At 42.8% G+C, this 144179-nt stretch overlaps 4 protein-coding genes across 8 annotated transcripts in view; 1 reads left to right on the forward strand and 3 right to left on the reverse strand.

Annotated features, from left to right (window-relative positions):
- Positions 1 to 16430: 16430 nt before the first annotated feature.
- Positions 16431 to 27318, reverse strand: FAM76B (family with sequence similarity 76 member B). Of its 3 annotated transcripts, none has more exons than XM_058825046.1 (10): positions 27144 to 27318; positions 26967 to 27031; positions 26430 to 26484; positions 24744 to 24899; positions 23691 to 23887; positions 21717 to 21764; positions 21437 to 21517; positions 20634 to 20766; positions 17888 to 17989; positions 16431 to 17265 (listed from the first exon to the last, which is right to left on the reverse strand). In XM_058825046.1, exons 1-10 carry the CDS (start codon positions 27246 to 27248, stop codon positions 17176 to 17178), a joined length of 1032 nt encoding a protein of 343 aa, XP_058681029.1. In that variant the 5' UTR covers positions 27249 to 27318; the 3' UTR covers positions 16431 to 17175. The 3 variants fall into 3 exon arrangements, with proteins under 3 accessions (XP_058681029.1, XP_058681028.1, XP_058681030.1); XM_058825045.1 differs by having other exon boundaries at positions 20634 to 20769; XM_058825047.1 differs by lacking the exon at positions 21437 to 21517 and having other exon boundaries at positions 20634 to 20769.
- A 583-nt stretch (positions 27319 to 27901) lies between these two features.
- CEP57 (centrosomal protein 57) lies at positions 27902 to 52029 on the forward strand. 3 transcript variants are annotated; one of them, XM_058823005.1, is made up of 11 exons: positions 27902 to 28020; positions 33248 to 33404; positions 36360 to 36539; positions 36857 to 36978; positions 37929 to 38045; positions 42523 to 42600; positions 43740 to 43844; positions 43995 to 44072; positions 44422 to 44663; positions 47956 to 48100; positions 49478 to 52026. In XM_058823005.1, exons 1-11 carry the CDS (start codon positions 27979 to 27981, stop codon positions 49712 to 49714), a joined length of 1503 nt encoding a protein of 500 aa, XP_058678988.1. In that variant the 5' UTR covers positions 27902 to 27978; the 3' UTR covers positions 49715 to 52026. The 3 variants fall into 3 exon arrangements, with proteins under 3 accessions (XP_058678988.1, XP_058678995.1, XP_058679003.1); XM_058823020.1 differs by lacking the exon at positions 27902 to 28020 and adding an exon at positions 34611 to 34735 and having other exon boundaries at positions 33254 to 33404; positions 49478 to 52028; XM_058823012.1 differs by lacking the exon at positions 42523 to 42600 and having other exon boundaries at positions 49478 to 52029.
- MTMR2 (myotubularin related protein 2) lies at positions 51503 to 114147 on the reverse strand. The gene is made up of 15 exons (XM_058822994.1): positions 113995 to 114147; positions 92475 to 92580; positions 76855 to 76930; positions 73507 to 73601; positions 73219 to 73329; positions 71129 to 71230; positions 70337 to 70420; positions 63378 to 63527; positions 62398 to 62586; positions 60174 to 60359; positions 59115 to 59321; positions 57489 to 57581; positions 56017 to 56130; positions 54434 to 54610; positions 51503 to 53437 (listed from the first exon to the last, which is right to left on the reverse strand). Exons 1-15 carry the CDS (start codon positions 114075 to 114077, stop codon positions 53276 to 53278), a joined length of 1935 nt encoding a protein of 644 aa, XP_058678977.1. The 5' UTR covers positions 114078 to 114147; the 3' UTR covers positions 51503 to 53275.
- A 14882-nt stretch (positions 114148 to 129029) lies between these two features.
- Positions 129030 to 144179, reverse strand: part of MAML2 (mastermind like transcriptional coactivator 2) — a 211474-nt gene continuing 196324 nt past the window's right edge. The window contains exons 3-5 of the mRNA XM_058825371.1: positions 141580 to 141783; positions 139424 to 139535; positions 129030 to 133750 (exon numbers count right to left, since the gene is read on the reverse strand). Coding sequence (XP_058681354.1) covers positions 132768 to 133750; positions 139424 to 139535; positions 141580 to 141783 — 1299 coding nt within the window. The 3' untranslated portion in view covers positions 129030 to 132767. The remainder of the gene's footprint in view (positions 133751 to 139423; positions 139536 to 141579; positions 141784 to 144179) is intronic.

Here is a 144179-nt window from a genome sequence, read left to right on the forward strand (position 1 = left end):
CTCCACACCATTTGTGAACATATATGAAGAGGCATTTTGCTCCATTTCCATATGCAGGGATACTTTTAAATTCTGTGCTTCTATCTATTGTTCAAAACTGATCCTTTAGCCTATGAGCCTGGCCTGTGATGCTACTATCACAAGAGTGTTTGAAGTGTTTTTTCCAAATAAAAGACAGGCACAGACTTTTAAAAACACTTAAAGGACTGTTGTTCCATGAAACCTGTAGTCTCAAGATAACAGAGAGATAAGGCACTCACTGGAAGATTCTTCTGCACTTTCTGATAGGAGTGTCAGGAAGAAAGAAATTAGCTCTAAAATGGCTTTAATGACAATGTAATTTTCCAAGAAAACAAACATCATTTTCCACACAAAGTTCAGGGGGTGCAGGATTGTAGTGGAAATCAACTTTTTTTTAATATGCAAACAAAGTACTCAGTAAATATCAGCATCTAATCACGCTATTTTGCAGTAAGAAAGTTCTCTCTATAATGGTTCCCATGGCAGGCATGCATTATGAGAAAGAAATAATTTTGAAACAAATTATCACCTCTAAAAACATAATAGCGAGACTGAGGACTGCTTTTGTTCAAATGTATTTTCTGTTTTGGGATGTATGACTTATTAATCATCACTGTACAGGGAAGTGACTCCTTCCACTCCAAAAAAGAAGATTAAAGTTCAAACAAGGTGGACTCAGATTCTTATCCTAAATACATGAATTTATGAGGACAGTTTCTCCTCTGCCTTCAGCATAATCTTTCTGTATTTAAGCAATTTAGCCAAGTATAAATGAGATCAGCATACTTTTCAGACACCTGCAAGGAAAACACTCAAATAGCAGAACATAATTTCCATACAATTCCAGTAAGTGCATTATGCTGGTAATTTAATGACTAATTGCAAAATCTATTATCTTGGAGATGAAAAGATTTTTGGAAGATTCAAGATCAGATTTCAAGTTTAAGTAAAGCAGGAAACAAAAAAGAACAATGAACTAAATTCTGGTAAACACATGCATGACTCAAAGTCCTGCAATAGAAACAGCTGTAACTTCCACACACATTAACATGATTACAAACAATTACATGATATGTGGGAAAGTTGAGTTCTGTATCAAATGCAATTAAAAATTTTCAGAGAACAATTGAAAATTAAAAGGACAAAGAAGCAAGTAGCTTTGCCAAAACTGAGCAGCAAGTGCCTAGAGGACCACAGCAGTAACAATTACCAGGCACCAGCATCTTCCAGAGCCATCCATCAGAACTGCCAGGTGTGCAAAGTGTCTCAGGCACTGGACTGTCTAAGGCAACTTTCTCAGCAGTGCACAGATAAAGGAGTAGGGGCACAACAACCCAGGAAAACATGGAGAGCAAACTCTTATCTTAGAGGTGGAAGAGCTTATAAATATTGTTATGGGGACCTGGCTGTGTGAGAAACCCGTGGTTGCACAGTGGGACAAGACAGTGACTCTTGCTGGGTAAAATCTGCCTCTGAAGAAAAGGCCTGCTTATTTTGAAGACTCAAGTTGGACAGAAATAATGGAAAAGTCTTCTAATGGCTTCTCTCAATGGACTAATTTAGCCTCCTGTACCTATCCTAATGACTAGAAACAGAAATTGAATATTTGGGGCAAGAAAAAGCATGCTGAGCTAATTTAGAGCCATTTTTCAAATAAGCTTCTGAGCCAGTGGTTGGTATTGGACTTGATGATCCTTGTGGGCCCCTTCCAACTCAGGGTATTCTAGGATTCTAGGTTTCATCGACATTTTGGTAAGTTTGAAGTATTTTCCCTTTTGTCTCCGTCTCTGAAAGGAAAATAATCTTCAGTTTTCTAGACTGTACACAAAACAGCTTCAAGTGCCCAGAAGGCATAGAAACATGCAAATCCTTGGCCTCTCTGGGAAAAAGAGTGTCCTGAGAGCAGTCGCTGAAATGCTGGAAACCATGAGCCATTAGTGGTATTGGCATAGATACACGTAATGTAAACTGGCAGCACAGACTCAAAATATTAATACCCAAGCAAAATTAACTCTGCACACTTGTAAGTACAAAGAAATGCCAAATAACTGCTTTGCAAAGAACGGTAAAATATGATTAAATAGAGAAGAGCAGATGATAAACACTTTGAAAGGAAGAAAAGTTGTGTTGGTGCCTCCATTTTCTTCTGATCTTGCTGGCCTACTTCTAGAGATGTACACATCTTATGCGCACAGCTTATGTGCACAGCTTATCCCTTGTAAGATATCAGTGTGTTAACTTAAATGATGCCAGTGCTTTGGAATCAGGCAATCAAGGATGATAGCAGATCTGTTGTGCAATGCTCACAGGCAAGGGAAGGATAGACACCAGCTAATTCAAGAAGACCGCAGAAGACTAGCACAAAGAAAGTGCATTTGGAATTTCATTTGGAATTAAGTTAGCATGCCCTTACCCAGTGGGACATGAAGCAGATTTCAGAACTGCTCTTACTACACCACCACCATTTTGTATAAGATCAACATTTACACATACGCAGATAATAAGAACAGGAAAGGTTTTCTATACACACAAATCTTACCTCTGTCAGAGACTCCAGGGCATGATGTTAGTCATCCCTGCAGTAAACTCTAATCATTCAAGGTTATAATTAGACAAGCAAGCAAAGGTGGGCCAAATATGCCTTTTAAGAAAATCAAACCCAGTCTCTTGGCCATTCAGGTCAAGCAAAGCCAGAGTGGGAGGCACTGGGAAGGGCAGAAGTGAGTCCTGACATTCACACATGCTGGAAAGCACAAGATTCCTTCTGCTGTTTCTCTTCATTCTACCCCAGCTCCTTTGTAACCACCGATCCTTCTCACAGCTATAATCCTGCCTCCATAGGACCCTTCAGCCTCCACCTATTATCCTGCTCCTAGAGGCTGTTTGGAAACATCTCCTCCACAACCCACCCTGGGAGAGGAGGGGATAAGCATCCTCCTCGTACTCTCCACAATGAACAGAAGAAAACCAAAAGAAAAAGGAGAAAATGAAAAACGGTGAGCATCTTTAGTTCAAACAATCAAGGAAGACAAAACGAGCATGGGGAAAAGTAATCTGAATTCCATCTGTAAATGGGAAACTAAAAGCAGAGGAGAAGTCCTGAGAAGGCTGGTGGAGGAACCAGAATGGCAATCTATCTCTCCTAAAAGTGATGCAGTGTCAAGCTCAAATATTATTTGCAATATATAAGATTTAAGACAAAGAAAATAAGCATGTGTCTAATAACCAGCATTCAGCAAGTAGTTCAGCCATGTTTTTAAAGCCTCTCTAATTTCTTTCTTTTCCTGCATCTAATGTCAGATATTTACTGAGATCTATTTACTTTCCTTCTCAGTCCATGCAGCTATCAAGTATAAGGACCTGTAATTTACTAAAACATCTGGAGTTACTGGGGCTTTTTTCCAATACTGTCTGTTCCCTTTGTCTTATCCTTGTGCTTTTCTAGTCTCGCTATGTGAAAGCAAAAACAAAATTAATATCCACAGCCAAACTGAGGTGCAATTCATGAATACAAACCTAGAGAGGGATAAGCAGAAACTCCCTCTGCTGTCATGCATGGCATTCATTTCTCTGTTAATTAATGCCTCTTTTCCCTCAGGGTTGCTTTGTCCATTGATAATTTCTCAAAACGGCTCATTATTTTATCCAGCTGATTATATTGTTGCTTTACAAAAGGCATTTATTATTTTTCATCCTAAGAATTGCTTTTACAGCCCCAGTGTAGAGACAAGATGTTTTGCTCTTGTTCTTCCTGAAGGACTTGTATTTTAATCAATTCACAACATAATTGCAGTGTTTTATATAAACACCAACCTAAAATTTAGATCTTAACTAGAACATTCCCCATTCATCCAGTTAAGTGCTTCAGTGTTTCCCAATAGTTTTGTGTTTGACCATCTAATGTTGCTTAAGGTATTTTCATAAGGCAGAGCTATTTTCCTGGATAGAGAACTGAAGCAAAGTTATAGAGTTCATCAAAAGAGCAAACAGATCCAGATTTGCACCACTGATGGGGGTTGAGCTTGTGCCCCACACAGCCCAGGATGCTCCCAGGTTTCCTGTGCCAGCACCAGCTCCAACCCAGTGCAGCCAGCCAGGCTCACCAGTCACTGAATTACAGCTGCTTTTCCCCAGGGGTCAGGGCCACATACTTCTGCCTGTTAAACCCTTTTGTTGCATAAAGCATGGATGGGGCTTGGAGCAGTCTGATCTACTCAAAGGCGTCCCTCCCTGCCCATGACAGGGATCTGGAACTAGATGATCTTTCTGCTTCTAAAATTCTGTCTTGTGAAGTGGCTGTTATTTGACAGGGATTCATTTTTTTTCCTATAGAATTTAGTTCAGCCTGCAAGATGTGGCATGCCATTAATATTCTTCCTCTAGAAGGATGCTTGGTGCTCCCCTGGAGAAGTCTGCCAATTCATTCTGGATATTGGCAACAAGCTGGTTCTTTCTCAGAAAGCCAGGATGCAGATCAAACAGGAACAGCAAGCAGCAATAGATGTCCTCTTTGTCATGAACAGGTACTATAAATTCTTAAACAGGTTACTAAGCCTCTTTGTGATCCTTGACAATTGAACCAATTGTGGACTTGGCTATTTATTCTAATACCAGAAGGAGGAAAGAGGAGCAAGATTACACAGCAGTGATCTCATAATGTTCTCTCAGGATATCCCAGGACTGCAGTTGTGATTGTGTAGCTGGCACTACAGCCCTCTGCAATCTCAGCCCTATAGGAACGGGACTGGAAGAGCTTATCAACAACATAGAATGAAATGTCAGGAATAGTTCAGCTGTTATAAAATGGCATAGGTTGGAAAAAATATAGAAATTATAAAAAAGTAATTCAGGGTGAAAGGAAGTTCTTTTAAAAAGCTTCATGCTATCAAACTGTGAGAGAGAAAAGATCCTTAAATCCTTAAGATGGTCTGCAGCCTGACATTTTTCACTCCTCTTGGATTTCCAGATAGTTGTGATTAAGGAAAAAAAATACCTTGGCTATCAGTATCTGGTTCCTCTTCTGGGATCCTGTCTTGGCAGGAAGTAAGACAACCTTCCAAGACATGTTCTCCCTCCCCAAATACAACTAATTTTTGTTAGAAGACTAACATCATCCCGATTTCATGGCCGCTTCAGGATAAGATTGCCCACTTCTGTGTGTTGATTGGAATCCCAGGAAGCCATCTGTTCAGGAGACATAGGTTTCCCAAAGTACACCAACCTGCCATTTAGCTCCATCCCAGATTCAGAGACAAGATTACAACAGACAACCAATTTGGGTTCCAGCTGGTGATACGGGGCAAGGGTTAATTACACCTTTGAGTACTCCTCGATTTTGATAAGTATTAACTTACCAAGCATGAAGGGTCATTTAAGACATATTAAAAACACTGGGGAATAAAAGAGTTATTAAATTGTGTTGGTTTAGAGTATTCCTGTGATGTTATTTCAGCTCTAACAGTAATAAATTTGTTATTTGTTTTTCATACTAATATGTTTCCATTTACTTAGCAAAAGTGATGACAACAAAAGTTCTGTCAAAATGTCACTGGATCACACGAGAAAGTAAATACTTACAACAATGGTTTGTTTAAATTATCTCCCCTGGCCTCCTTGGGGTTAATTTAGGATCACTGGGTTCTAGTATTGTCAAAAAGAGCCTTTGTAGAATACCATATGGCTAAAAACATAATGAGTTTTACCAAAGTTCAGCAGAAGGTGTGTGTTTGTATGCAGTGACTAAGCATATGCAAGTAGGAGGCAATTACAGATGGCTGGAAATATGCTACTACTGCAGAACACATATGATGTTTTGTATCGCAGAGCAGAAAGCAGAAATGCTCCAAAGCACCAAGCTTGGCTACTAGCTAATACCCTGATTCTGAATTTGTGTTATTTAGGGCCACAGCATCACACTCAGCAGCTGCAGACCAGCAACAAAAAGTTGCTCACTTCTGCTTCTTAGACTGAAAACAAGTTAATGCAATCATGGAAAGTATGGAGAGGTAAGGAGAATAGACCAAGTGGGCAACAGTGTGATGCATCCACTAAAAGCCCCATTAAAAACAAAGGTATGAATTAACTGTGACACAGCCATGCTTAGAGCACTTAGGAAATTATATCTCTTTACTACATGTGCCAGTGGTTAGTCTGCATTCTCTCCTCCATTTTGGGGTTGCCTTATGGATTTTTTACCATACTACAGTGCTGAGATTGTAAAATGTTAATTTGAGGAGTGTTCATTCTCTTAGGTAAACTACACATGTGTACTGCCACTTTACCTAAGCAGTTGCTGGTGCATTGAGATATCAGCCCTCACAGTATTTGCCAATTTTCACCCTAACAGAAGGTGGAGGTGTCCTGGGGAAGATTATCAAGGGATTGCTTTGGAAGTGCTGAGTGGGAACTGTCATAAATGTGAGGTTTGTTGCAGAGGTCAGGGCAATAAACAAGTTGCAGTCCCTTCCCACCCACACAAAGGAATGGAGACTTGGCATTGGATGACAGGTTTGTATTTGGAAAAGAGGTATTTACAAAATAAACCCAAAACAACAACTTCAAAACCAAACCACAAACCACTCCCTAGTCCACCCATTTATGTTTCAAACCAAAGAACAATCCTACTGATGTCTACCAAGTGATCCAAGGTGGGCTGAATGCAAAGAGACGCCCTGCTTTTAAGAGAAAATAAGTCCTAAAAAGGATATCCTAAAAAGGATAGAAGGTATGAATAGGACCCACGCTACCGATCCCATCAGCTTTGCACTAGGCAAGAGAAAAGACAAATAACAAGGCATTTTATAGAGATATGAAAATATATTTATATTCTAAATAAAAAATATTATACGATACATTATGTATTATACAATACATTGTATTGTATAATATTATGATGTATCCTACATAATTATGTTTTATATAAATTATATATATAATTTATATAAATTAGAGCTACTCACTTCTTGCTTTATTTTCCTCTCTAAGGTCTATTTAGCAACATTCTTGTAGGGTCAGCAGGGCATAGAATTCTGCCTATAAGACTCAAAATTGCATCAATCAGTGCAATTGCATCTTGAAAGTCTGGGAAAATGAAAAGAAGCAAGCATTTCCCACTTGGATGTAGGAGACAATATACATTAGCATACTCTGGCCAGAATTTGCATGTGCAACAAAACCCTAAGAACTAAGTCAAACAGAGGCCTTTTTAGGAAAAGTTACTCAAAGAGCATTCACACTTCCTCTGTTAGGGAGTAAGACCCATATACAATGATGTGAAATAGGCTCATCCAGAGGACAAAAATGAAAACACTTTTTTTTACTGTAAATTGCTCTCTGGTGACTTGATGGGAAGCACAGACTGACTGTCCCCCTGGTGGGCAGTGTGAATGGCCCCAAGTGCCAGAGATGTTCATTCTGGTGGAACTGGTCATTGAAAACATCTCAGCTTGATCTTAAGCAAGCTAACAAAGCTGCACTCTGAGCAAGTTGAGGTCTACTCCTCAGGGGCCCACGATCTTCATTGCCTCATAGATTTCCCCTCTCAAGGCTTCCATCTTCTGAGTGGCCATCAGTGATGGTTTTAGTGGGGCTGGCAGCACACCTTCTAACAGCCCTTCAAAGGGACTGAGAGAGGGAACCCCCGGCAGGATGAGCACCCAGCAATTCTGGGTCTAAGCAAACAGAGCCCTTGCTGCAGCAGGGAGTGCTGAAGCCTCCCGGGCTGTGCAGTGCTGCCAGTCACAAAGACCTGTGCTCCACTGAGAGGTAACGTGTGGTGGCTCGATGGGAACAACCTCTGCCAGCCTCCTGGAGAATGGCTGCAGATGGACATGGGCTGGACCTCAGCCATCCCAGGGCGTGGGATGAACTGGAGAACAGAGAACTGGAGAACAGAGTCACTCCAGGGTGGGCCGGAACAGCGCTTTCACTGCTGCCAGCACCCAAAAACTGGGCATCTTTACTGCTGGCAAAAAACAGCACTAGAAAAACAGCTGGAAATGTATTTTACTTCAAGGAGCTGATGGCCCTTCCCCCCCACCTCAGATGTACAGTGACTAATTTATTGACTCCTGGAAGAACAAGTCTTACTGCGAAGAGGAAAAGTCAATGGTGCTAATTAGCAACAAAGTGGTGTAATTGAATAAAAGTACTAGGAGAATCTTTGAATACACTGATCCTTGAGGGCAGAGTCACAGTCTTTAAATCCTAAGCCAATGAATGTATTAATGAAGAAAAAGCATCACAGAAATTGAGAAAAACAGATTGATTTATGGACTTTTTGGCCAGAAAATGCAACTACAGTTACAACTCTAGTGAGATTTAAGAAACTGAAGTTAGGCTAGAGGAAACTTCCAATGGGTTTAAAGAGAAAACTTATCTCTCAGGAAATGATTTTCTGTCAACTACCAAAAAAAATCTTTCATGTTCTACTGAAGAAGCAGAGATATTTTTAGACTACATAAATTACTGTTTTTATAAGCTCGATTCTATTTTAGTAAATAATATATCAATATCTGTGTTCCTAACTATAGTTGAAGAATGAAAAGCTTGTTTTTGTTCTGTTTTCTAAAGCATACTCATTTTTTGTCTTTATAAGATCAAGCATGTTTATCAGCCTGATAGCAATCTTGACAGTAGAATCAAGCTCATGAGTGCATTCTGAATCACTATAAAATTCATATTTACTGCTTTTTAAAATTATCTCAATAGCTTATGTATTTTTTTCCGACACTATCACCTAGTTTACTCAACTTAAAATGTTATCTATGACAGAATTATGAACGGATTAAGATGGTATCTGATTTTTGCTATGGTTTCTGTATGCCTCAGGAGCAATATTGAGTGAGTTGTTGCAAGGATACTTTTCAGGAAAATGCAAGTGTCCTCATGATAGCAAGTCAAAAAGAAAGCTACATTCCTTTTCAAGTGAAGGGCTATTCTCCTGACACAAGGAAATATGTGAAGAGCTACTCTGTACTGTGAGTTTGCTTTTTCAAATGAATTAATAACTCAAAATATATAATAATATAAATGTGTGCAAAGATAAAATAAAAACCCCAAGAGTTCCAAAATGCTGCTTTTCTGACTCTTGATTTAGGATTTTGATACACATCCAAACCCAGATTTAATAAAGCAGAAGTTGTTTGAGAAGAACAGCACTTGGGATTTGGCTGACAAGAGGTGATTCAGACTGAAAGTGATCTACAACTGTACTTCAGCCATGGGCACCTGACAGAAGGTAAGAGGTATCTCTGGATAAAGGGAAAGCAGCACTGCACATACTCCTGAGGTCCTACATGCTCCACATCAAACTTACTTAGAATGCTGTCTCTTAACAAAAAGTAAAGCAAAGCAAAAGGGCTTTAGATATCTGGGCAGCAAGATAAGTACTCTTGGGAACTTTACTATTTTCCAACAGACTTGTTTCTGACTTTGCATAGTATAAGAATTATATCATGTTGGCAACAGATTAACAGGAAAGAAATAGATGGGAAGTTACTTCTCCTTGCTCTGTTTACTTGAAATTTGCTACCAAAAATAACATTTAGAAATGCTTCTTCATGCAAAGCTATTTCTTTTCCAAGCTCAGCAAACTATCTTGATGATTATGTAACAATCATACATATAATTTGGTATGTTTCCCTAGTGCAGCACTCTGCCTAGCAGGTGAATGGCTATTACAAAAAATTGTTAGGGTTTTTTTCTGGTCTATTCAAATGAACTGAACCCTGTGAGGGAAAAACTGAACACATCAAAATGTTGCTTACCTAATTTTTTTCATTATAAAATACTGTATTCTAATACATGAAGGAAACCTGTTTAAGTTTTAGAATTACAGGACAGTTGAGGTTGGGAGTATCTTCTGGAGGTCATCTGGTTCAACCCTGTTGCTCAAGCAAGGCCACCTGGAGCCAGTTGCCCAGGATTGTGACTGGGTAGCTTTTGAGAATCCCCATGGATGGAGACTTTACCACCAGCTAGGGAACTTGTTCCACTGCACAGTCATCCTCATATAGAAAAAGCATTCCAAAGTACTATATTTCAGCATTTAGGATATTCTCATTTTAGCCTCAGTGTTGAACAGGAACAGCTACCCACTGTCGGCGCTGGCTGCTGCACAGAAAGCAGAACCATACACTGTGGGGTTTAAGCAGCATCTAGTGGCTAATCTTAGGTAGGCAGCCATCCTATTTAGCTCTATTTTCCCTTAATATATTTAACATCAGGAAGGGGAGAGATGCATTCCATCAGTTTTGATAAACATGATCCAACAGTGTGCTTGCTTTAAAAAAATCTTCACATATCACTACCTTTAGAGCCAACTAAAAGAAAAAAAAAAAACCCAGTCTACCAATCCCAGCTTAAAAACTGGAGCATATTTATGACTGGAAAAAGACTGAAGTATCTTTAATGAAAGAATGAAGAAATAATTTTCAAATGCATGTTGCAAGGCAATTTGTTTTCTATGCAAAATAGCACCATGCCATTCCAGTAAGAAGAGGTATCAAGTGCTCGCTCCACTTTTTGCAGATGTTATAAGATAGTTGGAGGCCCTGTGCACATGATCTTGTGTACAGTGATCATGAAACCTACCTCAGGGATGGGGAAGGCCATGGAGCAGATCACTGTGTGTGCATCGAATGGCATATGCAGGAAAACCAGGGGACAAGGCCCAACAAGCATGGATTTAGGAAAGGCAGGTCCTGCTTGACCAACCTGGTCTCCTTATATGCTGACCCACTTAGCAGATAAAGGAAAGGCTGTGGATATTGTCTGTCTGGACTTTAGTAAAGCCTTTGACACCATTTCCCATGGCATTCTCCTGGACAAGCTGGTTGCTCATGGCTTGGACAGGTGCTGCTCAGTGGATAAAAAACCAGCTGGATGGCCAAGTTCAGAGAGTGGTGACAAACAGTTACATCAGCTGGCAGCCGGTCACAAGTGGGGCTCCCCAGGGATCAGTACTGGGCCACTCCTGTTGAATGTCTTTATCAGTGATTTGGGGAAAGGGATTGAGGGCCCTCAGCCAGCTTGCAGACAACACCAAGTGTGATTGCTGATCTGCTGGAGGGCAAGAATAGTTTGCAGAGGGAGCTGAACAGACTGGATTGATGGGTTGAGGCTAATTATAAAAGGTTCAACAGGGCCAGGTGCCAGGGCCTGCACGTGGGTCACAGCTGGAAAGGCCTGGAAGTGCTGGACAACAGCAGCTGAACATGAGCCAGCAGTGCCCAGGTGGCCAAGAAGGCCGATGCCATCCTGGCCTGGCTCAGCCAGGTGTGGCCAGCAGGAGCAGGGCAGTGACCGTCCCCCCGTACCCAGCACTGCTGAGGCCACAGCTCCAATCCTGTGCTCAGTTCTGGGCCCCTCACTGCAAGATGGACATTGAGGGGCTGGAGCTTGTCCAGAGAAGGGCAGCGGAGCTGGGGAAGGGTCTGGAGCACAAGTCTGGTGAGAAGTGGCTGAGGGAGCTGGGGGTGTTCAGCCTGGAGAAAAGGAGGACAAGCAGGGAAATACTGCTCTCTAGAACTGCCTTAAAGGAGGTTTTAGTGAGGTGAGAGTCAGTCTCTTCTCCCAGATAACAAGTGATAGGACAAAAGAAAATAGCTTTCAATTGCACCGGGGTGGTTTATATTGGTTATTAAGGAACATTTCCTCATGGAAATGGTTGTCAAGAATTGAAACAGGGTACCTAGGCAAATGGTGGAATCACCATCCCTGAAAGTGTTCAGAGAATGTGTACATTTTGTACCTAGGGACTTGGATTGGTGGCGGACTTGACCGGGTTAATGGTTGGATCTCCACAATCTTTTGCAACTCAATCTCCATGATTGTATGACAAAGGCTTTTTGCCTATAGTAACTTCATTGAATGATGCACTTTGTCAGGTAAGTGACCAGCAAGCAAATCCTTGTAGATCTCGAAAGAATGATTGAAATTACTGTTCCTGGTTGTGTTTTGTAACATGCAGTGCAACTAAACACTGCAATAGGTTGTATGAGCACCACTAGACTGCTTCAGGGGAGTCAGCTTGAATTAATTGTTTGCCTTTCAGCAACGGTTTATGTTATTCCAGATAATACAGCTTTACAGCTCTTCCCCTTTTTGGAAGGTTGTAAAAAGTTTCCCAAGGAACCTCTATAAATAAAACTAAAGACATGAGTTGATGCATCTGATAAAGGACAAATTGTGAATGCCTTACACATTTTACTGAAATACAGCAAAACACATTTATCTGCTGATTCAAATAAGGGAAAACATGAGTTTTCAGCACTCAGTTCAAAACACGTTGCTCTAAGGTACTGAAAAAGTGGGAGAGGCGTTACAACAGGAGGTAAAAATCAATTTGGGAAAAATCAATTTGCAAACTCTAATACCCACAGAAGCCATAGGAGGAATACATCACATTCCTCTGACCCAACCCGTAGTAAGATTGCCTGGGGGTCTAAACTCTCACCTATTTGTTAGTCCAATCTATTTTTGTTTGTCCACACACCTGCAGTCAAAAGAAGACCCTATAAAAGAAGTCTTCTGCTTACACCTCCAGTACTGACCTTTTGTTTGCAAAGGTGATGCGGGTTTAACTTTAGCCTTCAGTATTCTGCAGAAGCTGGAAGGCCTGTTTTACAGCTGACATTTAAAAATGAATGTACTTACCAAGTACTCCAAAGTCGGAAACCCTTAGCAGACAGAAGGAAAATGAACACTTCACAAACAAATATCTACTGTCCCCTGGCTTGCCTAGCACATCAGCATCCATGGCACATGACTGACTACTTCAGTCAAAATGCAAAATTACCTTTACCCACCAGGAGATATACTGAAGAGAAATTGGCAGGAGCAACAGGGTCAGTTAGAACAGTGGCAGTGTACTACAATGAACATTTCCAAAGGCAAACAGACAACTCCAGACTTGTTTTCTGTTTAGGTTAAAGCAAGGGAAAATGTCAATGATTCATGTGCTTCTGAGTGACATACCTTCAAGGACAATTTCTGTCTAATGTGTGAGAATAGAGAGATAGTCACTTGGAGTTGTATAGTGAAACTTGCACCATTACCCAGCGGGGGTTATGGTATGCAGTGGTCTGTTGTAGTTTTACCTGTTTTTTTTTACTTACACAGTTATGACTAACTGCTTAAAAGGTGGATGTTACACCTTTGTATCTCAATTTAATCAAGCAGTTTGTTCTATTCATTTCTAAAACCTGGGCTCTAGTATTGCTAAAAACAAACCCCAACAAACTCAAAAATCTCCCGTAAGCAACGCTGCATTTTACAGATATAGAAAATATGTATCTCTTAAAAAACCCAGCTGTGTGATTCACTACATTCAATAACCAAGTAACATGGTTTCTCAGAGGTCTCTCTTCCTCATAAGCCCTGACATCTCTATTACCCTCCTCCTTTCTCCAGGAGCAGCACAAACATCTCCATTCACCTCAACATCCCCCTGTCCAATACCCCCTACTTCTTCTGTGAGATTCAACAGAGGTAATTTCTGTACCTCAGCAGTATCAGTACTTCTTCCACTAGGAAAGCTAAAGCAAATGCACATAATATATCAGAAAATGTGTATTCTATTGTAGTACCAATATTTTAGTAATCATTTGAATGAATAAAATGACATGAAAAGCTGTTACTCCATTTCAAAAGCTATAGTTTATAATCATAAACATCAGTGTTTTCATAAAAATCAGTGTGGATCTGAACTTTTGAAGGTACTGAAGACCATAAAGAACTGCCTGAATACCCATACACAGGTTGTATCAGTTTAAATCTTCTTTAAGGAAATTTGCTTCAAATGATGCAAATATCTCTTCAGGAGACAATTGGTTTCATGGCTGGTTACACACATTTTCCATGGGTCACATGAAAGCCACACCTAAAATAAGTATACCATACCTAATTTTGACTTGCTCTCAGCTTTAAAAATAAATGGCTTCAAAGTTGCTGCTGCCAGTTTGCATTAAAATGAGTCTGAGAGCAATCCTGCATTAGATCATTAATATACCTAACACAAAGTATCAACAGTTTTGAGATGCTCTGGAACTCAAAGATTCTCTCAGTAATTGCCTTGACCAGATAGAGAATCTTACTCTCTTGTTGGACCTGGTTTTTTTGGTTGTTTTGGTTTTTTGGGTTTTTGGGGGGGGGGGTGGGTGGATTTTTTCTTTGTTTTTGTTTTGAACTTTAACTCTTGAATGAGAAGTATTCTTCTGGATAGGGGAAGGACGAAGATTGATTGCTGAGAAAAATATAAAATGAGATTTACAATCTGCAGCACCAGTGCTCTAAACACTAGGAGCCACTGCGACTGACAGCCAGCAGGATGCTGCTGTGGGCACCTAACTCCTGCAGACACAAGAAAGGAAACAAAGAAATTATCAATGTCACTTCATATGTTTTTCTTCTCGATAGGAAAATGTTTCTATATATTATAATTCTGTTGTAGAAAACAAAAATATTTTCATGAGACAAAGTAATCTGTAGCTGTAGTTTGTTACAATCTGTAGACAGCCCAAGGTGCCTAATCTTAACAGAAACTGAAATATTAAATTCTGCCCATTTTTTGACTACAGACTTTTAGTGAGTAATGTAGCATGAAAGATTAACACAAAATATGGGTTTTTGAATAATTTTTAAAAGACAGATGAATGTTTTGACAAGATTTTATTGTGAAACATTGGATTTAGAAAAGGTACAAAATGTCAACGGTCAGATGTGTGCCAGTACAGGATTTCAATTATCTACACATGTGGACAGCTGAACAGCTTCACTGCAGAATGTGGATTTGGACAAACTATCTAAAAGGGGGCTGCAATATTCACAGGCTTAAAATACATAAATAACTTGAGCCAAAATGGCCATTACTGGTCAATGCTAATCAACATCTGGAAACAGGCTAAAAAGCACAATACAGTACAACAATCTCCTCGCAGATCCACGTTTAAAGAACATCAGTTTATTATGTCAACCATCTACTGCTCCAGAACATGATTCTCAGGACTGGGATTCAGTTGGCTAATTAAGGACTTTAAAAAATTAATGTTAAAAATGAGATTATGTAAGAAAACCCACAGGTATTTAATTAGAACTAAACACTCTGAAATACCTAAAAATTCTTCTGACTGGGATTTATGAAGTCAATTACCTCTAATACAGAACTTCTGCTTGTTTCTTTAAAATGTCCTGACTGCAGCTTGAACTGATATCATTAAGTAATCTTAATTCAAACACTTAATTTTGCTATGCATTTCTGTATTTTAAAACTCATTTCAGTGAGTATGGGTCACCATCAAAATGGAAAAATTGACCCAAATATTAAATCTGAATTAATAAAAGTCATAAATTTGTATACTAAAAAAATTAATAACAACCCCAAAGATAGCAGCATTCTCTACCCTAGTTTAATATGTTTTAAGAGGAGTTTTCATAAACTTACAAAGTTGATTTTAGGGTATAAAAATACACATATACTATATGAAACAAGATAGATTAAATTTTTCATATTTTTCAGTAGTCTGTTGCTGCTGGAGCTCATTTGAACTATTGAGAAAGTGTTCACAGATCAGTAGCTGGGTGAAGCCAAGGGTCTATAGATTTTTGTTCTTCAATTAAAAATGTGTAGTAGCTGTTTCTACACAATTAAGCTTGCTGAAATATCAACAGCTACCCTGTTACCAGTCAGTATCCAGAGGTGACTTAAACCTTTACCCATGTAAGTCTACTTCCTTTTATGCTGATTCATAACTTACCTTCCTGAACAGATACCTTGGGGTATACTAAATTATTGTTTAATAGAAATTTCTGAATATGACTCATGTCCATTAGGAGCAGAGCTAACCTTAAACTGATGTAATTTAGAATGAAAATCCACCCAAAACATTAAAACCCACCCTACGACACCACATCCGTTCCCTTAATTAATTTCAAGACTTCCCTTAATTAATTTCAGTTTTGGCTACTCTTTTCTCAGTGTGCATCTTCAGTGGGGGATGTGAATCTTGTAATTCATTAAGAAGAATCACCATAAGTTACAACCAAGTACATTAAACCAGACAATGGGAAATAAACACAATTAAAACTTTGACTGTGTATCACTAGCTAAGGATGTAACATTGGAGTACAATGTCTGCTATGGAACTAAAATTAGTGCTGTGCCAAATGGGAAAAATGTATAAACAAACCACAAAACTCCAGTGTGGCAAAAAAAAAAAAAAAGGATTTTTTGTTCAGGAAGTGTTTGGCATAAGCAGCACTAATAAAATTCTACACCTCGGAGACACAAGCTACAAAGGTTATCTAAAGCCAATACTCACTGTCCATCAATCAGCTAGCCAGCTCTTAATGCTGCCTCGAGCACTGCACTAGCCACTTTGATCTTTGTTTCAGATTCCTCTGTACACACATTTATATTTACATAAAACATTTATTAAACATGATTTTTAAAACATAAAAACCTTATGTACAAAATACCAACATTCCTATAAATAAACAGTTGGAGAAAGGCACTTGCAAGAAAAGTCTACAGTAAATCTTACAAAGACCACACTGCCTCTGTTACTGTACAATAGATAATCTTTCAGTCAGTCCCTATCACAAGAAGGTAAAACACTAATTACTTGTTATAACAAAGAATATAACCGTTACAGTCGTATTTACACATACATATATGCCTCTTTTTAGTTCCACTTGAGAGCACCATGATTTCCATTCCAAATTTATATTTTCATACAAAGTAAAAGAACGGTTGCCAGAAACCAGTGTTCAGTGTCACTGCAGATTCATGAACTTTTGGCTGACATCATTGTAGTTTAAAAGACTCAGTTGCTACTTTGTAAAAAGTACACCTAGTTTGTTATTGCATGTTGTCCTTTCAGAGAGAGCACTGCTATGTTCTCTATGCAATTGTTTAATACTATTGCTGGCAAAAGGTTTCCAATATCAAAAAAATAAAAACATTCTTCAAGCCAGTTGAAGTATTTCATCTGAACAGTAACTAAAAAATGCTGCATATTAATTATAAAAACATGTAGGAAACATGCCAACTAATCTGGTGTGCAAAAATATTTTTTCCACTACACAGGATTTTAAGGGCTTCACAGAATTACTCAAATGTACATTGAGTAGCAAACCCCACAAAGAACCAGTTCCTCAAGGAGATGTAAGGATACTCCCACTTTTATCAAACTTTTTACCCTTGGACAATGCTGCGACCTGTTTGAGCAGTTCTCTGTTTTTGGCCTGCAACACAGATTAAAAAAAGTATGTTACTGAAATAGTAGTGTCATGTGCTTTGCATTTATGAACAAATTCTGAAAATGTACAGGCTAGGAACATTCAGAGAAGGTAATGATCACTTTTCAAAGAAGTGTATATGTTTCTTGATATGTATATTCTGTCTTCAACAGAGAAAGTAATCACACTCCCTATACTGCAACATTTAGTATATCCACTATTGCGCTGATGGTCTGCTCAGTCTGTGATTTGTAAGGCAACTAATTCAGGCTTTCCTCCTGATAAATTATACTTTAACAAGAGACACCTAGCTGCCAATGTGTTAATGCTGAGTGCTTAAATCAGATCCATAGCCCAATGATAACTGATAAATTGTCACAGAACAGACACAAAAAATAAACTTTGAGAAAGCACATGAGGTAAGGCTTTACCTTTTTAAGTTCAAAGAGTGAGTTTAACTCATATGGAAACTGTTGACTCCAGAACTGCTGCACAATGCATCCAAAGTTAAGCATAGCAATGACCATTCATGAATTTGGTACTACTGTATTGGAGTGAACACACTGAACAGCCTAAATATATGATTCCATCTGAAGTATTTCCCAAGCATTGATAAACAATTACGCACCTGCAACTGTTCCACAGTTTCCTTGTGAGCTTTCTCCATACTGTTCATCTTTGTCCTCAAGTTAGACTCTTGGTACTGGAAATCTGCCTTCAATTCTGTCAACTGAAAAACACAGATCCTATGAAAATTCCCTGAACTGCAACAGGACACATCTTCTAGTCAATATGTGAAATCTTTAGCAAAGGCTCAGGAATCCCAGGAAATGCTGTACTTATTTACTATTGTAGTATTGACAGTTCAGCACTTGAGAAGCAGTTTGAAAAATCTGTATACCTATTTTATAAGCAGAAAGCAAGTGTAGTCATAGAACCATACTATTGGCTCAGAATTTTGTATAAAATAGGCTAAAGCTCAACAAAAAAAATTTCAAATACAAGACTGGTGATTTACAGTTTACTGTTCTTTTAGCTGTGAGATGCTTACCACAATCTTCAGTAACATTTCTCAGTTATAACGTGTGGTAACACCCAAAAAATCTTTACTACAAAGACAATAAAAAGGGTGTTTTTGTTTTGTTTTATGCTACATTTTGTCCTAAGCAGAAGGAAAAATATATACAATGCATACATTCCAGATTTATTAGGAAATGAAGCCTTTTTGCTAGCAAAGATGCCTGCCATAACAAACCAGAGCATATCCTCCTAAAGTGACTACCAAGACTGCAATTGCCAGCCTTAGTATGTGTTAAATCACATGCACTGAAACAGATATTGCTCAAAAGAACAGTCAATAAAAGGCCAAGTGCAGGTATGTTGCTATGATGGTACATAACTCCCTGAACACACACTGCTGCTCAAGGTACGGCTGGTGTAGCCTACAGGGCATTCAGTGCAAACCCACATATCTCACGATAAATATAAAAAACTAGTGTAGTGCTGCACCACAGTGAAATATGCAACTAGGTGAGCAAACTACCTGTGAACATTCAGCAAACTGTGGCTCTGTCCTAATAATGAAGTCTCAGGGCCCCACAGTAATGCTGTGGTTTCTCATTACCGTTTTGTGCAGAAAGACAAACAAGGCTACTACTGCACACAATAAGCATTGATAATGACGTGGCTGATACCTTGACTCATAACAGAAAGTGATGAATAAGTATTATCTGTAAAGATGGTGCACTGAGCTGTTTTTGTTGCCACACAATTCAGAGGTTTTACTTTTGGAGCATTCAAAACTGTTCAAATGCTGTCCCTTCACAAATCTTGAGACACACCCATAACAGCAATCTCCCACAGGTATGGCTCAGGCTTTTCACCCAGTACATGTCTCCTATCTCACAGCGAAAAAAAACTGCAGTATGTTCATTTGTTGTAATTTTTCAGCAATGCAAACACTGCATAATGTGTTCAGCTTTTGTCCCCCCTGCAGCAGCTGAAAAAGTAAGTGACACTCTGAAAGTGAGGACTTCGTGCCTGAAGGAGACTAAGTTCAAAAACCCTGAAGTCAAATAGTTTTAGCAGTGGGGATATTAAACTCAATAGATGCTCTCCCTATGGAAACTGCACAAAACATGTCACTGCAGTGGTTATGCAGAAGTAGGTGACATTTCTTTACCTACCACTTTTGTTAGCTTTGCCCAGTAGATTGAAAATAAAAACTGATAACTGAACTTCCTACTAACCCGTGGTCTTCTCCTAGCTATTTAAGAGAGAGATAAGGACCTAATGTCTGTCCTTTGAAGAAAATACCTAAAGAGAATCCATGACAGACTGTTCATCTCTTTCACATTAAACACTTAAAGGCTTGGAATAGCAAGTACTTCCAACACTAGATATATTTTAACAGTAACATAAATGAAAATAGGATCAACATCCTTTAGAAAACACAACTATGTGTAGAAATGAAGATACTGAACTATGGTTTAAAAGTGTAAGCATTTCCCTTTCAGTATGAACAAGTCTTTCTTAACCATCAATGTCTGGTAGGCCACCATGCATTCATAATCCAAATTTTACTTGAAAATATAATAAATTTCTTTGGAATACAATTCCATAACCTACTCAATCCTAAACAGACATTCTAAAGCCACTGCTACAGTGTCCTAAAAGCATCTAGTTATTCAGATGGCAGAGAAATAAAGCAAATGCAAATCAAAGTGTGCATTTGTTGTTATTGCTCTTTTCTTGCCAGTCATTAGTTTGTTGGAAGGGTGAATCTTCTGTAAGAGTTCTGCTGAAGCCACTTGGGCCTGACGATTTCACTTAACTTTTGTTAACTGACAGGCACTTAATCCAAGCTTTTCTTCTAGTCTCTGACTACCCACAAAAACTTGACAACTCATAGTACACATACTTGCCAATCCTATAAAAACAAACCACTTAATTTTCATTAATGGAAATTTGGACATCAACTTATTATGGCTAGCATTGCTTCAGTTTAAAACTAAATAAAAACTATGCTAAACTCAGAATGGTTACTACTCTTTGCCATGACTCAGTTAAGAGCATGTAAAACATGCTCAAACTGTCTGGCACTTTATCCATGACCTGTGGCACGCAGCCTGAGTAACAGGCTAACTTCTTCATGGCTGAAGTGAGGTAAGATGAATTTTCTTTGACTTAGGAGACAAAATATATTCATGATACAAGAGTGCACAAGTTTTCCTTTAGATGTTAAGATCTGATTAGCTGCTGTATAAAACAGTTGTATCTGACTGTTGTTTTATCTTATTGTTCTGACATTTTTAGGAGACGACAAATCAGAAAACAAAATTATAAAGTTCTGATTAAGCAGGTGTAATTTTTACCTTTTTATCTTTCTCTAAAATAGTCTGATCTCTTTGCTGCAGAAGACGTTTAAGTGACATTACTTCTTCTTTCAGCTGACTTATGAGGACAAAGTTGTCAGTTCCTCCACTGTCTGCAGACTGATTTATAGAGCTACTAAAAGTGAAAACCAATAGTTACTTACAGCATCAAAAGAAAAAAGAAAAACACTTTTAAAAAACTTTGATAAATTTGATAATTAATAATTCCATAAACATCCTTAAGGACTAATGCAAAAAAAGTATGTACCTGACAGAAATGGATGCAACTGGCAAATTACCTTACTAATGGCACACATTACATACACCTGCAGAAATATAATTCAGTATTAGCTTTGAGGGGGACAAATATCTTTTGACTGAAGCAGCCACTTTTAACTTTTAATTATTCTGACCATTTGGCCAGAGACAGAATAAAGATTCAGTCTCCCACATTAAAGTTCAACAGCATTATCTAGGTACTGGGTCAGCTTAAAGCAGCAGGTTCTACCCTGCATCTAACTGATAGAACAATTTCCCAATGTGAGGGAACACCATTGGGTTGATAACTGTTACCTTGTACATAAGCTTTGTTTAATTTTGCCCCCAGCAAAAGCAGGAAAAGTTATTTCTGCTAATACAGTAACTTAATTGACTGACAGCACTCAGATGCCACCCAATAATCCATCTGGCAGGACACAAGTTTCACATCCCTCATTCTTCAGACAAACAAAGAAAGGCAACTGGCCAAAAATCGGTGCTCTCTTTGGTTAAAATGGCTCAGCTTTACAAAAATGTAACTTTACCTATCTCCATTTGATGGCTTGGATTCCAGTTTGGGTTTTTTCTTTGGAGTTTCATTCTGAATAGCTGCAGAGGATTTATGGCTGAAATCAAACAAAATGTAAACCTAAAGCCTCATACTATGCAACTCTCTAGTATCACCATTTGGTACATGTAAAAAAACTAACTCATGCTCCTAAGTGGAATGCTAGAGACTAGCCAGAAATACAAGAAAAAAGAAATTCTTTAAATGAAAACTGCAAGACAAATTAAAAGAAAATTAATAAATAATATCATATTTACCTCTGTTTCCATAGTCCCTGATCTTGTTCTGGACTCAGATTGCTGATTCTGAAATATGTGAAATGTACTTGGTAACTGATCAAACACGCCATTATTTGTAAGTTTATGTGAATGGTATCTCTACTTGCGAAAAATCCCTCCCCACTTCTTTTTTCCCAATATGGTGAGCATTTATGAATTTTCAGTTGGATACTAGAGTTCCTGACCATTCTTTAGTATGTCAGGAAGCTATAAAATTACTTCTTGGCTAAATATCTACACTATTACAAGTCACAAGGGGTAGACTTGAAGACTGATGGCCAAACGTTTTTGCTGATACCTCCCAGTTTTTGTGAAGTTTGTCCTGCTAATCTTGCACTCAGCCAGCTGGTCTAAAGCAGCTCTCCTGGGATTCCCATACTGCCATTATGAACACTGCCTGAAATGGTGCTCATTTGGTGCCATAAGAGTAAAGTTAAATTTGGATCCCTGAAAATAACTCCTCAGTTGTAACCAATTGCTTTCAATCATTTCAAAAGGAACTAATAATGAACACTGATATAGCAATGGTAGAATGAAGAAGATTGCACTGAGTGAAATAGCTCCAAGAATCTGTATTTCTACCTCATTGTCTCTATTGTCTGATCTTAACAAAAACTGAAATGGACAGGGAAAAGGAGTCATATTAATTGGACCAGAAGCAATGGATCCATGGCAGTCTACAGAAAAAAAAGGTGGGAAACCAGGAGCATTGTCATTTGTATTGATATGAGTACTGCTCTAGGTCTTGAGTATATCAGAAGCTCTTCCCAGTAGTAAAGAGCTTATTTTTTTAATTTAATCCCTACTGTACCTGTGCCAAATGCATCAAATTAGATTTAACTTGCTGTAATTCAATTTTCATCAGAGATTTGAAAGAACAGGAACGGTACAATAACTCAGTGCATAGATGAGAAAAAATTTTTTCTTCCAATTCCTAAAATGTCAAATATTTTCACTTTTTTAAAGTGAAAGTATGGGTCTTTCTCTTTTACTCATTACCAATATAATTTCATCTTATTTTGCCTCTAAGTCACACTTAGGCAAGTTTCAGACAAGATGAAAAATTATAAGCACTAGAAAGGTGAAGTTTAGAAGGAAAGTGTCTGTGTGTCTGGGATCAAGGTCATTACCATTGCAGACACAGTATTTACTATCAAACACAAAAAGTAAGTAGTTCTGAAGTTATGCTGCCACAAATCTATCACTGAAAATAAGAATCATGACTACTATTATAGCAGCACAAAATCCCAAATGAATTCTGGAGTTTATGACTAAATAAATTTGATATGTACATTAAGGTTGGTTTATGCCATGGTAAGAGATGATGTGTTGAGAAAAGCTGCAGAAAATGGGATAAAACTCTGTGAAATATTATTAAGGTGACAGTAACTGAACCGACAGTCTTATGTCCCTATGTCTGTATCATAACTCCCAAACTGCCTTCTCCAGCAAGACCTGGTTATAAAAGCTGGCAAAGAGGTACAAACTGGTCCTAGACTGAAGGCAATCCCACACTGTCATTTCTGCTTCTCCTCTTCATTTTGACTATTTGTACACAAATAAGTCAGGGTGAAGCAAGTCAGGACGAGGATTCTCACTGCTAATACACAACTTTGGCAAATGCAGGTACCACTCAGCAGTTGCTGCATAGAAACCAAATACAAGTTTGACCTCAAGAAACTCATTTCTGTAGCTATTCCATGAGCCTTTTTCCTAGACCTGTTACCGATTCTAACATCAACTAGGTTGACAATCACCAAGAATTCCTTTTTTTTAATGAACCACCTTCACTCAAACTTTAAGAATCCAAGGATTTTGAAAGACCACGAAGAACAATGTTCTGCTACTGCTTTTGACACCATGTTTTAAATAGCTTTTCTTACTATGTCAGTACAAACAGAACACAGAGGATGAAGAGCTACCAACACCCATTTCAATTTTTGAAATACTTACTTATGATGACTGCTGCTGTGACGATGATGATGGTGGTGATGGTGGTGGTGTTTTGAATGATGCTGGTCTTTCTCAGTAAGAGATGAGGATGAGGAGTTAGAATGTGAAGATCCCAGGCTCTTTCTCTGTTCTTTTGTCTTCTGTAGCACTCTCTTGTAGGACAGCGTGCAGAGCCAACACAACAACTTTCCATCAACCTTTTGAGAAATAATTCAGGTTTTATTTCCAAGTATATTGCACTAGAGAGATGTACTCAATATTTGCAAGGAGATTTTATTTCTCTTATCCATTATCTTTGGAAAAATGGACATCTTTGGTATGAAACATCACTATTGTATCTCCAATATATGCAAGTTTCTTTTAGTAAAGTGAATCTTATTCCTCTTGTCATTTAAAGTTATGCTACAAAGAGTCCTAGCAATTTTTGGACCTGCTGTACATTGCAGAAATAACAATAACTTTAAAAAAGGACGAGTCTTTTTTACAACGTGCTACTTGTAACAAGTAAATTCTTCTGTAAAAACAGCATTATTCTTGTGTTCAGTCAAGAGGCTTTTGAGGTCATTTTCTCAGCACCTCCTGGAATGAGAAAGTGGCACTCACCAAAGCTATTTAACAAAACAGAACACAAAGGGCTGCTCAGAGCAGTCTACCTCTCTGGTGCTCTACTTAAAGGCAAGGCAGGCAAATAAGAAGAGGTAAAGTGACAGATTCAAGTTATGAACATACACGAGATCCAATGGATAGGAAAATAAAAGTAAAATAAATATCAAAACACAAGAAACTGTTGAGCTGCTTAACTGCTGTTCCCCAGCTACAACTGTCTGCTAACACTAATGCCTATTTTTACAAAGAGTGATTTAATTAAAAGTAAGCTCAATAGCTAAAATAACATTTGCAAGTTACAAAAAATAATTCAAATATTATAAAGCACAGATAAACAACTTTAATCCAGTATTAGAGAACTTCAGATACATTCCTGTTAATCTTTCTCTTCTGAAAGAGGAACACTATTGTCAGACAAAGCCATGAGAGATGTGGAACAAAGCCTACCTTCCTTCTTCCCTCCTCTTTTCGATCAAAAGCACATTGCTGTTTGCACTGCTCACAGGTCTGGGGCGGGCCATACTTCTTCTCTGAGTTGGTGCAACGCTGGCATTTTGTGCCAATAAATGCTGCAATAATGTTACAATACTGACAAGGCTTGGGCTGAAAAAAAAAAAGTTGAACTGAAGTCAATACATTTGTATTTGCAGTAATGAACACAGGTATTTCAATTTGCACAATGATGCTTCAAAACCAGTAGGGCTTTAAATACCCTACCTTAAAGAACCTTTTTCCTACCATTTTTATCTTCAGTGCCAAACCTTTCCTCTAAAATGATGCTTCTTCAAGGGTTAAAACCAGCCTGGACTTTCCATGAAAACCCAAACACAATAAAAGAAACACACACATCTATCTGGTTACTAATCTCTACACTTACTGCTTTTTATTTTTTAAAATATGTTGACAATTTCTCTCAGCTTTACTACACTACTTAAGAAATTACTTACAGAACTTTGAAAGAAGAGTAACCAAGTGATTTTTTTTTTTTTAGATTGGAAGTTTCTCATGGCATCCCTCTCCTTTGCACAGCTCAGGGATTCAATAACCCTACAGTTCCAAGATTAGTATCCTAATCCCTGCAATTCTGCAAGAAACTTAAAACAAACCAAAAAAGCCCCACCACCAAACAAAAGCCAAGTTCAGGTCTATTTGGTCTGAACTATCAGGTCAGGTTATCAACTTTTATATCATACACTCAACTAGACTTATAGAGTGCTGAAAAAGAAAACTGATGTCAGTTTTCATAGGTTAAAAGTGGCTGATTATCTTCAGTGCAGTTCTGGTTTTTGATGAACCACTGATAAAATCACTGATGGCTCTGTCCTGCAATTCATTTTGCTGCATTTTAAGCTTTTCGAAAGCATTTCTTTGTTCAGTTTACATACACATTCACAAAGTGCCTGACTACATACCAACAGCTATTATGTTTCTCAAATAAGTTGAATTTCAACTAATATGGCTTATGTCAAGTATCCGAAAGTTATGGCTTCTTTGTTTCACAACAAGATTATCTTGATACCTCCCAAAACCCCTATCTGCAGGGCAGCTCAGATACAATGTGTGCATTCACACAATAGAAAAATCCATTTTTCCAACAGAACTGAAGCTAAAATTCAATACGAGAAAATGCAAAGAAACATGGATGCAGATAATACTCAAAATCTTTTCTACTTATTAGGCCAACATGATTAACATCCGTTTTTTAAGACTTACATAATATGAAGTATGCAGTATTACTAGATTTTCATATTTACCACTCATTAAGAATGAGAGCTAATGGTCTTCCTGCCATGAAGCATGTGCTTATGAGAATATGCAGGGAATAACTTACCATGCACAGCCTGAAATAACATTGCTTTGTTACAAATAGCTATATTGAAATTATTCTTAACTGTTAAGCTATATATAACCCAAAGGGATTTCAATTTGGGAAAAGAAATGGTAACCCACAGAGGAAATCAAGAGATCTCAGGCTTTTCCATCACTTTTCTGGATGGCAATCTATAGTGTGGGCTGGTTTTGTGTTTGTTTTTCTCAAAAGAAAATAAGAGGATTAGTTGCAAGAGAACTTTGTTTTTGGTTTGAAGCACAAACAAGCTCAACTTCAGCATAAAGAACCAAGTAACTACTCACCGTTCCAAACTGCTTCACGTTTTGGGCACATTTCTTGCATATTGTGTTGGTTTTGCTAAAGAGATAAAATGGCACAACATTGAATTAGGTGATGAACACGCACTTTGATATTCTTCCCCATGCAATTACTTGCAAACAGAATCAGAGAAGAGTTGGGTTGGAAGGGAACTCCGGTCCAATCTCCCTGCCAAGGCAGAGCCACCTAAAGCAGGTGACACAGGAACGTGTGCAGGCAAATGCTGAGTGTCTCCAGAGAGGGAGACCCCATCACCTCCCTGGGCAGCCTGTTCCAGTGCTCTGTACCCTCAGTGTAAGTAAATTCTTCCTCATGTGGAGGTGAAACTTCTCCTGGTTTAGATTATGGCCACGGCTCCCCGTCCCGTCACTGGGCACCAGCGAAAAAAGCCTGGCGCCATCCCCTTGGCACCGGCCTCGGAGATATTTATAAGCATTGCTGAGATCCCCCTCAGCCCGCTCTCCCGGAGCGGCCAGGCCCAGCTCCCGCAGCCGCAGGGCCCCGAGCAGCGCTCTCCGTACCTCTCCTGCTGGAACTCGGAGCGGCAGTAGGTGCACTTCACGATGGGGTGGGCGATGCGGCACTCCTGCGGGGGAAGCGCCGCGTTACTGCCCGGCCGGGCCCCGGCCCGCGCTCCGCCCCCGCCCGCCGCCCCGCCAACAGCCCCGGCCGGGGCCGCCCCGCCGCCGCCGCCGCACCTTGCACAGCTGCTGGCCCTGCGAGAGCTCCTCGAACGGGTACCGCTGGTTGCACTTGGTGCACGCATAAAGCGCCGGGGCGGCCGCCGCGCCCGCCGCCGCCATCCGGCGGGGCGGACACGGGCGGGCCGAGGGAGGGGAATGGGGAGGTGCCGCCGGGGCGAGGGACGGAGCGGCCGCCGGGGCCGCCGAGGAGGAGCCGGGGCCGGGGCCGCCGCCGTCCCGGTGCCGGTGCCGCTGCCGCCGGTACCGCCCTGGGCCCCGCGCGCCGCCCGCCCGCGCCCCCCTTGTGTCGGCGGCAGCGGCGTCACCCCGCGCGCGCCCCCCGCCCTTCCCTCCCTCCGCCCCGGGCCCGGGCTCGCGCTGCGCCCGCGCAGCCAATCGCCGCCCCGCGCCAAACCTGCCTTCGAACGCCGCCGCCCAATCGCCGCCCCCGCCGGCCCCGCCGCCGCCAATCCCGCCGCGGGCGCCCTGCCCTGCGCCGGGCGGCGGCGGCGGCCCTGCGCTGCGATTGGCCGAGGCGCGGGGGCTCCCTCTGACAAAGGCCGGCCTCTTCCGCCCTCCTCCCTCCGCGCGTGCCCACGCGCCGCCCCCCGCCTGCGCCGCTGGCTTCAGGGGCCCGCCCGCCTCCTGTACCTCTCGATTGGCTGAGCGGCGCCCTCGCTCTTCTTTTATTGGACAACTGCCATGTCAATCAATTCTGAGAGGAAGACGGGGCGGGCCTTACACCCGGTCCTCCCTTCTCATTGGCAGGCTGGGATAGCAGTCAAGCGAGCCAGCGAGCCGCCGCGCGAGTGCCGAGCCTTAAAGTGACATGGGCTGAGCGGGCTCCCTTATGGCCGACATGGCGGCAGCTGGGAGCGGCTATCCGCTCACGGTGAGGCTCGCAGGGCGTCCCCGCGGTGAGGAGCTGCACGGGCGGGCACCTTGTGAGATGCGAGGGGTAGCGGCCGGGCAGTGCGGGGCCGGCGGCTTGCGTGCCGGGAGCTGTGCAGGCTGTAGAAGCTGGGTTGTCTGTTAGATGATGTGCATATATACGCGTGTGTGTGTATCTACACGTGTAGATATCTCATATCTACACGTGTAGATACACACACACACGCGTATACATGCACATCATAGATATAGGTGTTTATATATGTGTGCGTACGTATCTGTGTGTGTATATGTATTTATTTATATGTGTGTTTACGTATGTATGTATGTGTATATTCATGTGTGTATACGCATGTGTATGTGTGTGTGTGTGTGTATCTATATATGTGCGTGTAACCCTATGATGCATTCACACGTCTTTTCTGAAGCGACGGAAAAAAAAAAGCTCTGCTATTGTGTATCTTGCTGTCCCCGTACCGGTGTCTGGAGATGCTGTTTGTAAGGGAATGGGAATGAAATGCTGGCTTTGGTTTGTTCCCAGGCATGCCCTGGCTTTGGACACAGCTGCAGGCGGGTCTAGTCCGTGCCGTGCCGGGCCAGCCCGGAGCTCCCGGGGCAGAGCCGGCGGTGCCCGCGCCTTGGGTGTTTCTCTTTGCTGCCTGGAAGCGCTGCCTTGAGCCGAGCTTTAGCTGTAGTCGATGCCTGTGCCCTTGGGCGAGTGCGGAGCGCCTGGCGGGCCGGGACAGGTCAGCACCCACATTCCCGCCGGGAAACGGGATTCCCGGCCCGCGTTGCTCCCGGGAGGGCGCTGGGTGTGGAGGAGCCCCGGACACGTGGCTCGGCTGGCGGCAGGCGACGCGGGGAGAGAGCCTGGGCTGGGCTCATGGAGTGCTCCCTGTGCCCTCCAGGTTGGCACCTCAAACAGATCCCAGTTGGGGTTCGTGTTTGAAGTTTTGGCGTGATGTTTGCAGCTTTCTGGAATAAGTGGTGTTTTTAGTTGCTTTTTGTTGTTTTGGCTTTTTTTTGCATGAGAAACGGTGTCTTACACGTGCTTTGGAGGAGCAGAGATGGGGAAAGGGCTGCACTGGGATGGGCTGCAGGGAGTACGAGGTCACTCTTGGGGGATTCATGGTTTGGGGTCTCACTGGCTGGGTGGTGAGCACCCATCGTGGGGCTCTCTCTTTTGTGTCTCCTGCCCTGCAGTGTGCTCCCATACTTACACCTGGGCCAGCAAGGGGAATTTGAGAACCCTTATTTCTACTTTTGTTTCTAGCATGCCTGGAAAACTATGTCAGAAGACTCGTTTTAGTCTTCAGTAGGTAAATGTAGGCTACTTAATCAATTTAGTTAGCAAAAAAAAACAAACAAAACTTTCTGGGATAAAAGTTGCCCATTGTAGACTTTCTCTATGTGTTCAAAAAAAGAAACAAAACCTCTAACCTTATACTTTTCTAAACTTTCAAAGTAGTTGCTTTTAATATGTCTGGCACTCTATGGCAGACATTTTTTCCTCCCCATTTGATGTAATTGCTTAACTAAGTTAACTTTTTTTTATGGGATGATATTGAAATGTAAAATGCTCCTGAATCAGCCTATATCAGGGAGGCACAGCCAGCACTTAATTTGGCCTGTGGGTGATAGGGGCTGTCCTTCCTTCTCCACTTTCCTAGTACTGCAGTAAGGAGGGAGGGTGTGCTGCCAATTGAGACTGTCCCTCCAAAATGACTATGAAAGTTTGAATAACTGGGTACTCACATGTTCTATAATCACTACATTCAGTATCTCATTATTTTGGGATATTTTTTCTCGTTCCCTATGTAATTTTCCTGGCTTTTTTTTTTTAACCATGTGCAAAGACTACTGTGTGTCACATAAAGCATTGCCAGGTATTAATCTTTTTTTCCTCTTTGGTTTTTGGTTGTGAGCACCCAGATGAGAACTTGCAGTAGCACCCATTCTAATTTAATCCCTTTTTAAAAAAACTTTCTGTACGAGTTTGTGTTTTTTTTCCCCTTCCCACTGTGTTAAGCCTTTGAGAGCTTCGGGAGGTCCCTGTGCTGGTGATGTGTTATCTCTGGTTTGTGTTTTCCATATTCCCTTCTTTCTGCGTGAGTAGGCAGCTGATATGCAGTGGTGGAAGCAGTGAGTTTTGGAAGGCAGTGTTCTCTGACCTGTGCAGATAAAACACACTCAGCTTGCTGTTATGTAACAGGGTGCACTTGGCCCCTTGTGGGACTGTTAAGCTTCTTCATTTGCTACTCTGAGTCTTTATTGGGGATTAAAGAAGACTGAGGAGTGCCCTGAAAGAGAGGAGATGTAGTTAGCAGACATGACCTAGCTGAGATTCAGAACAAATATATACAAATCCTGATTATTTTTTTTTTCCACAATTTTCCTGGGCATCAGAGCATGATACTCCCTGTGAGAACTTCCAAGAGCAGGAACAAATTTCAGTGATTTTTAATGACTTGAGAGATAGGGGAAAGAATAGAGAATCACTGTGATGTTTGAGCTTTGTGAAGGGAAATTCCTTGATGCTGTTTCGTAAACTTGCCCAAAGTATTCAGTCAAATTCTTTTAAGTCACAGTTTATGAAACTAAATATAAGCCCCTCTTTTGCTTAAAAATAGATAAGAAAAATATATGTGGTAGCAAATTATTATTTAGACTGAAAAAAGAATTATTGCCTATGTAATAGATCATATTCCAGCACAAATTTTCTCAGTAGCTATTTGAAACAGATGTCTGTACTGACTACTACACTAATCAAATTATTATTACAAGTTACTATTACTGACTGTTCAAATTAGTGCTTATTGCCTGCATCCAGGTGGAATTTAGAAGACATGTAATAGACAAAAGCCTCAATTTGCTTTGCTTTGTGTGACTTTGGTGCTCCAGGGCTTTGAGTACACCAGGTTTTTCTTTCAGCTAGTCTGCTGTTGGCTAGAAAAATGTTACTAATGGCAGCAAAAACAAACAGGAGAATTTCCTTTACTTTGGTGGTTTTATGCAGTTACATTTAATTCTCAGACAAGAGTTTACCTGTAAAGACATAAAAGATGATAGTGACATCTAGAAGGATTGTGATGCTGTCAGCCCCACTTCGGCTTCAGGCTGATTCCCTTTTTGTTTTGTCTGTTTGATGGGGCACCTTTGGTTTGAATCAGTAGCAGACAGGATATTGATATTTGAATCGATAGTTGCTGTTTGGGTTGCTGAGGCTTTTGTTGCTGCTGTTCCTGTACTGCCTGCTGCACAAGTGCTGTGTTTTGCTTGGTTCATTTTTATTCCATCATTTGGTCTTGGTATCCTGTGCTCATCAATGCCATATCCTGTAATGCTGATGGCATTTTTGATGTTAGCACCTAACAGGCCTTTGATCAGATGGATTCATGTGCTCTGCTTAGACTTGTGAGGCTGCTCAGTGTGAAACATTGTGTTTATGCAAAAAACACCAGTAAAAATAGTTTTATTAAAATATTCTTAATTAGAGGTTAGTGTTTCAATTCGCTTTCTGTGGTAGAAAATGCATGTGCAAATGCAGTTATTTTGTGAAAAGCCATTATGTTGTGTGGGAAAATGTATAAACACAAACTGCAAAGCAGTCATACAACTGTGCTTACAAACACCAATTGATACACTCAGAGTAGTTAGGATCCTAATTTTCTTGCTCACAATGAATCACTGTGTTTATAAGAGGAAATCAGCTGTGTATGGGCTTTAAATAGCTTTAAATTTTGCTTAATTTTTCCCAATATTTGGCTCCTTGTAATGCATTTGTGTAATTTGCTAGAGATACCTAATACTTTCTGTATTTTAATTTCGGTCATGATATTCTCCTAGTGATTGGTATGCAAAAGCATAAAAACACCCTGCCAAGATCTGCAATTGCTCCTTTTACTTATGAACAGGGAAGCTGTGGGAGCTTTATATCTGCCTGCAGCCCACCTCTCTTAGGTGCTTTCCAATTCTATCACTGAAATGTTTAGTGATGGGTGCAGTTGAGAGAAGTTAAAAATAAGGATTTTGTTTAATTTGTACATACAGATTATAAGGCTTAGGCCAGGTAGACAGTTTTTGAGTTAAAACCCTAAACACATAATTCTGCCATGTCTCCTCTATTTAGAAGGGCATCTTGCCAGCTAGGTTTTCCTTTCAGGTCATTGCAACATCCAGAGCACAGCAGGTGTTTGCAAAATTGGTGCAGACTGCTTGGAAATCTGTGACCTCTATAACCACGTTTTTCAGAACAGTCTGAAGCTGATTTAAGAGTCCATCACTGCTAAGAGGCAGGAGTTCTTTCCTGGCTGTGATCTCCTGGTTTTCCACTGCTGATACCACTAATCAGCTGTAGCATAAAGTCATCTGGATGTGTCTTGTGAAGTTCCACCTGCTAATGGAGAGATAAGGAGAATGAGTAGAAACCAGTGGAGTTGGAAGGGTTGGGACTCTGAGCTCACCCTCCCAGCTGCAGAGTGTCCTGTGCCCCATGTGCAGTCAATGAGCCCTTGTTTTACATCAGGGGTGCAGGACCACAGTCCTGGGTGTGCCTTATCAGGTTTGGCCACCTTAGTGCAGTATCTTGTGCAGTAAATGGAACCAGTAATTAAGAAGGTGATTGTTTTCCAACTAATTGTGGGTTGCCTTCTTCTGATATGTAGGAGACAGTACAAGTAAATGGGGAAAAAAAAGGGTAAATCAGAAACTAGTATGGGAAAGACATTCTTCTGTTTGATACTGTTTTTAGTGGAGGGGAGTTGCATGTAAAATAACACATCCTTAGTCTATAAAGAAGGAAGTACAGCTTTTGAGATATGAGTCTCCTGTAGGAGTCCTTCTACACATCATCTGGTAGAATCTTACTTGTCACCCTGATTTTTTAAGATTTTCTAAGCCTTCTGATGTTTACATTCTTGTAATGAACTTTCTCACACGCTTTCTGTATATAACTTATTGTTTTGCATTCTTTTATAGAGGAGGAGAAATTTGATGGACTGTTGGTTTGTCCGGTGTCGTTGGAGAGGTGGCACTTTCACCCTCCACTGTCACTTTTGGAAATCTATAAATGTTGAAGTCAGAAAAATAAAGGTCCCTTTTTACCTTGGAAAGAGCAGCAAGTTTGCATCGTGTTGTTTCGTGTCCTATAGTGACGCTTACTTTTCTTTATTTTTGTTGTCGTGACAAAGAAACAAATGTGCTGAATAACAGCTTTATTTTGCTTTCAGGATGATCTGCGTAACACTCAGAGCTCTACATCAGCCACAGATGGACTCTCCTCAGCTTCATTTATAGAATATCCAAAGCACAAGCCATTTATTAATTCAGATCTGCAGCGTTCCTCACAGAAACCAGTAGTTCCATATCCTGAAAGCCACAGCAGAGGTAATAGTTCAGCAAAGTTGTTTTCCTACATGTTTCCAAATCGTGGTAGAATACTGTATGTCTTCCACACCTATGAAGGTGGCAGTCTTTTTATGCTTTTATCAATTCCCAGTGATGTCCAGGTCACCTGTTTTGTAGGTCCTTGGCACTTCTCTTTCCAAAGAGCACCTGATGATAAAGGTCACCTTACAAATGGAGAAATGCTCTCCTCTTTGGTAGTAGAGATTTGTAAAATTGTCTGTCAGTACAAACTCATGAACTACTCAGGTCTTTTGTCCCTTCTTCAGTCTTTCTCTCCTTCAACTTTTCCTCTCCTGTGTTCCTAGCTGAGTTAGAAATAAGGAGATTTTAGTCCCCAGAATGGCTTGGAGAAAAGGAAGAGGTTTAGGAACCTGTTGAAGTTGGAAGGCTTGTCATGGATGAAGGAGGTCTTGTATTTATCTTTTCAGTGAAGACTTAAAGGATACAGAGAAGGCTTCAGCACAGTGCTGAACTGGTGCTCACAACACCAAAAATGGAGGCAATTTTACTCCCATTTATTCTTCTTGTTTCTAGGCCATTCCTTCTCTCTCCTTTCCATGCTGGACATGAACAATACAACTATTCTTGGTTAGTTTTCTGTTTTAGTGAATTAGCTTGTCATGTAGTGAGACTTACTGCAGAGCTGCCTTGGGGTACATGCAGGGTGCACCATGAGGAGTTGGGAGACAGAGCAGGACCGATCCTTTGAAGAGCTGTTTGGCTCAGGGTCATTGCAGAAATGCTCCCTGTAAGACTAGAGTGTATGGAGGATAAAACTATGAACTGCTTGATATTTTTTCCTTATGGAGACAAGTGAGAAATGCTTAGGATGAATCTTAATATTACCCAAAACTAAGTAAAAAATCAGGATGATAGCCTCAATGTCTGCTCCAAAACACAATTCATGTCTGAGTTACTAGAGACTTGTGTGTTAATGACCTTAAAAATGAAATCTCAGTTCTTGCAGCACTATTTAAAATGCAGAGTGTACTCTCAAGGCCATCGGTTTTGAGAGTGCTGTTGACACAAAACTAAAACAATCTTTACAGATGAAAAATTGGATGTGCAGGAAAGAGCTTCCTTATGAATTACTGATGCAGGTGTATTTTTGTAGAGTGTGCTGCATGTTGCATTAGCAATAAAGTTTTGATTTCAAGTTTTCACTTGGCAATTTTTTTCCAACAGTGACTCTGCCTACTCTGAAATAAGGATGGGTGGTGGAAGACAATCTGATAAATTATATCCTGTTTTAAAAACTAGCAAATTTTTTATTTCCAAAAAATGCTTAAATGAAGTGCAAGTGGATGTGGGTATGTACTGAAAATTTAATCCAACAAATGGATGATCCAGTATGTTTCTCTTTTTGCATAGCTTTTAAAAATGCAGAAATGTTCTGTGGTGTATATTTTAGTAAATTTAAGGATGTGGGAATTAATTTCAAGTGGCAAAATTGATTGGTTGTTCTTGAGGGTCCTCATTGCTCTTCCCATTCCCCATATTAAATAAATCTTATTGAAAAATCCTGAAATTGAGTATAGTAAATTCTGTTTATTTTGGGTTTAATGTCTGTGTTGTATATGTGTGTCAGCATGCACAGTTCACTTTAATACTCCAATGTGATTGAATAATAATTGCTCTGTTGGATTTCACCTTCATCTATTCACTGCTTGAATTGCTTCATTGCTGTGTTTTGCTAGTCATTATTGTGTATATACTGAGATTTCAATGTAGCTTTTAACAATAATAGTAACAAACCTGTTCATTGTTTCATCTATGCCCATTTCAAGTGAATCCAAGGAACAGTAAATACAGAAGAGGGTGCAGTTGGTGATTCTGATATTGCAAATAGGGCCAAATTATCAATAACTTCCCCTTAACTGTGACTGCTCCTGCTACTTCTTATGTACTTAACAGGCTTGCATTGATGTGATACTCTCGTGTGCTGTTAACTCACTTCAAGATTTGATAATATTTTTAATTTTTTTTGTGTTATCTGATGGATAAACCAATATGCAGTCCCAACTCTTTAAGTGCTCAAGCATGCTATATTACAGGTACATTCTTTCTCTGGAGTGGATTTAAGCACAAAAGAGTAGGCTAATGTGACCTTGCAGATTAGTCTGCTATTTGAGCTGTGTGTACAGATGTTATGTTTAACTTCAGCAGCACTGTACAGGGGAAAGGGCTTGTGGTTATGGTTCCCTTCATGGAATTAAACAGCCAGCTAAGAGACAGGTAATACATCAGATTACCAGCAGATGGTCTAATTGCAAGGTGATGCGTGTTCTGTTATAGCTGCTTTTCTTTTTGTGGTGAAGAGTATAGAAAGGCTTTGTTTACTGACTGCTAAAGCTGGGAGTGCAGCAGAAAGGCAAAATGGTTCAGCACTAAAGAGATGTATGTTTGTAGATGGAGGAGGGGAACACAAACCAGAAGAATTAAAAGAGAAGTCTGCTTATTCATAAGCACTTTTATAGCTCTTCTCATTGTTAACCTTTATAGTGCTGTGTGGCCATTCATGGGAACACTGTTTGTGTATTTGTTGTGGTAGGAATAATATTAATATGGAGAGTTGCTGCTGTTTTCACTATCTAATTGAGACTTTTCACTTCCTTTTGATAAAGGGTCAGAGGATACTCTGTTTGTTCTCAGTTGACACATTTATATGCCTTGTTCTGGGAAATAGTTGTATCTTTCCTAAATGTGTCAGGTGAAGGGTGTGCACTAATGGCATCTATTTGTTTGAGACTAGCTTTAGAATCAGTTATGGTTTAAAGGGAAATAGGTCCTAATTCCTGGAAGGACTCTTGGATGCTGCTAAGGAACACTCTGACGTTCTTACATAACATGCTTTTATAATAACTTTTCAAGTTTAATGTTGTATTGAAGTGATGATTTAATGGTATCTAACAAAAGGTACTTGTTCAATTGCAGCAATATTTTCTGCTCTGAAGAATCTCCAGGAAAAAATTCATCAACTGGAGTTGGAGCGGTTTGAGGCAGAGGAGAATGTAAAACACCTCAGCAGGGAAACAGCAAACTTTAAAAAAATGCTGAGTGAACAAATGCAGCACAAAGAACGGGACAAGACTGAAGTGTCAAAGAAAAATCAAGGTTGTTTGCAAAGCATGTATAGATACTATAGAACATTGATGTGGATTAAGCTTTATTCCTATAAACGCATAGACTAATTTTAATTTACTTTGTTCAGTATATTTTAATGGAGTGACTTGGGGAGTTACAAAAAAAGAATTCTAAGGCATTCTTAATTTTAGGGGTTTTTATACAAAAGTTCATTCAGCATAATATGTAAGTTTCTTAGATGGTCCTTTTCTTGTTTGTTTTGAAACTGTCCTGAAAACAACAACAAAAAAAAAATCCCAGAAACAAGCAATGCATGATTTCTACTTTCTGCCTTCTGTTATCTTCAGAACTGACTTCTCAGCTGGCAGCTGCTGAGTCTCGATGCAGACTTCTAGAGAAACAGCTGGACTACATGCGACATATGATCCAGCATGCAGAAAATGAGAAGTCGCATCTCTTGGAGAAACAGGTGTGTTCCCAAAACTATCTCGGTTAAATCATAAAAGTCAATTAATTATGTCACGATTTTTCATAGTTACTGTAATTTTTATACCTTTAAGTGTGGGTGTCTACTTCAGCTGGCCTTCATATTCTTAGGTATGGGTAGCTTCCCTACTTAAATTTCCCAGTCTTCTCATGACCCTGGTATTTTCTTTGTGCACCTGTTTGTAAGGCAGTAGCAGGCTCTGGCATTAATATGAATTGTTTGCTTCTGCATGATTGGCTCACTGCAGTGGCTCATCCTTATCCTCCAGTTACATACCTGTGTGCCACTGGGAAACAACCTCCCTTTTGTGTTTACAGTCTTCAGGCCGTTGGGGATTGTCTTTACTAGCACTGCTCTTGTTAAACTGGGCCTGAAGTACTGATTCTGTAGTAGAATAGAATGTAATGTAAAATAGAATGTAATAATAGAATGCAGAAATAGCAGTAAAATTTCTATTTCCCATCATCACCCAATTATTCCCAATCATCAGTGATGATGATTTTGCCTATATCTAAAATGAACTTGAATTTTGTTTTATAGGCATATGGGTCAACTAGAGCTGTCTGCTCACTGGTCTCTGTGGCTATTCTATTTCAGTCTGTTAAATAGAAGGCAAAAAAAACCAAGAGAGTTATTTCTAATTTCTGCATAATTTTTTTTTTAATATTTTTAGCTGGGAGGAAGGAGAGACTGCAGAATCCTCTCTCAGATGTGGTTAAATGTCTGGCTTCCCAACACTGGTGGACCAGTGGTGCAGTTTTTTCCCTGATTGTCCCACCATCTAAAATTGCATGGAGGAATTAGTAGTTCCTTTGGACTGTTTATGGATCTCCTTAGTGCTCCAGACACAAAGATGTTACACAGATGCTTGCTATAGATGGTCTTGTTTTCTTGTGCTTATAATTGTTTTTCTTTTCACTTCTCCATTGGAGGGCTCCTTGGCGAGAGATCGGCTTCTTGACCAATCGCATGTTCAGTCAAAATTGGAAAAGCTGGATATGCTGGAAAAAGAGTACAACAGACTAACTGCAATGCAGTCCACAGCAGAGGTCTGGCATTTGTCGTGGATACTGTATCATATTTATCTTGTTTATTGTAATCTGTACTTCATAGCTTATGGCAATAGCAGAGCTGAGCAATACTTAGTGCTTTAGAGTAAGACAGCAACTAAACTTTGTTTTAAACTGATGGGTTGTGGAAACTTGAAGTTATTGCTGCAAGTGTACATGTCCAGGTAGGCTTTGGGGCACTACGTTGCAAGAGTTGGATTTTAATTATGCCTTAACAGTCTTTTGGTGTTCCTCTTTTGTACTTAGTTGATGCCTAGGCATTGTAAGATTGCAGCCATTCCTAAGATCTTGACTTGCTTTCCATGCTACTGAATGCTAGTAGTTATTTTCTGTTATTATTGAGATTCACCCTGACTTGTATGAATTTGATGGGATTTTTTCCTCTTAGCCCTCCTTCTTAAGAAACACAATTATTACTAGTTATTTTGTGTGCAGACTGCTGTGCTCTCATGTTGCAAGGCCTCTAGCACTGGGTGACTCCCTGTGGGTTTGAGTCAGTCTGTCTTCTCAGGGCTCTGTTTGAATCAGTAGCTTCTACAAACTATGTGACTGTGTTTGGTCATATTCTGTTGTGGTGGGCTCACCCTTGAAGTTTTATAATTTTTCTAATTTTATGGTGAGAAATTAAAACTCAGTCTCACCATGGGCTGCAGGGGAATCTCTGCTCTGGCACCTGGAGTACCTTCTCCCCCTCCCTTGTTAACCTTAGGGTCTGCAAGGCTTCTGCTTTCAAACATTCTCACTCCTTGCTTCTGGCAGCAGTTCCCCACAGGTTTTTTCCCCCTCCCTGTCTGTAGGGAGGTGCTACTGTCATTGATGTTGGGCTCAGCATTGGCCAGTGGTGGGTCTGTCTTGGAGCCAGCTGGCATTGGCTCTGTTGGCATTGGGAGGTTTCTGGCAGCTCCTCAGAGAAGCCATCCCTGTAGCCCCATAGCTACCACACAAACCCCATACATCTCTGTGCACTGTCTGTGGTGCTGGCCTCTGATGCTCATCCACATACTTCTCTCTGCTGCTCTAAGAGAGACCACAAGTCTCCCAAGCCTGGAAACTACTGAGGGCTTAACCAGGGAGAGGCTTCCTTCTGCAGATTTCTCCCCTGTTCCCCCAAAAAGGGCCAGATACCCCATGATCAGATTGTAATATTGAGGATGGCAGTTCTGGATTCTGTCAAAATCACGGGCTTCCCACTTTGTACACCAGCCCCTACCTCAGGTGGTGAAATAGATGGTGTTTCTCCAGAAGTACATAAGATGATGTTTGGTAGTAAATCTTTAGCTGCTTGGCTTGCTGCAGGAAATTTAGATGCTGCAACTCTTCTTGGAAGTCCCTGAGCCAAAGCAGCTGCAACAGGCTTTTTAAGGTCTTGACACCCTGTTGCGGTGAGCTGCAGTTTTAGAGTACAGGTGGTTGCATTGTTTACTTAGGCCAAACACTTGTAAAGAAAAATAGGAGTCTCCTGGGTCTTGTACTCTGAAAGTAGGAGTGATTTCCTCCAGGACTGGAGTTGAAATAACATGTTCAGCAGCTGGCATGCCCTCTGAAAGGCTTTTACCAAGTTTTTGACTGGTAGTAGCTGAAGTTTGGTGAAGTTTGGGTTGCTTGTCTTTTTGTGCTTGGGTAGCGAAAATAATTTCAACCTTATGATTCTTTTTGTGTTCTTTTCTGGATCAAACCAGAGGTCTTTGATTCTTTATCTTTAGAAATTAGTAGCTGCCACAATTAAATATATGTTTTAGAGGATTTGAGTGTTAAATTCACACAATTTTGAAGCAATTCCAGGACCTAAAATAAATGTGGATTAAGCTGTGATGTGAATTCATTTTCCTTGTCATCATTATGTAGTTATGAGCCCTTTTCTGGTTGTCAGGTCTGCCTGCCTCTGTGGTTATAAGCTGTGTTTGTATGTGAGCATCTATGCGATAGGTATTAGCTGAATATCTTCAAAGAGTGCCTGCACTCTCTACTCAGAAGTGTTGCATCTGTTCCCTCTTTGATCTTTCCTCTAGTTGTGGCAAGATTGTAGGAACATTTTCAAGTTGAATTTGAAGCAAGAAATAAGAGACACTGTTTCATACATGGTGTGCTGAAATGGATGGAAAGTGGTGAGGTGATGGCTCATGAGTGAGCAGAGATGTAGCCTGCCTCTGTTCAGACAGTGCCAGAGCACAGGTTGTGTGGGGGTCTTACTGAGAGCATTTAATCTCCCCAGAGAACTACTGGCCCTATAAGTATTGTCTTCAAGTAATTTGCTACTGTCAGTAGTGGCCGTGAAAAAGAAATGCTGAGATTGCTTCTTATGTGGAGTACTTACCCTGGAAATGCTTTTGAGGCATCTTTAGTTCAACTGTAGTCCTGCAGTGCACTCTCTGGACAGTTGACTGAGAAGATCTGAACGTGTCTGTGTCTGGAGGTAGAGTAGGAAATGTGGCTGTTCCCTAAAAGTGCAGTATGGGCTGTGGTCTTGTTTATGGCCAGAATTTGAATGTGTGTGTGGAGTTTATAGTAATTGATCTTAATGCTGACAGTGAGATTAAAACCACACTCCCCCAATTCTGTGGATTGGGCAAAACACTGGAACAGATTGTCTGCAGAGGTGGCAGATGCCCTGTTCCTGGAAACATTCCAGATGAGTTTGGAGAAGGCTCTCAACCACCTGGTTTAGTGGAGAGGTCCCTTTCATCCTAAAACACCCTGTGATTCTGGGATTCTCTGGGTAGCTGGTTGCATGAAATTCATTTTCTGTTAGAAAACAGGTCAAAAATAGACATTGGAATATTTTATTTCTATTTTGTCAGTAAAGTTTTTTCCAGTGGCTCCTGGTGCTTGAGTGGATGTTCAGGCAGCCCAGCGCTGACCTGCAGCCTGCTTGCTGCCCCTCGCAGTGCTGTCTTACATGATGGGCAGCACTGCTGGGCAGGGGCTGTTTGCTTGGCTCTGTGGCCTCTCTCTTAGTGACAGTCCAGTAATCTGCACAATACTTTCTGCTATAAACAAGAAAAAAATATTTAGGGAATCTAAATATTTAATATTTAGATATCTAAGTTGGATATATAATTTCTAACAGGATTTGTCACAGATGATACAGTAAGATACATTCTTGCTGTGTAGTTTGAGCTGCACGCTGCAGCTGAACAGGTAGCTGAGGGAACATTCATTTCAGAATAAAAGCCTTGGCCCAGCTTCATGTCAGTCTTTAGTTTAAACAGAATATTTTCCTTAGTATTTTCATACTAAAAATTCTGTCAGACTTAAAAGGTTCATAAAAGGGCTTTGAGACTGACCACATAGATACACATTGGCACAAAGAGTTGTGCCAATAACTGTGAAGGGCAGAAGATGATTTTAAGTTACCTGGAATACCTTTGTTTTGAATGAAAAAAATTCATCAGAATGATTCTTTCATTAAAAAGAAAAAGATGGTTCCTGTATATAGTGCCTTTGTCCTCAATGTTTATCCAGGCTTTTGCCTTTGAACACCTTTGTATAACAGCTCATTACGTTATTCTTGCAGTTAATGCTTAAGTAAAGCAGAACTGAAATATTTAGTACCTCTGTGTAGTGGGTTTATAAACAAACAAGTGTGGAAACACAGCTGTCACTCTGTATAACATGCTTTTCTGCCTCAAGTTTGATTAGTGGCTCTGTGAATTATCAGTCTTTGGGGGAAGAGAAGGGAAATTGTTTTGGAGACTGGAGCTCTGGGTTGTTTTTTCACTGCTGTATAAAGCCAGAAAGTTATTTGATAACTTTCACATTGGGAATTTCAGTGTATGTTGTTTAAACAATGTTTTCATCTTGTTGGAGGTTTACAAAGAGATGTGTGCTTTCCCTGTTAACCTTTTCCTTTGAAAAAGAGTTTCAAAAGTGGTCTTTAAGTTTTTGTGATTAAAAGATGAAATTACTTCAGTTTTATTTAAAGGTATCTCAGGGGCATCATACAACCTTTCCTCCTTTATTAGGAAGGTGGCTAGATGTTCAAAAATTCTTTTCTTGTAAGAGTGTAAGTTACAGATTTTAGCAAAAATACCATTAGTGGTCTAAATAAAGCAAGTCTTCTGTTGCCTTATAATGACATGTCTTTGCTAGCTCTTTTGTTGTGCAGAATCTTGGAGGATCATGTACACAAAGCAACCTACTGTCTAGGGTGTTTTTACAATTGAAGAGAAAGGGCCTTGTGTATTGCTCTGTGTGTTTGGCTGTGACCTGAGTTCAGATACCCATTGTGAAAGTAAGAATAGCAAGATCAATTTAAATGATAAGCATAAGCTTTTGACTGCTGTATTTATGCCTGTACAGGCAAAGCATCAGCAGTCATTCTAATGCTCAAGTCTCCATTTATCCTTAAGTTGTAAGATGAACTCACGGTTTTGTGCAAGCTCAATATTGTAGGCTTCAGGAAGGAAAAATAATGGTTTCATTAGTAACACTATTATTTTGATTTAACTTTGACTAGAAAAAAATGAAAGAGCTGGAACAGAAGCTTTATGAGGAAGAACATGCAAGGAAGCTTGTTCAGGAAAAAGCTGCTGAGGTAACCAACAGGAAATTTCTTTTGTACTGGTATGCACTGTAATTAGCTCTTTTCCTTTTTATCAACTTTCTAGCTAAGCTTACTGAAAGTGCCCCCCATATGCCTCACAGACTTGTGAATCCTGGTTTTAGTCTTTTTTTTTCCTTCTTTTTTTTGTTTTTCCTTCTGCCTGAGGCACTAAATGTTCTGAAGTTTTCCGAGCTTTTTGGAAACCTATCACCACATGTGCACTGCAACTTTGACTTCTTTACTAAAAGTAGGAGAGGAGGAGTAGAAATTCAGACTAATCCATAATTGAGTATGCATGGCAACCTTTTAAAATATTAAAGTCAACAAATGGGCCCCCTTGTTCATAATTGTAATTAAAATGCTGTACAGGAAAGCAAAAAAGAGTCAACATACTCTTGATTATGAGCCCTTAAGGATGCTGAGTGGTCTTCTAACTTGAAAGTATTGTATTTATTAAGCATTCATTGTGTGCTGGAGAATTATGGAGGTAATGTGTCAGGCTCTAACATTAACCTTGGCCATAAGTCTGGTGTGATGGGGAAAGGGGTACCTCAAATTAATAATGGAAAATTGTGTTGTGAATGCTTCTTCAGGGCACGATTTCTAAAGCCATGCAGTATCTGCCTCTTGAACAGCAAAGTGTGTTAGGATTCTCAGTGTGGACAGGAAGTTCTAACCTTAACTCTTTCAACAGCTGGTTTGGTGGTTAGTTTGTTTATTTTGGTGTTTTTTGTTTGTTTGTTTGTAGGTTTTTTTACTGTCATATTTAATAGAACAGAAGGAGTAGTTGCCTAGTTACTATGTCATGGGATCAATTGATCACGGTTGGGTGGCTTGAGCTCCCCAATTCCTTGCCAAGTGTAAAGCACAGCTGATGTTTTGGCACTTGTCTGCATGGGACTAATGGACTAAGGCTAATTCTCTAATTTACTAGGATTACTGATGAGTAGTGCTAACAGAGGAATATTTAATGTTTAAGTTGGCCTTTGACTGCAAAAATACCCTAAAAATTTGCAGCCCTTGGTTCTGGAAAGCCTATGTTTTAAAAATTCTTGCGGTGCTCTGCTTGCACTGTCTCTGATTATTTATTAATATATTTTCAGTAACTCCCCTTATTCCCTCAATTGTAGCTTCAGACAGGCCTGGAAACCAACAGACTACTGATTCAAGCAGCATCACCACTGCTTTCTCCAAAAGTAAGACAACCCAGGAAAAAAGTGAAGCAGCCAGAGAAGGTAAGATATGGGGAAGAGAAGGGCAATTACTGAGGAGTTAAATAAGGTTGTGTGCATGTGATCAGGGAGCTGATTGCCTCTTTTACTACAAAGTAAAGGGAAAGGCTGTATTATAATTTTTGCTAAATACTTTCTCTTCTTTCTTTCCAGAAATGCTTTGTGAGACATTCTACTGTGCAGCCCCATTACAGGTTGTGTCTGGATGATGTACCCTTTGTGGCTGGGAAGGTGAGCTGATTAATTCCAAAGCTTAGAGCCCAGTAGGTGCAGCTCCTTAAGGGACTTTGGGTTGATGCACTTCTGACACCCAGTGGTCAGATCACTTAATTTTCTTTGACCCTTTTCATACAGATTGTCTTTGAAATACTTGCTGGATATTGACAAATAGCTGAGCTGGTATTACCAAAAATAGGCCTGCACTATGCTGCTTGACAAGATGTTCTTGTTACTGCATATTAATTCAAACAAAAATTACATTCTTGTCAGCAAAACAAAAGTGGCACTGCTTTTGAATGCTCTCCAGTATTATCAAGTTGTTGATAATCCTATCTAAAAGAAATCTTTCTTTTCCTTTCAGTCTACCAGTCCCAGTCATTCGGTTTGTGCCAATGTGCAGCACGTGCTGCACCTGATGAAACATCACAGCAAAGCTTTGTGTAACAGACATGTGGTGAACGATCCTCCAGCCAAACCCACCAGCTCTGGTCATCCTGCCTGCAAAAGCAGAAGGCCATCCCTGACAATGGACTCGTCCTCGTCTCAGGAAGAGCTCTCAGAAGTGTTGATGACTTTACAAGATGAATTTGGACAGATGAGTTTGTGAGTGTGGCATATTTTCTTCTGCAGATTATGAATGCCAGTGTTTCATATTTTTGCCTTGTTGCTTTGAACTTGGAAGGTTTTTCCTGAGAAAGTTCTTAGTTTAGGAAATCTCTAGAATGTAATCTTTGTTTTGCTGGCTGCAGAGGCTGTCAATTGTCCTTGCAGTTAGAGTCTCTGCTACACAGTTTGAACACCAGCCCTGTGCTTATGTGCAGCAGTATTGATGTCAGAAGATGTGAGAAGAGGTGCCTGTGTTGGGATGGGCAGGATTCACCCCTTACACTGTACCAGTTGCATCCTGCCCAAGCCCCACACTTTCCAGTGTGTCCCAGATAACCACCATCACCTTTCCAGCCTTTTGATGTAGGTACACACAGATACCATTCTGTAGTCATGGACTATCCCTTTACTAGTCCACTGAGTTAATGTAGTCCATGACTTTGGACTCAGCTGTCATAGCAGTCTTTCAGGGCAGGAAAAGGTTGTGGGTGGGTAGCTAATGGCTGAAGTGACTTGGGGGTGCTGGTGGCTGAGAGGCTGGACACGGCCCAGCCGTGGGCACTCCCAGCCCAGGCAGCCAATCCTGTCCTGGGCTGCATCCAAAGCCCCGTGGGCAGCAGGGCCAGGGAGGGGATTCTGCCCCTCTGCTCTGCTCAGACCCCATCTGCAGGGCTGCATCCAGCTCTGGGGAACCCCCTACCCAAGAAGGATGTGGGCCTGCTTGAGTGAGTCCAGAGGAGGCCAGCAAAGACAATCAGAAGGCACCATTCCTTTGAAGACAGGCTGAGAGCTGGGATTGTTCAGCCTGGAGAAGAGAAGGCTCCAGAGAGACCTCACTGGGGGCCTTTCAGGGTTCAGAGGATGCTACAAGAGAGCTGGAGAGAGGGATTTTTACTAGGGTGTACAGTGTTTGCCTGAGGGGTAATGGCTTTAAACTGAAAGAGGGCAGACCTAGATTAGATATTAGGAAGAAATTCTTTACTGTGAGGATGGTGAGGCACTGGAACAGGTTGTCCAGGGAAGGTGTAGATTCTCATTCTTGGAAACATAAAGGTCAGGTTGGATGGGGCTCTGGGTAACCTGTTCTAGTTGAAAATGGCCCTGCTTATGCTAGGGAGTTTGGAACTCAATGATTTTTAAGGTCCCTTCCAACCCAAATCATTATGTCACCTCTTGTTCTTTGACCTTCAGCAGCACCACATCAGAAGGGTTCTCTTGAGAGACAAGGCAGGGTACACAGATGCTTCATTTCCTTTGTCTCCAAGACAGCTATGTGGAGAGCCCACCCTTTTGAGTCCTTAAAATGGCCAAGACAATCTCTGCCAAGGGTGCACAGAGCCTCTGGGCCAGTTACAGTGGGGTGCTTCTGCCAGTCATTTTGTCAGGCTGGTTTCAGCCTCCAAGACCATCAGCTGTTGGGATGCCCCTGTCACTCCAGAAATACAAGTGGGTTCTGCCCCTGTACAGCTTGATGGCATTAGGGTGCACTGCACCAGGGTCTGCTAAAGCCTTGTGCTCCTGTGGGGCTGATGTGCCCAGGCCATCTGAGCCACACAGCCCAGTAACCTGGTTGTCCCTCTCCTGCACCTGGCTGGAGACAAGGCTCCTCTAGTACTGGTCATAGCATTCTCCATTTCCTGTAAAAAAGAATTAGAATTCCTTTCCATAGGATCAGGAATAACATCAGCCCTGCCACTCTGTCTGGGGAGCTGCCCACTGAAGACTTAAGCAGCAACTTCCCTGGAAGAATTCCTGTTTGTGCTTGTTTTTTGCCTGCAATTCACATACCTGTGCCTCTAGGGTTGAGGCACAGGTTTTCCATCCCACTTGATGTTCTCTCTATGGTCCCAGAGGAGAAGCTCGGGATTCCCTGTGGTGTGTACCTTCACTATCCTGTCTTTAGTGCACAAGGAAGCTTTCTCTGCTGTGGTTTGACCAGCAACTCAGTCCCATGAGCTGCTCACTCACTGCCCCCAGACACAAATCCTGCCGTGATTTGCACCCCCTTCAGCACCATGCTGATCCTAGCACTGGGACCACGCTGGTTTGAGCTGGGGCGGGATACTGCGGGTTCTCCAAGGCTGCTGTAATTAGCCCGGAGCAGCCGGGAAGGTGTGGGACCGGGCCGGGAAGGAGCGAGGTGTAGTTACACGGATTCCCCAGGAGATGGCTCCCGTTCCCGGGCAATGTCATGGCCAGGGATTCCGTGGCACCATGAACCAGCATTGCTACCTGCCACCACTAAACCAATACAACGGTGCCTAGAAAAGATTTGTCTTCACACACTCTGGTCAGACCTGCCATTCACCCCTCATGGGCCATGTTGGGTGCCAGAAAATACTGTCTTGGTTTAACCCTGGCTGGTGGCTAAGCACCATGCAGCTGCTTTCCTGCCCTCTGCTCTGGTGGGATGGGGAGGGAAATTAGGAAAAACCCATGGACTGAAACAAGGACAGGTTAGTAACTGAAATAGAGTAAAATGTAATGAAAAAGGGAGAGAGATAAAATCGAAGGTAAAAAATCACGTCATGCACGGTACAGTTGTTCACCACCTGCTGATGGATGCTCATCCCCAGCAGCAATTGTCCCCTCGTGGCTAACTCCCCCTGGTTTATAATACTGGGCATGATGTTCTGTGGTATGGAATAACCCTTTGGCCAGTTTGAATCAGCTCTCCCAGGTATCTCCCTGTCTCAGCTTCTTGTGCCCCTGCTCCCTAGCATAGCAGGAGACACTGAAAAGCCCTTGGCTTAGGGTAAGTACTGCTGAGCAACAATGAAAACATCAGTGTTATCAACATTATTTTTGTACTGAATCCAAAATGCAGCAATGTAACAGCTACTAAAAATGAAAACTCTATCCTAGCCAAAAGCAGGATCTGGACAAATAGTCCTTTAGAGGATAGCTTTGCTGGGTGTTTTGCTTGTCCTGGTTAACAGAACGTGAATTGTTACTATACTACCCAGCTGCAGTAGGCACAAATACACAAAATATTAACTGAGTGAGTGCTGAGATCAAGCTCTCAAATGGTTGTGTGGTCATTTTGAATATGCATCTTATAGTTGGAAGCTACTTAAGTTATCAGTGTTGCAGCAGCCTGTCACTACAATGTGCTACTGTAATAATGCTGCAAACCAGCAAAACTGTTCTTACTGGTTTGGTATGGTGTGCTGAACATGTCTGGCTGCTGGTGCTATGGTTTCCTAGAAGTGTTGTTTCTGAACCGGGTACACGATATAGAAGCCAGTGGAAACTGATGCAAGCTTGTTCTGTCTGAATTGTGTGCTAGTGATCACCAGCAGCTGTCAAAGCTCATCCTGGAGGCCCCAAGTGCTGCAGTGAGGGAAGAGCTGGAGAAGGAGCTGGATGCACTAGTGGAAAGGATGGAAGCAAAGGCAGACCAAATCAGCAAAGTTCGGAAGCATCGTTTGCAGGTGAGTTTCTTTTGCCTGTGATCATACTTATGTAGAGTTGCTGACTTAAGTAGGGTTTTTTTATGTTATATCCTAATCTAGCAGCAATTGCATAAAGCAGAAATAACTAGAGTTAATTCAACCTTTGATGTCCCAAAGTTAGTCTGCATACCTCCATCCATCCCAGTATTTTTGCAGAAACATCCTTTCTGTCACCCTTGTGCACACTCTTCACTGTCCTGGACAGGGCTTTTGCATCTGTTCCCACATTGCATTTTACACTGCTCTTGTCTCTTGAACATTGCTGAACAGTTTTCCTTTACTTGGACTAAATTACCTATTTATATTTGGATTTGCATCTTTTAAGACTCAAAATACCTGTTTTGCCTATTTTATAACTTTCAGAATGTTTTGGATTGTGTAGCCTTTTCATTCAAAGCTATAAAACATACTGATTCCCTGTTTTCTTTTGTCTTCATTAATTTTAGTGAATTTCTTCCAAAGAGCTTAACACCATGTATTTAATCTGGTTCAGTTCATACAAACCACGATTCACCCTCATCTGATGCAACTTATACACAAAACACATGCTGAGACCTGACATCCAGAATGGACCTGTGAAATGCTTGCTGTTAAAAGCATTACTCACTTTTGATATCCTATGATCTTCAGATGAACTGCTGCAGAGAAGCAGATGTGCTGTAGTTCACAGCAGTAATGATGCTGCATGCGCTGTTGGCAAAAGTTTTAGGAGCTGGGGTTTAGGAAAATTGTTGCATGCTGTCAGCTGGAAGAAGAGAGCATGACCACCTGCAGAGAGGGAGCTACAGAAGGCACCTGTGTTGTCGTTTGGGTGTATGAATGTGCCTGAACCTCAGACTGTCCAGTTCCCCTTTCAGTCTTTGCTGGGGAGTACTGAGACTGACTCACATGCTGTGATGTTACAGAGCTGTGTGTGGGCACCACCTTTTCACCCCAGCAGAGCTCTGGTATTCTTTCAAACCCACATCTCTGACAGTGACTAGCTATTACAATTACTAGTATGTATGTAAAAAGCTCTTGCTTTCTTTTCTGATCACTGGATGGTAACAGTGATAAATCAACTTTCTTCATCTGCATCTTTTTATGTTACATTCCTGATGGCAATGTTCCCCCATAATGAACATGTCAATTTTTAGAGAGGAGGTATATCACTGTAAGCTAAACACAGCTCTAAAGATGCAAATATAACAGTGCTTTGTGAGGAAAGTAAAGTATTTATTGTTCAGTGGGACTTGGAAACAACCGTTTGCTTACCTGGGTGAGATATGTGGTGGGATATTTCAGCTGATTGGAAGAATTGCTGAACATAAAACTGAAGATCACTTCTTAATGTTTTTCTTTGGGTTTCTCTTTCAGCTAGAGAGACTTAAGAGAGAATGCAAGCCCAGAAAGACTTCTGCTAAACAAATAAAAGACAGCAGGTTCCCAGTCAGTGAGGTTAAAGTAACAACTACAGTAACCACGAAAGGAAAGAATGCAGGTCCCATCAAAGTGAAGCCTGGAGAAAAGAGTCGGAAAAATCTTCAGTTGCTGAGAGACATGCAGACCATACAGACTTCTCTACAGAAAGATGATGTCAGCTGGGACTACTGACTCTTCTGCCGGAGATGTTCCTGAAGCATCCTGGCCAAACTTACATTCTGCCTTTCCTGCTGTGTGGAAGAGACTACTGTATGCTAAGCACACTTTTGAAATATAGGCTTACAGGCTCTTGGCTCTCCATCCCTGCATTTGATTGTATATATTGTGGTCTAGTTTAAATCACATTCTATTTTCAAGGTACATGGCCAGTGAATCTTAACAGTAGGGTTCCCCCAGTTCCCTGTGTTATGGTTCCAGCAGTCCTTCTGTTTTGTTCTAGCACACCAAGCACTGCACATGTACATGGTTTGGGGTGTGTGTGATGTGCCAATGCCATTTGCTGCTGTTGATCTGGGAGGCCTCTTGGGATGCATCTTGTGTGAAACCAGTGCTGCAGTCCTGGGTGTAGAGGGCTTTTGTCAGTTCTGTTCTGTGTGCAGCTGCAATGGCTCCATCTCTGGGAGTGTCTGAGGGAGAACAGGTACACCCCTTCAAATGTGTTCTGTGTGGCTCTCTTCAAAAGGCATCCCTGGTTCTTGATCTGCTGCATTGCATTAGCATCAGTGGGGATGGATGTTTGAGTGCTTAGAAAAGGAGCAAAGTAGGTTATGAATTACATTGCTTAATGATCAAGTGAAAATTTTTCTACAGAAATCCTGCCTTAGGAAAATGCTGTAGGGTAGAGGGCAATACCCTGCCTCTAGCTGACAGCTTTGGGTGGTAGAGGAGTGAGAGAAACCACACAGGTGTTTTAAACTGCAAGTGCCTCAATCGTGCCATTTGGTCCTGGCATCTTGCTTTTAACTTAAGTATGTGCTTTGATGAGCTATCGACTTTGGTAGTAGTGCAATGAAGTTTGTGCTCTGACTTGCACAGCTGATTAAATGTTATTTATTATGTTAATAATGTAAAGAGTTTCCTGTCAATGGAATGTATAGAAGACCCAGATCACCTGTATATACAGTTGAAAAATAATAAAGCCAGCTTGCCTGTTGAATGACTTGTGGGAAAGCTGCACTTCCTCTGTATTAGCTGGGTGTTTGCTGCAGCACTGTGCCACAGCCAGTGGGCTTTTTATGGCAAGGAGACTTCTCCCTGGACAGGGTGATGAATTGTGAGCTGCAGGGAAGGGCAGAATCAGAGCAGTCCAGCCTTGCCTGTAGCTGAGCAGGCAGGGAACTCTGCAGGGCCAGCACAGGCAGAAGGGAGTTGAATTTGTTGCCTGTAGGGGATCCAGCCAGCTTGTCTCCTTGCACATAAGGGGTTAGCTGCTGTTAGATGCTGCTAACCAGGTATAGTGACAGTAACCACTTAAAGAGCAGCTCATGCTGGGAGTCCTGAAAAATCAGTAGCTGAAACTTACACTTGGTCATTTTACTTGGGAAGGACCTCTGGAGAGAGCCCTGTCCTTGAAAGTATTCAAGGCCAGGTTTGATGGGGCTTTGAGCACTGGTCTAGTGGAATGTGTCTCTGCCAATCGGGGGGGTTGGAACTGGATGATCTTTGAAGGTCCTTTCCAACTCAAACCGTTCTGTGATTCTGTTTTTATAATGCTGACAGCTAAGTGCTGGTCTGTACAGGATAAATGAAACTTGTCCAAAGATGAATCTTGGTTTTCTGTCATTCTAGGCCTCAGAGTTTGAATATTAACAACTTGAAAGAACCTCTGCAGGTGAATGAGAGAGATTTGGATTTCACACACTGAACTTGCAGTGCTATTTATTTCATGTCTGCATGTCTTGCAAGTCCTTTGAAAAACCACATAGTTGAAAACAAGAGCACAGGAACTTCATCCATTTTTCTGTTTTTATTAGCATTAAGGAAACCAAACAGCCTTCATCAAGAAACAAAATATACACACATAGTCAATTTGCTACTACAGAATAATGCTTTAAGCCATCTTATATAGTGATTGTAGGTAAGAGCAGACCTGCCCTCACAGCAAATGAGGAAGTGTTTTGTGTGGATTCTTTGCAGTTTTGAACCATAATGTGGCAGGCCACCCCTTAACAGCCGTGGTGATGCTGTGCAGCCTGTTACTCACCCTGTCACAAGGTGGCCCTGGATTTCTCTGTAAGCACGGAGTGGTGATTGCAGCAGTAGAGCAGGCAGAACTGGAGACTGCAGGAGGAAGTGACTGCTAACTGCCTTGGAAGGAATGTGGCTTTGAAAGGCCATTTCTTAGATGGGAATAGGTCTGCTCTTATGCTCCCTCCAAAAATCCCTCTCTAGTGGAATAGCAGCTGAGTGAAGCAGCTGACAGGTCTACTAAGCAGGTGACCAGTCTGGGATCCAATCCTAAAAGAGGAACACAGGAACCCACACCAAGCAGTACCCCTGCTCCTCAGCAGAGAGGGGGAGAAGCAGCCTTGCACATACTGAACTGCCTTTGCTCCAAGAGCCCTCCTCTGCAACCCTGTGCTTACCTGTTTGGAAGAGCAAAGGGGCAGTCATGGTTTCACCAAGTATGTGTTGTATCCCCTACAGTAAATTTTTGTAGCTTGAGTTTAGTTGAGTGACACCAATTCTTGAAGCAGACTATGAGGAAAAAGGTAGGGTTTAGAAAATGGCTAAGCTGCTCAGTCTGCCAGAAAAACCTAAAGCAGCAGTTGCAATGCAGGCAGAAAGGCGTCTTTGGTTGATGCACAGTTGCTTCCATTAGTTAGCAGAAAGCTGAAATACCATAAGTACACCACAATAACCCTGCACAGAAGCATTAAAATTGCTGATTATGCTTACCCAAGCAAATGTAATGGCTGATCCCAGCAGTTCACATGTGCCCCTTGGTATTCCATTACCTTTCCCCCTGATGACTGTGAGGCACTGGAGGCCAGAGGAGCTGTGGAAAGCCAGGGGAGCCCACTCTGCTCCCCCTCTGAAATAAAGGTGCTTAAGTTGCATCCTGGCACACCCACTGTAAACCATAAGTGAGATTCTAAAGTTGCAGAGGTGGAAGTAAACGTTGTCCCACAAAATCATGTCCTATATTGTTATTCCTCTACCGCAGTGTTTTATTGGGAGAAGCTGCCCTTTCTTTAAATAAGGCATCATTTGCATGGCTTCCTATGACCTAGGTTGAGGTGAAGGGAATGACTTGTTTCAGACACTGCTGTTGCTTCTTTCCAGGCGTGCTGGCAAACGCCCTCATTGACTCTGCTGTGCAGGAGGGTGTGTGATGGCACAGCTGCATCTGAGGCTCCAATACAAAGTCATGTTTGGCCTTTCAAACTTCTGAGCAGATGTTTTTCCTCCACAGTACTTCATGCTTGTGCACAGACTCTTTCAAGCCAAGTGATTTCCAGCACATCAGTGAACAAAGAGCAAGCTTCAGGCTTCTTGCAGGTGGCAAGTGCAATATAAGCTAGCCACTGAGAAGGGTAATTGCATAGGGGGTCTTGTCTGTGTTGGTTTTTGCTTTAAGCTTTCTCTAGTGCTACAGTACTAATAAATTACCCTGGAGAGAAATAAATAAATAAGTTGGCATCTCCCAGGCACCATGTTGGAAATCCAGGAGGTTTCAGAAAAGCTGTCCCCCATGGTCCTGGGAAGGTAGTCAGCAGGATAAAGTCCCTATTATACAACTGTCTGTACGGGAGCGACGCACTGCGCGGGAGAGCCGGCGCGCTCCGAGGATGAGGTGGAACGGTTGGTGATCTCTCTCTGCAGCTCCTCCACTTTCTTCTGCAGCTCAGCCCGCTTGGCCAGAAGCTCCTTGTAGCGATTGTGAACCGGTTCCTGCAAGGAAATGTGCAGCTGAGCACTGGGAGGTCAGCATGGAAAAGGGAGCCTGAAGCACAAAGCTGCTGTTGACCTTACAGACAGCGATAGGGGAAGGAGGCAGATGAGTGTCATCAGTCTCCAGCCCGCAGGTACCCGAGTGTGTGCTCTGGCTCTTGGCTGCTCATTTGGATCCAACATGCACAGTGCAATGGTGGCTAAACAAAACAGTCTGTACGTATTTTGAAAGATGACAGTTGCCAGACTCTGATCTCTGACATTTCTGGGGGGCACTGGCCATGGCATCTCAGCCTGGACATAATTTCAGGGGCTTGGGAGGAAAAAACCCAGCCAAATTCTTCTAAATATTTTCACGTATTTCTGACTGTTGAACAGTCAGTACTGCAAAGTGTTTGCTGGGTTCCTGTCTTTAACGCTGCAGATCTGCAAAACTGCTACCTGCAGACAGGCACTGAAGCAATTGGGATTTTTTGTCCCTTTCTACTAAAAAGTGATGTCAGCATTCAGGGTCATGCTCAGGCTGCTAGTTTGAGGTGCCTGCCCTGGGCAAGCCAGCTTCCCTGCTGGTCACCTTCCCTGCTGGCTGGGGTCAGACCCCTGGTGCCTCAGGCAGCCAGAGCAAGCAGCAGGTTCCCATCACCAGTAATTTAAATACAGCCCCAAAATTCCTTTATAGAACCCCACATTCAGAGAAGTCTTAGGGGTTTCAAGATCTTTTGTAAAGAGAACTCAGATAATTTTTCCCACATTCTAAGTAAGAAATCTCCCAGATTTCTGAGAATCTTCAGCTCCTGCAGATTTCACAAGGTGGTGATGTCCAGCTGGGCACCTGCATTATGCAGCTCAAGGTGGTGCTTGCTCTTGCTGGCATTTGAATTTAGGTGTTTGTTTTCAGATTTAAGCATAAGTTTGTACACTACCTGAAGCTCTTGACCTCCAAAGAAACAGTACTGGTACTAGCAGAGAGGGAAGCAGGAGCGGGAAGAGGCGTACCTGAGGCTTCATCCTGGGGTTCCAGCGGATGTAGTAGCCGACCCACAGCTCGAGGTGGCGCATGCTGGCCACGGGATACAGGACGTGGTTGGAGTAGCTCACGTACAAGGGGTTAGTAAAGTCTTCCAGTTGGCTGTTGATGTAAGACCAAAGTGATACAGTCTTTTTTGGAAGGCTCTGTAAGGGAAGGGGGTGGAGGAGGCTTTATTTGCTGTACGAATCCCAGCTATCTACAAACTGTAGCAGCATAGACATATGCCTGTCATTAATATGGAGCTGGCTGTTTTTTGTACCTTTAAAAAAACAACCCCAAAACTGTTCTTTTGATGTGGTTATTGTACTCAGAGCACATGGATGCAGGCAGGGACACATGCCCTGGCACGGAACAACCCCTCTGACCCACCCAGCTATCAACACAGATCAGGAATCGCCGCTGCTACAGCGAGGGGACACTGCCATGTGAACTCCTGGTGCTTTAGTTAAACTTCACTTCTCTGAAGTGCTCCTGGATGACTTGCTGGAGTATTTAATTGCAAAGGAAAAAAAGAAAACATTTGACTTAGGCCCTGATCTAGTGGAATAATTATGCCTGTGAATACTCCCACTGAAACCAGTGCTGATGTACTTTCTAGATTAAGTACTTCACTAGGCTGAGGCCTTTAAAAAAAAAAACAAAACTCATGTGCAAACAGCATACAGATTTTGTTTCCTTGAAATGACAATTATTGAATCACTGTGGACTCCAGAGAAACAGGGACACTGATTTCACTATAGTAAAATGCTATCACTGTTATTTTCCATCTAGTTTTTATGATTATTTTTAACTGATTTTCTATCATGTGTAATCACATCAGGTCCTCACAGCACTGCCATCATGTACCTCTGTGCTGTTAGGCTGCAGCCTTTGGTGACAGAGTGCTTCATCTTTAGGTAGGTGAGACAGAATGAGTGCCACTGTTTTCCTTCTAATTCCAGACTGGGTCTGGATGAACATTTCTCTACACTCCTCCCTGGGCAAACAAACCTTGGCCAGACTACAGGGCAGAGCTTGTGGCAGGACAGAGAGGCATGTCCTTAATAATAGTAGGAGAGTTGTCCTCTCCTGGCAAGATGCAAGCACAGCAAGAACACACATACAGACCAGTTACTTGCTATAACCTCTGTGTGCAGAATGACAGCACACACTAGCTAGTTAAAAGCACCCTAAAGGGATCACCTCAAGACAAGGCATGACAAAAAAGCACCAGTTCCCACAGAGAAGGTTACAGTAAACTGAAGTTCAAAGCAAAGCTGCATTTCCATTACCTGGGAGTACCAGGAGCTATTCAACCACTAGTGACTAACTGGAAGTAGACAGCGTGTCCAGAAAGGAGATGGTGCTGCTCTGAAACATGAAGCCTCCAACAGACAGCAGTTTATGCAAAGAGGAAAATCCCCCAAGTCCCAGCTATTGAGAAGGGGGCTTGGCATTTCCAGCCTCACATCTACAACTATCTCTGAGTAAGGAACCAGCTTCTGTAGCAATATCTGGCCAGCTAAAGCAATCAGGAACAGGCTTTTATCTCAAGGAGAAGCTGTCTTACCTCCTTCACTCTCTGCTGCTCACTGCTGCACAGGAAGGTCCCAAACAAACAACTGTACAGGTGATCCAGGATGGTGATCAGGAAGTACTCGTTGAACTCAAATGCTGTAGGAAACTTTAGACAGAAATAGAAAATTACTTTAGGATTTAAAACAGGAAAACAAACTTTCTCTTGTGCTGTGGTCTTGGTAAGGAGTTGGCTTCTTGATTTGTAGAACAGGATCTGTCTCTGTTCCCTGCCTGGCTGGATATTCAGGGTCATATTTGCTCCTTCCAGGAGCAAGAGTTTCCCTCTTGGAAAGCTGCTTTGCATGTTCAGAGAGGAATTTTGAGCAAAAGCCAGAGGTCTGAGGGGTTAGAGCACTGTGTTTATGTACACTCAGTGCTGCTTAAAATTGAAGCTTGCTCTGCTATGCCTGTCCCTCATGACAAGCCATGCAGCCAGACTGTGAACAAAAGGCACACGTGAAATAAATACATTCAAAAAGTGGAAATGTCCCAGGGCCAAATGGAAATAACCTGAGTGCCTAACACAGCACTTCCCAGAGGAACAGCAGGGAGGCACCTGGTGACAGAGGTCAGCAGGAGCAGAAGGTCTATGGGCACAGGCCATGTTTGTGGCTGAGTTCTGAGCAGAATCAATCTGACCTGAGACAGGGACAACTGAAGCTCCTCAGAGGGCCAATAAGAATAAACTGCAAAGACATGCAGGGGTGATGGAGAGGAGAGCAGGAGGCCTTCCTCCCTCACAACCACCCTCCTCTTCCCAGGCTGCCCCAGTTGTGACATCCTGACCTCATCAGCTGCAGGTCAGGATGCCCAGCTGTAGAAGCAATCCAAGGACACCACAATGAAAGTGACTTTTGATGATTGTAAAGCCTCCTCTTCTCTCTGCATTGATGTGGTACAGTGCCATATGCAGTGGCATCCTTTTCTTCCATATATAGTGCCATCCTTCTCTTCCACTCCTCCTGGTCTAACGCAGGGTGAGCCTAGCTTTTTTTCAATGAATTGCCTGATCATAGCTGACTTTTGTGTCACAGAAGATCAAAAAAAATCTTCCAGGTTCCATGTGCCTGGGGAAAAATCTCACAGACACAGGGGATCTCTCCTGGACTGTACCTTTGCCATGCCAGGTCTGAAGTGAGGCACTCAGCTCTGCACCTCACATTATCAATTGGGAGCAGTACATTTGCCTTCAGAAGAAGTTAAAATGGAACACGTTACAGAATCAGCTTAAGCAAGGGCAACAGGGATCTGTTACACCCACTGTGCTAGGGTGGGTTGCAAGTGCTTTCTCTGTGCTAAACAGACTCCCAAAAAGCCTGCTGCCACAATCGAAGCAAGAGTACAAGCCCAGGAAGGAGAGCCTGCACAGGTCAGTTTGGAAACCATTCCAGTGTCCAGACACCAGGCAATGTCTTGGTGCACTGTGCATGGCTCTGGGGACACGGGTGCCACCCAGCGGTGTACCTGTCTCGTCATTTGCCAGACGCAGTCGATGAACTGCAGGAAGACGGGAGAGCGATCTGCGTCCGCGTGGTTCTTGTCCCCATGGCCAACCCTCTGAAACAGCAGGACAAAGAACACGAGTTACACAGGGCTTCGTGGGGCCTGCTCTCAGGCACCTAAACCTTTACCAACAGCTTTAAAAAACTTCAAATGAGTCCTGATACTGCTTTGTCCATATCAGTGGGTAAAGGAGTAAAGGACAGCTACTCTCTTTGTCTTTGAAGTGAAAATTCTTTATGGGGATATTTTCATGCTAAGTTAAAACAAGAGTTGTTTGAGTAGAGGCTCCAGATGCTATGCTGGCACTGATTTCAGTTAATAGCTAAAGTTCAGAAGGAAGAAAAATGAGAATGCTTTTTGCTTCAGTTGCAGCTGTTGTCCTGGCTACTTCAGTAGTGGAGGGTGCTGGATGCAAACACTACCTACAGGCACGGCATGCAGCGATACCCATCACACAACACCTCGCGGCTTCCAAGAGCTGTACAAACACCAGCACAGCCCATCTCCTGCCACCTCCAGAGAGGCAGCAATGACAGCACTCCCAGAGGCAGCCTCCAGCCCTGACCGTGCTGCGTGGCCAACACATGTGAGGCACGACTCCTCAGAACTAGCACAGTGCCCGTTAATGATTATATATTACCTGGGAGCCCAAGTACTGCACAAAGATAGAACAAGAACCTGTAAGTAACAGAGATCCCTAAAACTGTTCTCCCCTCACCAAAGGAAATTGCTGTTGGTATCTTCCTTGCCTAGACAGTGAAGAAGCTAAAACACTCATTGGTCAAATACCAGATAACAAGTTTTGCTGCAGCAGAACCTCAGTCACATTAGTGCCTCAGTTTCCCCACCTTCCTCAGAGCATTTGACAGTGCGGCCCACCACTGCAAGTGCTGCACACAGACCTTGTTCTAGCCCTTGCAAAATTAACAACCACTAGAGAACAGCTACGGGCAAAACACAATGGGAACAAGACTGAAAGGATACTACTGAAAGGCTCTCTCAATTCCCATCAGTGCAAACCATAACAAACTGCTGTGTCACAAGCCCACAAAGCTGCCTCTCTGCCAACTGCTAGGGCACAACCACAAACTACTCTTGGTCCAGGCTCAAGCTGCTGCTCTTTCACCTAAATAATTAGAAGCCTCTCCAAAAATAAAATGTGCTTGAAGAAAATGTGAGGTCAAGGCTAAAAACAAATTCCCAAACCTCTTCAATACAAAAGTATTTCTTAGATGATGGTGCCCAAGTACCTTGAGAAAATGGACTGAACTGGAAATAAAGATAAAAAATGCCCAGTGGTCTCTGCCAGCAGAAATGCCAGCACTGAACCCAAAGCACACTGCTAGTTTAAGCCTAAGCATGGGAACATGACATTATCAATCAGACACCTGAGACATTTAAATACCACCTGTTCCCTGTATCTAACCAATACATCCCAAGGAGGTTAAGAGCTGAATGGAATTATAGGTGGAAAACTTCAGTGAGTTTAGCCAGGAAACTTCTCACAGGAATTGTTAAACTCCTCTGAAATCCTTCAAGAGAGACAAGAACTTTCTGTTCCATGCCCTCCACGGGCTGGGGACTCACCAGCTGGAATCTGTGGCCGAAGCTGAGCCACTCCTTCTCCACGAGCACCTCGAAGCCGCGGATGGTGCGGTAGTAGCCGTCCAGCATGAGCAGGGCCAGCGAGGTGAGCTGCGCCGTGCGGTCCCAGCCGTCGCTGCAGTGCACCACCACCGACGTCTTCCCCGACTCCACTTTGTCAGCAATCCGAAGGGCTCCAGCAAGAATGAGCTAGGACAAGGGAAGGAACAAATTACAAAATCTCTTTGGAGCAGAAACTAGAAATGAAAAATGGCTAGTGACAGCACAGGACAAACCAAGGGCTCTGCTTGCCTCAAGGAGAATGGTAAATCAGTTCCAACAACTTTATAACTAGGACGGCAAAACTGGTGAACACATTTTCTGTTCCAGCAAGATGATGACATATCTAAACTGTAGTGTAGGCACAACTGTAGAAGAACCGTTGCATGAAACTCAGTCCTTGGACAAGTCAATATTTAAATGCAGGAGCGTGTTGTGTCTGATAGGAAAGGCCATCACCTTGCAGCTGCCCCACAGCAGATCTACCCCTGCCTGCATCAGCAGAGCAACAAAGTAAGCTGGACATTTTTAGAAAAGAACATTATTTGAAAACCAGCATCTGGAGAAGCCAAAGCATTTTGCCTCCTTATTCTGACTCTGCTTGGATTCCTGAAAGGCGGAGAGGCCCCAAACTCCCAGCATTTGTTTGTCTGGCCCACACAATAATGCCAGGATGTCAAGGAGCTGAGCCAAGAACTTGGAAACTCTGTGACTCCTGAGTTCTAAGCAGAGCTGTCACAGTTACATGTCACCCAGGAACATCCTTCACTTCCAAAACACCATCTTTCAGGATTTCAGCCCCCTCCCTTGTCCCTCTTTTCATCTCCTTAAGATTCCTCACTCCAAGAACTGCAGTTTTAAATGCTTATAAATAGAAAACAAATTATAAGTCTTTACATTTACAAGGAACTGAAAATCCTGGAGCTGACTCTGGATATCTTTCCCAGACTGGTAAGGACTTGTGGTTGCTCAGCCACGTGTAGGGGATGCAGACACGCATACCTTGATATGCTCCAGCCAGTGAGTTGACTCTAAATTAGACAGCCAATGAGTCTCCTCGATATTGGGATACACAATTTCTTTCAGTTTTCTCAGCGACTCTCTCATAACATGAATGTTGTGAATGTCCAGGAACACTAATTCTGCATTCTGATATGCATCCTCACTCTCATAGCCCCCTCCTTTAGCCTGAAGAACAAAATTCACATACAAATCATTAGGAAAACCATATTTTGTACTTTATCCCAGTCATTTGTCCTGAGCAAATAGCAGCTGACAAAATACTACAGTGGCTGGGCTATCTAAAGCAGGAAAAAACCATTGGCTTTATCTTACAGCTGGGAGCAAACATGTACAGGCACACACTTTGTGTCTCTCTTCTGCAATACCTAATGAATGCTGTAATTTTTACCAAAGAATATCACATTACAAGCCTTCTTTTCCTCTGTAATTATAATTTATCCTCATTCAAGCTGTTAACTCATTACATTCGCTAATCTATCATTTAAAAATTTACCATACTATTACAGAGGAGGATAACCCACACACTAATTGCCTTCCCTAAGTAGTGGGAAAGGCAGATTAAAAAAAAAAATAATCTTTACTGCAACAAAGTAGCTCCACCATTAAAACAAACCTAAAGTGATGGCATGGAACACCATTTTAGAAGGATAGAATGATGGACCCTGGGAACTACTGAAATGTCAGCCTCACTTCTGTGCCTGGCAGGATCATGGAACAGATCCTTCTAGAAGATATGCTAGGGCATGTGGAGGACAGGGAGCTGATTCAGGATAGCCAGCACAGCTTCACCAAGGGCAAATCGTGCCTGAGCAGCCCAGTGGCCTTTATGATGGAGAGACTACAGCAGCGGACAAGGGAAGGGCTACAGGTGTCATCTACCCAGACTTCTGTAAAGCCTCAGTTCCCCACAACATCCTTCTTTCTACACTGGAGATGATGGACAGACAGTTTGATGGATGAGAAATTGGATAATCACATCCAGAGGGTAGTGGCCAATTGCTCAACGCCCAGGCAGTGAAAAGTGGCATCCCTGAGGAGTCTGTACTGGGACTAGAGCTCTTTAATATCTTCATCAGTGACACAAACAAAAGGATCAAGTGCACTCTCATCAGGTGTGCAGATGACACCCAGCGGAGTGGTACAGGAGCTGACACTCCTGAAGAATGGGGTGCCATCCAGAGGGACCTGGACAAGCTCAGGAAGTGGGTCCATGGGAACCCCATGAAGTTTAACAAGATCAAGCAAGTGCAAGGTGCTGCACCTGGGGCAACCTCTTGCATCAGCTCAGGCTGGGGATGAACAGGTCAGAGCAGCCCTGCCCAGAAGGACTTGGGGGTGCTGGTGGCTGAGAGGCTGGACACGGCCCAGCCGTGGGCACTCCCAGCCCAGGCAGCCAATCCTGTCCTGGGCTGCATCCAAAGCCCCGTCGGCAGCAGGGCCAGGGAGGGGATTCTGCCCCTCTGCTCTGCTCAGACCCCATCTGCAGGGCTGTGTCCAGCTCTGGGGAACCAGCACAGGAAAGACAAGGTCCTGTTGGATCAAATCCACAAAGATGATCAGAGGTCTGGAGCACGTCTCCTGTGAAGAAAGGCTGAGAAGGGAAGGCCCTGGAGACACCTTATAGCAGCCTTCCAGTACTTAAAAGAAGCTTATAAGAAAGATGGGGATAGATGTTTTAGTTGGGCCTGTTGTGATAGGACAAGGGGTAATGGTTTGAAAGTAATAGAGGATAGATTCAGACTAGATATAAAGAAGAATTTTTTCACAGTAAGGGTGGTAAAACACTGGAGCAGGTTTTCCAGAACAGTGGTAGATGCCTCATTCCTGGAAACATTCAAGGTCAGATTGGACAGGGCTCTGAGCCCTGTTAGAGGAAACAGTCTTTCAACCATGTGAATTGAAAAATGGTGATACACAAGGTCTAGGGTGCTAGAGTCTGACCTCAGTACTACTTCAATTTTTTTTCCTTTCCAATGTCATTTCCCATTGTAAATTAATGTAATGGATCATCAGCAGTCACACTTGATATCTTACAGATACCGGTGAAGGTATAAAAGTCTGTCTAGAGAATCAGATCACTGCATTCAGACTTCTTCTACACTGGTAAACCCTTGTGATCCTTAAGAATAATATGAAATGGTGGTGGGAAATGTGCTCTAAATTACTACATTCCCGATTTTAGACAGAGGAAAAAGTACCCAACCTTATTGGCTACAGCATTCACACTAGGCCTTGCATCAAATATGAAGATTTTATGGGACTGGGCATTAGAATCCATGATGGCTTGAAGGTACTTTTCATCCTCCTTGCTCCGCTTGCCACTCACTCCCACCATGGGCTGGCTGCAGCGTGTGATCGTTGCTTGGCTTTCTGGGTGAATCCATGACAAGACCTTCAGAAACAAATGGGAAATAAATAAGGGAAAAATGGGATTCATTAAACCAATGGAGTGAATTACCTGTAATGGCTTGCTCTGGGATTCTCTGTCAGGGGGGTTCAGAAGGCTGGATTTTATTACATCACAACTGAATGAAAGAAAGAACCCTTCTGTCTTTATTCATTCTGGTGGCATTCCCAAAGTTTGAACAAACAAAAGGTGATCAAATTATTTGAGTCTGACTTTTAAATATGATGCAGACTGTTTTTTCTGGCTGTTGTGTGAGTCAGTATGTGGGCTATGTCTTTATGTTACACCATGTAAAAGTTAAGCACTTTAGGAACAGACTGAATTTCCTATAGACTTGAGGAGTAAACCAGTACCTTTTCAGTTACCTCTGAAATAATCATCATAACAATGTGCTTTGTCTTAATTTCATTAAATAAATGCTCTCATCAAGACTATCACTACATATTTCTCTGTCCTGAAAGTCAGAGTAGGCCAGACAATTGTAAACAGCCAAACAGGGCTGCCTTGTGTTTCCCAGGAACTGAACTGAGATTTGGTCTGAGCTGCGCTAAATTATCTTATCTTCTAGGTTTGGTTTAGTCTACATCTCTTTCTCAACAGTAGTTTCAGCAGATACTGTTGTTTTCTATGCTCTCAAACACGTTGTTGTCACTTTTATTATCTTCCGACCATTTATTTGCTCCCTGGAATCGACTCAGCCTGATCTTGGTATTACTTATTGCCCAAAGCTATGTGTAACAAAACCACATCAAAGTGGCTTCTTCTGTCCCACTCACTGGTATGCGTCCTCTGGACCTGAAGGATGCCACTCTCTTTAACTCCTCGTCGGGAATGTTCACAGGCACGGCTAGAATGGCAGGGTACGTATCGCACAGCTCGTAGCGCTCGTTAATCTTGGTCAGCCTCCAGCTCTCATTGGGAATTCCCTAAAGAGGAAAATGCAGCTTAGCAAACGAGTTGCTCTGAGACCTCAGCACAGACAAATCCCCAGACCTGAAATTCAAGGCAACTTTTGTTAATGAAGGTCATTCAGAACTGGCACCTGGGAATGCATTATCTTGGTAACTTGCATTTCATGTCTCTTCCCACAGAGGTGGATGTTTTGCTCAAGTCACTGAAGAGCAGGGAAAGTGGGCTTCAGGCAGGGTCACCTATGGCAAAGGAATTGTGGAGGCTACAAATGTAGCAACACAGATGGTCACCCTGAGCCCAACTTTAAGATACCTTCCGGTCTCATCACGGGCTTACAGGAGGGGCAGGAGCAGGACAGAATGGGTGACCAACTCAGTCCCCTAATGGCACTTAGTTCAAATGTGTTGAGTGAAAACTGGGGATACAAAATGGAGTTACCCGACAGGATGGAGAGAAGGGGGAGAAGGGAGAACAGGCAGTAAAACACCCCAAAAATGAGCCTGATATGGGCTTAGCTCAGTGTATGTGGCACAACCATGGAAACCTCAAAAAACACCAAAAGCTTAACAATTGTGTGTCTCTGTCTGCATGACTGTATGTGATGTGCAACTCCCATGTTTCCATCACACTAAGCTCTCTGGTTGAACTGAGGACTTGGGCTGGGAGAGCAAGGAATCTCCACACACACATCACAGAGCTCAGCATGCTGTTATGGGGAAGCCACTCAACAGCTTCCCAGACAACAATCTCCAAGTAACACCTGAGGCACAATGGGGATGACCCTGACAACCTGCAGATGTGGTGTGGCTGAAGCTGGGAGAGAACAGACCAACAGGGAGTGGCCGGTGCAGCTGCCTGCAAGGAGAGATTTAAACAGACCCCTACTGCAGCAGGGGTGAGCAGTGACACAAAGCATCTCTGTGGGGAAGACACATCTGCTGCAGCAAACATGGCCAGGCTCTGAAGCACTAAGTGTGTTTTAGGGGAACACCAACTCCTTACACAATACATGCCTCTGTTCTAATAAACACTACTCCATTTTAAAGCAGGGTGGTGGGACACTGATCACCACTGTCACAGCTCCCACAGGAAATCAACAGCACATCTAACATGGGTCAGACGAGCTGTGATAATTACAACTGACCCTCACAGACTGCGGCCGGTCTCCCATCCCAGTGGTGAGTCACGCTGCCAAAAGAGGTCATGGTTAGAAATCAGAGGGGAGGCCAGACCTTCTGTCTAGTATCAGTCACACACTCTGCTTTGTGAACCACTGCTGTCCTTTGGCCCTCCCTAGGAAGGCAATGTTACTACAAGGATCACCCCAAAAGCCTGAAGGAAAGCTATTTTTGGCCCAGTCTGAAGCCAGAGAATTGGCAGAACCAGACATCAAGCAGTGTGTATGCACAGTTCAAGCTTACTAATGGGTAAAACATGCTCAGAGGTCTACCTGCCGTACACAGCAAGGATGGAGTCTGCTGGGCCCACCAGCTCTCCTGCCAGTCAGGGAATAGCTAGACTCTTGCCAGTCACCAATCTGTTTACTACCTGGAAGTGGACTAATGGCTAATTAGTTCTCAGTCCTGTCCTAAGAAGCACATGATCCATAAGGAATTCCTGAAAATTTCACCTCCCCCAAATCTGAATGAAAATTATGCTGTCAGCACAGTCTTGGCAAGAAAAATGGGAGCTAACAAGCAGCTACACAAAAGAAAGGCTCCTTTTCATTTTACCCAGCAGCTCTACCAATGCTTATGGAGAAGACCAAGGATTGGGCACTGGAAAGCACCCCCTTCACAGTGCTGGGTAGTGTGGCTTCAGAACACACTGCTTGGGCCAGAACTGAGCTCGAAAGCTCCCCAAAGCTCTAGGTCTTTCAGCTGCCGCACTGACAAATTTGAAGGAAATCTTTTCTCTGCAATAGCCCACACCTGAAAAGTCCATGACGAGCCCCCAAAGAAAGAAAAGATGCTGTGTGTCAGCATTCAAATTTCTTGTGCCTCGTGGGGAATGTCTGCTTTTCCCTGGCCCAGGAGCCCTGAATCACAGCACCACCCAGTACGCTTTGGATTCGGATCGTGACTTTCTCTAAGGACTGGAAGCAAACAGAAATAAGCCAAGTGGGCTAGAAGAGAAGCTGAATTTGCATCTTCCTTGGATGTTTGCCATAATGCAGTGTAGCTTCTGCATTTATTCGTGCTCCTTCAGATTTGCCTTTTCTCCAGCTGGAATCAATAGAAAAAGCTAAACGTGATATAAAGCACACTGGTATTTCCTCATCTGAGATGCATTTCACTGCTTCCCGGTAAATTGTAAGCGCCCAAAAGCCCACTATGAAACAAAACTGTTACAGATGTAACTCAATTGGCCTGTGCAGGGTAAGGAGTGGCTCAGGATGCTACCTGCCTGTGCACCTGCAGGAGAACTCAGGCAAGCCTACCTAGAAGCAGGCTGTGATCATCCTGAAGCTGCCAGGGCACATGGCACGTCCACATTAATGACCAGATACTTCTGCATGGGTCTGTCTTCTTCAGGTAAATTAATGCTGCTAGCAGCCCCTGATTCTAAGGGAATTCATATGTCTGGTGGCTGCCAGAGGGCAAACTAAGGAAGGCAGCAATGCCGCACATATAGTCATAAATTAAATACACCCATGACCATTCTCACTGAGCCCAGGTGAACCAGCACACCTCACATCTGTACTAATAAACTCATTTATCCTCCAAACAGGATATTTTGTCCAAAATGCCACTAGTGATCCTTAACTTGCACCACAGGACCTTTGTGCATGGCTGAAGACGCTCAAACACCCTTACTCAAAAGATGGATGGTAACAGCCTGGTCTGTAGCTATGTCTGAAACTTGCCCCTGTGCTTGGGAACACTCCTTACAACTCTACCATCTAACCATAGAGACACAGCCTTTGTGCCCTCCCCACACACAAACTACACTTGGTTTTCTCTAGGTAAGACCTTCATGCCTTACTATAATGACTTGGGTTTGGTTATCACTTGATTTACACTTGATGTTGCAGAAGATTTGTTTGCAGGGAAAAACTGTTGAAGCCACACCAGCACAGCACCGACACCACCACCTTGCAAAGCACATGGTTAAGGTTAAGCACAAGAGGATCCTTCACTGACAGGAAAATAATTTCCTTGCTGTAGTTACATGCAGTCACACCTCTCTATGGAGACAGAGTCCATCTCTCTGTGGATCTCAGAGATCCACTCTGAGCTTACACAGGTAAGTGCACCTTGATCTGCAGCAGGCAGCACAGGATGCAGCTGCAGAGCCAAGCTGGTCCCGCTGCCATTTACTGAGCCCAGGCTGTGCCCACTCAGCCCCAGACAGCTGTGATCTGTTCTGCAGCAGAGACATACACAGCATAAGCAGGACCTCAGTTAAACCATGGGACATTTAACGTTCAATTCTCACTTTGCTTCCCAAGTTACACCCAACAATCCTCTGGAGGATGATGTTACCAAGCTCTACCTTTCTCACTCTGCTTGTATACTAATGCTGGGCACTTCTTTAATCCTGAAAACAGGTCAGTTCTTCTGAGTTATTAGTTTCTACATGTTTTCTCCAAAAGCAGCAACCACAGCCCTAATCTGTGGCTCCCCAGTAGATATGACCAGAGCAAGGGATATTAGACAAGAATGACTTTTGTAGGGAAACATCACACAACTTCACAACCTCTTGTAATATTTTCCAAATGCTCCCCACCTTATTAAGGAAAATAAAGCTTTAAGTTACTCCAAAGGCATCTGAAGGACTTTTGGTTTCAAGTGAGTCTTATTCACTTTGCAATTCTGTTTTATATTCTGCCAGCCCACGTGTAATAAAAATCAGGGAGCAATTTCAGTTTTAAATTTCATTTGCCACATGTGATTCCATTTACCAACTAAATCTCAAACCTCTCTGAGTTCCTTTTGTTCTCTACAGGTTGTTTATTACTCCCCATAGTTTTACACAATCACAGATTTTTAATAAGTTACATATTTCCATCCTTCCCAAGAATGCTAACGGGGAAGTTAGGGGTCTACTGACTGTCTTTCCTGATTGCAACAATTGCTATCATCTCAACATATTTCTATTAATTTTAATAAAAATTGTAATAAATAAACAATAGTACCCTCAAACTGGACATGTCTACCAGTGTGGACATAGAAATTACCATGGATCCTGGTCTAAAAGTCTTTTCTGGATGCCTGGTAGTTGGAGTTTACTTTTGCTCCACTCCCCTTCCCACGTGTCCCTGCTCCCACAGGGAAACGACTGACCTGGCTTAAGACACAGCAAGTTAATGCCTGGCCATCCTGCTGGGCTGCTGATGCCCTAGGCCAGCCCTTCTCTAACAGTTTCTAAACCAATTCCAGAAGGTCCTGCTGACAGTGCATATGTCCTGCTTTTCTATTTCTGATCACAATTCATAGAGTCAGAGACAGGTAATCCCATTATCTGATTTGATGATGCCAGTTTTGTTTCACTGTTAACGAATCCCTGCTGCCATTTCAAGACATAATCCTGATTTACTGTAGTATTTGTTATTGCTTTAGCAGAACCTGGTTGGATTAAGAAAAAAGGCTATGACACTCACACAGATAAATTGAACATCCATAGTTACAAACACTGGAATTAAATAAACAGACTGAAATACCTAAAAGTTTTGGAGTGGACATAAAGCATCGTGCTGCAGAACCTAAATCAATCCAACAAAAGGGATGAAATTCTCCTCCTGGCCAGATCACAACATAAACATCTACTGCAGTATGGCTTGCTTCTTCTTCAGCAGCTGGTGTTGGTCACTTTTGGAGATAAGGAACTGGAGCAGATGGATTGTGTGATCTGGAATGGTAGTGATTGTGGCCCATCATGGGTAAAACTCAGAAAGGCTGTGGCTGCAAAAAAATCTTGCTTTGGATTTGCTTTTGCAGTTAACACTGTAAGGAAATGACCACAGGCTTCGGCACATGGACGCTGGTTTCTTGACATAGAAGCACTCAGGCAAGTTTGTCCTTCCCATTAACAAAAAATTAAACAACAAAGAAGCAGGCCACAGCACAAGTACACACTGCAGCAACACCTCAGCTGTGTCACATCTTACACCCATTTTCTTTCCAGAAAGGCCATGAAGAGCTGCAAATCACAGGCATGCAAACATATGTATTCTTTCACCACTTCACCAAATTCCTGACAAATTTAAGGTGCACCAAATCACTGTATGGTGATTTGGTGCACCTTAAAAAAAAATAATTTGGACAGAAAAGAAACTAATATGGACAGAAAAGCTTCTATCATAAAAACTGGCATGCCAGGAATTAGAAAGTGGAACAATCTACATGGAAATTATCTAATTTCCTCTTCCCAGGTGTTGTAAAAATGTCTTCTGTACTTTACCTATTTTGACTGATGCTTGGCTGAGTGAATGCTGCGCTTTCCAGGGGAGATTATTTTGATAGCACAGGTATTCTTTTAGTTGTCACTCCAAAATTTTCAGCCCTACAAAGAAGTGTCTTGCTCAAATAGCTTGGGCTGCAAATCCTTCTCTACAAGCAGATCTTCCCACAAAATAACTACCAAGAAGGAGGTAAAGTCTAAACAAAGCAATAATTGCTGCATTATCTGATCTTATGCTCAAGTTGACCTTAGTCAAAAAGTGATTACAAACGATTGGAGTTTGTCTTGACCACGATTTTAGATTGTGGCATCTCATTGCAAAATACACTCCTTTGCACTGAAGACAGCATTCAGTAGGATACAGTAAGATACATCTCGCTTCCCATTAGCAGTCTAGAAGCCAGCAATCTATCTTAGGCAGCTATTTTAGGAGAGAACAAATCACCCCCAACAGTGAAGCACTCTCTCCCATCTGTTAATGACAGGCCTCGATAACCAATTTAGAAGGCATGCCCAGCTTTTAGAAGGCTAGAACTAGAAAAATAAATCCTTAGATTTTGGATTCCAGGAATCAGATGAATAACTAGGCTGGGACAGAGATCTGGTTTTGTTTGATTTGATTTTTAAGAAATGGTTTAACATTTCTTAATTTTACAATAGAAAATTGGTTTTATCCTGAGGGATCTGGAGGAGACAGAAGCTTATTGTGTCCAGGGCAAACATGCCACCAAATCATGCTCCTTTTTCTACTTGAGAATTTTATGACAGGTGTGATTTCATTATAAAAAATCAAAATTCACCCATCTTTTACTCCAAAGAGGACTACTCAAGTTTTCACCACAGTATTCCTAATCCACAGCCTGTCACTACATAATCATTAATACCTTTGATCCGTCTACTCTGGACACACTAAACTGTAAATAACAGTACTCTCTAGGCTGATCCCTATGCTGAGAAGGGATGCCTTGCCCATGCCTAAGATAATGAAGGCATTCCACACCTAATTTCTTTCCTCCCAAGTTGCAGTTTCAAACAGGAAAACCTGGAAAGAATTAAAACCAATACAAGCAAGCACTGAGATGTGAAACTCAACAATGGGATGCGTGTACCTGGAACACGCACCCTCCATTCTCCACTGCCACCAGTACCTGATCACCAAGCCAGAGCATTAGTTTTTTCTAGCTGAACCTAAAGTCAGCTCTCTGCCACCTGAGCTGATGTCCAGCAGTGGATGCCCCTATCTCTAAAGCTGTACTGCTCTCAACAAGCACTGCAGTGTGAAAAACAACATCCCAACCAAGCCTGCACAGCATTTTTCAGCAGAATCAGTCTCTGCTCCATGTAACCTGTCATTTTATCACTGCACAGACCCTTGTTTCTGAAGAGTAGGGGATGAGGAAGGATGTGGCACAATACCCACCTGTCTTCTGTACTCCCAAGTTGGGTCATACACTTTCCATCCATTTTCTGGGAAAACCTCTTTGTACTCAAAGGCAAAAAGTGGCTGAAAGAAAGAAAATTTACCTTTAAGAGCCCACTCAGAGCCCATTTATACAATGTTTGATATCTCAAATAGTAATTCATGACTGACCCTTCTTTTTCCCCACCATCACTTTTCTTTCAGGGTTTTATAAAAAAAGATTAACACTCTCACTGTAGCAGGTAATTAGTACAACAATATACCTTCCAATATGTCCCTGATCTTGCTTGGTTATTAGCTAGTACTTCACAGACAAAAGAAGTTTGTTATTAAGGAGAGAAGATAAAACTACTTAGGCAAGAATGCTCTTACAGATTAACAACCAGAGCCTTTCAACCAGCATTTGAAACAATTGCAGTGTCATAACATTAGAGAACACGAGGGCTGCATTCCAGATTTGGGGCACTGCAGTCACCATTAGCGGTGAACCCCTGATGGATGTTACTGTGATTTGAGTACTTTCCCTCTATTTGAGTACTTTCTCTCTGTTACAAGGCTTTATTAGTAGGTCATCCCCCATGCATGAAAGAAGGCACTGTAATAGATTTTTCCTGTTTCCTATATGATCTAAACTCCTACAGAATTAAGTTGAAAACAGATTTGAAAACCAGCACTTCTCACCCCTCAAGAAAATGCACCCCACGTGAATGCTGTATTAAGTAGATGGGACAGAACAAAACAGTTTACTGCTACTCTGTGTCTTTTGGCAAAAGCTGAAGAGAAAACACTCACCAGATTATTTGAAACTGGAAAAGCATATTTCATTAGGTTCTCAAATATAGATCGTCTAGTTCTCCCTTCAGGCTTATGAGCAAACCGCAAGTTTCGAATATCCTAGGGGAAAAAAGAGAGAAATCACGTTGCAAATTTCTGAAGCACTTCAAAATCCAAAGAAAATCCAAAAGCCAGAATTCAAAATGGGGTCACATGACAATGCTCCTTCTAGCACTGATTTAATACTTTGAACAATGTTGCGCTGCAATGTTGGGTTTGGTTGAGGGGGTTGCCTGCAGCCTCCAACCACAGCAGAGCAGCTGAGGGAGGGCACAGCTATGTCTGACCACAGCATCTTGCCTTCACATGAAGCTCTCCACCTGCTGAAAGTCTTTGGGAGAGCCCTGCTCAGGAAAAAGCTATGTTTGACCAGCAGGACTTTGTGAGACAGACATCCTTGGCTCTCACTGAGCTCTCATGCCAAGCAATGCCATAAGACCACTGGAGGGGATGGCCTAACAAAGTACCTCCACAGAGCTACTGCACAGAGAGGCCCCAAGAACAGCCAGCTGGGTGCAAAGCATCCAGTGCCATCTCCCTTTAAAGCTTCCACCTCTCAGAGCACTCAAGGGGATGTCTTGAAACCAAGAACTCCACTTTGCACAGCAGCACAGTTTAGACAAAAAGGGGTCATTCAGGACCTCCTTTCCATAAGTCATCTACAAAACCAAATTTGCAAAGTAAATAAAACATCTTTAAGTTTTTCCAGTCAAGCCTGCAACTAAAATGCTTGCAGCAAAGAGTCTAAAACTCATCAACAGGAAATGAACTATCAAGTTCAAGTACATGAAGATGGCAGAGCAAGTCAGAGAACGAGATAAACAGCTGAAGACTTTGCTTCCTCACAGGGATGACATGGCTGGTCTCCTGAACTTTTCAGGATGGCTAAGATGTACCTGTACCACTCTGTTATTACACTAGGCTGCTGTGCATATCCTGGTGAAGCAGGCTGAAATATATAAATAGGCTATAAAGGGCCAAAACACCCATCCTATAGTTTGTGCCTAAGTTTCCCATAAAGGGAAATGATACAGTTCACTTCAAACCTGACCAAGTGTGCTTACAGACAAAATGGCTGAGGACCAGGAATCCAGATCAAAACAGGGAACAAATTAGCTTGCCAGCACAAGCACCCCACCCTGTGTTAGCCAGGGCAGATTATGACTCTCACAGGACGAGGGAGCAGCTGGATTATTTGGTACAGATTGCAGTAACTGGTCTTGACTCAGCACACCCACAGCTTGACAGTCTGCTTAGCTTCCTGCTGCCTCAAAATCACAGCAGTGACCAGAGCACTTTGGGATTCCTATTCATTCCTCCATCTGCTCTTATCCAGCATCCTTTTAGCATTGAGGGGCTCTAACAAGCTGTAAACAGCCCAAGACTTACAAGGTTCTGAATCCAGCCCTTCCTATGTGCTCACTGAGGGAAGCAGAAGGGCCATGCCATCCAGAGATATGGATTTAGGAGGAGATATGGTGGTTTTATCTACTTTGTGGATCTACAGTAAGCAGACATGAGGAGGCAAATTGTTAATTTTTGTATTTGCAGTTATTCCAAGGGTTCCTGAGGGGCACATGTGAAATCTGTACTGCCTTGAAAGAAATGAAAGAACAGCCCTGATGAGGACTGATGGCTATTCACCAGTCCCTCATGGCAAAGCACTGCAGCAGGACATGAGCTAATGATTTAGGGGGGGAAAGTGCCCCTTTCTTGCTCTTGAAATGTAAATAAGTGAAAGGCCTACTGAAATCCACAGTAACGGGAGTCTACCTAGAATAAGTCTGGTGGACAACCAGAAATGAGAAATGAGGATACAGTTCCATGATCAAGGAAAGCTATTGCCCAGTACAAAGCCTGAAAAAAGGTTTGGATCTCTTCTCAAATGAGTGGAGCTGGAGAATACTGAAAACTACTTTTAAAATAATGGTTTTTGACACCTGTGAAGTCATACTGACTGAAACATTTTGCAGAACTTCCTACAGTGCCACAGAGACAACCTTTAAAAATATATGTTCCCCTATTGTAAAACACAGATAAAAGTTTACCTTGCACACAATCTCCAGCCCATAGGAATTTTCACCACGACTGGAAGCACCTCCAATTTTCTCCACTCTGTTGATTACACCTAAAGATGCATCTAGGACAAAAGGAGGGTCCTGTAGACAGTTGAAATTTGTGAGTTTAAAAAGGGGAGGGGGAAAAATTCCCAGCTCCTGCTCCCTTATGTCTATATTGCCAAACAAAGAGCCACATTTCACACAGAAATACTCTCAAACAACACCCAGATCTAAAGATTGAAAAGGTAGCAAAAGCAGATTATTTCAAAAGCTTACCCGTTCCATGCTTTTAAAATACAGTCTATAATTGGTAACAGTAAGGGTTCCTCTGATTGCTCCAGTGAAGGGGCAGATGTAAGTAACATCCTTAGCTTAAGAAAAAAAAAAGAAAAGAAAAGAAAAGAAAATATAAATTTCAGAGTTAATTTATGGGAGAAAAATTATGCCAGCAACAATATTTGTGGGCTGTACCTTGCAGATGATAAAATTAAAACAAGCTTAATCTATGGTTCTAGCCTAGAGCCAACTTGCAAGTTTCAGTTCTGTGGAGAAGGTAAGAGTTTGGGTAGAGACAGTACCATCACCCAGAATCCTACATTTGACAAAACTGCCACCCCTGTGAACAGGCCAGTGTTCAGTGCAAACTGTTTGCTCTTACTCCAGTAGCTGAGAATGTCATGCATGAAAAGAGGAGACCACTCGTGCCTGGATGCACACATTTGAAGCTGGAAACAATGTGCATAGAAGCTAAGGATTGTGCCCAAGATGGTTTGTGCCACCAGGGGCAGGAGAAGGCAGTTCTCATACATCATACATGTGGTTTTTCAGATGCTTGGGTCCTTCTGTACACCTTTGCATGTGGAGTTAGCCCTGGGATGAAGGCCCACATGCTAAAAGCCAGCAGAGCTACAGTGATTTGTAGGAGCCATGAATCTGTGCAGCAGCCAGCTGCTGGTGATCTTAGGTCTGAAGTCAGTGATCAAGTTACTCTGCACAATTCAATTATTTTTGAGCCTGAGTGACGGTGACTCAAAACAGTCCCCTTCTTAAATGGCCTCAAACATTTCTCACTTGCTGCAGCAAAGGGAAGGAGGTGCTGCTGGCTTTCCACAGCAAACACCTCTAACTGCCCTTCTGTTTTATATCACCTAAAAATGCCAAGATTTAGGTTGTTGCCTCCCCACCTCTGCTGCCTATCACTTCTTCTGCCACTGAAGCAGTTGTGTTGTGGCAATGGTTTGCACTATCACCAAGAAGTAATAACACCCCTCAAAAACAAGAGGAGACCCACTGAGCTGCCAGATCCATGAAAAAACTCCCTGGATCATCTGAATAACCTCAAGCCTCCAAGCCCTTGGGGACTCATTTTGCAAGCGCTGTGTCAGGAGGACGGCTCGCCTCCCACCCAGGAGACAGCCACCATGAGCATGAGGTGTGAGGCTACTGGGGGGTCAGAACGGGAACCTAAATTTCTTCTGCCTTTATCCCATGAGATTTAGCCCAGAGGGGGAGAGAGAGGAAGTCTGCCTTATTCCAGGGCACTGGCAACTCATATAACTAAGTCATCCTCAAGTCAGCTCTGCTTCTGCATTGTCTTCCTTGACTCTCAAGATCTGGATGCGGAGAAAGATCCTTAAAACATCAGAAGTGACTAATTTGCAGCAAAATATGTAGCATACAATATCTGGTTAAAAAGAAATAAAATATACATAACCATACTAAATATGCTAGTAATTCCATTATTTATTTATTTATATAAATTTACATGTATTTGTTTGAAGGACAATTAAACACAAAATGCTTATAGCCATTTCTAATTAAACCAAGTGTTTCATTAGTGTCCGATTATTAATCACTTCTTTTCAAAGGCTAGTTTGACAGAGGTTTGAAAGCAGACTCAGGAAGCATAACAAGGGTGAGGGCAGCCTGCCTAGTTTTTCCACTGGAGTTCCCATTATTCAAAATGAAATTTTGAAATGTTTAAAAAAAAAACAGCAAAATCCACTAATAAGAAAAGCATGCATTTACATCTGAAAAGGAATAGGATTTCTGGGTAAAGAGGAAAGGTGCTAGAAAAATGTTTTCCGGGTAAGGAACCCCAGGCACGATCTCAAACACTGGCCTTGCCAGCATGTAAGCCACACCACCTTTCACATTTGCATTTTATTAGCCTGGTTTCCTAAGGAAACAATTTTACTTAATTACACTGCGCATGTACAAATGTACCTACACACATGGCTTGTCTGACCTTCACCCTGCCACTGCTGCATGATTTAAGCAGTCTCTACTTGATAAACAGGGATCTCCAAGGCATTAAAGTGCTTCACTGTTTGTGAGAACGAATGCCAGGTATAATAGAGAGGTTGTAGTGGTGCTATCACCACGGGAAAGCCTAATGAGCTCAGCCTTTGGTATGTATAAGAGAACACATATGGGAGAAAGAAACTGGAAACCACATTTACTAATTCCCCTGCTTGTGGAATTCCTGTCTTTTACAGGCCAATCTTACCCTAGATTATTGGGTTGGCTGAAAATATTTTTTCTTCCCTTCCCTGTAAAATACAAGGAGAATTACATTTGCCTTTCTTCACACTTTTAACAGGAAACAATTATTTCTGATGAATAACAAAGATTTCCTTTTTGCTGCCTTTAGCTTCTTGCTGGAACAGGCAGCTGCTGTCTGGGCTACTCCAAAAGCCACCCAGTCTTACAGATTTATGTGGCCCATCACACCATTTGCCAACAGATAAAGCACTGGTAACTCTGACCTATTAAACCATTCTCTAGGAACCCTTCAAAATACTGCCTCACTGTTAGAGCTAATAGCATCTGTGGAGAGAGTTAGATATCAGTCTGCAGTGTATGGTGAGAGTACGAGTTCAAAGTCCTTTGGACTCTGAGGAAAGCGGTTGAGAAAAAAGATTAATTATGGAGGCAGGTTGTTTGGAGGTTTTCTTCCTTGTTTTTATATTGGTGTTGATGGGTGCATTTTTTTTTGTGAAGTATTTTCAGTTTTCATTTTTTGATTTTTTATGTTTAGGACTGAAGTTGCACTCTTCCTTACCACTTTAAGAGGAAGGCAACATGTTTAAAAAGCAAATGCAAAATCTTTCACAGAAAATTAATCAAGAGGCTTACTCAAGCCTTCAGAACGGAGTGCATCAGCAAATCTGAGGCACATCAGAACGTCTGGATGAAAAAAGAAAAAACCCATCCCCCATCACAGTAAAGTCCCTGCAGAAGCAGTGTATCCTTTCCTAGAGCCCATGACAGAGATTTGACACATAATTGTGCTGTGTCAGCCTAGGAAGTTACCCTGTGGCAAGGACAAACTGAAACAGTTGATCCATGTCCTCTCAGGAGGCAGCAAATGCAGAGCTGTACAACTCACACCCCATCACTCACGGCAAGAGCGTTGAATTGCTTTGTACTTGCTACTGCTAAAAGAAGACACAGTTACCTTGGCCCATGTGCTGTGCAATTGCTCAATTAATGAAACAATCTCATCATGGTTCCCAAAACATCTGCAATGTGCTGTTGTTGGTCAGTTAACACCAGGATATTTTACTCCATGGATATTCTACTGTTTGTCAGCAAACAATAAGGAATTTCCTCTTCACGTACCCATGTCTTTGATGGTTTCCCCTGGCAGCAAAGGTGGCTCTTCCATTTCAGCCAATTTATTTGCCTCTCTCAGCACCTAGGCAAAAGATACAAGTACAAACAGAAATTCATTATGTTTTCATAAACCAAGAAGTTTACACTTACAGGTCAACAGTATCAAGGACAACAAATATTCAAAGATCTTGAAGTACTGCCTAGGGTCTCTTCAGAGGACAACACCAGGCTCTGTACTTTGGCAGCACACTTCCAAGGTGTCCTTTCATGCTCCAAACTCCTCTTGCCCAGGCCACTTTCACAAGTCAAATTCCTGCACAGTTATGGACAGAGCCAAATTAATCAGTTCCCTTCCCAGCTGAAGTGATCACTGATTACTACAATGACATCAATATACAGCAGAGCAATTTCTAGTTTACACTGAGGAAAACTGAAAAGGACACTTTGGTCGGTCACTCCACTGTGCTCAGTGAGGGTCCCACAGCTGCAAAAGTCCTGACTTGACTCAGTTACAAAGGTACTATTTTGACAGGTATGTATAGGAGGTACAGTTTTGATTTCTTTATTTTTGGCTGCCAAATGACCCCTTCTTCACTTTCCTTTGGGTTCATGTTATACCACAGAGCATGACTTCTCAGACCTATGACTGCATTTACACAAAGGTTTTCACAAGAACAGCTGCTATCATGGGCAGATGGACATTTGAGGAAAGCATGGCTGTAACTAGGAAAGCATAACCTGGGGTCTAAATCTATAAGAACTAGGAGAGAAATGCAAATATAAGTGATCAAGGTTAAGGCTAAGTCTGTGTGGCCAAATGTAGATGGATTTAATCTTGTTGTCCCTGTCTCGAACTGGACAAATGACCACAACCTCAGCAGTAGAATTTGCTCAACCTCTTAAAACAGACAGGGAGCAGGTAAGTTAGTCCAGACTCTGCTTCATGCTACAGCAACCACAAAACTTTGAGTTCAGGGTTGGTGTGTGTCCCACCTGCTGAAGAAAGGCAGAGGGAGCTCGCTGCTGCTCACCGCTGAATGTGCAGGCTCACCCAAAAAAAATTTTTTTTATTATAATGCAAGGAAAAAATTGCTTCAAACTGGTATCAGGAAATCCCTGCAAAGAAAATTCAAAGACATAGCCTAAAGTAGCATTCTAGAACCTGACATGTCTGTGGTCAACTTTCATGTAGGATCAAGCCAGAGGGAGAGCCTCAGGGAAGAAAAATTCCCTAAACTATGCAAAAAAATTGGAAACAAACCCAAAGAAAGCCCTTGCCACAATAAGAGCACATTCCAGCATTTTCACACAACAGATTGATGCATAGATGAAAAGATTAACAAGATCAAAGCCTTCTTGAGAACAAGATGTACATTTTAAAAAATGCATTCAAAAGACTCTTTAAAAAAATTAATAATAAAAACAAGTACAGTCCTGGCTTCCTAACAGAAACCTCGCAACTGCACCCACTTAGATCAGGTCTTACCAGGGAGGCTGTCAGAGCAGTTGGGCTGGGGTCCACAGGATGAGTAAGGAGAGGTCACCACTGACAGAACTCACACTGGCAGCAACTTGCAAGGAAGCTTCTCTTCCCCCACATCAGCAACATCAGTAAAAATAAGGTTTTGCTGGTATAATGAGCAGAAATCAATGTTGAGGACTTATTTTCAGCACAGCTGTGTTGGCCAAAGATCACACACCCCATCAAAGCCCTGACTGAGGGCCTCCCTGACAAAAGCCTGTGATGTAGACCCACTCTCAACTCCTGTGCGTCCAATTTTGCGCTTGAGTAACAGCCCTGAAATTAGCAGGGTAACATCTGGATTATGATAAATGAGATGGAAGCTTCTGGCTAATTAGCCCATAAGTGGTGGTCATCTTTTTGGCCTTTTATCTTGGAAGGACATGAGTGAAAATACACTCTGCATTCAGAACATGATCACAGCTTCTTTGAGAAGGTCCCTACCCCACACGGGCAGCAGCTGCTGCCAGGATCACTTGGGTCAACAGCTGGACTCACTGCTCTCCTGCAGATGTCAGCGGGAGCACGTCCAGCAGTAAACATTTGGGAAACTGGGTTCTATCTCAAGCCAAAACAAATATGAAGTAAGACACATAGAAAGCACTCGGTATGACAAACATCTGCTGAGGTGGCAGAGGTGGGTGCTGCTCAGGTGGGTTTTAAACCCTGTCCTGCAAGTGGGAGAGAGAAGGAGGGAATAGGCTAGCTGTATGAAAGACAAGGACCTCCATGTCACCATCATTCTCTGAAGACAAGGTTGAAAGCATTTTCAATTTAAAAAGTGTCTCTTCTAGGTCTAATAAAATCCATCTGCTCACTCACACTTCTCTGAAATGTCCCCAGGATCAGAGGAACGGGTTAGCAATCCAAACCTGTGCTCACTTTAACCCAGGGCAGCAGATGGCTGGCTTCCTGGAAGCACAGCACCTCAAGGTCGGCCTCCTTGCCTCCCCTCTTACTATTTTGGGGGGTTTTTGCTACAGTCTTGAGGACTAAACTCATTTTCACCACCCCTCAAGTGACTTCAGCACAGTACCTGTCTCAGGTAACAAAGCACTGACTCCATGGTGATTTCAAAGGTACAAGCATATAACCCCTGGAAAACTGCCATCCTTTCCACGAGGCTGAGACAGACATGGTCAGCAAGCCCAGGACAAACACTTCTCTCTGTTGTGCCAGTCGTTGCACTGTCTACTCAGCAATAGATTTTGAATGAGCCTCTAGTTGGGCACTTGAAACCCAACCTGGCAGAAACCAAGAAATGAATGGTAGGCATTTTCCTGAAACACACTTCCATCAATGGCTCCTTAAAATTGATTCAGAGAAATACAATCTGTGTGGGGCTGAAAATGCAAGCAGCAGACAGGAGAAGACATATGCAGCACCAGCCAAGGACAGGGACCACCAGCAGGTAAGAAAAGTGGGTGGATAAGAGAAGAGGAGTTTTGGAAACAGATCAAGGAGAAAGAATGGTATGGGACAAAGCACATGAAGCTCTGAGATGACGTCAGTGTCATAAATGGGCCCTTTGCGCCTTATATGACTAAGGAGGTGACATGAAAAGCCCTTCCATCTTACTGCCAATTCTCCTCTCCCCCTCAAAATCCAAAAACGGTTCATTAAACTGTGAGAAAAATCTTTTTTTGTACATTAGCCTATTTTCAAGACTCTAAAAATAACACTCATGGGCCCAAATTTAGCCCTCTGCAAACCTTACAAAATTAAATTAAGAGCACCAATAAGGCAAGGAAGCAGGGAATGGAGCCAGGGACACAACTGTGGCAGCCTGGCTGCAGGGGGGACAGCAGCTGCTGCTACATAAATGCTACTCAGGCAGGTACCACATATGCCTGCAGCTGAAATGTGCCACCTCCGTGTGCCTCAGCCTTTGAAATTGTTCAGTGGGACTAAAACCAAAGAATTCTTCGGTATCTGCAATGCAGAACACGCCAGAGCTGGGCAAATCATTATTACTTAGGAATACAACCACAATGACAGAGTTTCACATGGCTCCTTCTGTCACAGTCATCACTAAGATGGTTTCTGTAAGAAACATATACAATGACCAAAAACCAATGGAATACTCTGCCTTGCCTCTAAGCTGAACCAGGTCTTCATTATCTTCTCCCCACAAAAATGTTATGCCTGGTAACTGAATCTCTGGAGGAATGAAGTCCTGTTACACACCAGAACAGCCTTTATTTCTGTCTTCTTTTACCAAGTAACATCATGTACCCATCCCACCTGTCAGCAGCTCTCTCTCTAGATGAAACAGCTAAGAGACTGAGAATGGGAGTACCTTAGAACCTAAACACACGTCCTGGCTCAGCTCAGAGGGTGTGAGGATTTTGTGCCACCACCTACCTTTGTCCTCTGCTCAAGCAGCAACTTGGCAGAACAAACCCACACTGCTACATTCAACAACCACTTCTCTACTCCAGGATCCCACCTTGTGTAAGCTCCAGCAGTCATGCCTAGCTGAAGGTGCAGAGCTCTCTCATGCCCTCCCAACTACTGCCCCCAACGCAGGGGAACTGCAGTTCTGTTGAGGTAACCTCAAGATCTAAGCAACGAAATCATGATCTCCTTTGCTTGCCTGTATGGGGTCAGGGAAAGATATTTAGGACCTGCTAAAAAGGTAAGACTGCTGTGCTTCAGGGTACTGCAGTTCTGGCAAGTGTCTCCAACCACATGTTCACACTGCCTCCTAACACAGCAGCCAGCATGCTGCTACAAAAATCCCTCTCCTGGACGATGTTCCTGCACAATTTGTGCACACAGCTCATCCTGAGCAGCTGCTGCCAACAGGGGTGGTACAGAGTGGAATGGCAAGCACACTCTATGCACAGGTCTTAGAGCTCTGTGCACCACTGAACACTGTTCTACAAAGATCTGAGAGGGTACATGACACCCTAAATTCTGAGTTTGCTTTCTGACCATGAAGGAAACAGCCGATGTGCTTTCCTGCTGTACTGCCTGGGGAGGCGCTTGCCTACCAGCGATGCTGCACAGCCGGGCTGACAATCCCCGTCCTGGGCTGCCGGAGGCCAAGCCAGGGCTGCCTCCTCCTGTCACTGCTTCAGTGTCCAGCTCACTCAAGATGCCCAGGGTCCACTTTATGACTTTTATAATGGAAGTTTTCCCATAACCTGGATCATTTTGCCAGGACTAGCTTAGAGTGTGACTGCAGGAGTGAAGGCAAGCAAAACCCAGGCAGGAGAGAGGGAGCAGCTAGAACCAACCAGGGAGAGAGTAATTTTATCCCTGGACACTGCACAAGCCTCCTGATAATGAAGATGCATGAGGAGAGCACCTGAGGTCTCTTCTAGCCATCTACCAGTTATTCTTTTGTAACTTTCTCCTGAATGTTTGAGTCCTGAAACCCACAAAGGTCAGATTGTTTGGCTTTACACAACTTAAGGGGAGAGAGGCTTATGTTACCAAATTGTTGTGTAACAGTTTTCATAAGTCTGCAAAGATTATTCTATCCTGAATCACAATAAAAATGAGCAAAAGGAATCTTTTTTGGCTTAGACAATATTAAAATGTACCCTTTTTTGTAATTTTTTTCCTTTCCTCTGAGTTAATCTCTCCTTGGTAACCTCCTACACACTCCAAGTCACTTTGCACATTTTGAACAGAGTTGTGCATAAAGCCACAGCACTGGTTTGACATGTTCAATCCGACAGCATGAACACCTTGCTCCTGCATTACTCCTTTCCCCAAAACCTCTCCCCATGTCTGCTCCATCTACTGAGAAGACAAACTCTCCAAGCTGGGAACTGCCTTTGTTCCAGCTACACAGTCCTGTTTTGTTTCCTACAGCAGGAAGGCGGTCACTTAACTGGTCCCTTGACATAAACACATACAACCTGCCTGCACAGACAAATATTATACACACACCAAGTCCCCTTGTTTCTGCAGCCCCTGAACTCAGATTTGGCATTTCTCTGTCTACCTTGTGAGCACGCACTGGTCAGCAGCAACAGCTGAAAGACATGCTGAAGGGACATGAATGCACATGTTGTACGTGTACAAAAACACACAGAGAGAATGAGTAGTGTTTAAAAAAATCTATCTTTTCAAATATGGAATTGAAACTCAAAAGCCAAGTAAGAGGTTTAATCTCCTATAGGAAAATATCTCTCTGATACTTTACACTTAAAGGACTACCTGGGAATATTCTGGTTGTACTTAACATATCTAAACTTTCCTTTGCTCCCTTTTTTTTTTAATGTCTTTGTCTCAAGAAATGGAAAATTATTAAATGCCCTCCTTAATCACCATTTTTGCAACTTTACAGGCAGTGTAGTCAGTAAGCTGCAGAAATATGATTTCACCTGAAACTGGAGATCTGTGCTGATCCCCCTAGGCACTGTGTAGCAGTCAGTGGAAAGAAGGATACCTAGGAGATGCACCTTTAGGATAAGTACCCTTCCTCCCACTGAAGGCTAAGAACTGGGTAAAGGAATGTCAGCGCAGATCTGGAAGGGCAAATCCCAATTCTGGTCCTTCCTTGTGGTCAGCACAGCAAAACCCAATCTCCTGGACATTCCCAAACAACTGAGCAATTCTATCCTATGTTTTCAGAGAAGTACAAATGTGCTGTGTGCTGAGAGGCAGCAGGGAATGAACCCGAATCAGATACAAATACTGCATGGACTTGATTTAAAACAGCATGACTCCAAAGCCTGTAAGACAGGTTGTCTTAGCTGAGGTATAAAAGACAGCTTTTGTGTCAGAGCTGGCTCTTGTCTGCTGTCACAAAGACCCACATAAGGGAAGTCAGCCTTCCTGCAAAGACTTAGCCATAGGATTACTTTTACATATTTGATTAACTTAGTTACTTTATTTGTAAATTAATAGCAAAACATATACACTTACATAACTAATACTTCTCTGCTTTAAATGCCTTTTGGGGGGGTTTCAAACCACGTTCACCTATTCCTTCCCCTGAATTGCCCTACCACTCCATCATTTTCCTGTTTCATGGCTGTTCCCACCAGTCAATCAATGAAGGACAGTGACACTACAGCAGGTGCATCAAGATTTATCATTATTCCAGTGATGGTGTAAAAATGTCTGAAACAAAACAGAGAAGCTCTTTGCATTCATGCCAGAAAAAAATCCCCACAGTGGTCTAATTCTGTCCAGCTGACATTGACAGAGGATGCAGAACTGACACAGATCTGTGCAGAAACAAGATGAGTATGCTTCTGTAGGACAGTTTTTCACAGGTGGACAGGTTTCTTCTCTAAATGAAACATTTCTTACAACAGGAAAAAAGGGCACATTTTTTCCAGCATTTCACTGCTAAGGTGCTTCTGTCCTCTCAGTGCTCAACCATCAGGACCATGGAACAGAAGCCATGCTTACTTGACTGCAAACACTGCACTACACTGAGGAGAATTTCAGCTGCCATTTATGGCTATTTCAAGTGTACTTGGAGAAGATTTGTGTGCTAAGAATCCTACTGGAAATGCAATAAAACATAAATCAAGCAAGTAAATGGACTTTGTTGATTATTTTTGAATCATCAAGAATACCACAGGAGAAAGACTATGGGAAAGAACAGAAATATCTCTGCCTGACTGAGGCACAGGGACTTTTCTGAGGATTATGACCAGATGGCTTGAAAAACTATGTTAGAGACATTCAGAGCTGCAAGATATTAACTGCAGGGAAATGCTTTATGTCTTATTCCTTTGGGATATTAAAAGTTCATAGGGTAAAAGACAAAACACCATGGACACATGGACCATTTCAGGAGAGTACACAAGGAATCAAATATACCGTCGAAAGACCACACCAAGCCCATTCAGCTCCTAAGAGAGCACTTGGCCAAAGGCAGCCTCCTAGCTCATTAAAAAAAACAAAACGCAAGAAGTTCTTAAGTTATCAAAAATGTTCTGACAACAGATCATGTATTACACTACTCTAAAGACAGTAATAACATACAAAGTACACTGCAACTGCTTTTAACTACTCCTTCCCGACACAACTAAAAAAAAACAAATCACAAACTGTGATCTCTGCCTACCATATATGTTTTGAGAAAGCATAAAAGTCCTTGAAAAATCACTTGCTTACTTACCACTGTCTTGAAAATCTTTAAAAAGAAGCTGAAGGTTATTGTATTTAAAAAAAAGAAATACAGTCCCTAAAGTACTATAAAGAGACTCTTCTGCAGGAGGAAGCAGCCACCATGCAGTGCTTCCCTGGGGTTTTCTGCTTTGTTTTTTCTATGATGTTCTTCTCCACTCAGACACGAATGTCCAGTGACAAAGAACAGCCTCTCTGGGTTCCCTGGGCTGGTGAATCTCCTGGGCCCTCACTGCACAACTGCAAGGCAAAACTTAGAAGCTCAAAGGAACACATTGTTGAGGGCCACTCGTTCAACCACGGCTGGCTTGTCTCTTCAAGTTTGTATGGCTTGGTGCCTCAAGACAATTCTCTCATTAGGCTCTGACAGAAAGTCGTCATTGACTCAACTCAGCAACGCTCCCTGGCACAGAAGGTTGCAGATATTATCTATTCAGACAAGTCCAACATTTTTTAATACAAAACCTTCTTCACTGCCAAGGGTTCCACATACGTCTCAAACCACAATGCCTCTGTTCTGCATGGGCTGCTCAAAAACTTTGGACAGCACATTAGCTTGACTCTATCCTTTATTTTTACTGAATTTTGTTTAACAAACAACTTACATGCAAAAAGAAGATTAAAAGTTTCAAGGAAACCATTAAACTAGTTCAGTGAATTTCATATCAATAGTCTTAAGTGACAGAAAAACACTCTGACCAAAACCAGGGTTATAAATTCTACCAAGTAAAATAAGTCACAGAATACTGCCTCCATTACTAAGATTTTCACTTTTGAGTTTGATACATATAATTATATATTTATAATGAGCAAACAATCATACAGAAGAGAACAAAGATGTTTCATTCCGTGCAAAAACATCTACAGAAAATCAAATCTTGGCAGGCACTGCATGCAATCACAAATCCATGTACTCCCTTTAAATACCATGCCTGTTCATTCCTGCCTGATCTGTCCTTCAGTTTACAAAACTATAACTAACAGGGGGCAGGGGGGGAAGCCACCTCTTACCTGGTTTTACTCAACAAAAAGAGCATTCTTGCACATTGTAGCTAGGACAAATATGGCAGTCAATTAGGAAGAGATGAAAATATTTTTGAGAACATATGAAGGCCATTTGCTCATTCTCCTTAGCTTTCCATTCCTAATAGATGGCAATCATAAATGCTTCCAGAGATTTCTGTGCGTTACTCCACATTCAAGCCTTTAGGTACCTCTATATAGGAAAAATTAGCAATGTTTGCTGTCTTTGCTGTTTTCTAACTAGATGAGCAGTTAAGGGAGTATTATTTCCATGTAAAGGAGACAGAAGACTGACTGCATCTGGCTTTTTTCCCTAATTTGCATGAAATCAATATTTTGCAACCCAGAGGTTGGCTACTCTGTGGGTTTGTTTCCTTGAAAGGGGGAGGTGCAAAAAGGACTTACTGGGGAGAGGTGCAAGGAGGGAATCAAGATCTTCCATCTCTTGGGATATTTCAAAATGAAAATTACTATAATTCTTATGAAATATGCAGCACTTACTATAAACTGGAGTTCTTGAAAAATGTGACAGGGGCTAAATTCCAGTCACTGACAGGGCTGTCCTGATATGACCATGCTTATGGACAAGAGCATCATTCATTCTCTAGAGCCAGTCCTTTGTGCCTTTGTTCATCAACAGCTTAATGCTCCAAAGAAAAGAAGCCCATTTTCCCCAGGCACACAAATGCAATTCGTATGGTCAAAATCAGAATTTCGAGATAGTTAAAATATGTTTCCCTGTAACACTTTCTTACTTCTCTTCCGCTGCTCTTAAAGTCCCTCTGTTTGACACCTTTGATAACAGAAAGCACTGCCTGTTCTTGGATTTGGCCCTTGGACTTTATCCCTGTGTACAAAGGGACCTACGGAAATACAACTGGCAGGTCAGGTGAAGGCCACTTCTGCCTGCATAGCTTCCACTCCTGTACAGACACATGAAAACGTGAAGTGCACCTCCATGTGAGAACAGAACCAAGCAATGATGCAGAGAAATACACAGTCAAGTCTTCATACAGTGACAGTAAAAAGAACAGTTTATTCAGTTTCACTGCTGCATCACTAGCTCACATCTAGCCAAGTGTTTTGTGACCACAGGTCAATTATGTTCACCATCTGTGGCTTGTGCAATACAGTCTGTAACTTAATAGCAGTCACAGTCCAGTGCACCGGGAAGGAAAGCTCCCAGCATGGAAGACATCTTTGCATTTGCTATGAACAACTGCTGCTTGCAGGCAGCCTCATGCAAAGAGTCAAGGGCTAGTCTGAAACAGGAATATTTATCTCCATATATTATCACGGAGCTGACTGGCAGGGCCGAAGGTCTTCAAACAGCATGGAGGAGCTTAGGCAGAGATTTTGTCATGATTTAGTGCTTCCAAGCTAGCATCACTCACTGACTGAAAAGTCCCTTAAAATCAAAACTGAAAAACATTGCTTAAATGAGTGCTCAGAGTTTAAAACGTTATGTCACTCTCTAAACCCAGCTCTTGTTGAACATGTGTTACACATAACCAAAGCCTGACACACTTCCTGCATTGGCAGGGAGATAGTAATGGAAAAGCTCACTGAGGCTAGTTTTAGTGATTTACAGCAAAGCATGGAGGGGGGGAATCACATCTTTCTTCAATATGTTTTTCTACTAACAATATACGTGTCCTGCAAAAAGCTAGTCTAAGCTACTTGGCACTAAAGCTAGAGTAAAGCAAAGGTGGCAAAGTCAGTGACTGGCATTTCAATCAATCCTGCCTAATATCATCTGAGGGACAGGATTTACCTCTATTTTACAAGTCTGTATCTGGAGATACTACTCTGCACTCTCTCCACAGTCAGAAGAGAAATACATTAGGTCCTCAAAGCAGATAAAACTGCACATTTACTTGAGTCCAGTTAAAGCTCGGATCCACAGAAATCACTTGCTGCCCCTCAAAGTACGCTCCCAACATCTGCACCAAGGACTTCTCTAGCTCAACTCCACTACATTCTCACCTAACATGGACATATCCTTAAAGCTGAGATAGATCAAATCATAAATGATCTACTGAATGCAAAGGAATTGTGGTTGGCTAGCTTCAATGCAGACTTGCCCAAACAGATTTAATCCAGGAAACCTAAGGAAACAGCAACAGTATCCATTTACTGTCTTGGAAGTAAATACTCCTTCATACACCTTTTGTCATGCACCAGTTATGTATCTTACAAAATAAACCACATGGGCTTGTCTACAGTCTTTAACCATACACATAATCGAGAACAAATTAAAGTTACAAGCCACTCTGTTTCTTCCCATTTCTAACCTTCAAGTCCTGGGAATGCTACAACAATATTCTTGCATCTCATGCATTAACCTACTTACTGTAAATCCACCAATTTCTTGTATATTAAAGAAAATCATTATGTAGGGAACAAACAGTCATGAATGGTCATATGCTTGTTTTGTCTGGAGTCAGAGGAGTATCAGGAGCTGTGGATCTCGTTGCCCTTAAAGGGCAGAACAGTTTAGTGGTCACAACAGCAATGCTAACAACAAAAATTTAAACCACTTTTTCTGAAGGCTGCACAACTAGGCAGGTGACACAGATCTGCTGCAGTTTCCTTCTTTCTAGGTGCAAGAAGCAATATAAACAAAACAACATATGAGTTTGGCTTAAGCTTTTGCTGCATGCAATCCAAAAGCAAACACAATAGGCCTTAACAAATGATCAGGCAAAGGTACTGCTCTTAAGGGAAGTGGTAGCAGGCTCTAGGGCTTTATCCACTGCTTCTCAACTGCAAATGAACAGGATCCAACCTTTTATAAGAGCCATTTCAAAGCTTTGAACATGGTAAGCTTCAGGCATTATCCTATAAAGCAACAGCTACCTAAAAATGAAAATCCCTACTGATAAAAGATAGAGCATCAGCAAGAAGACTTAAGTACTATAAAATGCACAGACATGTCTCCTCATTTGCACAGGAGAAAATACTGCCTACAGGACTTAGGAGCAAGAAACTCACTGTATTTTATTAACCACCAACTTCCCAGATCTGTAACTGCTATTTATACACTCCAATCCCTCTGGTAAAGTTGGCTTTAAGGTGTTTTTAACATCTCAACCCAAATTACAAAGTATCTATGGATTTCCAAATCCATTTTCACTTCCAACTACTTCAATTCTGTTCTTGCCTGACCTATAACTTATGTTAAAACATATGGCAGGGTATTTGCTAAAAAATCCCTCCAAGATATATATACCCTAAATCAATTCTAAACTGTTTTGGATTTAAGATCAGGAAGGGGGTGGAAGGAGAACCTAAGAGTGCTTTGTTGCGTTTCTGTTGGGGTTTTGGTTTGCTGTTTCTTTTTCTTTTTTTTTTTTTTTTTCTTTTTTTTTTTTTTTTTCCATATGAAACTAACTGAAGCAGCCAAAAGTTATTTAGAGTTAGTTTATGAAGTGAAAATTCTGTAAACTTTCTACTGGAAAGGCAATTTAATCTCAGTTCCAGATACCGACATGCTCAATATACATTAAAAAAAAAAAAAAAAAAACAACAACAAACCTTCATAAAGGTCATTATTAAATACTTTGGAGAAAGATTTAGGAAAAATAACTGCACATGCATTCAGTAGGCATCCCTAGTGGCTGTCTCATTTACCTCATTACACACATGTGCGTGCACACACAGAGTGTTAACTGCACTCCAAAAGAAAACTGCAGGCACAGACTGCAAGAAATTAGGTGGGTCCTCCCCCTGGTTCCCTCCTCCCAATGGACGCCCACTATTCTTCTAAAAATTCCCCACAGAAAAAGAGAGTGCTAATTGTAGCTATCACAAAGTGTTTTTCCATCGTCACAGAAATTTAATTCCTAAATTTGAGCCAATGCACACGCAGAGGCAGAGACCAAATAGAGGTAGGAGTGGTGATGAATCCACATAGCAATTCTGTGCAGGGAAAATTTAAACACACAACAAGAGAATAATCCCATAACTGGCATATCCACATTAAAATCTTGAAAAGTTTATTTTCAGCCTCTTAAAGCTAACTGATGCAACACCTTCCTGTGAGAACATTGCATAGCCCAGGCACTTGCCACCCATACCACAGAGTTACCACAAAATGCATCAGTTCCCTCTTTAGGGCTTGTTCTCTTACATTCTTTCAGGAACAAAATGGGACCTCTTTTGGTTCCACAGTAGTGAGATGCTTAGCTCAAATCTCAGTACCTGAGTACTCAAATCCAAGTGACACTTGGGAATTCATGCTGTCTTGTGCCAATGAAAGCTGCACAAGATACTCAGACATGTAAGGAAAGAGCTAGAGCAGAGAACATGCTCGTGCCACTGCATCAGTTAATGGTACTGCCTCATCTGCAATATCCAAGGCAAGGGCATGTCTCAGAAAGTTCAAAGAAAACAGCAAAAATAATGAGGACCTTAAAAAGATCTCTCATAGAACTGACTTTCAAAACTTGTGGAACAATCACAGAGATGTCAATTCAAAGAAACCCAGACAAAGAATGACAAGGGAAAGAATCTCCATTGTCCTCAACTTAAGACCTGAAAGAAACCAGCATTAGCTGGCCATCACTCATAACAACTGTTCCCTTTGGGAGCTGGCACCAGGCTGCAAGAGCAAGCCCAGGGAGCAAACAGTAACACACCAGCACTGACAGTGATGATTAGAGGGCAGATGGTGGGTCTGCAGTTGCACTGGCAATACCAGAATGACAGGCTGTACACAGGTACAGAACAGATCATCTGACCCCCAAGAACTGCTCTCCAGCATAAGACACTCCCAGGAATGAGGAGTGAAATGATGAATGCATGAGTTCCTCGAGGAGAATTAAGTCAATCTGTAGCAGTGGAAACTGTCTCTTTCTCCCTATACTCTAATACAAGTAAGAGCATGGGAATGCATTTTCTCCCCTCTGCCTACCACTGACAGGCAGCCACTGGAGTGTAAAGGAATGGCCCAGGTTTACAGCTACACAGGTGCACTGCAGCCACTCACAGCACCTCTGCAAGAGTAAGCTTTAGGTGAAGCACAGAAGACATGTGCCAAATTATCCATACACAGTGTTGATGCAGGTGAAGAGCAAGAAGCCAGCAGAAGCAGATGCTCACACTCAGCCTGCAGTGACACTACGGTAAATAAGCAGTCCTCTGCTTTACCATCTCTCCTGAAAAATTACTCTAAAATGAAAGGGGAGCTGCATTTGTTCCAACCAAGGCAGAACTTTAGATGGCTTAGAAATTAAAAAAGCAGGCAGGCTGTGAAGACATCTCTCCTGCATATTATAGGAACTGTGGCACAGCATGAAATTATGGGCTCCTAATGGCCTCCAGGAACACACAGGCATCTTCTGCTCAAAAAAAATCTCTCGTGCAGCTAAGTGAACATTCCTCTGTGGACACTGTTTTTCATTGCTAGTGAGTACAGACACACTGTTGAATGGGAAACCAGAAAAGCTGAGGAGAGCTGGAATCCCTGCCCAGACAGCTTACAGTTCACACAGATAAGGTGACAAAAGGGAGGAAAGAGTCACAAGACACAATCGGGATGGCAAAGAAAACATGTTGAACCATCTTAACTACCAGAAGGGAAGACAACTTCAGTTGTAAAAAGGAAATATTGGCTTGGCCTCTACTTCTAAAGGTAGTCTTCAAGTGTCACAAAAACTGTGAGAAGATGACTTGGACATCAAAACTGAAAAAATAATTCCACATATGCAAACTTCAGTAAAAAAAAAAGAAAGTAAGTTAAGTAAGAAGTAAGTTTATTTTTTTTTATAATATCATATATATAACATAAGATTATACAGTTACAGCTGTAGCAGAATTTGCAGTTTTATTCATATCAACAAGCCACTTAGCCTCAGCCTAAAAATGATATTTCCTGTATGTTAGAGTGACTTAATACCCTAACTTCACAGAGGGACAACTTCAGACATATTACAAATTTCCACACCCAGGCGTGTTCAGAAGATAACTATTTGTATCCATAGGCAAAAGGTGCAAACTATCATAGAATGCACATAAACTACTGATTAATTTCCAAATCTTAGCTTAAAATTGGCTAATAAGCTGCCTTTAGAAAGAAACATTCATATACTTGTCATGAACAGGTGGACTCTCAGTTATTAATTATGGATGACTGAGAAAGCACTCACGGGATGAAAAATCACCATGCTTGTCAAAGGAATTAGCTTTGTACTCAGAGATTTTTATGCAATTTCACTGTGTTTACATTTTACAAAGATTCTCAACCACAGCTGAGAAATGCAGAAGTTGTACCACTAGGTACAAGGTACCACTACCAACAGTTTTATACTCAGGGACTTTTTTTTTAGAGCTAAGATATATCAAAAATCCCCTTGGCTTCATAAGAGAAACATACAAAGAGCTTTCAAAACTCCTGTGACACCGAATTAGAACTCTGAATTTATAATTAACTAATCTAATAGCAGACTTCAAAGAGCCCTGTTTGGACGTTTTTTATGTCAGAGCAATTCATTGTGACAGAAGAATATTTTTATCAGCTCAGAGATTACAATCTTGCTCTGAAAGAAGGTACTTCCAAGGACTCAGTGTTTACAAACAGGCAGAAGCTCTCAAGACTGAACACCTCATGTATATATACATACACATAACATACATACATACATACATAAGGAGGAAAAAGTATATACAACTGACAGGTTGAGGATTTCACTTAATTAAAGCACCTAAAAGAAAATGGAGCAACTTTGAAAATTCACCTCCAAGTGAGGATTGCAGAGTCCGCTTTTTCAAGATAAAACAACTTTATAAAGAAGCATATCATATGGTAGAGATTAAACTTCAATTTCACCTGTTTGACTTCAGGTCCTTTCAGTAACATGGCTAAATACATTTTGGCATTACTGAAAACTGACATTATTTTACCATAGCAAACTTACAGAAGCAAGATGTTCTCTGAAGGAGGTCACATTTTTGTATTTTTTTTTTAAACAAAACATACCCTTAAATCTGGAGAGAAGTTGTCTGCTGAGGTGGAGATGGAGTCAGACGACAAAGCAGAAGCAGATTTGGTGTGAGTGGAATGGTCCGACTGCGACGTGGAAGCGCTACAAAGAGAAACACCAGAGGGTATCAAAACTGTGCTCGAGAAAGTTCAAAAGCTGACAAGTCCAGCCACTCTCTTACAGTCATATCAGGCATTTCCCACTGTTCCTACCCTTTCCACTCTCAGTTATTCAGCCCTCAGCAGTGCTTTAAGAGAACCTGTTCTACTTGCCATTACCAGGGATTACCAAAGCGTACACAACTCTTTACTAAAACTCAGCTCTGAATGAGCCAACATTAACCACAACCACCACCTTGAGCAGAGGAACCCACTCAGTGCCCAAAGCTGGGTGAGCAGATGCAGTGGAGCTGCAGGTTGAGATGTGTGTGATGAGAGCCTGAGCCAAGAGGCCAGAACTGCCAAGCCTTTGCACAGCCAAGGGCCTGGGGACCTGTGGCCCGGCCAGGTGACCGGACACCCAGAGACACGGCAGGAGCCAGTGACCCCAGACCTTCCTGCATTTACACTGCCAGGGTATAAGAGCCCAGGGCTTCCTTTGTTTGGGGTCCCTCCTCAGAGGCACCAGCTTGAGCTGCTATTTTGTTATTTAGTTACTGCACCAAGATTAAGTTGTTTTAAGGATGGAGTCATCTTAGACCCTGCTGTGGGAAATCCGGGGTGGAGATGGTAGCACATCTCGGTCTGTCTGTGAGTGCGGGGTGCGTAGCTGCAAAGGGCCTTTGCTCCCCGCTCAGGTGCCGAGAGAGCGACTGTCAGACTGGCTCCTGGATGGTCGGATGGGGAAGTTTCCTTAGCACCGGATCAAATCCTAAATTACAGAGCTAAGGGCCTCCATTTCAGCCCTTCAGATGGGAGATATTAGTGCGCTGCAAGGGGATGAAAACAGACAAACTCCTGAACACGCGCCAGCAGAGCCCTGACCGCAGCTGTACAGCGGGGGAAGAAATTCAGAATTAAAACTCTTTTCATTGCACACAGCTTTTCTTCTTCAAAGATGCATGCAAAGCTGAGGAGAATAAAAAGACTCTTCCAGCATATGTCTCTGGTGATATAAAATGCAATTCTCTAAATAACAAAGCAAAACAAAAATTTTCATTTTCTATACAGTTTTCCTAATATAGCTGTAAACAATTAAATAAGCTTATATTTTACAGCATTTTTATGCTGCAACCTCTCCTAGAACCCTAATTGCTTAAAATGAGTATTTGATACCAAGGCTTTTAAAACCCCAGATGGCTGCAAATAAAGATCCTATGAGGTACAATGTTACTTCCTGAAGTCACTGTACAGAGATAAATACTACCTGTGCCAATTAATTCTTACCAACCCCACAAAGGTATTAGCTGGGTGTAAAGATACTCTTAAGGATCAGCTATCAGACTTGGAAGCCTAGCCTTGGCTGAAGCAGAATATCACCAGGAGTATTACTGTTACTACTTATGTTAATTAGACACGTGACAACCTAGAAATAGCTGTATCTGAGCTTCCAAAGGGCCTGGAGATTTGATTATTGTCTGAAAATTGTTTTGCTCCTGATAAACAGCCACCATAAGGCCAAAATGTTCCATTTTTATTTCTATTCTTTGGAGTTTGGCAAAGTATTGCACAGGGAGTGTTAAAAAGGACCACAGAAAAATTGGGCTCTTGCTGGGAGTTAGTCCTGTCTGTTCAAGAATTAAAGAGCACTGGCACCTCTTTCATTCTGAGAAGTAGAAACTTCAAAATGGAACCTTTAGGAACAGTAAAAAGTTATTTAAAACAAATTACACTGGTGTGCCAATTGATCAGCACAATTCCACTGAATGCACTTGTTGTACAAGGTTCAACAGCCAATCACTCAGCTTTCCAATGTGCTCAGCTGCTGTGGTGCTGCCAGGTAAACTCACACAATTCCAGATGGCCAGAGTGACTTGTGCGTACAACTCATGCCCCAGCCACCCTACAGCCTCTGTTCAGGCAGAAAATCATCTTACACCAAAACAGCAAGAACCAAATCTGTAAAACCTCCCATTCTTGTGAAGGAAAAGGCCTCATATAAGCACTGTATCTGGGTATAGTTCCACATTACAACAAATCTGATATAAAGTTTCTGCTGCTGCTGCTGGGCTGCTCACATTCCTCTCTCCTCCGGACCCAGAGTGCACATTGCTGCCATCTCCATTGTGCTGGACAGGCATCATGGGATGCACGGCTCAATCTGCCGATCTGACAGGGCAGTAAACTATTAATAAACATGAAGAGAGTCTGCTGTTGGGTAACAAGGCTGATTGGATTCATTACATGGCTATATAAATCATCAGATGCAGCACACAGAGAGGGAAGGAATCTGTATCTGGAGATGATGAGGAAGGCTGAGAACACTTTGCGCACAGCAGCCTGCAGGCATGCTAAATTAGGCTTAGCACTAAACCACATTTTTACATTACTCTCCTTAAATGAGCTCAGACCCCTTATGTGCTCCCTTGAAACTTCTTTCGGCCTGGTTTCTGCACGGTCAGTCTTCACCTTTGTCTTTGCACCCATTTAATTATCTTGATTTTTAAAAGCATGTTAAAAAAAAAAAAAAGAAGCACTTAATTTAATTGTCCCACAGAGCAGCACCCATTTACTGTACAGCAACCTACAAGGAGATGGTACTTAGAGCGTACTTTAAGGTACTCAAAAGTCATCAATGAAGACCAAGCAGACACTGTAGATGCTGTTATTGTTGGGTGACAAGCCTGACTCCTGTCCCTGGGTCCCCACCGTGCCTTCTCCCACACCAGCTCCAGCTGGGGAGGCAGAGACTGAGGGTAAGCCTCCAGAAGCCTTCTAGCTGCCTCCCCTCTCAGGGCCCACTCTTTTGTGTATTTAAATGCATTTTAAAGGTCAGCAGCTCTGCTGAGTTTACGAATCCTTTAGCACAGGTGTAAGTACCCAAGCCAGGGCACACCTGCAGCTGACCTGGCCCTGTACCCCATGGAGGACATCTTGCTCAACCAAGCAACCACAGCAAAATCACAGTAACCTACCGGCAGAACCATTTCCTTAAAAAATTTAATGTCTTTTAGAGAAAGAAAAGGGAGCTGGAAAGACCAGACAGGTTTAGTGGAGCATGCTAGTCTCTGCCCCAAAGTGAGGACAAGCTAGACCCAAACAGTTCCCAAGAGCTGTCTGTCTAACTTGCTCTGAACAGCTCCCAGGGAGGGAGAGTGCTAACAAAAGGATCAACATTTCACCAGTTTTCCTGCTGACACAACTTGTCTGCCTAGATGCATTCCCAGTGACTGCTTAATACACAAGCAGTGATTTTCTAATCATTATAAACCAAAGATTTTTATGAAATTGCTAATTAATTTCACTTTCAAACTAAGGGCCAAACAGCATTATGCAAGGGAAAAAGAAAAAGAAAAGGAAAAAGGGGGAGAATGATAATACACAGCATGTCTGAGCTGTGACTGTGTTTTCTGTTTATTGATCATGCTTGGCTTCAAGTGGCTGTTAAAGAACAAAAGCATTTGCATTTTAGAAGTAGATTTTCAAAAGCTCCCCACACCAATGTCCCTGTGCTCCTGCAGAAACCACCAGAGAAGCCTCCCTCCAGTGACAGCAGTGGGAGCCTTGGGGAAGCAATGCCTGCAGACACAGCAAACAATACCCCTGGATTATGCAGCTCAGCACAGTATGCATAGGTTGCGTATGTTTGGCTCGCTACCTCTCTTCTCCTCATCTGCCATTTCCAGGGAGCTGAGATGGAAGGAAGGAGCAGACAGCAGAAAGGCCACTGGTTTGTGGCTCCCTCCTCTTATCGGTGTCAGGCAGCTGCACAGCTCCAGCTCCACTGCTTAGCAAACTAATTAATCTGATGTCCCTGCATGCACATGAGAGGATTATTAGTTTCAGTGGTTTAGTCAATCTTAGCTCCCCTTTGCTGCCAATACAACAGCAAAGATCCTCAAACCACAGAGTTTCATATGCCTTTGGATAAGGGAGAACAGGAGAGTATCCTGGGACCAGCACACAAACTCAGAGGGAGGACACCACCAGCCCCTCTGCATCAAATCAAGCAAATCATTACTTGTGCCTCTGCCGTGGCTTCTGCACATTATCCCAGCTTTTGCCAATGTGAAGTTAAAGCTGTCTCGTGCATTACTTTTGGCAGCCTGACGGGTATGTCTGGCATCAGCTTAATGTGCTGAAGACCCCATTGAGGACATTCTGTTCTCACAGGCACAAACCCCCAACAGCTGCATCTCACCAGTAAGGCAACACAGAGTAGACTGAGGGATGGCCAGGGCATGATGGACACATTTAAGTGCTGGGTTGGGGGCACCTGACAAACATCTGAGAACACAGGTAAGTTTGGACAGATCTGAGCCAGGGTTAGAAATCACTAGGGCTGTGCCAGTCACTGCTATCTGCAATACTACTTAAACACGCGAAATTATGGTATTGGCTCTGAACTTCATTAAGGTTCTGGAAAACAGCATATACTCAGATTCAAAAAATACTTTGAGTCTGCCTATAGAAAAATAAATGAGCTCCTGTGAGGAACCAGGGATGACCAAGGACCTCCTGGAGCTTTTCTCTTCCCCGTGCTTCAGGCCCAGACAGCTTTTCCTTGTCCATGTTGATGGATGTCTGTGTTAAGTATGAAAAGAGACCCCTTCAACAGGTCAAAAGCACCTTCAGGGAAAGGACCTTACTCCTGTGACTGCCATTCCTATTTGCTCCTCTCCTCATTCCTCCCCCATGCAAAAGCAGAAAACAGGTCTAGGGTGCAACTAACACTGATCTATCTTTCATCTTGGCAATTATTTTTATTATTTAGATGTTTTTCTTTATAGCCAGATTTGGAATGATAAATGGTCCAAGTGTGAGCTGTCGGCACAATGGTCTTATATAACGTCTGCATGCAGTAGTAACCCTTTGGCTATAAGGAATACATACACGCAACTAGTCAGAGTAAAAACTGGAAACTGAGCACAGTGAGTCAACTCCTGATAAAGTGTTCATTGTTATTATTAGGACTATCTCACAATATGCCAGGTGGTTTTCAAACATAATTCAGACTCGGACAGATGCCCTCCGGTGGTTCCTGTTCAGGCAATTGAAAGGTATTACTACACCCATAGCAGAATTGAAGGCATGCCAGCATGCTGAGCTTAAAGTGTCAACAAAGATGGAAAGGAGCTGCAAACAGAAGTGTCTGTGATGCACAAACCTGACCTGTTAAACTATGAACATGCAGGGGAAATATTTTGGGGGAACCCCGTGATAAAGTCTTAAGCCACTTCAAAAAATATAATTAAATGGCATTTGCCATTAATAATACAAGGTAATCTCCCTGCAATGTAAAAAAAGTGATGTATCAGAAAGCCCAGGAAGAGAAACAAAATTCATAGTTGCCATTTGCTCTGGCAACTGTTACACTAGGAGTTTGAATATGAAGTTCTTTCTTTCCTAGCATAGAGAAGCAATAGTTTTCCCTGGAAATAGAAAGCACAAGTACAAGCTTCTGAAGATCGTGCTTTGACCTTGTGAGGATCTGAGCACGACAGTGAGCACAAGCCAGGTAGTAGATAAGCAAAAAGATGCAAAGAAACTGCCAGAATCAAACCATGAAGCCCTGAAGCTTTAACTTGATGCAGACCAATGCACCATTTCTGAAGGACTGAGCTCCTCTATCTATATCTTTACCCCTGTTGTTGGGAACTTAATACAACATTCTTCATACTACAAAGCCAGGATATTTTACTTAGCTGTCTTCACACTCCAGAGGAAAGAAAAACTCCTACTCTGTGATCTCTGAGAAAAGCTTTCTGTGAACATCAGCCTAAGGATGACCACTCTATACAACCTCTTCTCTTATATCCTGTGACTCACGAAGAAAAGTCAAAACAACCAATTTCACACGTCACTTAAAACCAAACAACAACTTCTTGCAAAATCTTAGACAGAAGTCACAAAATGAATATGAGGTGTGATCTGCCTAAACCATCTCAGCCTGTAATTACTGAGAATGGCCATTTCTGAGCAAGCTCTTAGAAGTGTGCCTCACTCTGTTCAGCAAAATCATGAAGTATACATATAGTCGTTCTACTATACTTCTAAACAGCAAGGACATAAATTCTATACAACTTCCCAAAGACAAGTAAATCCTGTGCAGAAAGGGACTGGATATGATGAGGGTGGTGAGACACTGGCACAGGTTGCCCAGAGAAAATGTGGATGTCCGATTCCTGGAAGTGTGCAAGGCCAGGTTGGATGGGGCTTTGAGCAATCTGGTCTAGGGGAAGATGTCTCTGTCCGTGGCAGGGGGTAAAAAGAGACTTTTGTCTTGCTTCAAAGTAAGACACTGTATTAAAAAAAAAAAAAAAAAAAAAAAAAAGCAAACCCCAAAACTAGAGAACATCAAAAGGAAGAAGGTAAGATTAAGTTCTGGTCCCTAAAGTTCCAAGTTCCCTTCCTAAATCCAGGAGCGGGAATATGCATATGAATTTAACACCCAGAACACTCAAAAAAATTCATGGAACAGAAGGCAAACACATCTCTGGATAGATAATATGCCCACTTTGAGTTGCAGTACATGCACAGGGCTTGAGGACACCTATTTTTTGTACCAATGTCATAAAAACTAACCTGGCTCACTCCTATAAATAACACAACCAAAATCAGTAGTCAGTGATGAAAAAGCCATTCTTCCAGCACCTCCTTTATGAATATTCTATCTCTGTCAGTACAACAAGCAGCTGCTTCATTGCTCACAAAGATGTGCCAATTACTCAGACACTAATTGGCATGAGGGCTCACACCATTTCTTCTGTATCAAACAGAATATTTTGTTTCAATAGTCACTGAACTGACACAGAAAACAGGTGACAAAATGCACCACTGAGCAATACAGTTTCAGACACAGAGGTCATAAATGAGAAAAACACTGTAGAGGCAAATTTCCATTTCCTCTCTTCCTGCTTTTTTAAAAGTTTCTCATTATGTACATTCCTAAAAATTAATCAAGGTGAAAACTGCAAATTAATGATGACGAGCGGCAAATACAATTTAATTTGAAGCTTCAGATGCCAAGAGGGCTGGGTCAAATTGATCTGAATTTACAGCAGGGCCATGAATAGAAGCACTTGTAGCACTTGGGCAATTCTTTTACATGTGTAATGCTCCAGAGGTATTGAGCACTCCTCACTCACTTCCCAAACTCAGACTGACAACACTCCCTCCCCAACACTTCCAACACTCCTGTTCCTTCAAGAGAAGAAAAAGCTAACACTGAAAAACCTCCTGGGTCACATCAGAGCAGAGGGAGACAAACCAGTGCTTGTTCCCCATGAATATGACTCTGTCCCACGCAGCACTGGCTGGAACACCCAGCTGTTGCCCACATCAGACTCTCCCATTTGCAGCAGCTCTCTGTGGATCTGTGCTAAGGCTAAGTGGTCCCCATAGTCCTTATCTGTGTATACACACATACTGCTAAGGGTCCTCAGAAGTCCCTCATACACCCCTCTCCAGGTAAGCACTTGAAAGCTCTGTTGGCATCTTACCAGAACCAGGGCCTTGCAGCAGGAGCTGGGCACTCTCTGCTGGCTTCCACTCTGCTGCTGTAAACTAAGTTTTAGCATTTTAACACCACCCCTCCCACAACAGGAATCCCACAGTGACTGGCACCACGTGTGCCCATTATAAAAGGCAATGCCTTTCCCAGAGATTTCACTGACTGACAAAGGAGTGGTATCTCCAGCGAGAAGTGACTGGATCTTAATTCATCACAGTGAAATAAAAAGTCAAAACAGACTAATTCTACCTAGACAACAAATGACACAGGAAACTACCTATAGCATATGTAAGATGCTTACCCCTCTGACCACCCAGTACCATCTTTTTGGCACATGCAGGACAGACAGCTATTAGTTTCAGGTGAGTTGACTGGAACTCACAATTTTTCTAAACATTTAAAGATCCCAGTTCAACCTCTGCTTGACCTGTGACAACCTCAGAGGGGAAGAACTAAAAGCCATAAACAAATATGCTTTTGAAGGAAAGAAAAGCACAGACCACCAGGCTGCCCCTGACATATATATTTATATTATATAATACTGCACTCTCACTATTTAAAAGGGCCACCAATGTCAAAGCTGACCATCATCTAAAAGAGAAGCCATTTTAGCAAACAAATCATGGTGCATGTATGTGACAGACCTAAAATAGTCCCCCATGTCACTTGCCTGAATGAAGAAGTCACTTCTGTTGTCAAGCAAAGCCGGGTCTCAGTCTGACTTCAATGTTCCAAGGGAGGAAAATGACATTTTTTAAAAGTTGATCCTTCCAAGTAGCATCCTGAGCTGAATACACAGTGCATCTTTTCCCAGGAGCCATAAAGAAAATGCCCTATATTTTGACTGTGAACAAGCTTTTCTAGGAATGCAAATTTTCCTCTCAATAGTTACACAATGGACTACAGTGTCACAAGCACCATTCGTGCTCCATTAGTCATTCTTTTATTTTTTTTTAAACTGAAATTCACAAAAGGCCCACAGTGTGTGTAGAGCACTTGCTAAACAATAGGCTGATTGTTTAAAATATTTGCAAGATTCCAAGAATAAAGACCAACGCCCAAAGACAAACCAATATGCACCATGTAATTAATAACAGCAAGGAGCCCACAGTATCATGCTCTCATGAGTCAAAAGTCCAGAAGGTAAAAACCAGGAAGGACAAGAGCTATGAGACCCCTGGATCAATATTCTCTGATCAGCACAAGAAAGATAACTACAAAATTATCTGTATTCATGAGAGGAACAAAAGGGAAGTTCAGTTTCTAACAAGCTCCCAGCTGGTATGGGATGATCCTCAGCTACAAGAGAAAAGAAGAAAAAAAATATTCAAGAAATTGTTAGACTTCTGCAGGGAACTGACATTTTGACTCTGCTCTACCAATTTAATTCCAGCCCATATCCAGGGAGTGCAAAGTTAGTTGTTACCTTCTGAAAGCAGGCTGATAATCCCGTATTTTGGTCTGATTCCAGTTCCTAATGGAAATGTTTGGATTGCAAAATCCAGCCCAGCACAAGCCCTTTTGCTTGCAGCATTAGGAGTCTGGGCAGGGAGTGGCAGGCAAGGCAGGCATCCCATGTTCCCCAGGTGACACACAATGCAAAGGCAGCCCTGTCCATCTGCCTCTGCCCCGGGCCTTCTTAGGGAGGAAGGTCTGACAGATCTCCTAGAGATGCTGCACACATCTGGGTCTCTGCTCCAAAGCTTATGGGTTTCCAACCACCAGCACAGGCCCTCAGCATTGAAGATAAATCAAGCTATAAGATGAAGAGAGGTTCAAAACACAACCCTGTTTACTGCCAACATAAACAAGGTCGTCTACGAGAACAGCACTCTCACCTGCTCTTCTCTGTGGCTTCCTGCACACTGGGTTATTGCTATGCTTCTTTTTGGCATCTCTGGTATTGTTCAGAAGAAGCCAGAGCCTTTGTTTTCAAATATCACATGCTACAGAGGGCAGGACTAAACTAGAAATGAAGATCTTGCCTGCCCTGAGAAAACTATTTCTAGGTCAAAAAAATATGGCTGAGGTGGAGACATTCCAGCACCTCAGGCTTCAGATGGCTGAAGCAGTGCTGCACAGGGACAGACAGACTGCCATCAGGGAGATGGCTGATTGACGTCTGGCAAGAGATCTCCTGGGCTGTGATGAAGCAGCACATGTCCTGACCTGCAGCTTTCTCCCTCAGACAGCCCAGGCAGCTGCCTCAGCCAAGGGAATCTCCACGCTGCATGACTGCTGTGGCAGAACGGGAACTCACCCAACTTCAGGTGTCCCCGGGTGGTACAAGAACACCCACTGTCTGCTAGCCCTGCCTGTGGAAAACACTGATTCCAGAGCTCAGGACATCCTGTGGCACAGAACTAAGACACCTGGGTGGTGCTGCTATCTCCTATATCAGAGCAAATTGGATTTCCCACTGCATCCCACAGAAGAAAGAGAGCTGGCAACATCTGTCTCCACAAGTACTTTGAATAAAGACAAAAGCCATGATGGAAATCCTACATACAATTCAAAATCACCCTTGCAGTTAATCAATATTTATATCTACCTTATAAGCATTGACATCCTTGCTTTAAAAACTTATCAAGCCAGAGAAAGACACACAAGTAAAAAACTATCAGGATTTTGATGCAAATACAGACATTCCCATGCCAAGTTGCAAAAATTAGCAAGGAGAAACAAAAGAAAATGGAAACAGGAACAACAAATCTTTCGTTAATTTTTATTTTTTAGGAAAAGTCTATTAACTTTTTAAAAGAAAGAAAGAGAAACAAGAATTATATTAATGAGTACTTACCTTAAGACAGAAACAAGAACTCAATAAAAAGACAGATGTAACTTCTCTTTTACAATTTGTATTCTGGCAGCACCTCAATTTCTAGCTATGTACTAAGAACCAGTTGCGTTTAGATTAACCAAATATATGTGTACTTCTCACAGTTCATGTGCTGTCTCAGTTTTTTCTTTAGCTTCCTTCGTATGTTCCTATTTAAGAAACACCTTAGTTAGAATATAACACATATTGTTAAACTTTCTGATTTTCTTTAAAACACATACCACACAACCCCTCACTCCAATAAACCTAACACCCACAGGAATTAAAAATACCAGTGATTTACTAATCAATGACATTACTTGTTCCATCCTGGGAAAAATCAAAAGAAGGAGGAAAGAATGTGTAAATATAGCCAATGTGAAGAGTCTTGTATCAACCAGCAAAACTGTAACACCTTGCTAAGCTTTCACAGACACTACACAGCCATGTGCTCTGCCACATTCAGCTCAGAAAAAAAGAGTGGGAACATTTCATTCTGTTGACAGTTCAGGCCCTACATGAAATTAGTCCCTAACAAAATCTCAATGTTCAAGTCAGAAAAGTATTCAGCAATTTAGCAGCTTTGTTCCTTGAAATTCCACCTAGGCCAACACAAGATGTTTCCAGAAACACAGAGCACTGGTGTGAGGAGTGAAGACTGAGAAGGGATCTCAGCAGTATCTCCAAGGTGGCTGCCAAGGGGATGGCGCCAGACTCACTTTGGTAGTGCCGAGCAACAGGAAGAGGAGCAAGGGCCATAAACTAAAATACAAGAAGCTCCATCCCAACATGAGGAAGAACTTCTAGGGTACATGTTGAAAACAAAAGTCTTTTAATTCTTCTGCCTTGCAGTGAAATGAGGAATACAAACTATGCAAACTCATCTGAGGATTTTCTGTTCATCAGTTCTCATTCATCTGAAATGAGGGCTAAACTAAGATCACCCACAGCCACTTCCTCCTGCCACTTCTGCTTCCTCAAGCAGAAATCAGTGTATGTGAAAAAACAAGTAACTCAAATGGAGTAGGATCAATGAGGTCAGAATAGTTTGCCTCTGCCTTGTGTATAACATGGGTGTGTTTGCTTCTACTAAGCCAAGGGGAACCCAGGCAGTGGAGTTTAGACAGCTATTCAGCCTTCCTGGAGTGGATCCTTACCTTCGCTCTACTGAATTACTTGTGGAGTTTATTGATTCTGCTGAGGGTAGAGAGGTTTTAGATACCTACTTCCCATGGAGATATAGCAATCTGAACCAGAACCTACCCTGGTTTCCTGAAGATCAGTGTCTTGTGGCAAAGTAGTTTGTATTTGCTGTGTGTTTAACTGAACACAGCCTTTTGCAGACACCAGAGAAAGCAAATGGGAAGAAGAAAATGCAAAATTAACAGAATATAATGTATTTCTCCAACTTGAGAGAAGCCTTGTCCAAGACAATCTGCACATATTCATGATATCCTTCTCATCTAGGTATTCCCTTGTGTGGCAAATCAAAGTAACTTTTTCTGTAAGGGAAAAACTGCTGTGCCCTCCCTTCCTATATCCATTTTTGCTTAAAAGCAAAACTTGTCACAAGTTACTATTTTCACTTCTCTGTAACACATGGCTAAAACTGTCTAAATGTTAGAAAAATTATCAGTGGACAAACTAGACAAATATATACACATACATGGAGAAATGGGGCTTAGGAAACCAGACTACAAATCTCTGCTCTCTTCTCAGTTACAAATATATTTAGTTAACATGTAAAAAAGAGGGATGCTGTGAGTTAAGAAATAGCTCCTTCCTTTTTTGGAGTTGAGAACAACCCAAATTCAATGCTCTCTTTGCCCTTACCACAATGATGGGGAGGGAGTTCTGTGTAGGTGGTCACATCTGAATTACTCACTGTAGGCTCTACTTAGAGTCACTGTGGAGAAACTGAGATGACTCATTGTCTACAAAATTGATTCTTTCTCATTGTCTTCAAAAATAAAAAAATTAAGAAAAAAAAAAAGAAAAACCACCAACCCAGAGACTACCAGAACTCTGTATTGATCCAATCAGATGAGAAAAATCTCATGCAGGATGCCTGTATTTTTCTCTATGAAAGGTGGAAACAGAAAGTGGAATCTGAATGTGTAATCTAGAATCAGAGTATGTCTCAACAAAAAAAGGTGAACTCTGTCTTTCTGTGGTGCTGGAGACAGTGATCATCAGCACATGCTGTACCCAAACAGGTGGGAATACTGAAAACCCAAGACTGCTCTGCTGGCACAAACCCTGGACACATCCACACCAGTTCCCCCACATTCTCCTCCTCACACCCCAGTCTTTAATGACTACTCTGTTAGCATGCTGCTTCACCTTTGAGGAAAAAGACTTGGGAAGCACTCAAGCACTCCCTCATAAGGTGTGGGGACTCATTTGCTGTGTGGGAGTGAGATACCAATTCTAAGACTGGAAGACACAGCCTGAATTTTCAGGAACAGTCTACTCCAAAAGTCAACTTGGGTAAAATATGAACAGAAGATCCCACATTTTTAATTTCTTTTCAGAGAAGTTCTACTTACAAGTGAGATGCTGATCAATTGTGATTTGTTAAAAGTATCTATCTGCTGGTTAAATCAACTGATTTTGACAGCAACCCTTCAGCAGTTCATCTCTGGTACTACAGGTCCCAGTGACCTGCCCTTACCTTCAGCATCTGCTCTCCACAGCAGGCAGACAGGCCCTTCAATCTCACAACTGCACCAAACTCACTCCAGCCTCCAGCCCTTTCCTGGGCAGATTTAGCTCAATCTGTTCATGAAGGCAATCCTACTACCAATGTGTGCAATCTTTCTCTTTGAGTAGATCACTGAGCAGTGATATCAACTGAAGTCAACAATGGGGTTTATTAAAAAAGCAATAAAAGCAGCACAACTGCTTTATTTTCACTAAAGGCAGAAGGTATGAATGAGGGTGTGGTTCAGCTCAGTTTCATTTATCAGTTCATTTTGTACCAGGGTGGAAACAAAACAAACACTTTGATCACAAAAAACCAAGCAATGATCACAGGTATATTCACTCCAGCAGTTAGATTTTGTACAGAAAAAAATAGCTGGGTTAACCTTTGGCCCTGCCATTCAGTACTGCCATTGTTCTTCATAGGCCATAAGCTTTGCAGTGAATTTTCAAGGCCTTGGGATGTGTCATTTTTGCTTTGCCTTTTCTTGGCCTGCTTGTAGCTTTGGTTTAACTGGTTTGGGTGTGACTGCAATTCCTGTAACTGGTCAGGCATGTGTATCCCCTCTGTTTTATTTTTGTCTGTGTGTGGTACAACAACAGTTTTGCACAGACAACAGTAAAAAGCAGCTATTCTACACAGAATATTTACCACTAATGCAACTTTGTAGAGAGAGAGGTATCACAGCAGAGGACTTGAGAAGTGGAGACACAGGGTGTGGCATGGAAGAGTAGAGGCACAGGGTGAGAAACGGGGCACGGGCTTGGCACCTGAGACCATGGCCATAAACAAATCACCAATGGTCAACCAAAGAAATGCAGACCTGGAGCTGGACAAAACTGGCCTCAGAGATAACAAAGAGAACAAAGGAATTGTATCTAATAACAAAAAAGCAACTATGCATAGCAAAAACTCAGATGCAATGTGGAACTGCAGACCAATGAAGAAAAGAATCAGGTGTAAAGTTGTTTTACCAAACATACTAAAATGACCTCAGCTGGGTCGTACAGGAAAGAGGAAGAGAGAAAAAGAGAGAGAGAGAAAGAGAGAAAAGAAAGGAGAGAAAGCAACATGATGAACCTCATACCTTTCCCAAGAAAGCATTCCAGATGCTGACAATTTGCTCTAACACCCACTACTACCACAATAAAATCAGCAGCCTTGGAACCCAGAGGAGCAGAACAGGGGTGAACCTAACACCAAGAAGAGGGATAGAAACCAAGAACTAAAGGTACAACAGTTTTAACTGCATTATTATTCTTTCTTTTTCTGTAATAATTGCATCTGGATTAATCGTGATTAGACTTCCAAAAATTCAGTTACGCTAAGAATAAATTCTTTGCAATATAAAAACACACTGCCTTTTTGGCTGTGAACAAGGTTTTGAGTGTAACACTTTGTCTGGACATGCAGTCTTCACATCACAGTAAATAACTCCAGATTAAAATGTTGTTTTATTCTAAACAGGTGTTGCCACTCTTCTCAGAACAAAGGAAAAAAAACCCTATAAACTGCTGGTTTTCCAAATACTTCAGCAGAAATACAATCACGCACCCATACCTGACCCAGACCAGATTTGAATCATTGGGTGACCTAGCATTAATGGTTCTGGAGCCATGGCCAGAAGACTACAGAAGCCAGATCTGTAAAGTGGGAGCATTTGTAAGGAGCTAACAAAATTACTAGAAAATCACCTTGAAGGGGTTATGGACTCAAAAACTGCTAACACTTTCTCTTCATCAAATCTATCAGGGTTTAGAAAGCAATGGCAAAGAATTCACGTAGCAGAGAAGCAAGAGAGAAATAAAAAAAAAGAGCTACCTTGAAATCAATGGAAAATTACTGAGTGAGAACATTCTCTGGCAAAAGTAACTACAGATGGTAGGAAAGGGAAGAGCAAATACTTGAAAAGTTCCACTGATTTTTTTGTTGTTGTCTTTCACTGATTTTTTTCTTCAATTAGCTCCCAGTACTGGGGCAATAAAAAAGCAAGATGTTCTTTCAGTTAAAAATGAAGATGGGGTAATTACTGTGACAGTGCCTCTCCTATATTCTCACTTCCCTGGGTTATCCCAGACATCTCCAGAAACCAAACACTTAATTCCCTCCCTGTCACACTCTTCCCTCACGGTGGAATGGGGTTCCCATGGACAATTAAAAAGACTTTTTCATTGCTGTATTACAACTACACTTATACATAACACCCATATATCAAGGTGACCTCTGGACTGTTTCCTTCATTTTTTATGAAGGCCTGTTGTTTGTTTTCCTTGATTGAGCTTTCTGGTAACACAGAATATCCTGAACTAGAAGGGACCCACAAGCACCAAGTCCAGCTCCTGAGTCAACAAAAGCCCTTTGGTGTATGGATCAGGTCTCGTTTTACACTGCTGATACCCTCAGAGAACTGAAACACCAATAACAGTAAAGCAGGTCATCAGGAAAAGATTAATGAAAAAGAAGATGTGGACAATTGATCTGCTGAGCCATTAAAGAGGTATTATGACCTTTCCAAACACAGTTCTTGCCTGTACACACGAGGTGTAAAAGAATTAGCAAAGGAAGGGAGATGATAAAACATCAGAAGTAGGTAACAAAATATGTTCGAGACAGGTGTTAACCTATCAGGAGCACAATCATGCAACAGATAGGAATTGTGTAACTTGACACTGTCAGGTCACCCACAATCTTCAGATTCAGGTTCTGTGATTGCAGCCCTGCTGTAAATAGCCTGTAGTAAAGGAACTACGTGTACAACTCTGCGCTGTCTAGCAAAGAGACTGCTAGTCAGCACAGCATTACCATCTCTCTTCAGAGAAGGCAGTGCTTGATGGGACCCAGGAGAGTCGTGTTCTGAGCCCAGCTTCACTCCTTGCCAGTTGTCAGATCCTGCCTCATGTCTCCACTGCAGCTTCTCATCTCATCCTTAGACATTATCACACTGTGCCCAATCTCTTAGCAAGGAGTCTCAGTACTCAACTGCATTTCCAAGAGCTTAGTAAAACTGCCCACCAGGCATTATTAAAAATAGAGTAGTCCTGGCTAAGGCACAAAATAAATTAAATAGCTGGTCCACATCTCCTCAACACAGAAAGCATCACCATCTGTACAGCAGCTAGAACTACGATACTGCAAGTTCCTGTGAGGCTTTTAAACACCAGCGTAACCTTAATTACAACACAATGAACAGGTGGGTGTCATTTGTATTTTATATTCTCAAATGGAAAATATGCTTAAACCCAAATATTTTTGTAATCAATAAAAAGCATTTTATTGAACAGTCAGAACTGGGACCAAGAGATGTGCATGTGCCAGACAGAGGAAAACTTTTAAGCTGAAGGTCTCGCACTCCGGGACCAGTAGAAATGGTTTCTGCTGAATGCAGAAGCAGAAATGTGCATGGCAAAGACTGCTAGTAAAAATAATTTGTGAATTCTTTAGAGGCAATGGTCTCTCTTCACTGCTATAAATTAAAAGCTCTAAAGTCCTTTTCACTAAATGTTATTTTCATTATTTTCTGCACCAAACCCTGAGACTATTGAAAAGATTCTCCTCATTTTACAGATCTATATGAAGGCAGAACTGCTATTTCTCTTCACAATATACAGTACACCAGAAAAAACAACCCTGTCTCAGAATGGATTTCAGTTGCAAGTAAGTGTTAGAAATTATCACTCATTTATTAAAATCAATAACAATGAGCCCATCTGGAGTTGCTAATTGTTTGTAGGCTTAGTGTCAAGTTCCTGAGATGCAAAACCAGTTCAACACTCAGCCAGCAATGTACTTGTCTTTAATATAACAACCTTGCTTTGCACTTATAAGAAATCAAATGCAAGAAATGCTCTCAAAGCCCATGAGGAAAAAGACAGCTACTCGCATTTCACCAAACACCAGAACTGGCAAAAATCTTCCCTTTCAAACTCTAACTTCAATGACTCATCACAGAACAACTCAATCAGCAAAGCTCACACATCTGGTAGCAATGTGGGGCTACAGCTAAAGCCCTCCTCAGCCAACAGCTCACAGATCCTACTCCTTCCAGCATCACATTCACCCATGGGGAAAGAATTCCTTCAACACAGCCTTAAATCAGACCAGGTATTGACAGAGCCTTATTTGAGACAAGGGGGGAGTTCATACCTCATGGAGTTACTGGTTCAACAGACCTTGCTGCACTGATTTACACCGAGTTTATGTTTTCAGATTTATCCCTGCAAACATAAAGACAAGGAGCATGATTGCTCTCATATGCCTCAGTAAACATGCAGTGCATCGGATCCACCGCGCCTGCAGACCTCTGTGGATGATAAACACCAGAACAAAGGTGATAACAAGCAACCAAGAGAGCCGTGACATCAAGCATTGCCACAGTCATGCTGCTGGGAAATATCTACCCACTGCCTTACCTTTCTCTAATTTTATACTGATGTTGAAATATCACTGACATCTCCTATAGCAGTTTTTTAACCGTACCATCACCTCCACACTTTTGCACAGGCAATACAAATTTATCTTCAGCAGACCTAAGAGAAAGCCTCTAAGTATCTTACTGGACCATTGTTCAGACTGAACTATGATATGCTTTTTCTGAGGAATACAGAGAGATGTATGCTCATTCAGAAACTACAGAATATAACCACATGGGCTGCACGAACAAAATGCCTAATCACTTCTCATGGAAAGTAAATATAAGAAGTTTGCTACCACTTTTTTCCCTAAAGTCATGTGTTCTGCTGAAGTCATACACAACTCTGTCTGGCTTTCCTTTCACAAAAGGAAAAGATCATGGTAGAATTTTGTTGGCTGTCCCTTTGAATTCCAGAGGTCAGACGGTCCGTATGACACCTCAAATCTGCAAAAACAACAATGCAACAAACCCACCAACAAATTCATTTTAAGAATGGTCTTGGAAGAAATCTGAATAACCAGCACAGCTGAACTGTGTTTATCACTCACTCACCTAAGATCCTCAGGCCATTCTAGAGATATCCATAACACTGAGAAAAGCTCGCTCTTCTGGACATAACCATACTGTAGCTCATCAAACATTTGAATCAGTGTTTTACCTCACTCCTTCTGTCTCACGGGTTGTTCCTGGACAGACACTGCAGACACACAAGCACGCCTTGCAAGCTGCTGGTCAAATACCACCACAGCTCTTTATGAGTAACTGGCTCATAGTCATGTGTCCTCCATGAGGACAGGATGGAAGGGGAATGCCCACCCTAAGTGCTGACCTCTGGAAACCACCGAGAGCTGCAGAATGCGGTGCTGTGCCACACAAAGCCAGCTCTGGGTGAGACGGCTGAGCCTTGAAAAGCAGAACAGCTGGTTCAGCACAACCATGAGGACAGCTGAGTTAATTAGCTGTGACCTGCTCATCTGAAACTAACTCGGTATTTTCACAGAGAGCTGGCCATTTTTTACCCTGTACAAACAACTTCACTGTAAGTCTTATCAGGAGTTTTTCAAATGTTTTTCTAGTTGGGACAGAAAGCAGGTAACATTTGTTGAATTATTCCTGCATCTTCCTCAAGGACCACAAGTACTGCACATTACTAGGGTCTACTAAAATATCAAAGCAACTTTCACTGTCAAATGCCCTTATTGCCATATCTCATGTGCTTTATTAAAAGACAAACCTACAATGTTCTTCAGGACACTTATTCAAATGTGAGCAGCCCTATGTATAAGTAAACTCTATCAAGCATGTCTCCTTGAGGAGCTAGATCTTAAATACCTCCAGAAATAATAACACTTCCAACCAGGAGCTGAGACAACCTAAAGAATGCACTGCTGTATGTATTTCATATTAGCACCTTTCCAAGTCTTCTAAATCTTGCATACAACAATTCAGTAACTACAACTCAGTACAGCTTCACATGGCTAGGTAATGGTGATTTGGGGATGAGTGACCTTTGAGTCATTTTTTGATTTTTGTTCCTTTTAAATAAAATGAATTAGCAAAACTGATGACAGCATCCTCATGATTCATTGTGTTCCTCACATCATCCCAAAAGCTAACTTCTTCTTTTTAAACAAAATCATTTGGTGAAAATGTGTCATAGGTTACAATTTGAAGCTGATCTAGCTGTTAGATCACAGTCATAGAGATTAAATATTTCAATGCATACAAATAGTCCAATTAGATTCAGAATTATTCGGATGTATAAAATCAAACAGCAATACAGCTTTAATGAAAAAAAACCCTGATGATAATCAATCTACTGTCCAATTTATAGACAAATATTTATTTGTGCATATGCATCACTGCAAGGGAAGCTGATAATAAACATTCTGAAGGTCACCAGCCATCTCTTATTACAAGACCCTGGTTTTATTTTCTGGTAATTTTGCCCTAACCTTGAACCATTTCAACTAAGAAGTTTCACAGCGTACACCAACTCAAGATGAGGGTATTTTTATTAATAATTACAGATAAAAAGCATCAATCTATTTCAAATACCTATATTTTGTTTGGAGTACATTAAACCCTCCCAACTGGCTAGCTTTCTTCTATGGGCTCTAGATGTTCAAGCAGAGACTTGAGATTCTGAAAGCTTTTGAATAAGCCTTTCTTACATCCCAAGGAATCTGTTAAGAGTCTGGGCTTGGAGGACACAGCCTTGTGCATGCTCAACAGCAACAGATTTATCATCTCAATTTCCCCATGGTTCCATTTGTGCAGGGCACGCTGCCGAGAGGCTCAACAGGAGCTTCCTTGTAGCCACTGGCTCTTCTGAGTTAAGCTCTCTTTAGTGTCCACAGGTCTCTTACAGTGAATGACCTCCAGATGGGTTCAAGTTGCCTGAGCTGATGCACAGATAAAAAGAAGAATATATTGGGTCAGTTAGGTAAGGGGGGAAGAAGCCTGCAGGTTCTGGCAGGGCACTGGTAGAACTGCACAAGGAAACCAGTGCAGAGAGCAGTGAACAGAAGAATTTAATGAAGAAGGCTGAAATGAGGGTCAGGAGTCATGAAGGACGCAAGAATGAAGAAACCCGAGTGCAAGCTGGGCATTGCCTGTCTGAGGAGCAGCTGGGTAACAGCCAAGCAGGGGAGTTTTGAGATGCTGGCAACAAAGTGGCCACCAGCACCTTGGGCTCTAAGAACAGAGGCAGAACCAGGAGATCCAGGGAAGGATCGCCCTCTGCCCAGCTTTCAATAGAGCATTTCTGGAATATTTCATCCAGGTATTAGCCTCACAGTGCAGGAAAGTCACTAGGGAGCTAGAGGGAGTAAAGGGAAGCACCACTGGGATAGCAGGGCTGGAGCACCCTGACTGTATAGAAAGACTGGGGAGAGACTGCTTTAGGGGGACCAAAAAGGCAGCCCCAGTGCCACTGGAAGATATACAGGAGATGCCAATGGGTTGTCCAGAGAGTCTGTGTGCACTTTATCTTTGTAGGTTTTCAAGATCAAACTGGGTAAAAGATCTGATCTTAAAGCTGTCTCTGGTATGAGTGGGAAGCTGGACTCAGGGATGCTGAGATCTCTTCACCCGGAATTATCCAGTGATCCTACAAACTGGGCACGGCAAGGGCAGCCAGAACAACTGTCAGCAGCCATCAGGATATCCAGCTCCTGGGCTCTAGCACAACACCAGGGCTTCCCACTCCACCAGCCCTATCAGCCTGCCCTTGCTACCCTACTGCAACCCGCTCCTTCAAACACAAGGCCCAAGCAGGATGTGCTTTCAGTCACTAAATTCAAATTGCACTGGTAGCTCATGGACAGTGAGAAGAACAAAAGTCTCCTTCCAGCTTCCGTGGATTAAGGACCTTGAATATTACCCACATGGCATTACAAGCCATTCAGACCGAAAAGCCAGGCTCTCAGAAAAAAACCATGATGGCAAAACCACAGAGGCTCAAGACACCACAGGAAATTTGCTCCTGAAGAGGACAAGGCCTGGCGAGGGCATGGCAGCGAGCTGAAAGGCAGCTCCCAGGCGGGTGCCGCGCCTGCCCTGCCAGCACCGCTCACCTGTGCGCCCATCTCCCATCGCAGGTACCAAGGGCAGGGGCAGCGCTCTGCCTATGCAGGGATTTACCGAGAGCCCGGTGCAGGCAGCATCTCCTGCCCTGCTTAAAGGCCTGAAAGAGAGAGCGCCTGTGCCGCAGCCGAGCAGAGCCCACTCCTGCCTTCCTGCTCCGTCACCCCACGGCCACCCCCAGCGCAGGTACACCCCAGCAGGACGGAGCCGACCGCGGGGAAGCGCAGGAGCCTCCTGCCCACGGAGGGAGCAAACAGCACCAGCTCAATCCCTCCATCCCTCCTGGCGGCCCCTCCCCGCTCCCTCCCTCTGCCCCACGCCCCGCCGTGCTCCCCGGCCGCCGAGCCCCGCGGGCGGGGGCGACGGCTCTGCGGCGGGCGGTACCTGGACAGGGAATCGCCGCTGGGCGGCCGCGCCGCCGCCGCCCGCCCGGCGCCCAGGCTCTCGCAGCTGGAGCTGCCCTCCATGGCGGGCGGCCCCGCGGCGGGCGCTGGCCCCGCGTCCGTCAGCCCCGTCGCCCGGCGGGGCGGGAAGCGGCCATGCTGGCCCGGCGTGCCGCGCGGGGGGCGGGCAGAGGCGGGGCGCTGAGGGGGCCGAGCCGCCGCCGGCTGCGGGAGCGGGGCTTGGGTCGTGAGGGTGCGGGGTGGGCCGCGATCCCTCTTTATGTCCTCTTGAGAGCCGAGGGAAGATATCAGCTCCCGGTTTCCATCCTCGGAGCACGGCGGTCGTTCCTAAGGGCAAGGAAGTGGTCTGTCTCAAGCATCGCTCTTGAAGTCAGCTCACCTGCGTTAGGCTTTCCAGCTGGCTTGTGTACCCACAGTTAAAACAGTTGCGCTGCTCACATTTGTCATTGCCCCCGTCTGCTCGAGGATCCCCACTGAGTCTGTCCCTCGAGTGGGTGGAGCAGGGGCTGTGGAAGGTGGCAGGTCACAGTCACATTCTCTGCGAAGTTACCCGACGGAAAGCTCCAATGCATCCATGGCGATCTGTGTCCCGAGGGCTTTGCAGGCACAGTTCGGTATCCAGTGTTCTGCAGGAAGAGCCATGGTATGCCCAGTTCCTTCAAGCAATCGAAGAGCGGGAGAAAAGCTCTTGGCTTTGCTTACAAAGACTGAGGGACTACATCTTAAGCCCCCCATATCAAGGATGCAGATGTCTCTCAAATGTTTAGCTATTTTGACAAGAATCTCGTGAAGCAAAAAGAATGAACCAATGGGGATGTGTTAGGAGGTTGATGGGTTTCCAGAAAGACTTGCGTGTTGGCAAACAGCATCTGATGTCAGGAGCATCCATCCAGATGGACCTTCCTGTTAAAATACTGCCTCAAAATAGGATAAACCTTGTGTCTTCTAAACATTTGTATACAGTGTGACTGTAGAATGGTTACCAAAACATCATACCACTTCATGCTCCAAGGAGTAAATTAGCTGTGTTTCTCTCTGTTGTTTCCCGTTTTGTTCCTGTTGTCCGAAGTCATGCAGGATGCTGAAGCAGGTTTGTAGCATCCCCACCTGAGACTGCATGATCCAGCTGTGAAACTGCCTCTGTTGCTCTTTCCTTTAGTCTCTATCAGCTGCTGTTAAACAAGGTTGATATGGGATGGTTTTGAAGCAGGTTTAAACTTGAAAATGCAGTTTAGTTGAGGCAGGTTTTTTTTTTTTGTATTTTTCATTTGCTCTTCTGAGCAAAAAGTTACCAAATTAGCAAATGAGTTTTGGGGGAGGGAAGGTTTCAGCCTAGGAAATTGAGTTCCTGGAGGCTTTTCTAAAATGAAAACTCTGTTTTATGGTTAAAAGTGAGATCCTTGTTTGAAAATTAAGCTAATTGATAGTGGTTTATTCCAGCATTAAAATCCAAACAAAATGCCTTGACATTACAGTTGAAAATCATTACAATTGAAAAATACTGTACTGATTTTGTACCAGCTATAAAATTATTTAAAATACGTTCATATTTTTTCCTCCCCTCGGGTTAGAGGCAATGAACATTTTAGAAGCACCATTTATTAATAAAAACCGAGGTATGAATGGCAAACTGTCTCTCTGCCTCTTCTGTTTAGCTTTCCATGCACACGTGTGTCCGGCGAGCAGATGGTGTCCTCTGTGGGGACATGCTGGCAGGGGGTGCTGTGGCAGCAGTCTTTCAGCACCACTGCTGAGCAGTCAGGCAGGTCCTGGCGGCCTTTTCCCACTGCTGTTCTCTCTTCCTAGCCCTTCCGGGGATGGAGTTCCTGGCCGTAGTAACCCTTGGGAGAGGTCAGCGCTGTAGAACTAGCACAAAGCAGTGCATGTCTCCCTTTCAAATCTTATCAAATTGCCTTGTGGTGAGTTGGTACTACCTCTGTTCCCTCTGCTAAGCTTGGTTTGATAGAGGCGCAGTTGTTTAAAAAAGTCAAGTAGGAATAAAAACAATATATAAACCTCCATTGCTATGTGAGAGTATTAGAATGCCTTCCTTTCTTCCTAATTTGCTATTGATGTGGCATCTCTAAGTAGTTTATTGATGAAGTGCTCTGTTTGCTTTTCACTGCCCTGTTTTGTTCTTGGCCTTATCCCTAGGGTCTGTGAAACCCTTTAGAAATTCCCACTGGTGCTTTGTAAATGAGAACAAAGCTAATCACCTCCTGCTTCTCTCCTGCTGCTGAAAGAAACTAGCAGTCTGCTCAGTGAGTCTTTCTGCTCAACAATACCACATTTTCAAAGTCAGTCAGAATATTCTCTCTGTGAAGAATGTTTCCTCAGGGCTCTTAAAAGTGATGGAGAATTAAATAAAGGCCCGACATAACCAAAACCAATTAAGGACAATTCACAAGACTGTTGTATAACTGATGCAAAATAAGTGTCGTTCAGTCTGTTAACCTACTTTTTCTTGCCACATCCCCTACCATTATCTTACAAGTATCATCATTTGGATTTGGGTGTTTTTTCTTTTTTTTTTTTTTTTTTAATGAGGGAATGTTCTGTCATTTTGTGATTTCAACACAGGAAACAGTAAAATAAAATTAACATCATGGATAAGTAATAGAATTATCTGTGTTCATCTTTAATGCTGTGTGGCTGACACAGCTGAGTGATATCTGAAAGAATGACAAGAAGCTTCCTTGAATCAAAGGTGTGTAAGATTCATTTCAAGTAAAAGACAAGCAGACATCCTCCAATACTTCCTCAAATTATATGTGGTTGTAGCATATACAAAGTGAAAAATACATAGCCCCAGGCTTTCTTAGGTGTTTAGAGGCTGTCAAAGCTGTGGTGAATACAGCACAAAGAGGATAATATTATGTACATGTAAAACATGATTAAGTGAGGGGAAGTAAGGCTTTTACTTCAGTCCTTGTGGGTGAAAAGTGAGATTCTATTATGTATCCATTGTATTTAAACTATGTGTCTGTTGAATTAAGGGCTTTCTAGCTCTGTACGTATGTGTGGTCCATACATCTGCTATATCAATGTGCCAGATGTTATGAATCCAGATGCTCTCATTCCTGGATTAGCTCCTCAGCTTTGCTGCTGCACAGCCAAACACAGGTCTGTTGTGTCTCACACTTTGAGCATGGGACTCACCAAAGCTAGGGACAGTCACACAGCCCGGACATTCTGGCACAACCTTTTGCAGGGGTCTCGTGAGGATGTTTGGCTGCTTGACTAAATGTCCCTGGAGCAGAGGAGGAATCATGTTTATACAGTGGTCCAAGGGTAGATCATGAAGCAGGATGGTGTACTCAAATGGTCCACTCTGAGAAAACCTGCTCCCCTGCTGCAGTCTTTGTCATAACGTGTCCTTGCATGGTACAGCCTTCCCCTCCCTCCCCCTCTTCCCAGCTCACAACTCATCCCATGGTTGAAAGGCCTATGAACAATAAGGGAGTCAGAGCCCTAATCCCTTCTGAAAATGATCACCTTTCCCTTTTGCTCCAATCCCAACATTAAAATCTCATCCATCCTAAACCTCTTTGCTGCAGCTCTATGGATCTCCCATATTTTTGCCACTATACTCATATATTCCTGTGCCCTCTTAGACAGCACATTAAATGGTTCATGGCAAAGTCAGCTTCACACACTGTGCCTTCTCTAGTCTAGTCTCCATCAATGAGTCCAAAAAATTTGCAGCATGACTCAGTCCCATAATTGTTCTGAAAACCACACAGCCAGAGACACCCTTGTCTCTCCTTTGATTCACTAAAATGGTTCTGAGATTTATTACATTTTCTTGTCTTCTTGATCTACAGCTTCAGGGCAGTGGGCAGGCGATAAAAGATTCTCAGTGCCTTGGGAAGGGAGGATTGTCACTGGTGAGATCCCACTGTGATGTATGATCATCAAATCACATTGGAGGTGGCATGTGTTCCTTTTGTCAAGCCCCATCAGCTGATAAAGTATGAGGTCAGAAACAGCAAGAGCTTTGGCACAGGCAGAGAGGCTGATGAAGAACAACTCACTGTGGCTGTGATTTGGAGCTAGAGCTGCTTGTGGTTGCAAGAACATCTGTTACAAGATGGTCATAGGGAACATGCACAGATTTGGTCCTGCTGATGCATAATGCCTGTGCTGTTGAAGTTGGAAACTAGTCAAAACAAAGAGAGGGACTTAGGACTTACATCTACACTGAAATTGTCACTGTGCCTCCAAAGTTACTATACTTCTGGTAAACCTGATCAGAGTGGTCACCTCAGCTCACCCACAGTGTGGTTCTGGACTGGCTATGATGGCACCCTGACAGTGCTTTTGCCTTGCATCCCCTCTGTGTTTGACAGAAACAGAAGCTAATGATCAATAACCCTTTAACACCTTTTTTTGGTCACGTTTTTTTTTTTTTTCTTTATGCAGTCATGCACATGTTGATGCACGGTGCTACAGATGTGGGGCTCTGGACTCAACCTGGACCTAATCCTGCACACTATAGCTTGTTACCTGTTTAGAAGCACTTTTGATGGGCACACTGTTTTGTTCTTCCTGCTGCTCTGTCAGTGTACTGCATTCTTGTCCTCACTCCCAACACCAGCTCATGGCTGCCCACAGAACAGTCAGGCATGAAATATACCACAGGCTAATGAGTGTATCAGGTTCCATCCATGTGTGCACAGTGTGCACAGTCCTCTGGAGTCACCATGCAATTCACCTGGCTTTTAATTGCCTGATGATTTTAATTCTCCACGGCCTGTGCATTACTGCAGAGCTCCATGGCCTGTGTTTGCTCACAGCTACGTGATGGCACCCGCGCAGTCCAAGGCACAGACAGGGAGCCCGAGGGCTGTGGGCACCCGGAGAGCTGCAGGCCTCGGGCTCTAGGGGCAGGACTTCCACTGCATGTTGCAGAACACACAGATCCATTTTGTGTGTCAATTCAAATAAAGCATCTTTTCTCCTGAAGGACTAAATACATCACAGCAGCTGTCTGGCTGTTTGGGCTGTTGCGCTCCAGCAGCTCCTTGGCATCTGTGTAATGGTCTTCAATCAGGCAAACATGAAGAAAGAAAGAATTACTCACAGGAGTTAAATTTGAAAATTCTGACGCTTGTTAAACCACTACTGCTGGAAATAAATGCATTTCCAGAAGCTCTAGAGTGATCAGGCAGGAAGGGATTATGTGGGGGTAAGAATTGGTTTGGTACTGTCAGACATTAGGAAGGTGTCTGAAGTCTCAGCACTAGCAGTCTCTGAGATGGGAAAAGATGTTCATATGGAAAAGTCTCTACACCTCGTAGATCTCAAATTTGTGTTTGAGATGTCCTGATTTATACACCAATTTTCAAGCAAACATTCATTTAAAATTTAGTAATTTTATGTCTACATTGTCTGAAATAGTACTGTCTATATTGCCTATGTGCACACAGACTACTTAAAGTGAGATTTTAATCTGCAGCTGCTATATTTAACAGCTACAATTAGGGAAATGGTTAAGAATACTTGACTTTATTGCATTTATACTTCCTTTTCTGTTAAGGAAGATGTACATCTGTGGTAGTGTTTTAATAATACACAATAAAATGTTGATGGTAAGATCTGGAGATGATATTAAAATGAGAAGGACATTTCTAGAATATGAAACAGTAGAAATTAATTCCTTTCGGTTTCCCTTTTATTTACCTTGATGGCTCAAATTTCCATGTGGAAAGCTCATACTTTCTTTTAAAAGCAACAGGATGTTATGCTCTAGTGATAAAAGGGCTGGGGAGTTGCAAGATTAACAGTGAGTGCAATAAAAATGAAGTATTTGAGAGTGTTTGATTGTCTGCTCTGTGTAAGTTACCTGTCTGCAGTGTGTGAGCTGTAGAAAATGTTCAGGAAGCTACTGGAGACACATTTAGCCCATGGATACAATGAGGAAAGAAGCTTATTGCCATTTCCAATGGAACTAAAGTTTGGAAAAGGCAGATCACAGGGCTTTAATGGAGCTGGAGGAGAACCAGGCTGAGTATTGCAGGGGTGAGGCAAGACTGCTCCAGAAGGAACTGGTTCTGGTGTGAGCAGAAGCCAATTTGCTCCACCTGGCTCCATGGCCAGCATCCCCCGAGCACTTTTTATTTTAGCAATGTGGACCTCCCCTGGAATCGTTTCTCATTGGCTCCAGGACCATCACACAACCCAGTGTGAGGATGCTGGGCAATGTTTCTCGGAGCACCAGACAGCTGGAGAGTGTGTGCTTCTCCCAGGAAGGTGGTAGTGAGTGACTAGTCAGGGAAGTGCACAACTGCATGAGCCTGCAGTGTCCTACAAGTGATCTCAGACTCTAATTTTGACATGAGCTGGAAGCACTAGCTGCTGTTACTGTTCTCCTAGGCATGAACAGCACTGCCCTCCTCTTGAAGATGGCTTTAGCTCATAAAAGGAGCAGACAGCTTTTATCCATTCTGCCACTTGTTTGATTGATGAATACATCAATCTGTGTTGTATTCACCAAAGTAATGCATGAAAGAAATATTTAGGATGCAATGCCACATGTACCAAAAGTTAGGAAATGCCTGGATCTCAAATTTCCTGTATAACCTAAAGGGATCCCACTCAGACATCCCATCTCAGCACTGGATGCAGGGAAGGTTCAGGGCAAAAATTATAAAGGAACTGGGCAATTAGAAACCAGTTTTATGTCTGCACATAAGGGCAGGCTTCACAAGCAACTCCAAATATGCCTCTTCTGGTCATGGTTCAGCATTTGGATATCAACTGCTCGTACCCTGCACTGAATTATAAGCTTCTGCAGTTTTTGAAGGCCAAAATTAAGCATTAATTATCTTATATGAATGTAATAAGTTACCTTGCTGTTATCTGCAGTGAGTCACTTCTGTACCTTCAGTACAGTAACTCAGAAATTTTGATGATCTTGATATCCTCATTTTGCTTGTGCACGTCCCTATGATTGGGGTCTGGGAGGTTTGAAAAGGATTGCTGTCTCATATGTTTGGCTCAAAAGAGAAGGAGAGGAGCACAATCCAGTATCCTCTTCTTTGAAGGACAGGGGACCCAGATCCCTGCAGTTTGGGAGATTAAGAGGGACATACACTGCTAGTGATGAGTGTATGAAGGAAGATGCTAGCCCTCATTTATTAGCTGGGGAATTTTTGACCCTAACAAGGAAGGAGCAGGATGAGAAGTGAGTTTTAGTGCTGGATATGTTGGCACTGCTGTGGAGGGAGAACAAAGAGGCCTAAGGCAACTGTTCTCTTTTTTTCCTTTTGAGGGATGCCATCGTGCTCAGAGATGGCATCCCTCAGCCTGTCGTGGGGGCCCCAGAGTGGTGTGACAGGATGGTGACATGATGCACAGTCCTCCACCATCTCCCAGGTGCAGCTGCTCTGGCAGCTCAGCTGTGTCTCTGTGTAATACCTGCTGCTGCTCTGCCAACAGGTTCAGCCCATCCTTGGCATGCTGACAGACAAGCTCAGGTGGTTCAGGAGCAGAGACAGTTTGGAGGCTGATGCTTTGGCTGGGGCATGTTTGCTTTGGCCAACTCTGCTACAAAAGCAACTGCAGAGAGCAGAGGTGTTGGCAGTGCCTGGTGTCAGCAGGAATTCAGAATGAGCCCTGACTTGAACCATCAGCACGTGCCTCCTAGCTCCCTCAATGCCTCATTCATTCTGGAGTGTTGCCAACATGCTTTCCAACCTAAAGAAACTGAGAAGTGAAATTACAGAGGTTTAACATTCAATGTCTCAACCAAAGCAGAGAGGAATTTCCAAGTCAAAGATGCCTTTTTACCCCAGAGTGCAGAGTATGAATACCTGCTTCCAAAAAAATGGAGGTCTGATCCCTTCACAGGAAAGCATCACAGGAGTCCATTGCAAAGGCAAGTGTTAAGTAACCCTAATGTAGGATGGACCAATGTCCCCAGTAAGAGATATTAATTCATTTTTAAAAAGGAAAAGAAGGAAAGGAGAGAAATGTCCTTATTCTGCTCCAACATTCTTCATGGACAAGATATAAGCCTTTGACTGTAGGAACATGTTGCTCAATAACCTGAATATCTGTCAGCTCAATGCTAACAGATTGTAAAACTACTTGTACAGTGTTCTAGGGAGCACATTCCCACTCTCATTAAACGTAACACAAACCCAAATACATTTCAAATTTATACTATGATGACAGTGAAGATGAATAAAGTTATTTTCTTCACTGTGGGGCCTCTGAAGTCACAAATAATACAGCTGTTTTAGGTGATGGGCAGCCTAGGAAGTCAGGGCTGTGTTTGCTCAGAATGAGGTTTGCTATTACAAAGAATTTTCCTTTATTCTCTAAGGATGATATAAATTGCTACTAGTCCCAATTAACTATTTCAGTGATGACATCTTTCAGAGAAATAGGCTGGAACAGGAGAGGAGAAATATATAATGAGTGAGGTTTTCGCCTCTGCTCTGCCCTTTCTATAATGAATCAAATGAGTAGTGAAGAAGAATAATCCATAAAACTCCCCAATGTAGTTGGAAGAGATGTTCCCTCATGCAGAAAACAGCCATGGGTCTGCCTTCTAAAGATGCTCTCAGAAGCACTGGACCTGGTATTTTGAGAGGATGATGTAGGGGACAGCAGGGCCTGGAGCCAGAGTGCAGCCACAGCCGCAGTGCGGGGCAGAGTGACTGCCCTGGGCAGAGCTCTGGTGCCTGAGGGCAGTGACTGCAGGCTGGGAGCCACAGCTCAGCCGTGTCCCCAAAGCTGGCTAAGCTGTGCAGAATAGCTCGGTAGCAGGGGCATGCCAAGGTATCTTAAGACCCCTTTAGTCCTATTTGTGGAGCTGCAAGTTTCTCAGTTCAGTAAAAATCTGATTTAATGTCATAACCTCTCTGAGAAAGACTCTCCATTGTTTAAAATTGTGAACTTCATATCACTGTTTTATACTGCAGAATAGCATGGTCTTCACCCATCCGGCAAGAATTGTCCAGCATCTTTGTGTATAAATCTGTTAGGTCAGGCCTGCATTTCCCTGCTATTGTTTTAGGAGTCTCCTTCCGGTATTTAGACAGGGAAATATCTTCTTTAATATCTATCTTCCAGCTTTGAAGCTGTGCTGACCAACAAAGACAGGCAAACATTTAATGCTCCCCTAATCCTTTAAATGCCTCTACAAGCACATGGCATTCACACGCTGCTAAGCCCCTCTCCTGCAGCAGCAGTGCATCTTCTTTTAGCTCTGCCTCTAAAGCCTGCAGCTTCAGCTGGGGTGGAACAGGAGCCCGTGGTACCCCTCACCCTGTGGTGGCTGTCCTTCTGGGTGGTATGCAGAGGAATGGTTTTCCATAATAAAGCAATCATCTGGATTGAATTGCAGATACCTAATCCTCTCACAAGGTACTCCTGTTTAGTTTTGTGAAGTGAACAAAGACATAACTTAGACATGCTCCGGGCTGAGTTCGGGTACCTCTGAGAGCTTCTGATCATTCCTGTGATTAGCCAGCCTGATCTGGTAATTTTAACACAAAAGTGCAAGCACAGGATCAAAATCCTTTTCTTCAGGAAAGGGAGCTGAAATAGAAAATTTCTTTAACTTCACTCCCCAGGAAAATATCTGAAGGAGCAGACATGACAGCTGGGACAAACCCATCTCTCTCAAGCCTCCTGCTGGTTTTTTATGGTGTAGAAGCAGAGTGGGATTTGAATAGTTGCCTTACAGGATGGGAAGTGGGCTGGGATGCATTGCTGTTCACATGAAATGGTAAGTATTCATTGACTTTAGCCCCACAAAACAATTTTTCCCTTTCCTTCCTCAACATGAAAACTTTTCACTTGTTTTCAATATTTTTGCTGCCTTTCTGTGAGGACCCACAAAGACATTTAGTCTGTTCCACTGGCTGAAGACAGATAACCACACCAGTATAATTTCTGACAGCTGCCTAAAGCAGGTCCTGAGGAGCTTCAGACCCCACACCCTCCTCAGACAGTCCATCCTCTTGTTATCCTTCCTGTTACAAAATTCCACCTGGCATCTAACCTGAAGCCATGGTTTCTTGGCCTGTAGAGATCATTATGGAAAATAACCAATCTTTTACCCTGGCAGCAATGATCTATCCATTCAAAGAATCTCTTTTCTATTCCCACTCAAATCTCCCCTTCTTCAGGCTAAAGAACCTTCATTCTTCTCTATATATTTTCCAGATTTCTGTTCATTTGCATTGATTATTTCTGCCTGGACGACATCATATTCCCAGGGTGGCACTATTTTACAAGCTAAAACCTGAGGGCCAGACATCATTATTTAGATCAATGTAGGCATGGGAGCTGGGCTTTGGGCTTCTAATCGAAAATCTTGCCTTTTATCAAAGGTTGTAAAAGCCTGGTGAAAGCATTCTCTGATGAAAGCTTAGATAATTTAATAAAAAGTAGCATTTCTGGAGCTAATCTGTCATCCAAGTGCACAGCTACGCTGTGCTGCGGTGTTGGTGGCCATTGGGAAATTTTTCTTTATTGCACACTCTCACTTGCTGAAAGCTAAAACCAATCTAATAGCAGGAGGCTTTGGAGACACAAAAAAGTGTATAAAAAAGACTTAATTCTAAATTTTTTTATAAAAGAAAACCAAAAGGGGAAGCCAAAATAGGCCACTACTGAGGGTAAAAAAGACAGATGTAACAAAAGAATATTTCTGAAATTTTGTGCTGATTTGTGCTCTTGAGTCACTTATAAAAGACTATATTCAATGTTGAGAAACTAATGAAATGTTCTTCATGAAGTGTTTTTTTAATTACATTTTTAATAGTTTATTTCTTTAAACAGCACTATCTTGTTATCTGTTGCAAGCTTCTCTTTGCAACCTCCTGAAGCACTCCATATATTTTCTGTGAGAAGATTTTAAACCCCCCGTATAAACAGATGGTCTATTGATATTTGTATGTCAGAAGCTAGCAGTTTATACGGTAAAACACACTAGATTAAGTCTTTGGCATTGGAGGAAAAGTTAATGAATAAGATTATCATGTGATGGCTTTACTCTAGTAAGATCCACACAATTAATCAAGACCATTGTGGCTATAATAACATAAAGATGCCATGTAACTATGAGCAAAATCTTTGGTTAGTGGATTTGCTACTTAAATGAAGGGAAGAGTTGCCTTTCAGGGCGTGTTATGCATGAAATCCTGATTTTAGCTGTACTAATGCAGTTAACCTGTGGCTCACGTGTGAGTGGGGACACCACATAGCCCTTAAGCTTTGATCAGCCTTTTGGAAACACACATGGGGTTCCTGCCTCTGCTGTACACATCCTGTGAGCCTGATTATCCAACAGGCCAAGGCTAATGTGTTCACACTAAGGAAATCAGTGAGAGTACAATGGGTTTCTTTACACCAATTCTAATTTGCTGTAGAGTTAGGTTATTCATAGAGATACATGAACAACATTATGCTAGCTAGAAGTCTTGCTGAAGGACAAGTAACATGGAAAAAAAGCACAGTCCTTAAGAGAAGAAGAAATCCTTAAGAGAAGAAGAAACTCAAAAACAGAATAAACATTCATTGACAAAGCTGTTGTGTAGATTCACAAAGGATTATATTGCCCAGTGCATGCATTTTTATACATTCAGTATGTTTACTGAATAGTAAAGACAATGCTAAATTTAAGGAATCAAATAATATGTCATGTGGGTTCTGACACATCTTTCTTTTTAAAAATTGCAATTTGGGAAAACTCATCAGCTTCCTTCTCAAATAAATTTGAAGAGATGCAGCCAAATTATGGAGTCCCCATACATTTTTCCTTGAAAAAGTTAGATATCTTTCACTGATGGCCATTTCTTTGGTGTACAAATTATACTCATATATTAACCTGACTGTTATGTGTGCCCACTTGTCCAGCTTATGGAGCTAACCCCATAGGCCACATCTACAAGAAGGAGTTTTCCATATCAGATCCTTAAACAATACTACAATAATTTTTAATAAATATTTCTCAGCAGCTGGTATGCTAGGACCTCTTCAGAAACTAATTTAAAAAAAATTAGGCCTCTAGATTGGAACTTATCTGTTGTACTTAGAGGCCAGGTAGGCACAAAAGTTGATTTGAATACATTGCCTGCTTGTATTTTCACCATGACACTCCAATATAATGGTATCAAGGATAAACCCTGCCCTTACATGATGTTCATAGAACTTCACAACAACCAGGAACTTTACCTTTCATCTCAAATTGATATTGAGGGATAGGTTTTGCCATCAGAACTGCTAACTTCAACGGAGTGCATGGATGCACCTATACTCAGCATTTCACCCAAACACTGAACAGCACCACAGGATTTTCTCCATGTTTCTGGACAAGAAGGATAAAACCAAGCAACTGTGTCCTGTCAAACAAGGCAGACCTGTCAACCAGAGTGAAAACATGTCAGGCAGCCCTCCAAAATAAATGTAGATAGACCATCTTTGTTGTCTGAAGCCATGTACAGGAATGCAGGAGAAGTGTGGGGAGAGCTCCCCAGGCACGCGGCAGCGCAGCCAGGTGGGGCTTTATCCCTTCTGCCCTGGGAGCCTCAGGCTGCCTCTGTCCCTGCTTGTCCTGAGGCTGCTGGGGCAGCTCCTGCAGCCTTGGTGCCCAGGCACACAGCCCAGCAGCAGCACACGTGTGTGCCCCCACAGGGGCCATCGCTCGCTGGGTGCTCACTCACAGCACACAGGAGGCTGGCTCACTACAGGAGAAACAATCATCTAACTTTGGCTCTTTTAAAGGAGCTTCTTGTAATGAAAATGCCAGCTTGCCAAATGCTGTTTCATGTTGAGTTTCTTTTGTTTGTTTTGGTTTTGACTTGGTTTTGTTTTGTTTTGCTTTCTTTTGTTTTTATAGGTTTTTGTGTTTGTTGTGTTTGTTTATTTGTTTTTTGTTCCATTTTGTTTGGCTTTGGTTTGGTTTTTTAAAGACGAAATTTCTAAGTCTTAATCAGCCTGCTTTTTTCAGCTTGCCTGACCTTTTCTGCACCCAGAATGCCCAATTTAAAAATGAGAATGAAGTAAGCTTTTGCCATGGTTGAAACTTTTATTGTGGCAGGAGGAATCCTGTCCATGTCATCCCTGTAGCTGCCAGACCTCCCTGCTGCCGTGGGAGGGAGCAGCGCTCTTGGCTGTGCTGCCCGAACTGATAGTGCTTCCCACCAAGTGATTTGGATGCAGTGGGAAAGGTCAGCCCTTGCCTGGGCCTGGTGCAATTCCTGCTGTGCTGCATCTGGCCAGGCAGGGAAAATACTCACTGCCACTCATGTCTCACACCTCCTCCATGTGGCCTCACTGGCTACATCTCCCTGGGCACAGGAGACAGGCCTGGGGACATTTTCTGGCATGGAAACTGTGTGGCACTGGGTGACTTGTATTTCATACTGTCTTATCCCTCTTGTCTTGCACCCACAGTGGGAATGGCTTTTGATTGTGAGACCTGCAGGAGGTTGGTCGTGGTCCCCAGGCACTGCCAGGGACTCAGAGCCTGGTGGCACAGACAACCACGCTCCAGGGACAGGCAGGGGTCCCAGGCTGATTTTCAGCTCACTGGCAAAGATGAGCCTTCTGCTGGTGGGCAGCAGCCCTGCCTGATGCTCCCACATCCTGCCTGCCTTGCCTTTTGCCTTTACAGCTGAGATAGAAAAGACACACTTTTAGGACATGTGTTTCTTGATTTGTTTCAGATTTACCTTTGGATGAGTGGGACTGTGCTTTATTTTCCCCCTTGAGTGCAAGGGAAGCACTTTCTGTCACCTGTGCTGGAAATGCTGAAGTGAGGAGAGAGCCACACACCTCCTGGGCACCTCCTCACTTCAGCATGTCCACCCAGGATCAGGAGTATGGGCACAGCCTCTGCAGTGGGACACCGAGCATCTGTCAGCATCCTCCCCCATCCCTCCTGTGAAAGCACCAGGTTCCAGGATAGGCCAAAGGAGCCATTTGTGGGTAGGAGTCAGATACAATGGAGTCAGATACAATGGAGGGACTGAGCAACATTAGCAAAAAACCTGAGGGCAGCAGCCAGTAGAGCTGGTGTTGTGAGGGGCAGCCAAGGGAGGTGCCTTCCCACTTATCCTGTAGGGGAAGGTGAGCAGACAGGGACTAAAAGGGTGGATGTGCTCCATGGCAGTCCCTCATCGTCACCACCAGCAGTGAAGCAGTTAAGATGTGGAGAGCCCTTTTTTTTCCCCTACATCTCAAAATAGCACAAGGCAGCCTTTGAGCACGGGCAGTGATGTGCTGACATTTGTCCCTTGGAAACATCCCCTCCACCAGCCCTTCTGCTCCGTCCATGGGGCAGGAAGAGCCGCCCCCTTGGAGATGGAGCCCGGAAAGCCTCTCGAGGAACGGGACACTTCCTCAGGGCTGACCTGCTAAAAATAGCCTGGTAGGGATGAATGCTTGTGTGAAACAGCCTGCAACCCAGTGTGATGTTGTACATGCTGGAATCTCTGTAGGCTGGAATCTCTATAGGCTAGAACGACGTGTAATGTGAAGGAGGCAAGGAGGAAAGGAGAAGCCATTTGTCTGATTTCTGCTTCTCATTAGGGGTCTCTGATAGTGAGGGGAGTGGGGCAAATATCTCCAGGGTATGATCCAGGGCAGGGCACAGCCTTGGGGACCCAGCTGGCCCTCTTGGGATAGCTGACTTTTGGGGGTACACAGTTCTCAGCTTCAATTTTTGCAGAATCCCAGGGCAAATTGCTCTGTTGCAAGATTCTATCAACCCTTTCAACAGATAGCATTTTTATTAACCATTATTTGTTAACCTTTTCCAGTAGTGAAACTACATCTTTAGCCCGTAGGAAAACATCACAGCTCTCTGGCAAAGAGGCAGGCTGAGCTCCTGGAAGCTGCCAGATGTTCATTTTTCTCTCCCCCCTCCTAAAATATCAAAATTTTAATTTACTCAGATGAATGAGCAGTTGACTAAACAGACATTCAATATAAAATTCATAGTAAGAAAAGAGACACTTGGGATAATTTTGATTGATTTACTTGGCAGAGTTTTGATAGCTACTGAAAAACATACTATTCATGTTTAGGTGAAAAATAAATGGAGTCAAATAAGTGTCACTGCATAGTACTAGGAGGTATATACAGCCACATGTAAAAATGCATAAACACAAACATTTCTGTACAGCAACTTTTCTTTTCAGTCTGTATAGAGAAACACTGGTTTATAATATGGGGAAAATATAAAGCAGACATACATGCAACAAGGACATGACAGTTACATAGGTCCCACCTGCCTCCCAACAGCTGAAATAACAATAACAACAATAATTATAATAATAAAAGCCTTTTTCGGGGAAAAAATTTGAAACCTGGAATGTTTACATGTTGAGGTTTCCAGAGAGCTTCAGATGTGAAACATATCTGAAGGTGATTTAAAGGCTTGATTCAAAGCCCTGTGAAGGCAATGGAAAAACTCCATTGGTTTCAGTGAGCTTGGGGTCAGACCCAGCTATTTAACCATGATCCCATTCTTCCCTCCCCTAAAACCCAAAGTTGAAATCTGCAGATAAAAATAAACAATCATATCATACAAAACTTTGTATATAGAATACAAAAGGTAACAGTTGACTTCTTGTATAAAATACAACTTTTTGATAGTATATTTATTTCACATATGTATAAATATAACCCAAATAATATGATTTTTATTATTCCTACCAAAATATTATTACTTTTTGTTGTTGTTTTTACAAAAGTTTACAAAACAAATAATTCTTTATATTTACAACCCAATACTGTGAAGAGTGCCCAGTCAATGATGAAAAATAGATTTTAAGGGTAGTGCACTTAGCCATTGCAAAGAAAGAAAGAAAAAAGACACTAGCTCCATTCAGATGCAAGTGTTCTGAAGAAATGATACTGGATTCAAGTTTTAGTTGCAAGAGTCTTTCACAAGCTCTCATTTCAAATGCATCGGGTATACATATACAGCACAGGAAATGGCCTCTACCTTTTTTGAATTTACTTAAGACAGGATGTAATTTTGCTCCCAGGGATGGCACTCACAGCCCATGTGAGTGTTGGCCTGAGTCTTTTGCACTCCAGGCTGAGGCCAACAGGACAACACTCAGCATTGAGTCCACCATGTCATAGAACCATGGAATCACAGAATATCCTGATTTGGAAGGGACCCACGAGAATCATTGAGTCCAACTCCTGACTCCTTGGGACCAGCTCCTCAGCTGAACAATTTTTTTTTTTTTTGCATTATTTGAGGACCTTGAAATCAGTCTGGCCCTAATACAGAAACGAGTGGTGGCTTTTTCAATGGCATGTGAGGGTAGTTGAAGTTACCAGACTACAGTGCCCATTGCTCGTGGTGATGCTAACTCAGCCTTGGCCTCAGTGGCATCCATGGCAGCTGTCTGTCCCTCCCAGTGTGCTGGCAGTCACTGCTGACCTGCTTGTGGGCAGGCAGTGTGTGAGGCAGAGAAGCCAATCCTCCTTTCACTTCAAACTCGTGCAGCTGCTGCTTCAGTCTAGTTTTGCACGATTTACACGGGACACATTTGTTGTATCGCATCTGTATCTCTCCAAGCTTAGGTGGGACCCCAGTGGCCTGAGCTCAAAAGCTCTTCAAAGGTTTGGAAAAACTTGTACTGACATATCAGAGGGACCACATGCACCCTGACCAAACCTGGGGAGAAGAGGGAGCTTTCTGGGCAGCTGAGTCACCACAATGTTACACAAGGCAGAGCTGTGCAGTGATCACTGGCTGAGCTGGCAGAAGGGACTCTTCAGCAGGCTTTCCTGTCCCTCTTATTTCTCTGGTTATGAACAGCCTCTACTGGCATATCTAACTAAATGCCCATGTTACACCTTTTGTGGAGGTGCTGGTGCTCATTTGTGTGACGATGCTTCTTGAAACATCCTGAAAAATTGTGCCCATTTGAAATGACAGGGTGAAATAACTGGAAAAGCCTGATTAAAACCTCTCACAAGAAGTAGGTCAGATAAGTGCAGAGGCTATTGTCAAATTGTCTACTCATCCCACTGCCACTAACAAGGATGAATAAAGCACTTGCACAGGCTGAGCAATGCCTCTTGGCACCAAGGCATGGGAAGGTAGGCATTGTATTCCTTTGCCACATCTAGTTGTAGCTAATTCAGAGGAGGCTGTGAAACACATTGCACCCCATCATTTGAAAGAACAGCACTTTCATTTGAATTGCAAGATCTGTTCCTATCCATGAATCCTGCCTGAATCACTGTGCAGCTGCTTTATAGTGACATAGCATATCCTTCTGATGCCATTACTGACCAAGCCTATAGCAAAGAATTTAATATAGTCAAGATTACTCCCTGGCAGGTGTGGGACAGCCTGTATCCTTACTGCTCTGCTCTGTTAGCCTTCAAGGAAGGTGGCTGCAAACTGCTCATGGGAATGGTCCTTGCCCCAGTATATCTTCTTTCTATGCACAGAAACTGCTCAGGACAAAATTAGCTGGTCCATCCCCAAAACCAGAACAGATGATTGAGTCCAGTGCCCAGAAATAATCCCCAGAACTGTTTCATGTACAAGCACAAGCATGTATGGCTGATGGAGCCTCCTGCTGTGAGTTATAATTGATGTGCATGCTAGTTTCAGGGGCAGAGCCTCCTGTACTCCAGACAGAGGCTGGGGACCTGGGCCATCAGCAGGACTCTTTCAACTCCCCCTCATATGGTGAAGGAGAAAACAGGATGGAACCAAAATGCTGTGCAATCAAAATGGCAGCTTCCCCCCAGGCAGGTAGATGATGCATTTCACCTGGGCTAAACCTGTTTGAGAGAAGAAGATCAGGCTGAACTACCTGATGGATATTCGCCATGATTTGAGATGAAAACAAGGACAGTGGCTTAGCTGAGCCACTTTAGGTATCTGGCCTCTAAGCTGGACTGGGAGAGTTGTCAGGGGCAAATCATGAGCACCCTTCTCACTCAAGTTTCTATTAAGTCACTGGAGTCCCTGGGGAAGGGCAAGGTGGCAAAGTGAGGACCCTGAGCTTTGGAAGTAGTTCCCTCATGTTTCCCTCAGTGCCCAGAATGACTGTGCTGCTGGCGGAACAGCAGCATCCTCTAATACTCACTGCAAACACTGATGAAAGGGAGAACACAAATGCTAGAGCACACCAAATAGCACGCTGGATGATCTGTTTCCTTCCTCCCTTGGATGAGACCACTTACCCTGCTATGTGCTACAAAAGGTTTATAACAAAATTATTGGGAAAGCAAATGTAGGTTTGTACTGTGCAGAAGTAAACAGTTTTTGTAATGCCATGAGATTTACACAGGGCTTGATGCTGTCAGGGCTAAGCAGTCCCAAGGAAGTAAATGGCTGTGAACAAGATGACCGAAGAGCTGTGGACCACTTGGGGTCTTACTTGCACTCAGAGAAATGATGTTCCACAGCCTATACCACTGACTGGTGCTTCCATGTGTGGGAAGCTGCATGTGTTTTTTTCCCGGAGCCCCTCTGAGAAGAACCAATGAGTTTGCAATGGGCTGGGCACAGGTCTGGGGAACAGACCTTCCACATGTTTTCACTCCTTTGTGGCAGGCAGGAATATCACTTAGACTGTCACTTCAGTTTTGTTCCTAGAGCTAGTCTTCAAACAGGGCAGTTGCTCTATGTTGTATTTAAAGGACAGCCCAGTTACTGGAGTGTAAATTAATGAAGCAGGTTGTTGGCATCTAAAGAGAAAGCTAATGTCCTTGCTGCCTCTTCATCTGGTTCCCTCTTGGTACTGTCACTTACGAGTGGTTCCCTAAAATTTCATCGAGGTTGATGTCTTTCATCCAGTCATCATTACCAGGTTCTGTTTTCAGTAAAGAATCTATAAAATCCGAGTCACTGTTGAGCGCAGGTCCTATACTGTCCCCTTGCTGGTTCAGAAAGTCAAACGCTAGGTCACTGCCATGCTCACTTCCTTGGTAAGCCCGGGAGGTTTGGTTGGTGCTTGTGAAACCGGTTGATGGCAGAGATGACGGCGGTGTCATACTTGTTCCTGGCTGATTCAAGGCAGGCACAGTCTGTCCTCTCAGCTGATTGGGTCTTATGCTGAGCCCTCGTAGCGAGCCAGCAGATTGTCCATTTAAAGTCTGGTGCATTTGGTTCAGAGGGGGCCTCATTTGGACTCCCGCCGGTAACTGGTTAGGAGGTGCCAATGCACGCTGAGGAAAATGCTGGTTGCCTACGCTGCGCTGCAAAGACTGGTTAGGATATGGAGTGCCCGTGGGGAAACGCACCCCTGCAGGCTTCAATGCATCCTGCTGCTTCACTGCAGCCTCTTGCGGGGCCCAGTTCTGGGCGTTGGCAGTGGCTGTGATCATCACATTGGCCGGCCGTTGAGCAGGGATAGCCGTCGCTCCATGGGTCAAGCCTGGCCTTATTTGCTGAGAGCTGACCACTGACCCCGTCCCAAAAGCTGCCCCGTTGTTCCCCTGGGTCATGGTTTGCTGTCGGGACACCATGGGGTTATTCTGACTGGGCAGAACTTGATTTTGGTTTCTGTGTGGCTGCATTTGGTTCATTCCTGAAGTCACATTGTACGTGCTTGGTTGGTTGCAAGGAAGGTTCCCGTAGCAGCCCAAACTCCGAGCAGCAGGAACAGAAGGCATTCGGGTTCCAGCAGGGGTGGACATGAGGCTGGAGCTCTGGGGCATGATGCTGTGAGTTGAAATTGGGTTGGATAAGGACATGTTGTTGGAGCTCATGCTCACAGCTGGTGAACCACCTGGAAAGAAGAAAACAGAAGTGTTACAACAAGCATGGGCGCATCAATATGTGGTGTCATTCAAATACCAACAGCTCAAAAATCCAGTTTTCTATGAGCAGAGTTTCTTGAAGAAGACACTTGCTCTTAAGAGGACTTACATGAACTTGCTCAAGGCCTTGAAGATGCCTATCATCCAAAGGGTGGTTTGGTCTGTACTAAGCCACCTGTGGTTTTTCCATCCCTTCAGAGGAGAGCACATGAGCCAAAACTGATGCTCATTGTAAGAGAAATATTGGAGCAGGGAAGGACAGACAGAACCACTGGGCAGGAGTGAAGACTTTCCTGCCTTCCTTTACAGAAGCACTAGACATGTCAGATAGGACAAAGCCTCTCTATTTGATCAGAGATCAAGAACTTTTCCTCACTGGGCATGGCTCATCCTGGCTCCCTCTAGAGACAATGGGGAGTGAGAGGCAGTTTATTCAGGCTTCTTTTCCACCTTTCTTAGACAGCCACAGCAGCAGTATCCATCCTTTGATTGGGAATGTCTGTCCCAGATGACAGCAGGAGCCAAGAGTGCATCTCCCACATTTGCAGTCGTATGCTGGGGCAGGAGCTCAGTCCAGTCTGTGCCGTGCCTGTCCTCCCACGTGGTGGCTGAGCAGGCATGGGGACATGGCCCAGTGCTGTTCCTGGTGAACCCCACACGTGCCCTTTCTAAACTCTCTTCCCAGCTGGGCTATGGCTATTTGCCCCTGCACGAACAGACTTGCCAGTGAGGGAGCCACACATGATGTGCCAGCGCTTCCTGCACCTGAACATCCCCTTTTGTGCATCAGAAAACTACAAGTTATGAGTTGGCAGAATTTATCACTCCTGGCTGATTCTGCCCAATGGAGGGTTTTCCTGTACTTAACATCTGCCAATGGATGACAAGAAGAGAGGATTTTCTTGCCTCCAGCCACCAAACCTCGACACAAGTTCAGGTTTTTGGTTTCATAGCCTCTAGTTTGAGGCCACAGTAGGTCATTTATACCATGAAGGCTGAGTGCTTATGCAGTGCAAGATTGAATTAATCCCTGAGAGACTGGTTGAAAAAGGCCAACCACTTTTTAAACCACTCAGCCAGTGTAGATGGCACTGTGGAGAACCCTCTCTGCACACAATCAGCTGCTCCACATTTTAATTCCCTTTGCTACTGTTGCTTCCAGTACAAACCCTACAAGAAGCACAGCTCAAAAAAGTCAGGCTCAAGGCAAGTGAAAGGAGATGTTTCTTCACACAATGTGTGGGTCAGCTGAGGAAATCTGTGCCACGTGGCACAGTACAAGCGAAATTCTCACACCTCTTTGGGTGGCCCCCAAAGTGTGAGAAAAGCTGTCAAATGAGCTTGCTACCAAGGTACCTCTGCATTTCAGAAATTCTCTGAGCCTTTCCCAGAGGAGGAATGAGGAGATTTGCTATTTCATAGGGTGCAACTAATAGCAATTTTTGGGCATGACACATTGCCTTGGCTTGATCCTTTGTACATTGGCAAAACCAGATGGAATTTGACTAACTTCAGCTTCATCACCAAATCTTATTATATATTGGTCTGTGTGACTAATTTTATTACTTGGTCCATCATAAATTCCTTCCTACTACACAGTGCTTCGAGACTGTGTCATGCCTGCAGCGCTCTCCAGATACTTCAGTCTCAGTGTGTGGCATGTTTTCCAGTCCCTTGGTCCTTTGGAAGTCCCTTCAGAATGCGGCAGTTTTTGATGTTGATTTCAGAGCTGTACATCATAGCTGGTCACAGCAATAACTTTTGCACACCTCCAATGTGGATGTAAAGTAAGCTCTATTTTTCCAGTTCAGCATCATCTGGGACAATGTTTGCCTATCCAGTTTCAATCACCTGCCCATAGTGATATCTGGAGACCTGTCAGCCATTTCCTTTTGAACTATGCTAATTATGTGCCACTCAGGTTTCTTAACCAAAATAGGCAGTAAGAAGTCAGATGCTTTAAGGGACATAACCTGAACAACTATTGCCTTTAAGTTGTGGTTTCATTGAAAGAGATACCATGCAAGTTTGAAAAGATTCTTCTAAGCCCGTGTTGCTTGAAGTCAATTAAATCTTCCCCTTCCTTAATTCTTTATTATTTGGGCTGTATCTGCTCCCCAGTACTTTTGCTGAACTCTGCATTAGGCTACTAGGGCTGGAATTGCCTACTTAGTCTTTTAATTTTGATCGTGGCATTAGCAGTCTCCCTTGGTGTTTCAAGACTAAATAAAAGGTGACACTAAGAATTTGGAGAACCTCTCAGCCAGCTCTTTTAAAACTCTTTTAGACAAATCATGGGCATACATATTAAAAAAGTCTATGTTTAGGAACAGCTATTTAATATACTGTTCCTGTTGAAATTTTACCATAATGATGTTCAGCTCCCACAGTCTGGAACCAAAGAAAAAATGTATATTTCTGCTTTTTCTGCATTAATTTTATACATATGCTATTTCCATTTAGTAATGGATGTAAAGAATCCATTTCTTTCCTTAAGGACTTAAAAAATAACTCTTCTGAAATCATTATTAACACTGAGTGTGACTCCACAACCAGAGTGCGTGTTTCAAATCAATATATAGACATAGATACCTAAATTAAGAAGCTCCCCCTAGTTTGGAAGGCAGCCTGTTCCACAAACAGGCTCCAAGTGGGACTGTATAGGATCTAATTATCCTAAGAATTGTGTTGTCCTAACTTAAGCACCTAAATTCAGTCCCTGAGCTGGGCAGCCCCTGGGACAGGATATGCTATGGGGAATCCATCTCTTTTTAGCCCAGCAGGGACAATCACATTCCCACAACCAGTGCTCAGCTGGCAACCATCTTTGGCTTTGCTGGTGGGCTGTGCAGTTTTGGAATTACTGTAACATCTCCTATGAAGACGGGCTGAGAGAGCTGGGGTTGTTAAGGTGGGAGAAGAGAAGGTTCTGAGGTGATCTAGTACTTTCCAGTACCTAAAGGTGGCTACGAGAGGATATGCAGTAGATATCCTCTGACAAGATAGTAGTGGATAGCAGTGACAGGACAAGGGGGAATGTCTTTAAATTGAGACAGGATAAGTTTAGATTAGACATAGGGAAGAAATTTACTCAGGGGTGGTGAAACACTGGACTAGTGAAAGGGTTGTGAATGTCTCATCCCTGAAAGTATGCAAGGCCAGGCTGGATGGGTCTCTAACTAACCTGGTCTAGTGAAAGTTTGGAACTAGGTGATCTTTAAAGTCCCTCTCAACCCAAACCTTTCTGTGATTCTGTGATTTTTTTTGCAGGAATGATAGGGATGGGTCCCTGATTTTTTGCTCCTGTGAGCCCATAATAAAGAGAGAATTCAGCGGCATTTCAAGAGATGGTTCTCTCCCTCCAGCTGAACTTCAAGTTTGTAGAGTCACTTCATTGCCACTGGGATGAAGCCCCTCCTGGGGTGACCCTGCCAGCTGTTGAGCAGACCTCAGGGCTACCATCACACTGCTCCGGCAAATGCTACACTTTTTGAAGAACACAAGTGTTTGGGAAGGGGTTGTACTTGTTGCCAAAAGACGAAGCTTCCTATTTCTTTGTTTTGCTATTTTTATGCTTTTATTTTTAACACAAGTATTTTCCATTCTTATTTCTTCCAGATGGGAAGAAATGCCTTCCCCAGAAGCACTCTGTACAGCAGCTGGGCACCCCAGGCTACAGCAATTCAGAGAAACAGCTTCCCTACCCAATTCACCTGCTCCTTTCTTGGGGGTCTCTTGCCATGGCATGGCACTGTGGGGAAAAGTATAGGGAAATAAAATACTCAACCAAGTTTCTCCAGCCTGTGCGATTTTATTTAGCTTTTTGTTTCTTCTTTCCTGATCTGAGCAAAGCTATTCCCAGAAAAAGGAAACAGTTTCCCTACTGTTACTCCCTTATGCAAGAGTTTCCTAATCACTGCCTCTGGTAGCTTTTCTGGAAGCTCCCAGCACAGCCTGCTGTCCTCCCGGGGCTCACTCAGCAGGGATTTGGGATTTGAATGGACAAGTGCTGCCATTCCCTCATGTCTCAAACCGAGGAGATGTGACTCCAAATACCACAAGACTGGCAGAGAGTCCATCAGATTAACAACAACAAGAGCTGCCACATAACAATGGTGATCTACTCACTTTGGAGCCCTTCACACATGTGGCTGCACTCGCTTCCATTTTCTGTCTCAGGCTAGAAATGGATTGTTTTTAAGTAAAAGCCAAGAGTCTCAGTTAATCATTTGGTTCCAGGAACAAACCTTTAAACAACACACCAAATCACAAGATTCCTCAGCAGAGTGCTGGGCTTGCCAAAGCATTTATTTTGGGAGTACAGGAGGTACCAAGACAGTGAGCAGAGTCCTCACCATGGGATATTACACTGGGATGCTTGAGTCACTTTACTGGAGAAGATTAATGCCCAGGTCCATTAGAAAGCAGCAGTTCCCAGCAGCAGTTTCCAGGCTGCAGCAACCTTATCACTGCTAGAACTTGTAAACAGAGCACAGGAGTGCATGAATGGTGCTTGAGCAGCCCAACCTGGCCCATCCCTACATAGCCAGCAGATGGGGCAGAGGGGTGGCATGAGTAAGCTGCACTTCTGGGCTCATTAAAATTGTAACAGAAGCGGAAAATGTTGTGCTACGAAGGACAGGTAAGAAGGAAAGACTCAGATCACTGGCTGAATCTGCAGAGCCAACAATTATGGAAAAACAACAAAAAAACCCTCTTCTGTAGCATGTTGCATACAAAAATATACTAGAAGGCAAAGAATTCTTTTTATACTTATATGCACAGACGTTTTTGCAGTATAGAAAACATCCTTTGGTCCCATCTGCTGCATTTCCCCCACCTCCTCTCCCCTCAGCATTTTTTCCTTACTCTGCCTTTGCTCTCTGAGTGGCCCTCAGCCAATCAGCTGAATAGTATGAAAAACCAACAAACAATCCTGTGCTCCAACAACTAAACTCTCCCAGGAGGTCAGAGCACAAGAATTGAAACAAAGGACTAGTCCTGAAGTGTTGGGCATTTCCTGCCCTGGCCAGCTCTGGCAGAAAACAAGGGGTTTTACTCTACTGTTTTACTGATCTGTTGAAATGCTGAATGTAGAGCAGCTCTAAGGCCATGACTATGACCTATCAAACACCCTAAAAGTACCATCCATGATGGTGCTGTGTGGGGTACTTAAAAACCTGTATGAGGGTCCTCACACTGTACATGAACTGCCATTTGAAGGGAGGGATGGTTCTCATCTCAGTCTCTGAACCAAGGTGCACCACATATGTGAGAGAAGCACCTGAGCACAGTGAGTTTGCATAGCCAAGAGGACATCTCTGCATCAGGTATGTGGGTGCACATCTGCCCCAGACAGTGCTAATGGAGGGGTACCAACTCCTCCTTCCCCGTGTCTGAGAGAGGCAGTATCAGCCTGGATGAAGCACCAGATCATACACCAGCACTTCTCAGTGATGCAGGACAGTGAGGTAGATAGCACAGGAGGGCACAGCCACCACCCACTGCCTCTGCAGGGATTGAAGCAGATATCCAGAAAGTCATGCCCCAGTCATCCCATGCATGCATGCCTCTTATGGATGGTCTTCCAGCTGGAAGGAAGAAAGAAAGGAAGGGGTTGCTTTGAGCCCATGGGTACTTACCAGGATATTGGTTTGCTTGTTGCATGTTGACCACATTCCTTCTTTGGTCTTTATAATCTGGTGGTGGTCTTGTCAAGTGTCTGTTCAGCTGGTCTTGTGGAGTTATTTTCTCCTAGAGGATTAGAGTAGAAGTACATTAATTTGCTTTTCTTTATGCTTTCCTGGCTCTGTGTTTTGCCAATCTCTTTCTTTTCTCAGTTATGTAAAAGCTGAAGTATTCCTTCCTTTCACTCTGTCTGGTCACTGGTCACACTGGTGAAGTATTCCTTCCTTTCACTCTGGTGGTACTTGTGAAATGGTGCCATCACCTAATGAAGTCTATATGGAAATCTTTTTGCTGGTTGCATTGTGTTTGAGCCTGGTTCAACTTTCCTCTCAGTCTCTGAGAACAATGTCCATGTCTCCACTGAAGTACAAAGTGCATTTCAATTTCAGCTTGTCAAACCCATCCACAGCCATGCCCTCCCTCACTCTGTCATCCTACACTGTAGGAGTGACCACAAAACCCAGTAAAATCCTTGCTTTTTCTCTCCCCAGCTCTCCTTACTAGGGATACCAGCAGTGGGGATATACACCTGGTTTAGGACAAGGACAAGGATGGTGCTGGGCTGGCTGTTTTCATGCCACTCAGCATTGCCCTGTGCTTCCCTGTATGAGTTGCTGTCTTTCCTCTTACATTGGGAGTACAAGAACTGGGGCAAGGACAGCAAGGAAAGATTGCAGGAAAAAAATATTATCTGGGGAGATTTTATTTTGTTTTTTGAGCTTGCAGGGACATGTCTCTGGTGAGAGAGCCAAGTCCTTGAACTGAAATCTGACTAACTGCCCTGTGCTCATAAAGATCTGGAAAGAGCAGGCACCAGAGTCAATGCCAAATCTCTCATCAGCATCAGTGTGATTTGATGCCTCCAGAGTGCTCCTGCTCACCCACGAGACATGGTTCCTTGGGATATGTGCCCCCATGGCAGGAAATTGTGAGTTTGGTGCACATGTGCCTTTACTGGACAGCTGCTGGGACAGCATCACACCTCTTGTGCAATGTGCACAGGTTTTGTGCTCAGCTGCCAGAATGGCAAATCAGCTTGTCAGTGTGAAAGAGTCAGGCCCTGGCTGATGATGCAAGTCCATCAGAGTAATTTGGGGATAATCTGCCTGAAAACAGCATGCATATGGACCTTCTAGTGAAAAAATTCTATTTTATTCTCCCAGGAGCACTTAAAAAGACTGGGAGAAGAGCCCTTCTTGTGTTATTTAGAGCATTTCCACAATTAATGATGGGAGGGAGGGGTCTGATTAAGATTTGTAAGGTTTGTTTTTATATCCTGCTCAACCTGAATCCTTGTGAATAAGACAGACTCCCATGAAATCCCTGCAATTCATGTAAAAACTGTTTTCTATTTACACAAAACAAAAGCAAAGCCAAGCTGATTAAATTTCCATTTTATTTAAGATAAGCTATTTGAACAATTAAGTTTTCGCTCTGCTAAAAATTCTGATAGAAAACTGCAGCACAGAGAGCTGATTTTGAACTTCTTTTTTCTTCTGCATGAATTGAAAAGTCAAGAAATATTTCCTTTATAGAATCTCCCATGTCTCCTAAAATGACCAGAAACTCCCAACCAGTCCCTCAGATACCAAAGGACAGAGAAGTAGCTACAGATACATAGAAATGCAAAAATAAAACCGGAGAAAGTAGGACCCAAACACAATCCCAGCGAAGCACACAAACTTGTGTTGAACCCCAAAATCAAGGTACGTGATCCTTGTTCACACACAGGCATTTTACACTGTGCTGCCTGGGTGACAGCTCCTGGAAGTAAATTTTCCTCTGAGGTGGAAGTAGCATGGCAGTGCACCTTGGCTTATCTTGCAAAGAAAACCACTGACAGTATTCATATGTCTCAAAACCAAGCGTATGCTTGGATTGTTCTTGTAATGAAACTGCAGTAGCTTGGAAAATTGTTTCATATAGATTGAAGAAGGTTTCAAAAAGGCTTAGAAAAGTGCTGAAAAATACAAGGTGCACTCTTGACGATCTAGGCATTGCCAAAACAACCTTGGAGTTTTAGGGGGCTTTCTTCTCCCTGTCTTAGCTTTCTTTTCTATTGTTTTTACGACAATATTTTCCACGTAAAATAAGAAATTAGTAAACTTACAGCTTCTGCCAACATCTGCTGCTGTAGAAGGAGTTGTTTTTGCTCCATCATTTGCCGTTGCAGAGCCTGTTTCTTTTCCATCAGCTGCTGATTCAACAATGATTGCTGGGATGAGTTCATGTAACCACTTCCAGTGTTTGGATTTGAGCAAGAGCTGGAGCTTGGAGTGGGGCCAGCTCCCTGGCCTACCACAGAGTGTTGTTCCTGAAACAGAAGAAAAGGCTCGTGAAGGATGAAAATAATAACAAGCATCAAGAAAAGGAAATAATCCTTTTTATGTAATTTGCTGAAGCTCAGGACACAGCCCACAGACTCTCAGGACAAGTGACCGATACAAAGGCTATGACAAAGTAAGAAGAGGATTGAGTAACTTCATCCCTCAGGAAAGACTCTGAAAAATGTGGCAGGTTGTTCCAGTGGAAAGTCTCAATATTGTACCAGGAGCTTGGGAAATATTAACAGAAGTAACAGAGCTGTCCTGGGGATCTTTCAGGAAACGTGCATCGGGCTGTACAGCAGTTTGTTTGACCACAAGGGAACAAACTCAGTGTCTGCTGGTTCCTACCATCTGGTGAACAGCAGTGAGAAGCTGCAGACTTATTGGTAGAAGTGGCATCTATTCTTGGAAAATACAGAGGTGGGAAGTTAATACTTCACAGTGGGGGGAATGGTGCTGCTTTCATTTGTCCCGTCATCTCCCTGACAAGAGCAGTCTCTGAGAGACTGCTAATTGAATCCCATTAGCACCACGATTAAATAGGCTTAGAGTGTATCAACTTCCTCAGTAAAATAAATGTGTAACTGGCAAGGACCTTGAAGAGTCTCTCTGGCCTTTGTGAGGGACCTAGATCTGCTTCCTGTTCCCAGTGTGCAGTTCCATAATGAAGGGGTGGCAAAAAGTCATCTTCGAGGGCAGTGGAACATGAGGACTCAAACCATGCTCATACAAGATGAGAATGTACATGGGATGACAGTATGCTGCTCCTTTTCTCTCGGCCATTATTTCCCTTGGCAGCAATGTGTTTTTTGCCTACTTGTTCCAGCAGTGTTTGGTACTTGGGCCTTTACCAAATGCAGCTTTCTCAGTACACACACAAAAATACTTAGCCTATGCACAGCTACAAAGAAAATGGGATACACTGAAGAGGTCACGATAGTCAGGAGACATATCCATTCTCTGACCCCACTTGACTGCAATTCACCATAAGAACCAACCACATAACTCTGTATAACCTAAGAGGCAGCAGCATTTTTGCCTTGCAACACCAGACCCCACAGCAGGAGTCTGATGCTCCCTGTTGTGCAGGGAGGCGTACACTCTCTCGAGTGGCCAGGATCTGGGCTGCTGTCCTAGTAAAGCTCTGCTCCACGGCCATTGTCCCCTGGGGCTTTTGGGCAAACATGGGCTGACACTGAAACAAGGATTGGTCATATGTAGCCTACCCATGCCCCACAGAGCACTAATGTTTAGCGCTTTGCAAACTCCAGGAAAGCTCATTCCTGCGCCTTAGCTTTTGCATCTCTCCCCTCCCCAGTAACACACTCCGTACAGACTAATCCCACTTATCTTTCTACCATCTGGCATGGAAGAAGCACAATGATTGTATGGGTATTTCTATTTTAAAATAACTCCCTGGCTTCTAGATGGGGCCACATAAGTGTGTAGCTAGTTAGATAAAGTATTTGAAGACTGTTACTGAAATAAAAACCTTGACTTTGTTCTGGAGCCACCTGCAGCCCCCAAGGCAGTGTTACAAACCCACCCTTCAAATTTATTGGGCTCTTACACAATTATATCCTGCACACTTTCTTTCAGTTCCAGAAGGAATCTAGGATTGCTCGGCAGTGCCACATTTTTCAGCCCTTATGTTAGCTGCAAGATAGAAAATACCTCCTCTCAACAGACCCACTTGCCAAGTTGTTGCGCAAACTTTTTTGTCTTTCCTAAAATATTTTGAAAAGAAAAATATGTTACAATAAATTGGCTTTGACTTCTATATTCAAATGACAACTCTAGCTTGAACCCAGCCACATGTTCCATCCATTAATAGAATTCATCTGTTGTGTTTTTGCACAGATAGTGCAGGCTCCCCCGAATATGCTTTCAGTCCTACGTAAAAATACCAACAAAGCCTAAGTTTTTCTTTCCCTCATTCCCTACCAACCCATATAAGCAGTGGGGGGGATTTTGTCTTAAGATAAACTGTGTAGTGTTCATTCACAGTATCTATCAAAGAAAGCTCTTCTGTAATAGCCATTGGCACAAAACACCAGCTGCTTGGCAAACAGACCCTGAGAAAACAGTGTAAATCATCAACTTGGAGCCAGGTTGAGTTGTTTTGCATTTTGGTCCTTTCTCTGCTGTTCATGAAATGTCAGTGTGAGCCTATGAATCTATGACGTGTTACCTCTCCTACCTGCTGATCTTCCCCTTGTAATGGGAGAAGGAAGAACGGTTTCCTAATAAATCAGGAGACTAGCTGCACAGCAGTTTGACCCTCCATGAACCAGTGCTATCAAGCCCTGCTCTCATGCTGCGCTTCCATCACTGCAAGTCAGACAGCAGAAGGGCTACACTGCTGTCAGGGACACGGGGCTCT

Source organism: Ammospiza caudacuta, chromosome 2 (genome assembly GCF_027887145.1).
Source record: "Ammospiza caudacuta isolate bAmmCau1 chromosome 2, bAmmCau1.pri, whole genome shotgun sequence".
Classification (NCBI taxonomy): Eukaryota; Metazoa; Chordata; class Aves; order Passeriformes; family Passerellidae; genus Ammospiza; species Ammospiza caudacuta.

Bases quoted from the DNA above. Each gene is read 5' to 3' on its own strand.
- FAM76B (XM_058825045.1), bottom strand. From the start codon at position 27,248: ATGGCGGCGGCGGGCGCGGCGGCCGCCCCGGCGCTTTATGCGTGCACC. The intron at 27,032-27,143 runs GTGCGGCGGCGG...CTTCCCCCGCAG, and splicing joins AGGGCCAGCAGCTGTGCAAG to GAGTGCCGCATCGCCCACCC. The intron at 20,770-21,436 runs GTAAAGTTACAT...TTTCACTTTTAG, and splicing joins AAGCCATCAAATGGAGATAG to TAGCTCTATAAATCAGTCTG.
- MTMR2 (XM_058822994.1), bottom strand. From the start codon at position 114,077: ATGGAGGGCAGCTCCAGCTGCGAGAGCCTGGGCGCCGGGCGGGCGGCG. The intron at 70,421-71,128 runs GTGAGTGTTTTC...TCTTTCTTTCAG, and splicing joins TTCCAGTTTCAAATAATCTG to CCACTTTTTGCCTTTGAGTA. The intron at 63,528-70,336 runs GTGGGTATTGTG...TTTCCTCTTTAG, and splicing joins CTTGGGAGTACAGAAGACAG to GGAATTCCCAATGAGAGCTG.
- CEP57 (XM_058823005.1), top strand. From the start codon at position 27,979: ATGGCCGACATGGCGGCAGCTGGGAGCGGCTATCCGCTCACG. The intron at 38,046-42,522 runs GTCTGGCATTTG...AACTTTGACTAG, and splicing joins CAATGCAGTCCACAGCAGAG to AAAAAAATGAAAGAGCTGGA. The intron at 48,101-49,477 runs GTGAGTTTCTTT...TTTCTCTTTCAG, and splicing joins TTCGGAAGCATCGTTTGCAG to CTAGAGAGACTTAAGAGAGA.